Source organism: Notamacropus eugenii, chromosome 6 (assembly GCF_028372415.1).
Source record: "Notamacropus eugenii isolate mMacEug1 chromosome 6, mMacEug1.pri_v2, whole genome shotgun sequence".
Taxonomy (NCBI): Eukaryota; Metazoa; Chordata; class Mammalia; order Diprotodontia; family Macropodidae; genus Notamacropus; species Notamacropus eugenii.
Genome location: NC_092877.1, coordinates 386,270,088 through 386,411,446, shown reverse-complemented (window position 1 = coordinate 386,411,446; position 141,359 = coordinate 386,270,088). Strand labels below are relative to the sequence as shown.

Below are 141,359 nucleotides of genomic sequence, written 5' to 3'. Positions count from 1 at the left end.
TCCAGGGTATTTTACAAATGAGAAACTGAGGCAAACAGGGTGAAGTGACTTGTCCAGGGTCACACAGCTACTAAGCATCTGAGGCCAGATTTAAACTCAGGAAGATGAGCCTTCCTGCCTCCAGGTCCAACACTCTATCCACTTTGCCACTCAGCTGCCCTGAACTCATTATCTTTCCTTGTAAACCTTTCCCCTCCTACCTTCCCTATTACCCTCCTCCCAGAGCTTCTGACTTCCAACCTAGGAGTCACCTTGGACTCCTCACTCTCTCGCAATTCCACCCTCATCCAATATGGTGCCAAGACTTGTCAATTTCACCTCCTCACCATCTCCTCTGGATTTCACCTTTGCACCATCTCTTGTAGATCTCACCTCTGCAGCATCCCTCAACTTCACTTCTACAGAATTTCCCCCACTGCAGTCCATCCCGCACTCAGCCACTATAATGATTTTCCTAAAGCCCAGGTCTGCTTAGGTCACCCCCTACTCAATAAACTCCAGTGGCTCCCTATCACTTCCAGAATCAAATACAAAATCCTCTGGCATTCAAAGACCTTATAACCTGCCTCTTCCTACCTTGCCAGACTTCTTATACATTATTCCCATCTGAGTACTCCGTGTCCCAGGGACACCAGCCTCTTTGCTGCTTCTTACACAAGACCCTCCATCTCCTGACTAGGAGCATTTTCTCTGGCTGTGTCCCTTACCTGGAATGCCCTCCCCTCTCTCTGACTCCTGGTTTCCCTGGCTTCCTCCATGTCTGAGCTGAAGTCCCTCCAGCCTCCTTTATTCTTACTTAAAGCATTCCCTCTGAGACAATCAGATTACCTCCAGTTTACTCTGGGGTGTGTGTGTGTGTGTGTGTGTGTGTGTGTGTGTGTGTGTGTGTGTGTGTGTGTGTGTGTGTGTGTAGTATCTTTTCGTATGTAGCTGTTTGCCCATTGTCTCCTCATTAGAAGGTGGACTCCTTGAGGCAGGGACTGTCTTCCGTTTGGTTTGTTTTTGTCTTTGTGTGCTCTGTGTTTAGCATAGTACCTGGCACGCAAGTGGGTGCTTCATACATGGAGCTTGACTGAGTGACTGACTGAAACAACAACTCTGGTGTCAAACTCCAATAGAAATCCTACAGAAGGATCCCTGAAGGCTGCATGTTGACTTAGAAAACCACAAATGAACATTTTTCTATATTATATTAAGGCAGTTAGATGAGCCAGCGGATAGAGAGCAGGACCTAGAGTCAGGAAGATCTGAGTTCAAATCCAGCCTCAGACATGTAGTTGTTGCGTGGCCCTCCTCACCTCTGTTTGCCTTAATCCACCAGAGAAGGAAATGGAGAAGGGCTCCAGGCCCTTTGCCAAGGCAGCCCTAGGGACAGTGTGGTACACAAGGTCCCCAGGGGTCGGGAACCAAGGACACAACATATTATGTTTTTTATTTATTCTGCCAGATATTTCTCACCGATATTTTAATCTGGTTCTGGCTAGGGTGCTGTGAGGTTCACTCGCCCCCAGGGGTATGTCTGACACCTCTGGGTCCAGCTCTGCTCCCAAGGCCAAGACCAAGACCAAGGATCTGAGCTATTTTGGGTCACATCTTTGAGAGCCTGATGGAACCTGCGGCCAGACCCTTCTCAGAATCATGGTGTTACTGGCATAAAGTAAACATAAAAGATTTCAAAGGAAACCAAATATGTTGAAATACAGTTATTTAACAAGAAGATCCACTGACCCCTGGTTAATTCTTCCTGTATGTAAGACATGCCAAGAAGTAGCCTGCCTAGCCTCTGTAGGAGCAGTTCTAGGGACAGGGAGCTCACTACCTCATGAAGCAGTCTGTTCATTGCTGTCACTGTTTGAAAGTATTCCTTGTGTGGAGCTGAAGCCTGTGTTGTGGTGGCTTTTGAACCTGGGTCCCAGCTCTGCCAGAGAAAGGAATGCAAATAATGAAGGGGCTGCCCAAGCTGCCTTTCCAGTTCCCTTTGTCCCAGGTACACTGCCTGGCATCACCCACCTGGCACCTGAAGGCTCTCTTCCCTGATGGTTGGGCTATTTGATCAATCTCAGTTGGTCCAGCACTGGCCTCCTCCAAGCCTTCACTGTCTTTCTGGGTGGCCATACTGTCCTCCTACTCTCCTCATGCTCAACACCTCCTAAAGCCCACCAGCCCAGACCATGGGCATCTGAAGGGAGCCCCTAACCCAACTTGCTCACCAAAGGGCTCCCAGTAATGTGCCTGATAAGGCACAGTCAGAACTCTGCTCGAACCCACCACTCCTGGGGGCCTCATGGTTAATGCCTAGACCACCCCGTGGCCACATCCATTCTTTGTCCCCTGCTCTGCCCCTGGGACCAGATGGAACAAACTCAATCCTCCTCCTAGGAATAGCCTTCAAGTACAGGAGCACAATTCTTACCTCTCTCCTGAGCTTTCTTCTGGTTAAGTAGCTCCTTCAATGGGTCCTTGTGGGTCCTGGCCACCTCCTCCGGACACATTTCAGCCAATCAATGCCCTTCTTAAACCATGGAACCCAGGAATGCACACAGTACTTCTGAAGAGACCTTACTGGGGAGGGAAGGGGGAGGGCTGGTAGGGGAGATAGTGGGGATGGGAGGTGGGCTCCTGGAAGCTCAGCCCAAGATGGTATTAACTATATCAACAACTCATTTTGCAGATGAGGAAACTGAGGCAAACAGGGTGAAGTGACTTGCCCAGGGTCACAGAGCTAGTAAGTGTCTGAGGCTGGATTTGAACTCAGAAAGATGAGTCTTCCTGACCCCAGACCAGAGCTCTGTGCACTATGGAGTCCCATAGCAGCTCATTCTCCTCATTAGTAAAATTATATAACAAAACACTGTACTCAGTTGTTATTAATATACTTTAAGTTTCATCAGTAAAATATTTGTGGAAATTTGCTTTTTCTAATCATATAAGAACCTATCTAATATCCTCAGTTTCACCTGTAGACCCACAAAACCTAAAACGTTTGCTCTCTGGCCCTTTACCAAACACTTTGCTGATCTCTGTTCCAGTGCACTTTGACTTAGAGTTAGATAATGTCTTGCCTTCTAGTTTAACCCCTGGGGAATCCTGTAGTCCTACAACTCACTGGGGGAGAAGGAATCTGTCCCCACCCCCAAGCCGTTGAGGCTGGGCAGGGAAATACAACTCTAGTTTCAAGTTTTAGTTGGAATGCATGTGTAACTGAGTAACACCCAAAGCTAATGGAAGCAGGTGAGGCTTCAACCCTTCACCTTCCTGCCCCTCCTCCCCATCTTTATCACCGTACATCTGTCAACAAGGAAAACCCCTCCCATGAATTCTGGCTGGAGCAAAACCTCCCCACTTTCATCCTGGGAATCCCCCTCTGACTTCATAAAGCCTTGCCTTTGCTTCTCCAGGATGTAGAACCCTGCGTATTACCCTTCTCTATGAATGTGTCATATCCCACGTCCTCAGGGTCTAGCCACAAACCCTGAAGAGTGAGTCCACCTCAAGGACCACCCCTCCACAACATCACAGACTTCCTGTGGCTCCTTCCTTTAGTATCCCCTCCACTCCCATGTTCTCTAGCTGCTTCAGGCTCCAAAGTCCACCTCCCTGACTTCCTTCCCCTTCCCTTTAACACCCCAAACTCAAGAATTTCTGCTCCCTTCCAAACAGCTATTCCCTGAGGACTTGAATTACTGCTTGGTAACAATGGCAGGATGGGAACTGGTTAATTAAAATGAACTAACGTTGACTGATGTTTAGTAGCCTAATGTGTATGTGTCATTATCTCAGTCAGAATCTCTGACGTTGTCTAAGGGAGATCAAGATGATGTTTGCGGAGATATAGAAGATGTAGAAATAGATGTAGACACAGACACAGGCATAGGTGTGTGTGTATATATATGTGTATATATATATATATATATATGTGTGTGTGTGTATGTATAGACCTAGATATAGATATATTTGTAGGTGATATAAAGACTTAGATGTAGGTATAGATAGGGCCCAGCTAGGTACCACAATGGAGAGGGGGCCTGCCTTGGAATCAGGAGAACTTGAATTCAAACCCAGCCTCAGACACTTACTAGCTGTGTGATCCTGTACAACGAGCTGGACAAGGAAATGGCCAACCACTCCAGTATCTTTGCCAAAAAAACCTCAAACAGGACCATGAAGAGTCAGACGTGAATGAACAACCAACACAAACAGGTGTAAACATAGACATGGGTACAGGCAGAGACAAAGACAGAGGCACAGGTATGGACGTTGACACTGATAGATCTAGACACAGGTGCCATGGGGCACCATTAAGTCATGCCATGGTGAGGGGAGGCACCTCTACATCGAACCAGGCCCAGCTACACTTCCTCAGCTGAGGCAGAGTAAGGAATGGCAGGTCCTGCCTTCCTGGAGCCTTGTGTGCCACTCATGTGGCAGTGTGAGGCAACAGGCTCTCTGGACTTGAACGTGTAAAAGTCCAGGTTCAAATCCTGTCTCCAAGGCTTACTAGGTGTGTGACCCTGGACAAGTCCTTTTACCTCTCTCAACATCAGATTCCTCCTCTGTAAAGCTGGGATAATTACACCTGGGCTGTCTCCCTGGTAGGGCTAATCACAGGCTCAGAACTAAGCCTCAGACAGGAAGTGACTTGCCCAAGGTCACAAAGGTGTTGAGCAGCACAGGTGGGATATGAACCTAGGGCCTTTGACTCCAGAGGAGGCTCAGATGAGATGGTAGAGCTAGATGACAGAGATGGACAAATGGACAGATAGACAGCCAGCCAGACAGATAGATATAGATAGATAGACAGATAAATAGAGAGATAAATACATAGACAGACAAAGATGACAGATACAGAGTGGATCAAACCCTCACTATGTCCCATATGTTGTTTTAAATGCCTCAGATATAGACACAAGCCAGCGAGCCAGTCCCTGCTCCCAGGAGATACGTTCCAATGGAGAAACATGCTACACAGAGGGGAGTCAGCTGGAGGACAGGAAGAGGTGAAGATCCTCATCCCAGGCCCCAGAAAGATAAGGCCAAAGCTCCCCTACCCAGCCCAGGGATCAGGGACCAAGCCAAGGTTCCCGGTAGGTTGGTGGTTGGGGGATGGTCCTAGCAGATAAGACTTGGCCTGGAGCAGGGCAGGAAGTGGGTGCTTTGTAAACCTCAAAGCCCACTACAGCAGTGGGGGATCTATGTTGTTACCGTGATTAGTGAGAGATGGAAGGTCCTGGGTCAGAGCCTCCATGGAGTACCCCTGAATGGGTCTGTACAAGCAGGATTAGCATCACTGCAGGCCAGGCCGCTGACTTTCCTCATGGGCTCCACTTCCTTGTATGTGTCCAGGCAGAGATCTGTGTGAGGAAGGGTCCTGTCTCTGACCCCTGGGGGCAGGTGGTGAGGAGGTTCCTCTAGTGCGGATGTCCTGGCCAACTCAGTTTCAGCCAGTTCTGAACAGGTTGTTCTGCTGGGACCTTGCCTGGGTCGTGCAGGGCTTCTCTTGTCACAAGGCAGGAATGGAGCCCAGTTACTCTTAGCTGCTAGCAGTACTATGAGAAAGAAGGAAGTCTGACCTCAAGGGAAGCATCAAGGCCCATCTTCCCCATCCAGGGAATGGGAATAGACCCTGTGCCCAGTTCCAGCAATGCCAGGTGCCACATTAGCCCTAACAGGGCTTGGTATTAAAGAATTGGTTGCTTGTTTGGTTTAGGCTGAACTGACTTTTCTTTTGGGGAGATCACTGCCCAAAAAGCCCCACTCCCTGACTTAGGGACCAGACAGGAGCATGCCCAGAGGGCCCTGGATGACTGCTTTCCATGGGGAGGGGGCTGGGAGCCTGCTTGGGACAGAGGCACCTGGGAGAGAAGGTTCTGTACCTGACACTGGTGAGCTAAATGAGTGGGGGTCGTCTGTGGGTCTTTCTAGGCCTCTTCTTCTTGGGCTCAGCCTCTCTGGGCCTCACTGGGGTCTCCTTATTCATAGCATCTAATGAGACAGTGCCGTGAGGGGCAGGCCAGAGGAGGGGTCTTCTCCACTCTGAGACCATGTGGTCCTCGGGAAGTCCCTCGCTCCATGGCCACAACTTCTGTCCTTTCCCTTTTGAGCAAAGGAGATTGGAGTCTCTGACCTCGTGGGCTTGTAAGGTCAGAGGGATGTCCCAGTAACCTAGCCTTCCAAGCCAGGTTTGGTCAGCAAAGGCCTTAAGGAGCAAGGATTGACCTTCTGGCCTCAGGCCAGGAGAAATGAAGAGGAGAATTGATTTGGTAGTCATAGCCCCTCCGGATGTAAACTTGGGGGACCAATCCCACAGAGGAATCGAGCTAAGTCCTGAGCCAAAATTCCCTACCCCACCCCCACACAGTTCTGGGCAGCCTTGGGAGGAATTATAACCCCTAAGTGTGGGGAAATGTTCCTACACTTGTTTTCACCATCTCTCTGAAGTTAATATTCATTTGTAAAAGCGAATTGATATTAAGAGATTAATGCAGCTCAGGTGCTAGTTACTAGCCCCTCGCAATGATGGGGGATCCGATTAATGGGCCTCAGGCTGGTGGTATTGGAGAAGAGACCCCCTACCTCCTTGGGCTTACCCGGAGGGGCAGATGTAGCAGCAGCAGCCTGACTCTGGGAGACACATCTGGCTCACCCACACACACCACAGAACAATGAAATGGTGACAAATCCGCCTCATTCTGCATCGAGAGGCCCCATCTATGGGAGGGTTCTATTTTGTACCCTCTGCTTCCTTAGTGTTCTTTCTCTTAGAAGGAATCTAGAAAGTGGCAAAGGATCGAGCCCCCAGCCTTCAAAGGAGCCAGGCGTTCTTACCCTAGGGTCTGGGAACTGATCCTTTTCAGATTTCGATGGCTGTGTTGCAATATGATTCCCTCTCTTTGGGATCCTATGTGATCCTGTGGTCTTATGCACTTAGAAGCATGATACAGAGACTAGGTCTTCACCAGCTTGCCAAAAGAAAAGGTAACAATCTCCTGCTCTATATGAGCTGAAAAAGGAGTCCTGGCCCAGTCCTTGGCATAGGTGAGGTAGACAGCTACCCCTTTGGGATGACTGTGTAGATGCCGAAGGGCTCACACATCCTGACTAAACTCAGGGAAGTGTGGAAGCCTCCCATTTCCACCCTTCAATGTAATAAAGATTTAGTGGAAAGAGCCTTGGATCTATGAGTCAGTGTGTCCTTGAGCAAGTCATGTAACCTCTGAGTTTCATGTCTGTTTTGTCACTTGGAAGGCAGAAACCTCCTTCCCCTGTCAGTTACAGGAACACATTGTGGTCTCCTCTGGAGAACAATCAGCTGTTTGATAAGTTAGGTTCGTTACAGTTTCACCAGGACAGCCCTCTTCCATGGAGTGGTCTAATTAAATTGAGCACATGAGAATGCCATGTTGGAAATAAAAAATTGTTTTGACTAAAACTAACTTTCACAGATGCAAGAAGCAGAGCTCAGCAGGATCTAGCAGTCCTGCATGGGATGGGAGAACTGACGTCATGGGATTGGCGTGCCCCTAAAACGGACGGAGGATCATGATCAAAGCCAGTGTGGACCTCCAGGCTCATCCCAGCCAGGGTTTGTAGCAGCTGCGAGAACAGAAACCCACATCCAGTGGGAGAAAGGTGTTCCACTTGCACCCAGGATTATCTCCCTGCCTGCTCACAATAACACTGTGAGTAAATCCCACAGATTTTATAATCCCAACAGGGAGGTCTCTGATTCCCTGGAGAACATCCAGGGAATGGCATGAGGATGGCAAAGGGCATCGAGCTCTTTTCATACAGGGTAACCTCAACTGAGATAATCTCCCTCATAGACCATACCCCATGGCTATCTTAGAACCTGGGTAGACAGTAAAGAAGGAAATGACCCAGTAGTGGAGTTACAGCAGTCACCCAGTCAAACGCATTGCTAAGAATACCTGGTTAGCATTCCTATAAAGCTTTACAAATATTATCTTGTTTGATCCTCACAACAATCCTTGGAGGGAGGTATGGCTATTATCCCATTTTACAGATGAGGAAACTGAGGCTGGGAGAGGTTAAGTGCCTTACCCAGAGTCAGACGGATACTAAGTATCTACAACAGGATTTGAACTTGGGTCTTCCTGAATCCAAGTCAAGCATTCTTTCCCCTTCACTACCTAGTTGCACGCATTCAAGGACTTAAGATCTGCTAGTGCCTGCGTCCTGAGTATGAGAGATACAAAGAACAGCAAACATACAATTCCTGTCCTCCAGCACCCCCCGGGTCTAATGGTGGAGAAAACATACAAGCAACCTGTACGTCATGTAAGAGGCTCACAGTGGTAGGTGGGAGGTAAACTCAGGAGGACAGCACTGGTGGTGGTGGGGCTGAGGAAGGCTTCTCCCATCCTAGAATCTAGGCTCCATCTTGGAGGAAGCCAGGAAGCACAGGCAAGGAGGGAGAACATTCCAGGCATGGGGGACAGCCAGAGAGAATATTGGAATGGGAGGAGGGGAACAGTCAGAAGGCTGGAGCCACTAGACCCAAGAGAACATGGGGGAGTCAGGTGTGAGGAGACTGGAGAGGTGGAAGGGGGCAGAGCAGCTTAGGAAGGGCTGGGAATGCCACAAAGTTAGTGGATGTGACCTGGATAAAGATCCAGGAGGAGACAGAGGAGGAGTGGTCAGAGGGGCAGGAGAACCAGGAAAGAGTGGGGGTGGGGGTGTCCTGAAAGAGTAGAGAGCACAGAATAGCAAAGAGGAGAGAGTGGCCAACAGTGTCAACGTCTCCAGAGAGGTCCAAAAGGATGAGAACTGAGGACAAGGTAAAAGATCATTGGGAATTTTGGAGAAAGGAGTTGAAACTGAATGATGATATAGGAAGGCTGATTGCAGAGTTTAGAAGAGAGAGGAAAGGAAGTGAGGTGCCGATCATCACTTCTCTGGAAGCTTGGCCAGGGAAGCCAGTAGAGTCCACATTGGAGTGGCTCTTGTGTGGTCTGGTAACAGAATGGATGATAAGGGAGCCACAGAGAGTCTTGGAGTGGGGAGGGGTGCTACCATCATGGGTAATTTTGGCCCTGCTCCCACATAAGACACTTCTTACTGTTTTGGGCCCTCCAGCTCCATCACCAATGTTCTTGGGGACTGATCATGGCTTGTTTACAGGAGGGACCTTCCTTTCCTTGTAAAAGCAGTTCCTGCCCATGGTGCCCTGCCCTGAGAGTGTACTATGTGACATAGTGGGAAAACTCAGTTTTGATCCTGGCTACTGGCTAGCCTCCCTGGGCCCCAGCTTCCCCATTTGTAAGATTGGGGTAGGGGGATAATTAATGATGTCTAAGGTCCCTACCAGCTCTAAATCTAAGAGCTTATGTATGATAGAGAGTTGAATTTGAATCAGAAAGGTTGTATTTAAGCTCTTGTGATTGACTTTGTGACCTTGAGGGAGCTCCTCTCCCTCCCCAGGTCTCAGTTTCTTCCTCTGTCAAACAAAAGGTGAGGATGGAGTAGACAAGCCACCACAAAAGGCACAAAGTCAATGCTCAAGGCAGGGAGGAAGGGCTCATGACCAGCACCTGGTTCAGAGGCTGTCTGGCTGCCCCCCAACGCCCAGTGAAGCCTTTCCATATTCTAGTCACTTGAAGCGATAATTCCCCAAGAATCTCATCTGCATGGACTAGTCAGAGCAGGGAGTGATTCCTGGGAAACATGCCAATGGCAGAAACAGGTTTGAGCCACGCACCTACAGAAAATATATTCTCATCCTTAACTCAGTCAGCCAGCCAGCCATGAGTGAATGTTTGCTCGAGTTTATACGGCAGAGGAAGAAAAGAGATGTTTGAAGTGAGGAAGGAAAGGAAGAGAAAAGATTTATCACACATGGGGAGGGAGAAGAAATAATTAGTTTTCCAAGGGCAAGGACTGAGGCTCCATCAGGATGGTAGGCCTTCAGCACTAAGCAGAGGGGCTAGCACTGAGGCAAAGCTCAATCAAGGGGTTTTTCCATATTTTTTTAATTTTCTAATGGTATTTTATTTTTTCTCCAATTACATGTAAAGAAAGTTTTCCACATTCACTTTTATAAAGATTTTGAGTCCCAACCTTCTTTCTCCCTCCCCTTCCCAAGATGGCAAGCAATCTGAAATAGGTCAGAAATGTCCAATCATATTAAATATATTTCCCCATTAGTCATGTTGTGAAAGAAGAATTAAAACAAAAGGGAAAAAACAAGAGAAAGAAAAAACAAAACAAAAATGAAAATAGTCTGCTTCAATCTGCATTCAGATTCCATAGTTCTTTCTTTGGATATGGAAAGTGTTTTAGATCATGAGTGTTTTGAAATTGTCTTAGATCCCTGCATTGCTGAGAAGAGCCAAGTCTATCAAATTTCATCATCAAACAATGTTGCTCTTCGCGTATACAGTGGTCTCCTGGTTCTGCTCGCTTCACTCAGCATCAGCTCATAGAAGGTTTTCCAGGTTTTTCTGAAGTCCACCTGCCCTTCATTTCTTATGGAACAATAACATTCTATTACATTCATATACCACAATTTGTTCAGCCATTCTCCAATGGATGGGCATCCCCTCAACTTCTAATTCTTGGCCACCACAGAAAGAGCTGCTATAAACATTTTTGTACATGTGAGTCCTCTTCCCTTTGTAATGATCTCTTTGGGATACAGGTCCAGTAGTGGCATTGCTGGATCAAAGGGTATGCACAATTCTATGGCTCTTTGGGCATGGTTTCAAATTGCTCTCCAGAATGTTTGGATCAGTTCACAACGCCACCAACAATTCATTAGTGTTCTAATTTTCCCACATCTCTAACATTTATCATTTTACTTTTCTGTCATATAGCCAATCTGATAGGTATGAGGTGGTACCTCAGAGTTGTTTTAATTTGCATTTTTCTAATTACTAGTGATTTAGAGCATTTTTTCATGTGACTATAGATAGATTTAATTTCTTCATCTGAAAGCTTCCTATTCATATCCTTTTACCATTTATCAGTTGAAGAATGGCTTGTAAGCTAAGAAAATTGACTCTGTTCTCAATACATTTTAGAAATGAGGCCTTTATTAGAGACACTGGTTGTAAAAATAGTTTCCCAGATTTCTGCTTCTCTTCTAATCTTGGTTGCATTGACTTCCTTCATGCAAAAATTTCTCAATTTTAATGTAATCAAAATTATCCATTTCACTTCATTTGGTCATAAATTCTTCCATTCTCCATAAATCTGACAGGTAAACTATTCCTTGCTCTCTTAATTTACTTATAGTTTCAGTCTTTATATCTAAATTGTGTACCTATTTTGACTTTATCTTGATGTATGGTGTAAGATATTGGTCTATGCCCCAGTTTCTGCCACACTGTCTTCCAGTTTTCCCAGCAATTTTTGTTAAATAGTGAGTTCTCTCCCCAGAAACTAGGGTCCTTGGGTTTATCAAACAGTAGATTACTATAATTACTGACTACTCTGTTTTGTGTACCTAACCTATTCCACTGATCCACCACTCTAGTTCTTGGTCAGTACCAGATAGTTTTGTTGCTTGCTGCTTTGTAATATGGTTTAAGATTTGGTTAAATAATTTTTTAAACCCTTCTGAGCATAAAGTTCAGATGTCCAGCCCTGGAAGAGATTTCAGAGGCTCATTAAGCATGGCTTTCCCTCCACAATATTCCTCAGTAATGGTCAGCCAGCCAGGAGACCTCAAGGGAGGGGAGGTTGCCTAGGGCACTGAGATGGCTTGCTTTCTTAGAAGTGTTTCCCTCCTTACAGCTCCCCAGTGTGCCTGCTTCTGCCTTTAACCCTTTCTCCTCTTGGTAGCCCTTCAAATATTTGAAGATGGCTATCTTGTTCTCTTGTGCTGTTACTTCTTCAAGTTAAACCCTCAATCCCTTCAACCCACCCTCCTACATCACAGCCTCCAGGCTTCTACCTTACCCCCTGTTTTCCCTCTCCTGGACACCCCCAACTTCTCAGAGTCCCTCCTAAAATATGGCACCCAGAACCAAAAACCCCCTCCTGTCATGTTCTGAGTAGTACAGAGTCCAATGGGTCCATCCCCTCTTTTATCTAGGATCCTCTGCTGCTGCTGCTGAAGATACTGTATTTGGAATCAAGAGGCCCTAGGTTAAAGGGTGGCCCTGCTCCTATGGGTCTAAGAAGCCTTAGGAAGGCTACCTGACCTCTCTAGACCTGTCTCATTCTCTGCAAAGTGAAAAGGCTGGATTACATGAGCTCCCAGGTGTCTCCTCCTCTAGATCCTGGATGCTGTGAGTGAGTGGCTGGTGGAGGATAGAATGGAGAGAGGGGAGACCAGAGGTAAGGGAACCCATGCAAGGTCCAGATGAGAGGGGATGAGGGCCTTGAGGTAGTGACTATGGGAGGAGAGGGGAGGGAACATGTGGGAGTGTATGGATAATAGGAGACTCCCACTTTCCAGAGCTAAGGCCCAGCAAACAGCTGCGCCTGAGCTTAGCATAACAACGATCTTTTACTCTCATGCTCTGGATGATCTCAGCCACAGCAAAATCCCCAAATTGTTTCGCATAATTATTGCATTGCTTTGACCAGCACCAGGTGTTCTCTGAGCTTGGACAAGTTTCCACGTTCTGCCATGAAGCCCTGCTTTGAATCCAGCTTGTCTCATTGCCGCCATCACCCCTCAGTCAGGGCTACCAATCATTGTGCAGCCATAGCTACAAGTACTGAGATTTGGCCAAGTATTGAGAATGTTCCCTTCTAAGGGCAGGGCCCCAGCACATGTGTCCTCAATGGCAAGCCATTGCCCTCACTTTGAAATTAAATTTCTGTTTGATTCCTGACTCTCCTGTCTCTAGCGTGCTCTGTTCAGCTCCAGACAGCCACAGGCTGGGGACCAGTACAGTCCAGTTGACAGGAGAGATGTGGTAGAGATAGAAACAACAAGATTTGAATATGGGCTGAGAATGGCTCCAAGGGCATGAACCTGAACAACTGGAAGGATGGTAGTAAGAAGTCAAGAACAGAGATGTCTGGAGGAAGTCTTTGGGGAGAGATGGTGGGCTCCATTTTGGATATGCTGAGTCGGCAACACCCACCAGCTAGAGATGTGGGATGGCAGCTCTGAAGATGGAGAGGCTAGATCCAGGTGCCATCTTCATAGAGGTGATGATTGAATCCATGGGAAGCATCAGACAAGAACGTATGGGAGGTGTGATGGGGTAGATAGAGAAACAATGCTTACATCCCTGTCCTAAATATCAGTCACAGACCTCTTTGCTTTCACAAACTCAATTATCCTCCCAACAGCCCTGTGAGGGAGGCATCCATTTACCCATCATCCATCCATCCTCCATCTGCCTGTCCGTCCATCCATCCACCCAGCATCCATCCATTCATTCATCCAACAAACACTTATTAAACTCTTGCTTTTTTGAGTAATGTGTTAAGCACAGTTTCTAGTAATAGTAGGTGCTTACAAATGCTTGTGGACTTGTTCGGTGTCAATCACTATCAATTCAGAGATCAAAGTGAAACAGCCCCTGCCTTCAAGGGCTTTACGTTCTACTGGGGTGAAAACACACACTTCAGGAGGGAATTTAGTAAGTACACATGGTGATATTTTACAGAGGCCCAAAGGCTATTTCAAATAAAGAAATGGAGACTAAGAGAGGTTAGGTTCAGAACCACCACCAGACAGTCTTTCCTCTATCCCAGGCTCCAGTTTGTCAGAGAATGGACCGAGAGCCAGATGATGTTAAAGCACCTTTATTTTACAGGTTGGGAAACCAAGGCTCTTCCAAGTTGCCATTGCAGAAGCCTGAGGTATGCAAAGTTGGGACTGATGCCACCCAGGCCAGCCACAGCAGTGGTGAGCACAGCAGGCATGATACAGAACACTGCTGTAAATCCTAGGCTGTCAGTGCCCACCTCTGGAATGTGAGCAGCTCATCTCCAAGGAGTGGCCCCTGTGGGCTGCCACTCTGGAAATGAGAAACAGGAAGTGAAACCAGGTCCTGAAGTTGTCGCCACCTAAGGCACGGTGGATCCAGTTCTGTGGGCACAGCCCACACCCTCTTGTTGTTGCATCCATACTGGCTCCTGGAGACACTGGCCTCACTCACACATTCCTCCTTGGCATCCCAGGCAGCCTCTCCCAGGACTTCCCTGTTTCTAGGACACGTTGGCCCCGAGCCCTGCATGGGCATCTTGAGGAACCAGAGAACTCCAGGCTGGATGCCCAGCACTGAACTCCTCCTCTGAGCTTCCAAAGCTGCTGATAAGCACCTGCCACTGAGGCAGCAGGAAAATGAGGCTGCCAGCCTTCCAGGAGGTGCCAGCCTGTTGCCATCCACAAAAACTAAAAATGTATTTGGGAGGGAATGAAGGATGAATCATTTGGGCTAAGTGTCTCACAGAAATAAACGCCTGTTGATTGATTGATTGTTAACACATTTAGAAAGGCCCTCTGGTCTAGACAGGCCTCTTTTGATGCAGCAGACAGCCTCCTCAAAGGCTTTACGTAAAGTCCCAGGGAAGTGTGTGTTGGGCTGGGTTGGGCTCATCCTTTCTTCTGACTCCCCCTAACACCCTCTGGCTTTCACCCAGCCTGCTCTGCTTCCTGCTCCCCAAACTTGTCCTTCCATTGGTCCCACCTTTGTACTTCTGCACTGGATGGTCTTCATGCCTGGAATAATCTCCTGCTTCTTTTTCTTTCTTTACAAAAAACATATTTGTATATTGGTCATATTGCAAGGGGGGGATAAAGTAGAAAACAATGTACTTCAGTCCACACTCAGAGTCCATCAGTTCTGGACTGGAGTTCAGTCCCTGGAGATGGGGAGCACTTTTCATTATGGATCCTTTGGAGTTGTCTTGACTCATTGTATTGGCCAGAGTAGCTGAAGCTTTCACGTGGATCATGACAATGTTGCTGTTGCTGTGCAGGGTTCTCCTGGTTCTGCTCATTTCACTCAGCATCAGTTCGTGTAAGTCCTTCCAGGTTTTGTGAAACCATCCTGCTCATCATTTCTAATAGCACAACAGTATTCCATCATGATCATATACCACGGCTTGTTCAGTCATTCTCCAAATGATGGCCATACCCCAATTTCCAATTCTTGGCCACTACAAAAAGAGCTGCTCTAAGTATTTTTGTATATATGGATCCTTGGCCTTTTCCTTTGACCTCTTTGGGATACAGAGCTAGCAGTGGTATTACTGGCTCAAAGGGTATGCACAGCTTTATAGCCCTTTTGAGTCTCATTCCAAATTGTTCTCCAGAATTGTCAGATCTGTTTACAGCTCCATCAACAATACATTAATGTCTCTGTTTTTCCACACCCCCTCCCCCACTTGTCATTTCCCTCTGCTGTCATGTCAGCCATTCTGATTGGTGCGAGGTGGCGCCTCAGAGCTCTTATAGTTTACATTTCTCTCATCAATAGTGGGTTAAAATATTTTTACGTGACTGTGGATAGCTTGATTTCTTCATTTGAAAACTGCCTTTTCATATCCTTTGACCATTTGTCAACTGGGAAACGACTCTTGTTTTTATAAATTTCTGCCTCACTTTCACTTTTTAAAGTTCTTCACTTTCTGCCAGCAGAGCTCACCTGTACTTGCTGTAGGAAGTCATCCCTGATCCTTCCACGTGGGAGTGTTCTCTGTCTCCTCAGATCACCTGGTATTTATTTATCCCATGGAATGTAAAACTCCTTGAGATTAGGGACTGACTTGGATACTGCTTTTTGTAGTACCCTATGCCCCTATAACCCAGTAGCTGCCAGGCAGCATCCCAGGACCATAGGTGCAGATGGGGCAGGGACCTCAGAGGCTTGCTAAGTCCCCTATTTACAAATAGGGAAACTGGCCCCACCTGATATGGGTGGTGATCAAGTACTTAGTCAATGCTCCTAATGGATCTATTTGTCAATAGAAGGCAAGGGGACAAGCCAGGCCTAGGACAGAGTATTCAAGTTACCCCAGTGGTATGGGAACTTCTGATGTGAAAGCTGCTCATCTTGCTCCAGCCTCTCTGTTGATCTCCCATCTTGCATCTCCATCTGCCTCTCAGACATCTCCAAATGCACATCCAGTGAATTTCTGAAACTCATTCTCAACTCTCTTCTGAAACTCCTTCCCCCTATATCTCCCGCCACACTTTTCTCAAAGGAGACTTTAGTTCCTGCCAGGAGGGGAAGCAGGAGCTTGGAGCCACCAGCCAGCACTTTGCTCCCCTTGAGAGAGGGGCCCCGGGTAGATGTGGCTCTACCCAGTCCCTTAAATATCATTAACCCAGGGCATGTGATAGGTCCAAGCTGACTCTGATTGGTCTCTCATTGTTGGGGACAGGGAGAGGGTCCAAATTCTTACCCAAGTCTTGACCCTTTTCCCACCAAAAACCAGATCCACAAGAGCATTCATAGTGAAGAGCCAAGAAGCCCATTTGTCCAGATAGTAGTAAAAGAGAAATCAGAGGAGATACACAGGGAAGTAGAGGCCAGCAAATAAAAGGGAAGCTCTCCCACTGGGAGCAAGAGCTCAGCTCCACTGAGTGAGAGATGAGAGGGGGAGAGGACGGAGGGAGGGAGTGGGGGGGTAGAAAGAGAGAGAGGGAGGGAGGAAAGAGACAGTGAGAAAGACAGAGACAGAGACAGACAGAGACATAGACAAAGAGGAACAGAGAGACAGAGAGAGATATAGACAGAGAGAGTGCTCTGGATCTTAAACAAGGGGACCATCCCTCCCCCCATCACTAGGGAACCAGCTGGGGTTGTTGAGACATGATGCAGCCTCCCAGTTTTGCTTGTCTCCCCAGACATCCTGAAGGGGGTTTGCCCTTATCGACCTTCCCCTCTTTGTCCTGAGGAAGACTTGAAGCTTGACCAGTCCCAAAGGGGCCTGGCCCCCAAAAGTTCCAAGGGACCTGAAGAAATCCAGAAGTGTCTCTTGTACAGGGCCAGGTACTCACGTCCATCTCCAGGGAGAAAGTTCCCCACCAAGGTTTTGGCACAAGGGTAACCCAATATTGACTGAGTGTGTGTGTGTGTGTGTGTGTGTGTGTGTGTGTGTGTATGTGTGTGTGTGTGTATGTTCGTCCTTCATTGACAAAAAAGACCATGCCATCAGAGAAATAATGACATGACTTGCACTTGACTTTGAGTGAGGGAGGGCTGTGCAGGTCACCAGCCTCACTTCTCCCCCAGAGCCATCTGAATCCAGTGACCGGATATTCATCAAGATGACTGGAAAGGACCCAGGATGAGGCAACTGGGGTTAAGTGACTTGCCCAAGGTCACATGGCTAGTGAGTATCAAGTGTCTGAGGTGAGATTTGAACTCAGGTCCTCCTGACTCCTGCACTGGTGCTCTATCCACCACCTAGCTGCCCTATTGACTGAATGAGTGAGACTCCTTCCACCAAAGGAGATCAGCAGCTCTTTGGTGGCTGATCATCTTGAATGGTTTCCAGAGGTCCTGAGAGGTAAATAACCTGGTCCAGTGTCACCTATTGATGTCTGGCAGGGCTCTGACTGACCCCCAGGCCTCTTGGTCGCTGCCTTCAAAGCTCAGCCTGAGGTCTTTCCCAGACTTCCCCTCCCCCCCAGACCCTATCTCCAGCTAATGCCACCCCTTCTCAGGTATCTTGTCTGTGAATGGTGTCTGAGTGTTGTCTCCCCCATCAGAGTGTGAACTCACAGACAGCAGGGACTCCCTCTGCCTTTCTTGGATCCCCAGTACTTAGCATAATGCTCAGCACACAGTAGGTGCTTATTAAATGTTCCTTAACTGCCTGTCTCCCAGCTGGGCTATTGGAGGCTCTCGGTAACCGATGAATTGCATGACATGGTGGTAAAGGCATCCTACAATGAATCCTTTTGTAAAGGGAGCATATTTTTGGAAAGTGAATCCTTCAAGGATCCCCCTGTCATGAGTGCAGATAGTCTTTCTAACCCTGGGACTATTGCACCCCTCTCTGCCTTAGAAGTCACTGAGACCTCCTGAGGAGACCCTCACTGAGGAAATGAGACAAGAGGGCAGCTGTCCCCTCCCCCCAACTTCCTGCTGCAGCCACAGAGACTTTGAGGTCCCCCCAAACTCCCTCCATTTGGGATATCTGGGAAAGGCTTCACCCAGCCTGTGCATCCTGCCCACATTAGGGGGATGGTCAGAGGCCCTAGATGCCCAAAGAAATAGAATCCCAGGTTGTTTATTTTCCCTATAGTAGAAATATGAGAGCAGGCTTGGAAGCAGCTTTCACCATGCTGCCTAGCCCCCTTGGCCTCATGTGCACCCATATCTTTGATCAGTGAACTGAGGCCAGTTCTCAAACTTGGCTGGTTTCATAAAAGTGCAGAATAAGTGAGTGAGAGAGTCAGAACCCGGAGCCACAAACCTCCCCCAGACTCTGCTGAGCAGAAAAGGGTCCCCTGGATACCTGATCCTGCAGGTGTGCATGACTCTGTCCGGGGCTGAGTCACTGACTCCTTCTGAGACTCTGTCTTCAGCTTCAGCTTTCTTTCTTCTTCAGTTTGCCTGTCTGCAAAATGGGATAATAACACAGTCCCATTTTAAGGTGTCTGCTTTGAAAAGGCTAAGTGTACTAATAATTAACTCTTACCGCTAATGGGCACCTTGGATGCACAGCTTGAGTTCTGAATGGGCTAACAATGGAGATGAAAGGACAATCCCAGATTTTGATCCACCATTTTATAGCCAGCCATAAGGAGGTGCTTCTGACACAAAGCAGTAAGAGTTGGCCTATGTTTGCTTGACCCTAGGCCAGGTGAGCTCATGTGTGTGCCCAGGTGCGACTGGTATGGCCACCCTTCTCCTCTGCCCATTCCTGAGAGCCAATCCCTCCACAAAGACTTTCCCAGGAGCAGCCTCCGCATCTCCCTGCCTTTCCTTATGCCATCTCTCTGCCTGGGTCATACACCTGAGAGCCAGAAAGGATGGCAGAAGCCTCCTAGTACCGGCCCCTTGCTTTAAACCAGAGCAACAAACCCAGAGGGGACAGTGACCTGCTCAGTTCGTAGAGCTCAGAAGTAGAAGAACCTGGGATTTGAACCCAAATTCCAAGCATTTGATTATATACCACTGAGGTCTCTTTGCAGCCTGCCCCTTCCATGGACCCCTTGCTGGCATCATCATCTAATGTGGTGGTGTTTGAGGGCAGCAAATCTGCATCATTTTGTGGGTGCCACCACTGAGCTGAGGAGTGCTGGGCATATTCCAGGTGTTCAATGAATATGCTTTGAACAGAAGGAAGGAAGGAAGGAGCGTTTATTAAGGGCTCACTGTGTGTATTTCAAATTTCAACACATGGAGGGATTAGAATTCTAAGGTCCATATGGCCAAAGCTCTGATTTTCCAGGAGCAGTGTTTGGCTGTGAGAGCTGAACTGAAGGAAAAACAAGCTTTGCTGAGTCAGTGCTTTTGAGCTGTGGTGCTGGAGAAGACCTTTGATGGTGACTTGGACAGCAGGGAGATCAGATCTGTCAATGCCTAAAGAAATTAATTCAGGCTATTTATGTCAAATATTGAAGCTTAAATACTTTGGCCACATCATGAGAAGATGGGACTCATCAGGAAAGCCCTTGACATTGGGAAAGATAGAAGGGAAAAGGAAAAGGGGATGGCAGGGAGGAGATAGATGGATGATGTCATGGACAGACTTGAGGGGATTGTGGAGGATGAACAGGCCTGGTGTGCTGTGGTCCATGGTGTCACTAAGAGTCAGACATGACTGAAAGACTAAATAACAGCAATGAAGCAATAGGGGCAATGGGTGAATTTTGCTGATCTAGACTTGCTATAAGCTCATGGGAAGAGCTGTGCTCAGGTAGGAGTGGCTCCAGAGAGGAGTGGTCTTTGACCCATCAGAAGCTCCTCAAGATGGATTGTAGAGGGGTTATTGATCAGCCCCTCCATTTGCCTTGGGGGGGGGGTCCTCTCCGAGGGTCAACTACACCTCAGGGAGTGTTTTGGAGAATCTCCAGATTGAGCAAGGCATTCGAAATCCTGATCCATCGCTCCACACTGTCCTTCAGGTGCTCATAGGACAGGGGGAGAGAGGCAAGCCCAAAGAAACCTGGATTGGAGGAGCTTTTTTTGAATAACATGAAATGGATTCTGCTAACCTGTGACTCTCCCAAATTCCCTCCTGCCCTTCCAGGTCATGCTGTCTACACTAACTGCTTAGAACCACAAAGAGAAGTTCTTTATTGCCTGGTACCTTCATAGATACATTATCTGACATAGCTTAAGTCTCTGTCTCAATGCAGCCTTTTCTAAAATGGGTACAATGGTGTGCCTTTGTTTCCTGATGTGTTCTGAGGCTTAATTAGCTAATTAATGTTTACAAAGTGTCTTATGGAAATCCTCAGTGACTAGTATACAGACTATAACTAGGGTGAGGCTACCTAGCTCTGGGTCAGGCACTGACATCCTAAGGAGCAGATATACTCACTACTGTGGGTGGGGAAGACTCCAGCTTCCTGGCAAATTGGACCCAAAACCAAATGCCAAGTTCCCTTGTGTCTCCTCATCATGTATCTCCCTACAATGGCCCAATAACAAATCCAGGAGGACCCATGGGCAGCTCCCATTCTAGTGAAACTGAAAAAGACTTGCTTCAAGTTCTGCCAGAGGCTGAAGGTGGCTTAGAGTACTGCTGGTTTTCCCCAGGATATGGACACAGATAGGAATGTGACCATGAACATGAAGAGGAGGAGGAGGCCTTGGCAGATTTCAAAGCCTTTTCTCTTCCTTGTTTTTAGCCCTTCAAAACAAAGTCAGGATTCAGACATCAGCTGTGTTTCACTCTGATTTTCAGTATCTGCCCAGCAGCCTCTCAATGGGGATCTCAAAGCACCATAAAGCCTGATTAATAACTCAGCAGCATCCTTGGGAGTCAATCTGGAGACTTCCCTTTCAGGCAAAGTGACTGAGGTACCAAAAGCCCAGAGACCAATCCCAGAAATCCCTCCCCTGCTTTGATGGGGGACTTTTCAATCACATTAGCCAGAGTCCCTATGGAGAATGGAAGCCTCCCAGCCAATAGAACAAAGGATCTGAGAGGACTGGCTGGAGCAACAACTCTTGTGTGATTTCCTGCCCAGAGCCATCCATGCAGTGGTTGATGGACAGGGAGCTGTCTGGCACAGAGGTGAGGAGGCTGGGTGCTGAGCAAAGGGCCTTCTTCATCTGCCTACCTCAGCAATGCAAGCAGGGATATGGTTATGTGGATGCTGGGATGCTGGATAGACCAGGCATTTCCTGGGTATGGGGAGTGTGACACGGGTGAACCCTGGAATTTTTAAGGTTTTCATCCTGTCCAACCACCCTGTGGGCCTGTGGTGCCTAGAGACATCTCTAAGTCTTAGTGGTAAAACCCAGCGCAGCCTCCTATTTGTTATCATTTTTCCCTGGAAGATATGAATCTTATACAAACCATTTTCCTTCTTGGAGACTGAGTTTCTATAAGACAAATCAAGAAGTCAACACATATGTATTAAGCACTTATTATGTACCAGGCATTATGCTCAGTGCTTGGGACCAAAGAAAGACTAAAGGAGATGAAGAGAGGAGAGGCAGGGGAGCTCCAGGGTGTCTTTTAGAATTAGCCAGTCAATAAACATTCCTTAAATATCTGTTCTGTGCCAGGCACTGTGCTAAACTCCAGGGACACAAAAAGAAGCAGACAGGCCCTGCCCTCAGGGACTTCACAGCATCACCAGGGAAACAATATGCAAACAGTTACAAAGCAGGCTCCATATGGATAAAGAGGAACTAATCCAGAGGGAAGGCCCTGGAGTGAAGTGGGCTTGGGGAAAACTTCCTGTAGGAAATGATTGTTTAGTTGGGACTTAAAGGAAGCCAGGGAGGGCAGGAACTGGGGGTGAGGAGGGAGAACATGCCAGGTATGGAGAAATGCCCAGAGTTTGGAGATGGAGGGTCTTGTTCATGGAAGAGTCAGAGGCTTATGTCACTGAGTTGAAGAATACATCTGGGGGAGTAAGGTGGGAGATACCTGGAAAGGCAGGAGGGGCCAGAATATAAAGGGCTGATGAGGAATGAGAACAATGTCAGAGGAGAGAAGGGAGCATGTCTAAGAGATGCTACAGGGGTGAATCAATAGGCCTTGGCAGCAGATTGGATCTGGGGGTTGAGAGATATTGAGGAGTCCAGCATGACTCCTAGGTTGGGAGCCTGAAAGACTGGGAAGAGGGTGGAGCTCTCTACAGCAATAAGGAAGGTAGGAATGGGAGGGAGGATTAGAGGGAAAGAGAAGGAATTCTGTTTTGGATATGCTGAGTTTAAAATGTCTACTGGGCATCCAGTTTGAGATGTTTAAGAAGTAGATGGAGATGTAAGACTAGCAGTCAGCAGAGAGATTGGGACAGAAAAGATAGATTTGAGAATTGTCGGCAAAGAAATGGTCATTAAACCCATGGGAGCTGAGATCACCAAGTGAAGTAGTCTTAAGGGAGAAGAGAAGAGGACCCAGGACACACCCTGAGGGACACCTACGGAAAGAAGTTGTGATCTGGAGGAAGATCCAGCAGAGGATACAGATGAGGAGCAGTCAGAGAGGGAGGAGGAGAACCAGGAGGGAGGTGCCCCTAAAACAGACAGAGAAGAGAGTATCCAGGAGAGAAAAGGCTGATCTGCAGTATCCAAGACTGGAGAGAGGCCAAGGAGAATGAGGATGGAGAAGAGGGCATTAGGCAGAGCCAAGATGGTAAAGAAAAGTCAGGAAGTTGCCTGAGCTCTCCCCACTTTCTCTTAGGAAGCTCTCCCTTTCTTCAATGACAGAACCTACAGAAAGATGGACTGAACCAATTTTTCAGTGTAAGATAACTTAGAAGGACTTCGGGAAAGTTCTGTCTCATTTAGGTAAAAGGGGAGTGCAGCTTAATGCAGACAGTGTCCAGGCAAGCCAGTGGGAGACTCTTAGCCACAGCACAGATCAGCAGCTGAAGCCCCTTGGTCCTAGCTCAGCAGGCTAGTGATATAACAGGCCAGCTGTGAGTCCTCCAGCCCCAGTGTGGAAGGCACACTATCAGCCCTGGAACCCCTGGCATAGCAGGAACAATTAGACCCAGTCACTCTAGCGCAGTGGGTGAGCTGCCAGCACCAGAAGCACCTAGAAAACCAGAGACCAGGTTCCTGGCCCTCAGCACACGAAGCCTAGGACAGTGATCCCTGTGCCCCAGAAATGTGGCTTAACTTTAAAAATGACGAAATAGGCTAAAAATTGAGCAAAAAACAGAAAACAGCCCCAACCATGGGAAACTACTGTAGCAACAAGGAAGATCAAAACACAAACTCAGAAGAGGACAAGAAGGCCAAAATGCCTGGATGTGAAGCCTCAGAGAGAAGATGACTTGGTCTCAAGCCCAACAAGCCTTCTTGGAAGAGCTCAAAAAGGATTTTAAATACCAAATAAGAGAGATAAAAGAAAAAATGGGAAAAGAAATCAAATTTATGGGAGAGAGCCAATAGTTTGGAAAAGGAAGGACAAAAATTGACTAAAGAAAACAATTTCCTAAAAAATGCAATTGACCAAATAGGGGAAAAACTGAAGAAAATAACTCCTGAAAAAGTTATTTTGTTGTTGTTGTTGTTTCTCCTTCATTCTCGAAGAGGATTGTAAATAGATCAAATGGAAAAGGAAATACAAAAGCTAGCTGAAGAAAATAATTCCTTAAAAATTAGAAGTGGATAAGTGGAAGCTAATGACTCTATGACATCAAGAATTTGTCAAATAAAATCAAAAGAATGAAAATATAGAATAAAATGTAAAATACCTCATTGGAAAAACAACCAACCTGAGAAATAGATCCAGGAGAGATAACGTAAGAAATATTGGACTAGCTGAAAGTCACAATTTAAAAAAGAGCCTGGACAGCATCTTTCAAAAAATTATCAAGGAAAACTGCCCTGATATCCTAGAACCAGAGGGTAAAATATTAATTAAAAGAATTCATCGACCACCTCCTGAAAGAGATGCTAAAATGAAAACTCAAAGGAATATTGCAGCTAAATTCCAGAATTCTCAGGTCGGCGTGAAAATATGGCAAGCAGCCAGAAAGAAACAATTTGAATATCAAGGAGCCACAGTCAGGATTACACGGAACTTAGCAGCTTCTACATTAAAGGATCAGAAGATTTGGAATATGATATTCTGGAAGGCAAAGGAGGTCAGATTACAATCAAGAATATTAAGCATAATTTTTCAATGGAAAAGATGGACATTCAATAAAATAGGGGACTTTCAAACTTTCCTGATGAAAAGGCCAGAGCTGAACAGAAAATTCAGACTTGAAATACAAGACTCAAGAGAAGCATAAAAAGGTAAACAGGAAAGAAAAAACATGTTATTCAATAAGGTTAAACTGTTTATATCCCTACATGGGAAAATGATACTTATAACTCTTGAGAACTGTATTTCTATTAGGGTCATTAGAAGGGATATGCATAGACAGAGGGTGCAGGTATAAGCTGACTTTGATGTGATGATATAAAAAAATTAAGGGATGAAAAAAAGGATTGAACTGGGGAAGAGGAAAGGGGGAGGCAGAACAGGGTAAATTCCATCACATGAAGAGGCACAAAAGTCCTATTGTAGTAGAGGGAAAAAGAGAGGGGGTGAGCATTCTTTAAACCACACTCTCATTGGGGTTGTCTCAAGGAGGGAATAACATACACACTCAGTTGGATATAGCCCTTTCTCTTACGTTATAGGGAAGTAGGAAGAGAAAGGGGAAAGAAAAAGGAGGGGTGTTGATACAAGGGAGGGCAGACTGAAGGAGGAGAAGATCTGGGACTCAAGGTCAGGAGGGATTTGAGACCTGGAACTGGGAACTGCTGTAAACTCTGAACCTAATCCTCTTGCCCTCAGATGGTATAAGCAGGGAGAAGAATTGGGCTTTTTACATGCTTGTGGAGAAAATTTGTGATTATGTCTTCAGAAATAGATATTTCTGGGTCAAAAATAATCTGATTTGGAGGCAGAGCCAAGATGATGGAGTAGAAAGATGCACGTACTCTAGCTCTTCCCCATAGCCCATAAAATACCTGTAAAAAATGACTCTAAACAAATTCTACTGCAGCAGAAGCCACAAAATGACAGAATGAAAGAGATTTCCAGCCCAAGGCCTTTCACACCAATAGGAATGATCTATCGAATGCAGCCCACAGAGCCCAGCCCGGCCTTGGTCACATGGCACCAGCAGAAACAGGACTGGAACAGGCCTTGGGGGCAGAATCCCTGGCAGCAGCTGTGATTCTCAGATTTCTCAATCCACAAACGACAAAGACAACTTCAAAGGTCAGTGAGAAAGTTTTTTCACCTGGGTGAGAAGGGAGCAGGGTCCTCCCCTGGCCCCTGTTGGACACCCTCAGCCTAAAGCCCCTGGGGGAATTGAGCCACTGATCTGGGTCTCAGCCCTGAGTGGTGTCCCTGAGGTTAGGAAGAATGCTGGCTGGCAGAGTGGAGCTGGTGGAGGCTCTGGAAAGGGAACTCTATGTGCAGATACTGGGCAGAAAAGCTTTGGTAGCTCCCAGACCAGAGTGCAGGCCAGGAGAGGACTAAAATCCCTCTCCCTTGATTGTGCCACCTTGGAGAAACTGAGAACTTACAGGTCCTCAGAGTATAACCCCCTCTTGACAAAGGACTCAAAATTCAAGTAACTGGCTGGAAAAAATGCCCCAAAAAGGGGAAAAAGTAAGACTATAGAAGGTGACTTTCTTGGTGAACAGGTATTTTCTTCCATCCTTTTGGAAGAGGAAAAACAATGCTTACTATCACAGGAAGACATAAAAGTCAAGGTTTCTGCATCCAAAACCTCCAAAATGGTCTCAGGCCATGGAAAATTCAAAAAAGATTTTGAAAATCAAGTAAGAGAGGTGGAGGAAAAATTGGGAAGAGAAATGAGAGCAATGCAAGAAATTCATGAAAAATGAGTCAATGGCTTGCTAAGAGACCCCCAAAAATGCTGAAGAAAATAACACCTTTCAAAATAGACTAACTCAATTGGCAAAAAAGGTCCAAAAAGCCAATGAGGAGAAAGCAGATTTAGCCAAATGGAAAAGGAGATTCAAAAGCTCACTGAAGAAAATAGTTCTTTAAAAATTAGAATGGAGCAGATAGAAGCTAATGACTTTGTGGGAAATCAAGAAATTAAAAAACAAAACCAAAAGAATGAAAAAATAGAAGATAATATGAAATATCTCACTGGAAAAACAACTGACCTGGAAAACAGATCCAGGAGAAACAATTTAAAAATTATGGGACTACCTGAAAGTCATGATCAAAAAAAGAGCCTAGACATCATCTTTCATGAAATTATCAAGGAAAACTGCCCTGATATTCTAGAATCAGAGGGCAAAATAAATATTGAAAGAATCCACCAACCACCTCCTGAAAGAGATCCAAAAAGAGAAACTCCTAGGAATATTGTAGTCAAATTCCAGAGTTCCAGAGTTCCAGAGGTCAAGAAGAAAATATTGCAAGCAATAAGAAAGAAACAATTTGAGTATTGTGGAAATACAATCATGATAACACAAGATCTAGCAGCTTCTACATTAAGGGATTGAAGGCCTTGGAATATGATATTCCAGAAGTTAAAGGAACTAGGATTAAAACCAAGAATCACCTACCTAGCAAAACTGAGTATAATACTTCAGGGGAAAAATTGGTCTTTCAATGAAATAGAGGACCTTCAAGCACTCTTGATGAAAAGAGCAGAGTTGAATAGAAAATTTAACTTTCTAACACAAGAATCAAGAGTAACATGAAAAGGTAAACAGGAAAGAGAAATCATAGGGGACTTACTAAAGTTGAACTGTTTACATTCCTACATGGAAAGATAATATTTGTAACTCTTGAAACTTTTCTCAGTATTTGGGGAGTTGGAGGGATTACACACACACACACACACACACACACACACACACACACAGCACAGGGTGAGTTAAATAGGAAGGGATGATACCTAAAAAAAATAAATTAAGGAGTGAGAGAGGAATATATTGGGAGGAGAAAGGGAGAAATAGAATGGGGCAAATTATCTCTCATAAAAGAGGCAAGAGAAAGCTTTTTCAGTGGAGGGGAAAGGAGGATATGAGAGGGGAAAAGTGAAGCTTATTTCATCACATTTGGCTTAAGGAAGGAATAACATGCACACTCAATTTAGTAGGAAAATCTATCTTACACCACAGGGAAGTAAGAGAGAAGGGAATAAGTGGGCTGTGGGGGGATGATAAAAGGGAGGGCAAATGGGAAGAGGGAGCAATTAGAAGTAAATTCTTTTGGGGAGGGACAAGGTCAAAAGAGAGAATAGAATAAATGGGGGGCAAAATAGGATGGAAAGAAATGTGGTTAGTCTTACACAACATGACTATTGTGAAAGTCATTTGCAAAACTACACATATATAGTCTATATTGAATTACTTGCCTTCTCAGTGGGAATGGGTGGGGAGGGAGGAAGGAAGAGAAATTGGAACTCAAAGTTTTAGGAATGAATGTTGAGAATTGTTTTTGCATGCAACTGGAAAATAAGAAATACAGATAATGGGGTATAGAAGTTTATCTTGCCCTATAAGACAAGAGAGAAGATGGGGATAAGGGAAGGGAGAGGTGTGATAGAAAGGAGGGCATATTGAGGGAAGGGGTAATCAGAATGCACAGTGTCTTGGGGTGGGTGAGAGGAGAGATGGGGAGAAAATTTGGAACTCAAAATTTTGTGGAAATGAATGTTGAAAACTAAAAATAAGCAAATAAATATTAAAAAAAAGTAATCTGAATTTTAGTGATTAAATGGAAGTGGGGTACAAAAGGCCACCCCACCTACAAGTGAAACAACAGCATTGGGGACTGGGGTCTTTTGCAAAAGGTTTAGACAGACATCAATCCCTTTTAAAGGCACTGGAGAACCCTGGGAAAAGAATGAAAATCTTGCCTACCTGGCCTTCAAGTCAGCAGAGACCAAGGTGTCCTTTGTTACGAACAGAAAAGATACAGGACAATAGCAGAGATTAGAGAATCAAGTGAAGGTTTGTTTTTCTGGAAGGAGGAGAATTGAGTGTCTTTGTAGGCCACAGGGTGTACAAAAATAGCTAGGAAGCAGTTGAAGATAAGTTATAGATTGGGGTGACTGCAGAAATGATTTATTGGAGAAGATGGGATAGAACTGGATCATTTGAAGAGGTAGGGGGCTAACCTTGGCAAGAAGGAGCACCGCCTCTTCATGGGAGATGAATGAAAGAGGAGATAGTGGCAGAAGGCATGTCAGTTATGGGTGTGAGAAAAGGGAATGAAAAGCCATCTCATGGGGAGTGGCCTCAATTTTTCTGTGAAGTGTGAGGCAAAGTTCTCAGTTGGGAGAGCAGGAGGAAGAGAAGCCAGGGGAGGTTAAGGCACCAGAAACCTATGATTTCTAATGAAAGTATGGGAGCATTAATACTCTAGAGCCTATGATTTCTAGCAATAGCTAAACCTTCTTCCATTCTGTTGAAGAATTGACTGTATTGATGCGGCAGGTGTGTCTCACTGAAGATAGAATCTCAGATTACTTGGATTCCACGGAGAAGGGATGTCCAAAACTCAAGTACCCATATCATGCCTACTCTAGCAACAGATAAGGAAGAAATTGGAAATAAAGTCCCAAAGAATTGAATTGGGACAGAATACACACACACACACACACACATACACACACACACACACACACACACACACACACACACACACACACACACACTCTGAAAACCATGAAGGGATCTCAGGTGTTCTCCAACTGGATCCACAGATGACCAGTAATCTGATCTAAAATGTACCCGGCAGTGTGACAAAGCACATGCGCTGTTGGGTTGGAGGCAAGGAGACCTGAGTTCAAATCTTGTCTCGGATATGTGCTAGTTGTGTTTCTCAGCCTCATGTTCCTCATCTGTACTATAAGTAAAACCTCACTCATAAAAGTATTATGAAAATTAAATGAGATCTAATATGTGTAAGGGCTTCGCAGACCTTAAAGGACCATGTACATGCACACCATCTTTATTATACTTAATATGGGGATCTGACTTATGTTAGAGCCCTTCTGCGAGGGAAAACTAAGTAATATGTCCCAGGCTTGACCCCTTGAGTACCAAACATGAGTTCCACAAAGACCATGTAGCAAACAGAAAACAAGCCTATTTATCCAAATCAACAGCAAACAGAAATCAAGAAAGTACACACATGAGCAGATGGAGAGAATACACAGAGTGAATGAACTCTCCCACTGGCTCAAGATAACTCAGCTCAACCAAGAAAGTGTCCCAGATCCCACTAAGAGCTGAGGGCAGGGACACAACCAAGGGTCAGCTTCTTCCCTTCAGGGACCCGGCCAAGGTCTAGAACCACGTATCTTCTGTCTTGCAACCAGAAGCCAGGACACCAGACTTTTCATCTCTTAAACTTTCACCAACAAATAATGAATCTCCATCAATGAAAAAAAGTCCTATGCAAATGAACCCGTGTCACTCTCTTCTAATCTGCAGTGAGGAGTCCCCCATTACACTTATATTTATACTCTTAGCAAAGTACCTAACTCTTGGTAAATGCTTGTTGACTGACTGACTGATTTTTGGTCTGTTATCCCAACCTTCCCTAATGACTAGAGTCCGGTCTACCAGGGCCTCGAGTGGCAGATGCCAGTCACCTGACCTTTCTCTGCTTGGAAAGGCAGCTTTGATCCTGGACTAGGATTAGTCTTTTTTTCTAGAGGCAGCCAGGTGGCACCCTGGATAGAGCACTGGACCTGGAGGCAAGAAGACCTACGATCAAATTTGGCCTCAGACACATCCCACCTGTGTGACCCTAGATAAGTCACTGAAGTCTTTCAGCTTGAGTTTCTTAGTCTGCAAACTACCAATTGTCATAACACCTTCCATGAGGTAATATTGGTGAAGCACTTTGCTGACCTCGGAGTGCCACGTAAATACTAATGGTTATTAATGACCTTCACATTTTGCTCTCCTTCACATGGACCAGTTTCCCCACTTTAGATCTATTTTTGATATCACAGCCCTGCAATTCCATCCATCTCTACACCCATTAACCCCTAGGCTTGCTTCCCAGTTCATACAGGAGCCTGGCCTTCCCCAGACCCCAATCTTCTGCCTGTATCCTCAGCCCAACCTCCTCCCAACCTCTAGCACTCCTTACTGCCATTCTTGGAGGGGGGCCAACTTGAGGCATGATTCTCAAGCTGTCCTTCCCCTGCCTGCTCTCAGTGGTTCCTTTCCACGGCTCCTGGGTGACCCTCAGTCACCCCTGGGTGACTCCCCTGTGCTCCCGTCTGCTGCCCATTTCTCCCATGGCTACATTCCTCCAACACAAGACCCACTCCAGATTCCAAAATTAGGTTCTCCTCACCAGTCCTTCCAGGTTCAACGATCTCTACCAGGTGTGAGAAAGAAAACATTCTCCTTCATGCTATCTGAGGCACAGAATGAGGGAGTGGTGGTGGGCTGAGCCAATAGATGGAAGCCTTGCTTGGGATGGAGGAAATGTTCTAATACAGTTTGACTTGATTGGAATAAAACAACCTGATGAAGAAGCAGAAACAAGCAGAAAAAATATCTCATGTGTAGGATGGAGGAGGCATCAAAATTTCATCTGAAAAAGATCTTGGGATCTTAGCAAACCAAAAGCTTCATTCACATGAGTCAACAGTGTGACATGGCAGCCTTGAAAAGTCTCACCCACTCCTTAGTTTTATTCTGGGAGGCTGAGCATCCAGTCCTAGAGAGCTCCAAGTCCCTCCATCCATCCTCTGCCCTGGTCAGAAATCTGGGGTCCGATTCAGATCCAGGAGCCATGTTGGAGGAGGCACAGTGATAGGCTGGAATGCATCCAAAGGAAGACTGGAAACACTTTCACACAGGACTAGTTGAAGGAAATAGGGGTGTCCAGCCAGAGAAGAGAAGACATGAATGGGAGGTGTTATCTGTCTTCAAGGATTTAAAGGATTATCTCTTGGAAAAGAAATATGGTGCAGTGGATACAGAGCGCCAGACCTGGAGTCAAGAAAACCTGAGTTCAAATCCAGCCTCAGATACTTCCCAGCTGTGTGTCCCTGGGCAAGTCACTTCACCTCTGTTTGCCTCAGTTTCCTCACCTGTAAAATGGGGCTAATAATGGCCCCTGCATGCCAGGGTTGGTGCGTGGATCAAGTCAGATAATAATTGTAGTGTCCGGAACATAGCACGATACAAATGTTAGTCACTTCTCATGGCCGTTCTTATTCTGCTTCATGTCAGCTTGTTATCATTTTTGTTCAGTCTTTTCAGTGGTGTCTGGCTCTTCATGGCCCCATTTGAGGTTCTCTTGGCAGAGATACTGGACTGGTTTGACATTTCCTTCTCTAACTCATTTTTACAGATGAGGAAACTGAGGCAAACAAGGTTAAGTGACTTGGCCGAGGTCATACGCTACGTGTCTGAGGCTGGAGTTGAATTCAGGGAGATGAGTCTTCCTGACCTCAGGTCTGGTGCTGTATTCACTGGGCCACCTAGAAGCAGTATTAAGCACCTACTGTGTTCCAGGCTCTGACATAGTCCCTTCCCCTCAAGAAATTCCAAATGAGGAAAATGAGATGCTGAAAGCTCGGGGCACAGAAGATCCATAGGTAGTACATGGCAGGTTATGTTGGAGGGAAGGGAACGGGGGGACCCCAAAAAGGCCCTGGCAGGAGTCAGAAGCAGGAACTAGAAGGTGCTCAGGCAAACCTCTGGCCTAGGGCTGACACTGGGGACCTCATTCCGAGGTCTGGGAGGTAGATCCTCTGGGCAGGCACAGGGCTCCAGGGTCCCTCAGCTTCTGAGAGTTCAGTGGTGCCCAGAGAAGATGAGAATCAATGTGGCAGCTGTCTTTCCTAGAGGCCTTTGATATCTGACGATGAGTCCCAGGCAGCAACCCTTCCTATGGTGCTGCTGCTGCCCCATCTCACAGATGTCAAAACTGAGGCTCAGGAAGAGAAAAAGATGTGCCTAGAGTGACACAGGCGATGTGTCTGAATGAGATTTGAACCCAGGTCCAGCCCCGTGCAAGACAATGAAATCAGAGAGTGAGGGATGCTTGGCTGGGGGCATGGAAGGGCTGCCTCTGAGTCTTTTGAGGGCCCTTCCCTCACCGTCTGCTGCCTGTGAGCACCAGGGAGGGCAGACATGGCCAGGTCTGCTTCCTGGTAACAGAGAGCACAGAAACCAGTCAGGTTTCAGCCGTCATCAAGTGGCTTTTTAGTCAACCAGTTCACATTTCTTAGGTGCCTCCTGTGTGCCAGGCAGGAAAAAAATCAATGGAGAAAGGTGGAAGGCTCAACAATGATGACCAGGAGACTCCCATGATGCCCTACAGAGAGACAGGGAAGGGCAGTTGGCCTCCTGTGCCTTCTTCCCAAATCAATCCGTAGATGGCCTTCATCTCGTGTTCAACATGCCTGTTATTTGTCACCGGCAAAATGTAAGCTCCTTGCGGGGAGGGGAAGTTTCAGGTTTGTCAGTTCCCTTCACCCAGCACAATGCCAAGTACATTGGAGGGGCAGCCCAGAACTGAAGAGCAGCTAATTACCCACCAGGGCCTGAAGAAATGCCTTCCCTGGGGCTCCCCTGAGATCCAAGGCCTGTGATCATCCAGGGAACTGTCCTTCAATGCCAGGGCCAGGGACAGCAGGAGGCCTGGGAGGGGCTGATGATAAAGGTCTAGAGGCTGCATGCCAGCGTGCCAGGGCCAGCCCACCAGGACCTGGGCAGGCCACCCAAAAGGGTCGGCTCTTCTCAGAGCTGAACCATGCAAATGTCATTGCATTCTCTGGAAAGTCTGCACAAGCTCCTGGCTGATCGTGTTTGAAGTTTTTGTTGGCAGAAATCCGGGCTAGTCTGGATAACTTACTTATTAGCCCACCACTCACGAGGGGCAGGGACTGTTGCCCGCTACTGCCAAGGGCCACTTTAGCCCCGAGGTCACCTCCCTGGTGAAAGGAAGACAAAGGGGCAGGCACAGAGAGGGCCTGAATTAACATTCCCGTTAGTACACACACACATAGACACACACACATTCTCTTTCTGTGTCTCTCACATACACACACTCTCTCACACTTAAATACACACACTCATACACATTCTCACAACTACATGTGCACTCAAATACACACACACTCTCACAACTCTACACATACACTCACAAACATACTCACACACTTTCTCACAACCACACACACTCACATGTTCACTCCCATGCTCTCACCTATATGCCCTCACACTCACAAACACACACTCTCACAAATACACCCACACACACTCACATAGCCATTCACACAGATTCTTCACCCTTGGTCCAGACTAGCCCTGGATTCCAAAGACCAGACTTCTCTCAAGAACACAATCCTTCTTCTCCACCTCCAGCCCTTCAGGATGACCAGGCTCCCTCCCACCTTCCAAGAAATACTTTGTCCTCAGGGTTGACACAGAAGGACTCTGTTGGAAGGGGTAAGGGTAGGGAAACACCAGTCATCTTGGCCCCATGCTGCTAAGTTGTTGGCCCAGTTCTAGCCCAAGGAGCCCTGGAAGGAATCAGAAAAGACAAAATCAGGTTTGTGACTCACAGAAGAATCAAAGCAGTTGAGGTCCAGCCCTATCTCCCAACAGGAGGTAAGGGAAAAATGCTGGAGCTGGAGCAGAGGTGGCAGGCTGTGCGGCTGCTCTGGACAGCTGCAGCTGGAGATCTGAAATGCGCAGCACTCCGGACCTGTCCAGAATGCTCAGATTCACTCATTTTCATCAGGAGATTCTTAACTGGGCCCCAGTCTCTTCCCTCCCTTGTCTGTCCTCCATAGACTTAGCAAATTGAGATTCCTCTAGAGCTGATCGTGGCCCTCCCATTCTCAAACATCTTCAAAGACTCCTTGTCTCTAGGATTAAAAACAAAATTTTCAGCTTGGCATGGAAAGAGAACCCTCAGAAATCCAGCTCTCACCTGTTTCCCCAGTGTGGTTTTCTAGTCCTCCCCTTGTGGCATCATGAAGTAGAGGATGGTGTCTGCCTGGCCCTGAGACCCTGGGTAACTCACTTCCCCTTTTCCTGCCCCACGCCAGAGGGATCAGATGCATACTCTCTTGAGAGCCATTAGAACCAGACTAAAATGTCCCTGGGAAATACTAGACAAAATGAATAAAAATAAAACCGAACATAGATAATGCTGATATATGGTTGTCTAGTCAATATGCCCAGTAGCAGATCCTGGTGTTGGGTTTAGGGGTTTTTTTTCTATTTGCCCCAGGCTGCTCCCAAGACTGTAAGTGACAGAGAAGGTTGGCACCTTCACTGGTGAAGGGAGCTGCCTTGCCTGGAAAGTTTCTATACCAATCAGATCTCTGTACCAGGGATAGCTCCTGTCCCCTTTCCTGGCTCCTTGACAAGTGTTCTCCTCCAATCAAACAGGCCAGCTACCTATTCCCTATACAAGCCCTTCTGGACCATGTTCTGCCCCTGACTCCTTACCTTCTTCCAAAGCTAAGGAGAGGCAAAGCTTCCTAAGGCATTTACATCCACCACCGACTTTCTCCAGGCAGCTCCACAAATAGAGAGTGTCACCAGAGTCAGACCCCTGGATCCAAATATGGCCTTAGACACTTAGGGGCTGGGCAAGTGACCCTGGGCAGTCACTTCTGCTTGCCCCAGTTTGCTCAGTTGCTAAATAGGAATGATAACAGCGCCTGCCTCCCAGGGCTGTTGTCAGGATCAAATGAGATCATGTTTGTAAAAAAGCTCTTAGCACAGCACAGAGCACACACTAGTGTCTGCCATCTCTGTGAAGGGGCCAGAGGCAAGACTTTGCATTCATCTCTGTTGAATTCTATCTTGCTGGATCCATTCCAATGCTGTAAGTGGCCTGTCAAGGTCCCTTGGTCCTGGCTCTGCCTGCTGGCTGGGTGTCATTTGCCGATTTGGTGAGCTCGGCATCTATGCTGTGAGACAAGTGTCTGATAAAGTGTTAAACAGCCCCAGGCCCAGCTTGGATCCCTGAGCCTGTCCACTGGGGACCTCCTGGCCCACTGACCTTGAGCCCCAGATAAGTCTCTGAGTCTAGCTTCCAGCCACCTGAGAAGCAGCGGGCTGGATCAGGGTGCAGTTCAGACCTCTTCAGTTTATCCTCTACAACAGGATGAGATACTTGAGTGAAAACTCTGTTAAAATGCGGGTAGGTTCTCTCCACAGCACAACCTCTTCCTGCCAGAGAAAGAAATGAACTGTCTGTGAGACCCGTTCTCCGAAGAAGCCCTGCTGGCTCCAGCAAGTCACTGGCTCTTTTTCCAAATCTTTATCCACCTCAATGGTCTCTCAACCATCCATTTTAGGATTTTTCCTGGAATTTAAGTCTTTAACCTCCTATTTTGGAAAATCCAGATACTGGCCCTCCCCAGTCTTGAGCTGCCTCTCCCATTTTTTATGAGCTTTCCCCAACACTGGCTGAGAAGAGGATTTAAACATTATAGACATCTTCTCAACTGCACTTAGTGCACTGGCGGCATCTCCCTCTATGGAGCTGATCTCCTTGAATGGGGACAGCTGCACTTGTCTTTGTGGCCCTGGTGCCCTGTCAATATCTGGCACATAGTAGGTGCTTAACAAGTGTTTGTGGATTGACCCATTGAACCTCTGCTCCCAAATAGTTCCTTTTCCTTGGGATGAAGGAGAGTCTATCACCAGACATCCATTCCTTGGGATCACAAAGGCCTTCACTTTCTCAAGGTTCTCTGTTAAAAGACAAACACCCAGAAGAGGCTAACACCTAGAACAGTTCCTAGTGCCTGAAAAAAATGTACTGGTGATCCATATGGTGGGGTCAGGAGGACAGATAGTGGCTCAGAGAGAGAACGAGCTGTTGACCTGCCGCAGAGGTACCCAAAGAGACCTGGGGATGGTTGTGCTCAAGCTCAGGAAGAGTCAAAGATGTGGGACCAAGAAAGCCGACAGTATCCTGGGCTGTGTGAACAGTGGACCAGGGACTGCTGGAAGTCATTGGATAGGGGACTTTCAAGGGGACAGTGCCCCAACCAGAGCGCATTTGGACTAGCAGCCTTGTACAATTCAGGGTCCCCCATTTTAGGAAGGATGTTGGTAAATTGGAAAGCAGGGTGAGAAGCTGGGAAATCAGGATGATTCAGGGAATGAAGGGTGTGTGTTCATCCTTTGTTGTCGAAGAAGACCATGCCATCAGAGAAATAATGAATGATGTGACTTGCACTTGACTTTGTTTTGAGGGAGGGAGGGTTAGGGGCTAGAAGCCTGGGGGAAGGAGGGAGAGGGTGGAGCTTAGGGGAATGACACCACCTACCTTACAGGATCATTGACCCTCACATGAGACAATCAATCAAGTGACATCTATTTAGTACCTAATGAGCACCAGGACTTTCGGTAAACAATAGTGAAACAGGCCCTGCTCTTAAGGGGCTCCTATTCTATGAGAAAGCACCATACACACAAGTTGGTCAATACAAAGTCATTAGAAGAGAGGGAAGCCAGATGGGGCTGTGGCAGCTGAAGGAAATGGGGGATTCCAGGAGGTTGAGGTGAGAAGGCAGGGCACCCCAGGAAGGGGGCATGGCCTGGACAAAGGGGTGGGCCAGGGCAGCTGGGTCATCTCTGATTATTACAGAAGTGTGTGAGGTGCCTGGTTAGGAAGAGGGCTTGGTTGGTATTGCTCTGCTTGGCGTCAGAGTGATGAGGGGGCCCCACTCCCCACAAGGAAGGAAAACTTCCTAATGGTGACAGCTGCCCCACTGTGGGAGGGGCTGCCCCTCAGTAGGGATCTCTCAATATGAGTTGGAGAGGCCTTTGTCTGGGATGCTGCCTAAGACATCTTTGTCTGAGTTTTGACAGGACTAGATGCCACTGGGGTCTTTAAGAAAAGACCATGACTTACCATCACTGAGGATCGAAGTCTGGCTTCCTGGCCGCAAGCCTCCCTCCATATCTGTGGTGTTGTGAGGATCAAAGGACACTCTATCTGTAAAGTGCCTGGCACACAGTAGGTGTCTTGGTCAGGGCCAGGGGCGTTCAGCTTACAAGCAGGGTCCCAGGAGGGATCTTCTCGTTGCCTTTCTCTCAGTGGGATCACCTCTGGTCTCTACTCTCTCTGTTCACATCTGACAGTTCTCTACATCCCCACTGCCACCTGGTCCATGGCTGCTCTCCTCAGGCCACCCCAAAGCTGTAGCCTCAGCAGAGACTAAGAGAAAGCCTTAGAAAGCAAATCAGGACTTGATCCTCCACAAACCTCCAGTGACCTGGTGCCACAGGGATCCTCACCTGAACAGGTAGCAGCACTAGGGCACTGCCTCTTGGTCAGGAGTCACCCAATGGGGGCTTGGCAGATGTTTATAATAACTGTTATTACTGATGATGATAATGACTGCTACAAACAGTTGGCATTTGTGCAGCACTCGCTACATTCCAGGAACCGTGCTGATCACTTTCCAAATATTACAGCATTAGATATTCACAACCAAGCTGAGATGTAAGCGCTTTTATTATTCTCATTTCACAGTTGAGGAAACTGAGGCCAAGAGAGGTAAACGACTTGGCCAAGGTCACACAGCTAGTACACGTCTATTGCTGGACTTGCCTCAGGCCTTCCTGACTCTGGGCCTAGGGTTCTGTCCCCTTCACCACCTGCCTGCCTACAATTTCTGCCCCAGCTTTTACTTTGTGCCCTTGCAGAGGTCTCTGACCAAGTGACCTTGGGTGTGAAGTCACTGTTTGCCTCAGTTTCCTCATATGCAAAATGAGTTGGAGAAGGAAATAGCAAACCCCTGCATTATCTCTGCCAAGTAAATCCCCAAATGGCTCAGGACAAGTCAGACACAATGCAAACAGCTGTGCGGCTAACGGTGAGCCACCTCAGTCAGCTTTTTTCTTCATCTGAAAAATAGACACAATCCCAGTAGTAACCACCTCTTGGTGTGATTGTAAAGCTCCCCAACTAATCCATATAGAGTGCCGGCAAACTATAGAGCACCAGGACCAAGGCCAGCTCTCCTCTCTATCATTAGGCATCTCTTCCCGGATCAGAGGCAAAGCTTCCACCCAAACTCAGGTCCTCCCACTCAAGGTCTAGGGGAGATCTCTCTGGAAATCCAGGTGCTAGTGGAGAAGTCTTTTTCAACTTAGCCAGCTAAGAAGAAAGGTAACTATTAAGCACCTCCAGGTGAAGCAATGCAGTGGGAGGAGTGTTCAATTTGGAGCCAAAAAACCTGAATTCAAATCCTGTCTCTGTATGACCTTGGGCAAGTCACTTCACCTCTGTGGATCTCTCTCTGTTAGCCCATCTGTTTAATGAGGGAGTTCAAACTCAAAGGTTCTAGCTACACTCTCATTCTATGACCTCAGCTCCCTCCCACCAGACATTCCATTTCCTGACTCCAAGCATTTTCTCTGACTATGCCCCATGCCTAGAATGCCATCCTCCTCATCTCTGCCTCTTGACTTCCCTGGCTTCCTTCAAACCCCCCCTTCTGCAAGAAGTCCTTCCCAGTTTTCCTCAATTTTAGTGTTTTCCTTAACTCACCTTAACAAACTTAGCTTGTTTGTACAGATTGGTTTGCATGCTGTAGCAACGCCCCCACCCACCCCTGCCTGCCCGCCCCGCCTTAGACAGTGAGCTCTTTGAGAACAGGGCCTGTCTTTTGCATTTCTTCGTATCCCCAGAATTCAGCACAATCCCTGGCACAAAGTAGATGCTTACTACAGGCTTCCTGGATTTGACTGTATATCGGTCAAGACTTTGGCTGAGATGAGAACAAGGTGCAGACCCAGCTATCAGAATCAGTAATACTGCCCTCTCTTCAGAACTTAAATCATCCCTGCTTTGGATGGGGAGGCCCCTGGAGGGGGGCCCACTATGTGTCTCCCAAGACTGGTTCTCTTTAGAATCCTGGGGGTTTCATCCCTTAATGAGACTCTGCTTAAGATGAAGGGATTCAATCCATGGAACTTTCCCCCATGAACAAGAGCCCCCCGACCCCCCTCATCCTAGGCAAGAAGAGGATAATTCCCCAAGTTTTTCAGATTAGGAAACTGAGGCAAAGTGACCTACCCAGGAACACACAAGTAAGTGTTAGTATGAGGATGTTTCAAACTGTTGGGCTCCTCTCCCGGCTAGCTAGCCACCAACCTGATAAGATGTCATGGAGAGAAGGCCACCAGAGGCCCCAAGACCACACCACATTTGTTTCTTAAGGTCTGGGTGCTTTGAAGGTTTTCATTTTGGTGGTTACAGGTCTGCATAGGGTTTGTTGAAATAACAAGGGGAAAAAACAGGGCCTGAGGCCCCTGTGGTGGGCATAGTGATAGGTGAGGAGGGAAGACTTTAACAGGAAGACATAGGAGGGAGAGAAGTCTGCATATGGCCAGAAGGGAAAGAAACAGTCAAGTGACCTCTCTTTGCAGAAGACTTGGAGGAGAAAGATGAGTAAGAGAGAGGGGCCACCTCGGCCAGGGGTGCCGATGTACCTCTGTGGCCACAACCACGTGCTGGAGCTCAAGGTCTCCCAGTTCCAGCAGCTCCCTGATGTGTCGAGACTATGTTAGGCCTTCATCAAATGCAAAGTGGCAAAGTGGGGATTAAGTCACCATGAGAAATGGGGGGATGGGAACCTTGACTGGAAAGCTGGATGGAGTCACATCTCTTTAAGAGGCCATGGCAAGGTTACCAAGATCCATACAGTAGCTCTCCATGCATGAAAAACTCTTAACACAAGCTCTTCTAGACTGTATTGGCAGGCCTAGAACACAGTGCTTAACCTAGCCTCTAGGTATAGGGCAAGAGCCCCCTGCCAGGCCCTAGGCACTGCCAGTGCAAATGCCACAGCCTATTACAGGGAAAGCCATTCACTCCTGACACACCAGCAGTTGCCTGAGATTGTCTCTCCTAGTGCCAAGCATGAGGCCAGTGGCAGGGCTCTTGCCTTTGCCCAGACAGGGCACTAAAGAAACTCACCCATTGCTGGGAGGGGCAGAATTCCTGGCTTTATGACAATGTAGTCATTCTCTTTGGTTTCAAGTTGTGGTAGAAGTAGAGGGGGGAGCATCCTGCTCTATAAGGCGGTATGACAGCTCCGTAAATGTGATGCTGGGACTTACACTACCCAAATGATCTGGAAAGCTGGCTGATTCCATGGCCTGTGTGGGCCAGGAATCATCACAATGCCATCTAGCACTAAGCCAGTCTCCACTCCAGGTTGCTGAAACACGGCACTCTTCTCTAGCCCAAGGCTCTAACTCTAAGAGATAGGGAGAGACTCAGGAGAGGCCTGGAAAAGTAGCCCTCAGTCTTGGCCAACAATGGAACAAATGGACATTTGGCCAAGGAACCCTCGCCATGTCCACCCTTGGGCAGCACCCAAAGAAGCCCAGGTGCAAGATTCTGTCTTCCCTTTGACCCCTTCCTCTTAAATTTTTTTATCTAAAAACTCTCTTATGACTCTGGCAATGTTGTCCCTGAAGGCCATAGAAGGCAGGTGGACTGAGCATCCCACCTTCAGCATTCCTCTTGGGGGGGGGGGGGAATGCGGCGTTAAGGAGGGTGTGTCCATAGACTTGGTTAGAAACAATAGAAAGGTAGATATAGATATGATTATATTTCAATAGAATTAGTTTCCTCTGTAATATTAGATTTTTTTTCAGTTAAAATCATTATTTTGAGAAAGGTCCCAAGGCTTCCCCAAACTGCCAAGGGGGTCCATGAAGAGGCAGGGAAACAGAGCGAGGCTCTGGCTAAGGTTCTTTAACTCTTTGTCCCCCTCCCCACCATCACTCAAGTGTGTGCACTTTGCAGGGATGGATGTGCACATGCACACTCTGTTTCTACATGATATAAGAGCTAGGTGGCACAGTAGAAGGAGTACTGGACATGGAGGCAGGGAGACCTGAGTTCAAATCCAACTTCAGACACTGTGAGCTATGTGACCCTAGACAAGTCACTTGAACACTGTCTGCCTCGGTTCCATCATCTGTCAAATATGGATAATAATAGTGCCTGCCTCTCAGGGATCTTATGATAATCAAATAAGATACCCTAGGTAATGTACTTTGTAAACCTCAAAGGGCCATATAAATGCTAGCTATTATAACAAAAAGGCACTTAGCATGTACTGATTAAGCACCTCCTATGAGGCTGGCACTGTATAGTCAGAACTCCCCCCTACCACCTTCAGACAGTAAGAGGAGATAGGCAGGTGCCTGCCAGACCCCGCCCCCCATGTCTCATAGGCATCTCAAACTCAACATACCCAAAGAGAAAGGGGCCCATTCCTCTCAAGTTTCTCTGCTTCAGCTAAGGGCACCACCCCATTCGTGCAGGGGCCCCCATTGGAAAGTTCAAGGTCACCCTCAGTGCTGCCTTTTGATTCAGTTGCCAAGTTTTGTCTGAACCTCTTCCATGTCTCTCATAAGTAAATGTCCCTTTCATTCTCACATGGGGGCCATAGGACTTCTCTGGGGTCTCCATCATGCCTTTCTTCTCAGGAAACTCATCCTTGGGAAATCTCATTATCCTGATGATTGAATCTGCCTGGTGCTCACATCTCATCCATCCCCTCTGCTCCCCTGATGGACCCTTTGACTGGAAGGGTGGGGTATGGACTCTAGAGCCTTCTTCTAAGAAGGGGGCCCAGCACAATCTTCTCCGTATTTCCCACTGTCTCTACTGCTTTGGGATGTCTCTGGACTTCATCCTACCTTCTCTTCCCCCTCCCCTTTCCAGGTGTGTGTGTGTGTGTGTGTGTGTGTGTGTGTGTGTGTGTCTGTGTCTGTGTCTGTGTATCTGTATCTGTGAGTGTCTCTGTGTGTCTCTGTGAGTGTGTGAGTATATGTGTGTGTGAATGTGTGTCTGTGTATCTGTGTCTGTGTGTGTGTTTCTGTGTGTGTCTGTGAGTGTGTGTATAAGTGTGTGTCTGTGTATCTGTGTCTGTATGTGTGTATGAGTGTGTGTGTGAGTGTGTATATGAATGTGTCTGTGTGTGTCTGTATATGTGTCTGTCTCTGTGAGTGTGTCTGTGTCTGTGTATCTGTGTCTGTGTGTGTCTATCTGCATGTGTGCTGTCTTTTCTCATCAGACTGTGAGCACCTTGAGGGCAGGAATTTTTCTTTTTCACTTGTGTTTGTATTCCTCAGTACACAGGAGGTACTTAATAAATGCTTCCTCTGGCTGAGCCCAGCTCCATGCCATTACCCCTTGCCTGGATTGTTTGCAATGGCTTCCTGCCCTTCCTCCTCTCCATTCCATCCTCCACTCAGCTGCCAAAATAAACTTCCTAAAGCACAAGGCTGACTCTGTCACTTCCCTGCTCAGGAAACTGCAGTGGCTCCCTTCTGCGCCTTGGCTAAAGCACCAGCTCCTTGGCCTGGTAAGGTCTGCACGCCTGGTTCCAACCTAGTTTTACAAGTTTAGTTCACATTAGTGCACTTCATGTACTTGACATTCCTGTCAAACTAGCCTTCCTGTGGTTCCCAAAACTTAACATTTCATCTCTTGCCTCCCAACTTGTGCACAGGTTATGCCCTCTGCCTAGTATGCCCTCCTTCTCCACCTCTGCCTCATAGAATCCTCCCATCTTAACTGCCTGGGCTCTTCCTAAGCAAAGTCTTTTCCCAGTGGTCCTTTTCCCACCCTGGCAGTGGTCCTCTCTTCCTCCTCAGTGGATCTCAGCCTCACTTCTCTGCAGTCCTGTCTCTCGGTAGAATGGGAACTCTTTGAGGACAGAGCTGGAGTTTTTGTACCTGTCACAAGGTTAATACTTGAGAAGTATTTAGTAATGTCACCGATGTTCTCATTTGCCTAAACCCTTAGACTGAGCACTGTATTGTTCATTACTTACTAGCAAGAGGCCACCTGGCCATTCTTCTGAATGAAGAAGAAGGTACAATGTGATTGTCAGCCTCAGGCACCACCTCCTCCCCGCATCACACACAAAGCCTAGACTTGGCACCTTGGCCCTTTTAGCCCCAGAGCCTAGGAGCAGAGAGAGAGGGAAGGGGGAGAGAGGAGAGAAGGGAAGGGGAGGAGAGGGGAGGGGGAGAGAGGGGAAAGGAGGGAAGAAGGGAGGGAACAGGAGGAACAAGAAAAGGGGAAGGAAGGGAATGGAAACATTCAACCATAAGGCCCAAGAATAGAAAAGCCCTAGCTAAGATAATGCTCTTTGAGAGGAGTGGGAGACAAAGTGTGTCTACATCTTGCCTTAGCTGCCCTGCCCACTTGGCATCTCTCTCCTCAGGATTTGATCTCATCTCTTTTCCAGGGAAGCATGTGAAGCCCCCTGAGCTGAGCCCATGGTTCATGGACACACAGCCTGGAGTGTGTCCTGTTCTTTTGCCAACAGTAACCAGGTGTGAATCATGTTGTTTCGTCCTCCTATTGCAGAGGTCCCTTTGGACAACACTCCCCTTTGGTCTGCCACTCTGAGTTAGAAGGGAGGAAAGACCTCGTGAAGTGTGGAGGCCAACTCCCCCTCTGCTCTGGGACCCTGGGGATGGACATTCTCAGAACACACTGAAGCAGTCACTCCCTGGATCCTTCCTGAGCCCCAAGGCACATCAGGCTGGAGAATGTGACTTCAGAGCAGGAGGGGGGCAACCTGAGGCCCCAGCTAAAAAGGAGAAGAAAGAAAAAAAAGCCACAGAAGACCCAGCTTGGATCGTGTCTTATTACAACACCCCGCTGAGCTGCTGTGGTCAAAAGAGACATCTGTTGGGAGTTTACAGGAGAAACAAACATGCAGAAAGCATGACAAACTTAAAAAAAACAACAACCAGCAAACTTTCCAGTTACCCCTTCTCCACATCAGCAGCCGCATAAGAGGGCAAGCATTTTCTGCCTATTGAGTCCAAGAAAGGGCCACCTGCTCCTTCCATAATGCACTAGGAAACATGAAATTTGCCTCCGTTTCCCCCTCTGTCTCTGCCCACCTGAGCTGCCAAATGCCTGTCCTTAGGAGATTCCTCTGACTCTAAGGTGTCTGTCTCTCTACTTAGCAAGGGGGGAGGAGTCAGCCTCTCCATTTAAAAGCAGCAGTACTCTTCCAAATAACCTCGAAAGCTTCTGGGGGTGGGGGAGGGATGGAGGAGAAAGAGACAAGCCAAACTTGCTGCACAGCCTCCAAACAAAAACTATTTCTAGAAGATCGGAAGGAAGGTGCTTGGATAGAAAAGGCAGCTGGGCGAACAAGGATCAGCCAGAGAGAAACTCTCAAGCAGCCCCAGGCCTTGGGCTGGATTCCCTCCCTGGCAACCACCCCACCTCCATCCCTCCACAAAGAACCGTGAGGAAGGACAGGGAAGCCCAATGAATGGCTCAGTTAGACACTCCAAACATGCCTCTACATCATTTTTTCAGGACACAGTTACTACAAGTGAAATCCTTTCATCCTCCTCCTTTCCTCCTGGCCAACCTCCCCTCCCCCCAGCAGTGGAGGAGATGTGTTCTTCTGTTAAGTTATCCTCTTTATTATCTCCACTTATGTGCAAACAAAATCAGAACATTACTGTTCTTCAAAAATAATCGAGTGTTTTAGACAGTTTTCTGTATGTACAAGGGAACCACTTTTTAAAGTTTCCTTTTGCACAGCAAAAGATTCTAAACATCTAGAACTGAGAACAGCACTATGTACAAAAGAGATGCCTGCAAAAATACTTCACAACAGTGCAAAAATATTTTACACCAGATCATTGAATGAGATCTTTCTGGGGATGAGGATTTCTTTTCCTTTTTTTTTTTTTTAAGGAAAACTCCCTGTTAAATATTGAATTTCTGTACTGTAAACAAAATGCAACTTTTTTTCTTTCATCTCCCCCAAGACAGTTATTTAAGGAATTTGGCAGATTTTCAAGGGTCTGAGTCTGAGGTAAACAACCCAAGCTCATGCACCAAAGAGAAGGTGGGGGGGAGGAGGGACCCAAGATCTTGGCGTGTGTGCCCTGGCACACACACACACACACACACACACACACACACACACACACACACCCCGGTTTGCTTTAGGAGATGGAAACAGACATGAAAATGACCCAAGCTCCTGGCCCTTACATTACTGGCTGCGGAAAGGAAGTTAACCCCTCCTATGTCGGTTCCCCAGTTACCCTGAAAAACAGGAAATTCTCAGTCATCCGGAGATGACAGAAGCCTTCTCTAAAACAATTGTATGTTCTCTCTTCCCCCTCCCATGCCTGATTGCCTTCTCCCTTAGCTTCCAGATTCTGCCCATGCCTGTCTGTATGTCTGTCTGTGCCTCTGTGTATGTGTCTGTGTTGCTGCTGCTGGGACATGACAAGGACAAGAAGATGGAGGAGGCTAGCCAGCCAGGACCGGAGCAATGACAAGCAGACAGTGATAGGCAGGCAGGCAGATAGGCAGAGTTGTTTACCGAGTGATAGGCACAATCGTTTCTGTGTGTGTGTGTGTGTGTGTCTGTCGCTCTCCCACATACACACACACACACACACACACACACACACACACACACACACACACACACACACACACACACACACACACACACTCCTTCCCTCTCCCCCTCACAAACAAGCAGCCCCGAAGAAGCTGGTGGGTCCCTGACCCCGCTCACAGTCAGGCCTCCCAGTGTGTTCTCTCACTGCGAACAGCGCCCTGAGGGAGAACCAACTGATCAGGGCTTTCCGCCCAGCCGGGCCAGCACCGCCTTGTCCCCAGTAAGAGGAGGCCAACGCCTAGGCGCCCATTGGCGCCTGCTCTCTCTCCTAGCCACGGCTGCCGAGGCCTCAGAGGGGACTGGTGGGAGGGGGCTGGGAGGCGCCCAGACCGGTGCACAGTGCCCAAGCAATCCGACGGGGCGTGCACAGTTGCAAGCAGGAGCAGCGGCCAGCAGCGGCGGCCCGGAGAGATGTTGGTGGGGGGAAAGAGGGAAGCAGCAGCGGCGGCGGAGGGGGGAACGAGGCGACTGCAGTCCAAGGTGGCCCAAATAGCGCCTAGATCGAGCTCAGCCCGGCCCGGGCTCCGACCCGGCCTCTTCCAGTCCGTTGGCAAGCCCCGGAGAGCCCCCCGAGTCCTGGCAGCCGCTCTCTATGGAGCTCTCGCTGCCGGTGCTCTCCCCCGACAAGAGCCGGGTGACACGCAGGTCGGCCCGGAGGCTCTGCACGTCGTTGCCGATGCTGAGCTCACCGAGGTCGCAGATGAGCCGGGAGAGCTCGCGCTTCCCATCGGCCGAGCTGGCCAGCAGCAGTGCGCCCGGGCGCCGCGGGTCCAATGTGTCCAGGAGGTCCCCACATTCCAGGGGCGAGGCCCCGAGGTGAGGCTGCAGCTGCGCCTCCCCGTCCGGCCCCACGTCCTCACCCTCGCCGTCCAGGGTCAGGTCCAAGTCCAGGGCCATGTCGGCCTCGTCCTCTGCGTCGTGGGCACGGCCGGGGTCCTCGTCCACGTCTCCGAGGAGACCCTCGGGCTGCTGCTCCCGCTGCTGCTCCTGCTGCTCGCCCAGTAGGTCCTCGGTGATGGAGCCCAGCTTGGGTGCGCTGCGACTGCGCTCGACGGGCGGCTTATAGCAGCTGGGCCCATGCAGCAGGAGCTTCCGAAGGGGCACCAGCGGGATACTCTGCTCGCCCACCAGCTGCTGCTGCTGGTGGCGGGCGTCGTCGCGCCGCTTGAGTCTCTTGAACTCGGCCAGGGCCGTGGCCGACGTCTGATAGAGCAGCAGCGCCATGGCCTTGGCCTTCTCGGCTTTGGACACCAGCACTGCGTGGCAGCGCAGCATCACGGCTTTGTGCTTAAGCTCGTGCCGGTAGATCCAGGCAAAGACCTTGGGCAGGCGCGGGTCGGCCACGCAGTAGGTGACGCGGTGCAGCAGGTAGAGGTGGCCCGGTCGCTTGAGCGCCTGGTCGTCGGCGTGCACCATGCGGATGCCCTGCGCGCTGATGGTCAGTTTCATCTTGGTGCCGTGTTTGCCCGCCTCGCTCTTGCCCCAGATCTTGCCCACCGCCAGGTCGGTGCAGCCCTCGCCGCGGGACTGGATGGTGGTCGCGTTGCCCAGGTACAGCACAGTGTACGTGGGGTCCTCGCTAGTGATCTTGACCTTTTTCCGCTTCGATTTGAACATGCTGCCCACCCGAGTGAGGGCGCTCTCCGGGCACGCCTTGGCCAGCGATGTGAGCGCCGAGTAGTTGAGGCTCACTGCATAGCCCTTGGCCTTAGCTGCCTGTCTGGGATGCTCCTCGATCAGCTCGAATTTGTTTCTTTTCCACGGCAGCATCTCCCTGCCCTCCGCAGCTGGGGTCCGAAAGGCAGGCGGACTGGCAGAGGAGGCAGACAGGCGGGGTTGGGGGCGGGGGTGGCGTGCAGGAGGCGAGCGGAGCTTGCCCTCCGCCCCCGGGACAGAGGGAGGGAGGGATGGGATGGGAAGGACGCTCGCGGAGGGCTCTGCCGTCCGTCGGCCTGGCACCTCTTTACCGCATCTTGGCCCTCAGGAACCAGAGGGCCCCCGGCTGCGGGGTCGGGGCTCCGCGCGGCTCCCGTCGGCTCGCCGGGCAGAAGGGACGCATGGTGTTTCTGTTCACCCTGGTGCCCCGGCGGCGCGGCGCTGAGGGGCGCCGGACTGCGTGTGCTCCGCTCCTCTCGGCTCTGTTCGGAGCCTACCCCAGCTGGGCTGCGCTGTCGTCCAGAGTCCGGGGTTCGGCTGCGGCGCTCTCCTCTGGGGCTGGACTGGACTGGGCTGCTCTGCCCCCCGGGGCTGGACTGCTCTCCCCTCCGGGGCTGGACTGGACTGGGCTGCTCTGCCCCCCGGAGCTGGACTGCTCTCCCCTTGGGGCTGGACTGGACTGGACTGGGCTGCTCTGCCCCCGCGGGCTCCTCTGGTCCGGAGCTGCGGTGCCGGCTAACCTCTCCTCGCAGCCCTCCCGGCCAGCCCCCTCCCCAGCTCCGCCGCGGCTTCCGCTGCGCTCTCGCGGCTCCGGCTCCGGCTCAGCTCTGACCTCCTGCCTTCCCCCAGTTCACCTCACATCCTTGCGGCTGGGGAGGAAGATAGGCGGTAAATATAGGCTGGCGCGAACCATTGGGCGGCGAGGACAGGGGTGGCCGCGGGAGGAGCCCAGCCCGCAGCCTGCCACTGAATCAGTTTCAGTCCCGGGCGCCAGCCCTAGAGGTTTCTGGTCTCTTAAAGGGACCTCACCCGAGCATTTCAGCCGCCTAGCAGAGGACGAGAGAAGCCGGCACTGGCCGAAGCCCGTGCCCCATCCCAGGCCCCCCAGCAGGCTCAGAGCCCCGGCTCGGCTAACGCGGAAATGGCCCGGAAGGGGGGAACAGGAGAGCGGCCCGCAGGCCATCTGGATTCGAAACTGGCCAAATGTAAACAGTCCTGGGACTGGGGGATGGTCTTCTGGCCAAATCTTGGCGATGCGGCCGAGCTCCTAGGAGGGAGGAGGAGGGACGGGAGAGCTGCGGCCCAGCCTGCGACCCGAGGCTGGGTCATGATCTTGCCTCTAGCTTGGACCCGAAAATGAGGAAAACGCCGGAGGACGTGGATGCTGTTCTCTGGAGGCGAGAAGTCGGACTGATGAACAATTCTTTTGGAAACTCTTGTAGCCAGCTTTTATAAAGTCTATGGGCTTTCATTAAGCCTCTGTGTGGCCCACTGGAGAAGTCTGGAAGAGCAAAGGGATGCCTCCGACGACACCAGCCGTGCCACCCTTGGCACAAGGCTGCTTTAGCTTGAGGCGGTCAGCGGCCTTCAAGCCCTGCCTTCTCCGGGAAGCCTTCCTTGATTCCTCCCAAACGAACCCCTCTTTCTCCCCCCCCACATTCCCAGCTACTCCTGCCCTTCTTCCTGAACTGCCATATCTGTTCTGAATATACTTAGATTGGCTCACCTCCTGTCCCCCATAGAAAAGAAATTCCTGGAGCCCAGGGGCGGATTCCCTTTTGTCTTTATGTCTTTAGGGCCCCAACACACAGTAGGCCCTCAAGCACTGCTCGTTCATTCATTGATTGCTACTCTCACACTACTTGGGTCAGCCACTCATTACCTGCTTCTTTCCGTTTCATGAAGATGGTGTGGGGCCCATTTGCTTTGGGGGGTGGGGGCAGGGACTCTCATCTGTGTTGCCATCTGTTTGCTCCAGAGACAAACTTGGAGCCTTAAATGTGGACCCTTACCCAGACTCCAACTCGAATTTTCCACTTTTCTGGGCAGAGTCTGGCCACTACTCTTCTCTCTGACGACCTAATTCTGCCTCCCTGAAGTGAGAGTAAATAGCTAACTGGAGGAATGACCTAGCCTTTCAGTCTTCCTCACTTCCCTTCAAATCTCACTTGGTGCAACCTTGTCCTGCACCTTCAGATCGAGTTTTTCCTTAGCCAAGGAGACTCAAGTGCTGAGATAATAGCCACTGGACTTTGTTGATTCCCACCCCAGCCCTTTTGTTCTGGAGAAGGGTACCTCACTCATTACCCAATGTTTACCCCAGGGTCACTTCCTTGGAGGCAGTAGGGCCAGCCTTCTCTGCAGTCCTTGACTTTTGTGCATGGCCACCTCTCCAAACCTTGGACCCTGTCTACATTGCAGAATAATAGGAGAGGTGGGGAAGGGGTGGGTGCTCATCTTCATAGCCAGTAGATTTGGTTTCATCCAATGGTGCTATATCTGAAGCTTATAACTAGCTGTTCAAAGTATATGGTTCAATGGTCTATACAGTGGGCTGTGGATTTGTAATTCAGACAAAAGAAAAATCCCCTGACAGGCTCCCCCCCTCATCCCAGGACTTCCCTGATACTCTGCTGTGAACTGCCTTCTCCTTACTTGCGGACATTGATGTGTACAGAGCCGTAATTCCCCACGACAAGGCTGGCAAGGTTTGAGAAAGACAGTAAGACCACAAAACCAGCTGGTGCAGCATGGGAGAAGACTAGACCTGCAGTCAGGAAAGCCTTGGTTTGAATCCCCTTGCTGAGGTATGGGCAAGTGCCATAATCTCTCTCAACCTCAGTTTCCTCATTTGTACAATGAGTATAACTTAGCATCTATTTCACTGGATTGGTGTGAGGTTCCAATGAGAGCGCTCTCCTGTATAAACATCAGGTATTATCATTATCCCAATTCACCAACTGGAATATGGGCAGCTGCCTGCTGGCCCTGCAGCAAGGGCCTCAATGAGAGGGGCATTGGAGAGTGTGGGGGAGGGGGGGGACTGTGATGACAGTTGTTCTTATTACTTAAATGTGTGTTTGTAATTAGGACCCAGTGAGGGAGGTCGAACAGGTGTCATTTTCTTCACTTGACAAGTGACGAAACTGCAGCTCAGAGAGGAAAAGAGATCCAATTGGATCACATGCCCATTCCTTCTTGGGGCCAATCTCCTCAGTCCAATTTTCCCTCCTGGTTCAGACTAACAAGAAAGTAGCTTAAGCTCTCCCCGCAGTGTTTCATATCCTGGGAAAGCAGTTCTAGAGAAAGGTCTGGGGAGAGAATCCCAATTCCTTGGGTCACAGAGACCTAGAATTCCTTTCAGAAGCCTGGGGAGGACAGCTAGATGGCATTGTAGATAGAGTCAGGAGGACCTGAGTTCAAATTTGACCTCAGATCCTTGACACTTACTAGCTGCATGACCCTGGGCAAATCATTCAATCCCCAATGCCTTGACCAAAAAGAAGTAGCAGCCTGGAGAGGGGGACAAGCAGTTTATTTCCAATGAAAATGAAAGTGTGTTCCCCAAAAAAGGCCTTTGAGAAGCTATTTTTAAAATGAAAACAAGCCTGCAAAGACTTCATGGTAAGATGCTGGAAGCCAGGCAGCCCCCCTCTCTGGGCCTCAGTTTCCTCATCTATAAAATGGGTTTGAGTTGATAGCCTTGAAGGTCTGTTCCAACTCTTCTGTTCTGTGCCTTTGGAAAACTCCATATTAATCTGAATAAGGAGGGGGCCAATGAAAATCCTGAGAATGACTGGCTGAGAGACCTTGAACTAAGCTGTATCTTTTAAAATCAAGGCTGTATGCCCAATTAATTCATATTTCTAAGGTCCCTCAGGAGATTTAGGTCTCTAAGAGAAGAGGGGAGAGAGAAGGAGAAGAGAGGAGGGGGAACAAGCAGCAACACTGGCTAGGCCTCCCTGGAAAGAGCTGCCATCTTGGTTTCCCAAGGTGCCCATGAAGAATGCCCCTTAGGGAAATCCACTGCTTGGGCTGGATGGCTAGCCTGGTACTCCTGTACTCCCATGCTATTACCTCAGCATCCCCCTGCAGTCTATTGGTACTTGGCCTTCCACAGCCTTCAAGGCCAAGTTTACAGGGTCCATGTTGCCTCCTACCTTGCAAAGAAGGCTCCAAGATAGTTTTGCGTTCCTGGCTTCAGGTAAGGTGGCCAGGCTTGCCTTGGGCTGGGACTGGGCAGCCATCTTTGCCATTTAAGCCTGCTGGGGTGAGGTTGAGAGATGCCAAAGAGGCCTCTGTTCGACTGCGAAACCCAGGACTCTGATCTGCAGCAAGCCACCGAGATCCCAGGAAAGCAATAGGGCCAGGCTATCCCATGGGGGAGTGAGGGGGAGACTTCCTTTTGTTCCCACGCCATCTACTGGCCTTAATCAGAACTGCTGAGCCACCACCACCTGAGCTGAGCATAGTTGGGGGAGACCATTTCTGGATCTTTTCCCAGTCATGAAGGTGGACATCAGACCCTTCCTCCATTCTTTCCACCCCAAGTACAGGATGTCCCAGCCAGAATGGACCACAGGAGGGAGCTGAAGCCCAGAGATGGGAAGTAGTTTGTCCTGTGTCACACAGGTCCCAAGGCCCCGGGAGGGGGATGTATCCTCCCCACCCTAGTCCATTGCTCTCCTCAGCCCTAGAAAACCAGGCCTGATTTCTTGCAGGTTTATGTTTTCCAAGGATCTGAATGTTTCATGAATGGATTTTGAATGAATGAAGTATTTATTAGCCATCCGCACTATCCCAGGCACTGGGCCATTGTCCCCAGAATAGAAGGGATGCCTTTCATTAAATGTCAGTCATTAAAGTTGTATCTTTATGGAATCATCATGTTGTTTCACTTCTCCAAAAGCTGTTTTACTACTCCCTGATCTGCTCTCAAGCTGGGCATCAGAAGCTCTCCAAAGAGCTCCTCTTGAGGTAGGCAGACTCGAAAGAAGCTTGAACAACCTTCTTATGTTGGGACTATGGCCACCACTTCATTATTTTGACCTTAAAATCTGGGGGACAGAAATGGAGGGGGAATAGGAGAGAGCTGTCCTTGAGCTGGGCAGATCAGAGTGGGACAGAGACAAGGGCAGGGTGGTCACAGCCCTGGCTGTGGCCAACACTGGGGGCTGGGCAGCTGGGATGCCTCAAGCAGAATGTCTGCTAGGGACATGATGTTAGTGTTCTAGTAGGTTTGTGAAAAGGTGAGTGCCATTGCTTTCCAATGAACAAGCATTTCTGAAGCACCTACTATAGTGTCAGGCACCAGGCTAAGTGCTGGGAATAGAAGGAAAGACAAAAAAAGATAGCCATTGGGCTGGAGGAGCTTAAATGGGGAAGATGACATGCGAAGAACTAGGTCCAGATAAGACAAGAGGTACATGCATTGTATGGATTGTATCAACTATATTAATAGAAGGCTTATATTATGGGCAGCTAGGGGACACAGTTGATAGACTGATAGGCCTGGAGTCAGGAAGACTCCTCTTCCTGAGTTCAAATCTGGCCTCAGATACTTCCTAGCTGTGTGACCCTGAGCAAGTCACTCAACCCTGTTTGCAAAATGATATGGAAAAGGAAATGATGAACCACTTTAGAATCTTTGCCAAAAAAAAAAAGAGAGAGAACCCCAATGGGGTGACAAAGAACCTGACATGACTGAAGGAAAACTGAAGGACAGCCCAAAAGGCTTATATTAATATGAGGAGTATGTGTGTGTTTGTCTTTCATTGCCGAAGAAGACCATGCCATCAGAGAAATGATGACATGACTTGCACTTGACTTTGTTTTGAGTGAGGGAGGGCTGTGCAGGTCACCAGCCTCACTTCTCCTCCAGAGCCATCTGAATCCAGGGACCTGATATTCATCAGGATGATTGGAGATGACCCAGGATGAGGCAATTGGGGTTAAGTGACTTGCCCAAGGTTACAGAGCTAGTGAATGTCAAGTGTCTGACATGAGATTTGAACTCAGGTCCTCCTGACTCCTGCACTGGTGCTCTATCCATTGCACCACCTAGCTGCCCCAATATGAGGAGACGTCTCCAAGGGAAGACACTGGAATTAAGGGGCATCAGGTAAGGCTTCTTGGAGGTGAGACTTTAGCTGGACTTGTGCGCCAGACATGGCATGACAGGCATGGTGGTCCAGCCAGTGAAGTGCACCCAGATGGATCATCTCTTGTGAAGAATGGTGAGGATGCGTGCCCCACCTGAACTGCAGAGCACAGGGAAGGAAGGAAGGAAGGTGTAAGGATACTGCAAAGGAGGGGACCCTGGTGGTGAAGGCCTTTCAATGTCACTTTGGCTCCTTTCTGAGGGAAGATAATGGGGCAGTATCCTGAGATTCTTGGAGCTGGAGCTACTCAATTCCATGCCACATAGGTTGGACTAGTTTTTCCTAAGGTCCAATCTCAACTCAGCTAGATTTCCCCTCTTTCCTTAAAAGGTAGTGTCCTTCAGACCTAATTGGTCCAGAGCACTGGGATATTTCCTGGTGTCTCAGGAGCTCTTCCTTCAGGTTTACAGCTGGCAGACCAACATGGTCAATACACAGACAGGTATTTGATGCTGTATCTTTGCCAAATATGCTTTCCCTGCTGTAGCAAAGTTGGCATGATCTTGTTCATTGTTAGATGGACTACAAGTGTCTACACCATTCTAATCCCAGCCCTGAAGCACAAAATGGGGCTGAATCAGGTTCGGCCTACAATAACTAGTCTTTGAGTTAGGAAGTCCTGAGTTCAAATCATATTCTGACACTTGCCAGCTTGGTGACTCTGGGCAGATCATGGTACCTTGGGGAGCTAGCCTCAAGTTTCTCAATTGTAAAGTGAGGATAACAATGTACTACTTATGGAACCGCGTACAGACACTGGGCACTGACAAGGAGAACAGGCCCCTACAAATCAGAGACCTATCTCACTGTCCCAGAGACTGCTGATGACTCATTTGTCTGGAGAAAACTTGGTGAATTTGTCCTCCTGGGAGAGAGAGGAGAAAAATGAGGCAGCACTACCTTCCATCCAGATCCCAAAGGAACTTCAGCAAACCTGGAGCCACCTAGAGACCCCACACATTCATTATTCATACTTACTACCTTGGCTCCAGGATCCAGGGGGAGGGGTTTCAGTTTCCATTTCTGCAGTCTCCCTTATCCACTTCTTTTCCCAAAAGTTCAAAGGATGAAAAGGGCTAGTTTATGAGTCTGAGTCAACCCCTCCATCCCAAGGTCAAAACAAAATGCTCCAGAGGTCAAAGATGAGGAGAAGGAGGAAAGGGGGGAAGGGAAGGAGGAGGGGGAGGAGGAGGTTGCTGGGAGAATTCTCCCAGAAACTAACCAATATCCGTTCCAAACTTCCTGATCTCCTTGGTGACCACTGCCCAGAAAGTCCTGGCCAAGACAGCTCAGCACCCACTTCTCAAGGGTGCTGTGAAACTCCAGCGAGATAATAAATGTAATCTTGCTTAGCCATCCCAGCAGCCTTGTCAGTGATATTTCTTCACCATTTCTAAAACTATCAAGTCGGAACAAAATCCGACCATTGAAATCTGACCCTGAATGAATGAAGTCAAATGGAAAGAGTATGACAGTGGGTACTGGTGCCTTCCTCTGACCTTCCCAGAGGGGGCTCACTACCTTTAATAAATTCCACCCAGGTTGGAAGAGTGGTGGGATAGGATTGTGATGGAATACTGCTGTGCTGGAAGAAAAGATGAGTTATATAATCTCAGAAAAACATGGAAAGATTTGCACAAAATAATGAAGAGCAAACCAAGGGAACATTATATATGGTAATAACAACATTATTTTAAAAACAACTTTGAGCAAATAAGTCATTTTGACTATTATAAAAAAACCCAAATGAATAATAAAGAGCATATGAAGACACTCTCTGCATCCAGAGAAAGAACGAATAAATGGAAGTGTGTACAGAATGGCTTTACCTGCACACGCGCACACCTGTTTGTGTCTAATGGTGGCCACCTCTAGGGCAGGGTGTGGGTAGAGAATAAAAAAAGGAAAAAACAATTTCCACAATAACTTTGTCATAGATTTGAAAGGAATAGCCAATCCTAAACCCCAGGAACTTTGGGCATTTGCCCTTCTCTGGGTTTCCCTGGCTTCCCCAGGACTCTGAGCTTCTTGACATCAGGGACTGACAGGTTTCTGCCTTCATTTGTAGCCTTAGAGCTTGGCTCAGTCCCAGCATGAAGTAAGTGTTTCATAAATGCAGGCTGGCTTAATTTGGCGACGTCGGTTGTGAAGAACGGCTAACAGTCACTGCAGAGCAGGGGGAGAAGAAAAGCTGGCAGTCGTAGGGAACTGAGGAAGAATGCCACAGATCCTAAATGTAGAATGAGGATGAACATTGGAGACAGCTAGTCAGATGGAGAAACTGAGGCTCAGAGTGGCTTGTCCAGATTGCATAGGAAGATCCAAGGTTCTGCACTAACTCAAGAGCTACTCTTTTTCCTGATATATGACACTGCTACCTCAGTGCATAACGTCCAGTGCTTGAAAATCTTCTGGTGAACTGAGTTCACTGGGTATAACCATCAGTCTTTGGAAGGCCTTTAAACATGTGGGGGAGTTCATGTGGGCAATCCCCACTCTGTAGATGGACCAGCTGAAGGCAATGGAAAGTTAAGGCAAGGCCACTGAGGTCACAGGCAAACCCTAGCAGAGGCTGTTGTCCTGAGTCCTCACTCCAGCAACTCAGAATCTGGTACCATTGACGATGAAGGCAGATTGGAGGGAGGGATTCAAATCCAGTCCCCAACCTCAGGAAACATCCTGTCCCAAGGACCTCTGACCTTTGCGGAACCCTAACCAACTCTCTTATCTTGGAACAGGGTATTGAGGGCTGACAAATTCTGGCTGAGAGGGAGCGTAAAGGGTGGCACCTTTGTCTTTGCATGGATGAGACAGCTCAGCTTTGGCACTCTCCCTGTGGTTTATATCTGGGCATGGATCTTAAAAGGCTAATGAAGGAATTAGAGGTCAGAGTGCTAAGAAGCCCACAGAGGAAAGAATCCATGAAATGATGAATGTTGGGTGTTGGGCCCAGAAGCAGTGTTGGGTACACAAAAGACCTGGCCCATGAGCTCAAAGCATGGCAATGACTGACTCACTGTGGGGATGGCTGCTATATCCAGTGGTGATGTGAAAACAGCTGCACAGCCATCGCATACAACACCAAGGATGCCTTTCAGTGGAGGGGCAAAAGGATGAGGTGAGCTTAACCAGGACTCTGCTGTTCTCACTCTTCTGGCTGGGGAAATCCCAGCAGCCACTGCCACCAGCTCAGGTTGCAGACTGGTACTGATGGCTCCTCCATCCTGCTGGAGTCACTGCAGAGCCTGGAGACCACAGAGACACTACAGCCCAGACCAGATGAGGCTGTTCCTCCTGGTGAAAGATCTCAGGAGATAAGCAGTTGGGCATTCAAGCAGCAGGTTCCTTGGCTGTCTGTCAATTATAACAATTACCATCTGCCTCCTACCTGGTTTCCCCAGAGTTTCCACTCAACCAGCTTTTCTCCCACTCTTCTTACCTGCCTCCCTTCAGTGAAACTGTCAAGATATTTGGCCTCAGGGCCACCTAGCCAGCTTCCTTCCGTGCCCTTCCTTTTCACTAGGACCCAGGCTCCAGCTGGGCTGCTCGAGATTCTCCTATAAAGGAAGAAGCCATCAAGTATTAATTGAGTTTTTCTTATGTGCCACCCTGTGCTAACCCTGTGCTCCAAGGACAAAAAAAAAAATGAAGTCTTTGCTGGGGAGTCCTCTTGCTAATAATGTTGTTACATTCTAACAACTGATGCAAATTCTAATGTTGTTACCGTGGAACAACTGGTAGAACATCATGATGGTATTACATTCTAATGACTAGTACAACATTTGAATGTTGTTACATTCTAACAATCAGTACAACACTCTAATGTTGCATTTTAACAACTAGTTTTATGTTGTTATATTCTAACAATCAATACATATTCTACTGTTACATTTTAACAGCTAATTTTATATTGTTACATTCTATAATCAGTATAACATTTTAATGTTACATTTTAACAACTAGTTTTATGTTGTTATATTCTAACAATCAGTGCAACATTCTAATGTTACTTTGTAACAACTCTCCTTATATTGTTATATTCTAAGGTAACACTTGGATGTTGAATTCTAACAACAAATAGATACAAAGTAGTTGAAGTCCAGAGGATGGGGGAGCAGGGGCAGAGACCAAGGAAGTTTGGAATCACTACTATATACTGAAGCAGTTGGAACTCATTGCGTTAGCAGGAACTCAACACTTAGACCTAAAGATTGAGCCTCTCATAGTTGAATTTCAGACTGTAAGATACAGGGAGTATTTGCAGCCCCTTATCACCTCCAAGGCCCTTCCAAGTGCTAGTATTTAGGTCTAGTCCAATTAGTCAATTAGTTGTACCTGACACTTCAAGTGAACCCTTTGGGGGATTTCTTGGCAAAGATCCTGGGGTGGAGGCAGGATTTGAATTCAGGTCTTCTTGACTCCACGGTCAGCACTCTGCCCACCATGCCACCCAGCTGCCTGGGCCCCTAAGTGATGGACCTGGTCATAAAATCAAACAATGGAAAGTTGACCAGAGGTTATGTGGTCAACTAGATGGGGTAGTGGAAGGCAGGAAGACCTGTTCAAATTTTGCCTCACACACTAGCTAGCTTCACAACCCTGGGGAACTCGCATCTCTCAGGCTCCATTTGAGTCTTGCAAATAGTCTCCCTGTCTGTGTCCATTTAGAAATACCACAGTTATTCAACACTCCATAATTAGATGTTGCATTGTATTCAAAACTTGTGGTCTGCAGGGTGGTGCGAGCCCAGTTACACAAGCACAGGCCCAAAGCCATCTGTGCACGTAAGTACTCACTTACACACACACAGCAATATAGGCAGGGCTAGGAGCTTACCATCAACAGTATTGAGTCCATCTGCCCCTGGCTTGAAGGTTCTCTCCTTTGAAGTTCAAGGGGCAGCCTAGACTATATTGGGTGTCTGCCAGAGCACTGCCTGCCCCAGAAACATCCTCCTCCCCACTGACTGGCCATATCCTTGCTCCTCAGTTTGAATTCCTTCCATTAAAGTCCTGCTTTTTTGGCTAGCCATCAAAAGTGAGGTCTCTACTCCTGGGAAGGAAGGGGGATCCTTGCATAAAGACCTCCTTGGAGGTCTTCCACAGAGGCTGGATGGCTCCTCTTCAGGGTTGTTGTTGGAGAGAGTTCACCAGCCACTCAGAGTTGGTGAGTTTCTCTGCCAGGGGTCACTCCTTGACCAGGCTGTCAGTAAACAAATATTGATAAAATGCCTGGGGAGAACAAGAAGGGTGAGTCATCAGCTTCACTGGTGGGCAGCTTGTCTACCACACCCCTAGGATTACTTCAGAGGGAGCTCTAGGCTCCTCTTTTCACAAATAGGGAAACTGAGAGCTGAGGAGGTTGTGACTCAGACAAAGCCAAGGCAAAAACAGCCACTAGAACAGTAACAATAACTAGCATTCATGTGGCATGTTGAGATTTGCAAGCGCTTTACATGTGTTCATTCATCTGACAAGTATTTGTGCCAGGCCCTGGGGTGGGAAAACAAATACAGGCCAAGCAAGAAGAAAGACAGCCCCTGCCCTGCCTGGAGAAGCTCCCATTCTACCAGGGAAAGACAGAAAAAGAAGGGATGCTGAGGGGAGAGAGGCATGAAGGAATGAATTAGGTAGGTAGACTGGCACTTCTTGAAAACGGACTTTCCTGGAGGAAATGACCAATCAGAAAAGGAGCTTCTGAGGTGAGACAGTCACACAAGCAGTTAACAGCAGAGTGGGGAAAAAGCTGTTTGTCCCCACATGCTGTCCCTCCGATCCCAGATCGCTAATGGCACTCCCCACCCCCACCGCGGTGGGTTGGTCCCTTCCCAGCTCCATGGGGGGAGGGGCACTGCACACCTCCAATATCGAATCAGTATTTCTTGGCATTAATCCACCATAGAATCCTACAGTGCTAAATAAAGGAATACAAAAGGCTTCTGGCACTCATTCTAGGTGAATAGGTGAAGAAGGGGCGAGGGCGGGGCGCCGCACACACCGAACCTAGATTTCCAGGCCATTGGGGGCTATCAGCTAAGACTCGTTCTGGGTCAGTGGTACAATTTTAGTGAAAATGCAGAATCCGATCACTGTACGGAGAAAAGAGGCGACGGTCCTGATTTCCCTCGCATACAACACCCCATCTTCCATCTCCACGCCTTTGCACCGCACACACCCCCATCACTGGAATGCTCTCCTACCTCATCTCCACCCTTTAAGCCCTGTGACTTGTCAAGACAGACAAAAACGAGAAGTCAGAACTGATGCCAGCACTTCGAGGTCTGCACAGCGTTTTTCCAACATAAAGTCGTGGGATCCTCACGTCCCTGGGACGGAGGTGCCGTTATTATCCCCATTTTACAGAGGAGGAAACTGAGGCAAAGAGAAGTTAAGAATCACCCAGGGTCCCCAGCTAACTAGGGACTGTGGCTTTGCGTTTTCAGCCCAGCACAGCGAACACTGCATGACTGCCCGCTGACGGACTGACAGACCCTCTCTGGGCCCCAGGGACACAGCAAGCCGGCAGGCTTGACTCGCCATCACGTGACGGGGTAGGCGCGCTCCTGCCCCGCCTCCTTCGGGGGCCCTCCCCCTTAGGCCCCTTCCTGCCGCCGCTCACGTTTCTGGCCGGACACTTCCGGCCGCGCACCGAGTGGGCCGTACCACTGCGCTTCAGCCCCCAGGCAGACGGGACCTCCAGGGCCCGGAGTCCCGGTGACTCCTCGGCCAGCGGCTAGCCCCCCGTGTCCGGGGACACGTCCGTGAGGGTGGACGGCCGCAGGCGGCTCCGAGGCTCCGCCCCTTTCCCTCTCCTCCCCCTTTCCTTCCTGCTTGGACTCTTCCTCGCGTGACCGCTTCCGCCGGCGGCCGCGCAAGCGCAGAAGAGCCTTCGGAGCGGCTCCGCACGCGCCGGTGGAACCGAGTCCCGCGGGCGGCCATGGGTCGGAAGCGGGTGCCGGGCGGCGGGGGCGGGGGCGGCCTGGGCCGGGCCCTCATCAAGGAGCGGAACCTGCAGAGCAAGGGCCAGCGGCGGCGAGACACGTGGGTGAGCGCCTGGAGAGCCCCCTCCGCGTGGGGTGGGGGGAGGGACGCCCCACACACGTCGGGCCGTGGGCTCTGACGGGGGTGTGCCCCTCCCCCAGCTGCACACCAAGGAACTGGACGACGGGGGCGCCTGGGGCCGCCCGGACCCGCGCTCTGTGACCGAGCCCACAGCCCTCGAGGAGTTCCTGGCCACGGCGGAGCTGGCGGGCACCGAGTTCGCGGCGGGTGCGTGTGTGGGTGGGGGGGCGAAGAGGGGGCGGGGCAGGGAGGGCCTGGAGGCGGGGCCGTGGGGAGAGGGGAGGGGCCTGGTGGAGAGGGGGCGGGGCAGGGAGGGCCTGGAGGCGGGGCCGTGGGGAGAGGGGGCGGGGCAGGGAGGGCCTGGAGGCGGGGCCGTGGGGAGAGGGGGAGGGCCTTGGGGCAGGGCCCGCTCCCTCCCAACGCCCCGCTCCCCCTCCTCCCGGAGCAGAGAAGCTGAACGTCCGCTTCGTGCCCCCCGAGGCCAGGCCGGGCCTACTGACCCCCGAGGAGAAGCTGCGGCTGCGGCTGCGGCAGGAGGAGAACCGGGGCGCTCTGCGCATCCCCCGCAGGTGAGGCCCAGCCCCGTGGGGGAGGGGGGCTCCTGCCCCTGCCCCACCACACCCAGGCCTGGCATGTCCTCCGCAGACCCCCATGGGACAAGGGCACCAGCGCCGAGGGCCTCCAGCGGGCCGAGAGGGAAAGCTTTCTGCAGTGGAGGCGCCAGCTGGTGCGGTGAGTCTCTGGCTTTGGGGAATGTATGAGACCCCAGGGGGAGCAGCTCCCTCTCTGTTTGTTAAGTGGGGGGGCATGGCAGAGGTGACCCCCTCCAGAGCCCCCAAGGAGAAGAGGGGAGAGCCCCAGACACTAGCCTGGGGAGGAGTGCTGGATCCGGGGGCTCCCCTTACCCCCGTCTTTGGCCCTTTGGGGGCCTGCCTGGCTGTCAGCGTCTCCTTCCAAAGCCAGGCTGGAAGAGGAGCAAAACCTGATCCTGACGCCTTTCGAAAGGAACTTGGACTTTTGGCGGCAGCTCTGGAGAGTCATCGAGAGAAGGTGAGCCGGGCACTACAGCATGGTGGCCTTGGGGCTGGCAGGAGACAGTCAGGGAGCGGCTCCGTAGGGATGGTGGCTCAGTGGGCACAACCAGGGCCTTGGGGGAGGAGGGGAGAGATGAGGAAGTACAGGCTGCCCAGCTTTGGGGAATCAGCTCCAGAGGACCTTCCTGCGCTGCTGAAGACAGCTTTGGATGACTGGAGGTAGACTTTGTACTGACTACTACTTGCAGGTTGTTGGGGGGGCTTCATTTGTGTCTTTATACCCCTACCCCCAGGCCCAGCCACACATGGCAAGTGGGCATTTGTGTTGGATTAGTTGACTATCTCAGAGAAACATGGCATCCATTTATAATCCCCATTGGTGGACCCTGAAAACTAGAGAGATCTTTTGCAACATGACCTTTGCAGTCCTGTTAGGCCTTGCTTCCCTCTATGCCTCCTACAATCTAGCTTGGCAGTCTTTGCATGTGATGCTCATTTGCCATCTCCACACCTTTGTACTATCTGTGCCCTACATTTAGAAGGTTCTCCCTTCTCCCTCATCTTTGTCTCTTGGGATCCCATGTTCTGAAGGAGGCCCTCTCCCCTCCGACCTCTCTTTGCTTCCATCTGCTCGGAGTGTGTCCTGTGTGAGCCCAGTTCTTTCCATGTCCTTGTCTCTCTCATTTACACGTGAGCTCCCTGAGGGCAGGGACTGTTTTGGTTGGCTTTGTTTGAGCTTTCTGGCCTCAGCCTGGCACTTAATAAATGCTTGTTGACTGACTGACCATGGTTGAAAAATCCAGTGTGCAGTGGCAGGCCCTGTTCTTTCCACGTCTCTGGGTTGATTTTCAAGGAGAGAGAGGTGGGCAGGATATTTCAAGCCCAGGAGTGGGTTTCTGCAGTGAAGAAAGGCTGTGATCACAGCTCCATCTTTTGCCTGGAGTACGAACACCTCTGCAGCTATCATCTTCTGTTCGGTGACCAGAGCCCTGAACTCTCCAGCCCCTTAGCAGGGTTGTTGTGTTGCATCATTCATCCCCAGGCCCTGGACACTTGGACCCCTCCTCAAGGGTCATTGTGACAGGGTTCTGTCACATGCTCCATGCTGGACAGCAGGAAGACAGACTGGTAGGAGGAATCAACTCAAGTCTCAGAGCTTACAGCCCAGCCTTGGACAACCACCTGGAGGGAGAGGTGGTGGCCTCTTGAAGGGAGGCAGGGGAAGGAGTCCCAATGACCTGGGATTGAATGCTACATGACCTTGGGCAGGTCAATGTCTCTGGCTCTCCTCCAGGGTGAAAATCGGATCCCAACAAGGCGTAGAAGGAAGACTGGCCCTTTCCTGTCTGCTTCTCCCTGCCAGGTCCTAGCTTGAGCAGGAAAGGGATTTCCACCACTGCACTTCTGGGGAGGCTGTGAGAACAGTGCCTTTGGATCATCCCATTCCCTTCATCTCTCAGTGTTTAGAAACACTTGGGTTAGGGTGAGGGTTAGAGAAAGGCTGACTGGGACCTGAGGTGGACTCTCTAGTCCTTCCAACCATTTATGCAGCACCTACAGTGTGCCGGGCACTGTGTAAGTATTCCCAATTATGATCCCCTTGGATTCTCACAGCAACACTGGGGAGCAGGTGTTGAAGAAACCAAGATTAGGGGAAGAGTGGCTCAGCTACAGGCACCCAGCAGGGATTTGAACTCATGTCTCCCTGGCTTTAGACTTGGCACTCTCCATGCAGTGGCGCCCCCTTCTGGCCTTCCCTGGCCCTCTTACATAGAGGCTGGGCCTTGACTTGTCCCAGTGGTTGTACTAGCACAACCAGAAGCTTTGTGGAGGGAGGAGAACCTGATTATAGTGGAAGCCACCTACCGTGGCAGCTCTCCCAGATGGCAGGCTCAGGGCTCTGGTAGCGGCCTCCTGTGAGCGCAGGCCATGTGTATCCTTGGCTGCCTCATCTTGTGTCTCTTTACAGAAGGTTGGGTGACCCAGTCCCAGGCAGTCACTGATGTTCTGTTAATTTATTTTCCAGTGATGTTGTTGTCCAGATAGTGGACGCCCGCAATCCCCTCCTCTTTCGATGCGAGGACTTGGTGAGTGCTGGGCCAAGGGTGCACTGTGGCGGGGGTGGGGGGCTTTCTTGCTCATCCTGTCAGAATTCCCAGTGATAAATGGCATTCTGGGCCTCTCCTCAAGACCACTTCCTTTGCCTAGGCCCAGATTGGTCAAGGCAGGGGCCGGAGTTAGGGCAGGTGAGCGCTCTTTATCAGCGCAGACACTGCAGAGGGAGGAAAGGAGGGATGGGCTCACTTGGGGGCAGGGCCACCCAAGGGCAAGAGGCCTTTCATTTGGGCTGCCACAGCCCTGTTTGACCCAGAACAACCAGGGCTGTTCATCTCCCCTGGCCCAGAAGGGGCACAGGGATGGATCTGTGTGAAAAGCCCCAAAGGTCCAAGTGTCTTCAGGGTTCAGGTAGGTTGTCCTTTGGGCTGAAGCAGGCATACGTGGTCCTAGCTCCTTCCTGTTGGCTGGTTGGCAGCTGCCCATCACTCCTAGGCTCTCCGTTTAGAGCATAATTGGGCACAGAGTTCTTCTTAAAGCTTTGCAAAACAGATCTCTGATCGTATGTGGTCGGATCTGAAGGCAGGGTCTGCTCCCACCTCCCTGGGTCACTTGGACCTCTTATCTCCTTCCTAGCAAGATGGCCTGTCACCCTGTGCTCCCTGGAGGGTCCCTGCCCCAGAACCCCTAGCCTCTTCCCAGGGAGATGAGGAGGAGATGATGTGTTGGGGTGGAGGGTCTGCGTACATCTCGTGCCCTGGAAGTTCTCGGTGAAGGTACCTACCTCCTCATTTTTGTTTTCTCTAAGCAAGCTTTTTTCCTAGGAGCGTTACGTGAAAGAAGTCAGCAGGGATAAGGAAAACGTGATTTTGATCAACAAGGCAGACCTGTTGACTGAGGAGCAGAGAGGAGCCTGGGCCAGATTCTTTGAGCGAGAAAACGTGAAAGTGATTTTCTGGTCTGCTCTGGCTGAAGGCGACCGACTGAGCCCGAGATCGAAGGTAGCAGCACCTCTTCCCTACTGTTGGGGAAGAACACAAGTGGGTGGCACCTGCTTCTGGTGCCAGCTGCACCCTCTGCGACTGTGATCCCTTGTGGTGAAGAGGGAGGCAGCATGGGGAGTTGTGAAGCTACCTGTCAGTGGCCTTGAACAGCAGTCAGCACCATTACAGGGCTGGCCAGCCTTGGCCAGGAGCTCTTTTGACACTTTTAAAGCAAAGAATTATAGCAAAATGGGGCAGCTGGTGGGTAGAGCAGCAGACCTTGAATCAGGAGGACCCAAGTTCAGATCCGGCCTCCACACTTATAATGTACGTACACGCTACCCCTCTGCTTTTCACCTTGTTCTGACCACTCCTTCCCCACCTCCCCCTTGCTCATTTCCAGTTCCAAGCTTGGGCAGCCCCTGACTGGGTGCCCAGAATAACGATTTACTTGGACCTTCTCTGCCTCAGGCTGCTGTGGTGGTCTCATTAAGGGAGCCCGGCTCCCTTAATGTGGTCATCTGCTGGTGGCAGTAATTGGGGGACCTTTTGAGAAGAATGGCGAGCATCTCAGCCTAAGAACACATCATCTTCTTAATTCCTCTGCAGGACTGTTTGTCCTTGGGGGTTGGGAGGTTTGCTTTTCTCCATTCATGTGAAGGCTGTTGTGCCGCGTCCTTTCTCAGTTTCTCTGGGTCTTTTCACTTGGCCAGGAGCAAGAAGCTGAGAGTTCAGAGGAGGCTGAAGACTGGGAAGACGAAGCTGAAGATGAGCAGAGCGGCGGCAGCGGCTCGCAGGCCCAGGGAGGTGCTCAGCGGCCCCTGAGGGAGTCCAGAGACAGGACCGAGGACGACTGGATGAGTGAAGGAGGCGACAGTGAGTATGAGGATTGTCTGGAGGATGAGGACCACTGGCACACATGCTCTGAGGACGAGGGCAGCAACCACGACGAAGATTCCTCAAGCCAGGGCTTCTGGGAAAATGGGGCTGGAGGCAGCCTGGAGCAGGAGCCTCAAGGCCTGGCCAGGGATACCTGCGTGCAGAACAACAGCCACCTGGTAGAAAGGCAGGAGCTGCTGGACCTCTTAAGAGCAATGCATTCTGGGAAGAAGGTCAAGGAGGAGCAACTCACCATAGGGCTGGTGAGTGGTGGGATGGGTCTGTCACTAAAAGGGGATGCTAGAGAAAGGGCTTTAGGAAAGGGAAGCCCTTTTGGGAGGCCCCATTCTACGTGGCCACTGGGCACACGGCCACACCGAATGCCTGCAGCCCAGCGCCATGGTATGGGGTGAGCTAAGGACCTTCCTTAATGCAGCCCCTGTTTCTTGCTGAGGATTTGCCAGGCGCTTTCCTCCCAATCACTCGTCTGAACCTGCCTGGGAGCCAGGAAGACCAGGGCTTGGCTCCCTCCCCAGACACTGGCCATGTGACCCTGGGCAAGTCCCTGGACTTCTCTGTGCCTCAGTTTCCCTCATTTCTTCTATGGGCTCAGTGACTGCACTGTAAATCTGGGCCCTGGCATCCTGCAGTCTCTGACTTGCGCATCCATGTCAGACTGAGCATCTTGACTGTCTGGTTTGACCTCACGGTAACTGTCTTATTTTGAGAGTCGGTCAGTTAGAAAAGTCTTCTCAAACTATTGGCATGAGAGCCAAGGACACTCCAGGCAGGGCAGGCCAGAGGTGGTATGTACGAGCCCCAGTCATCTTGTGGAGGTAGGTGAAATGGCCCTGCCAGGTCCTCAGCCATCGTTCACCAGCACCCACTCTGCGCCAGGCCCTTGGGCAGCGTTTACCGGTACCCACTCTGTCAGGTCATCAGCCAGCATTCACCAGCACCCACTCTGTGCCAGGCCATCAGTCAGCATTCACCAGTGCTCGCTCTGTGCCAGACCCTGAGACTGTTCCTGCCCTCAGCGTGCATGCTCTTGGGGAGGCAGCCTGTGCACACACAGGCATAGAAAATATATGTGCACCCCCCAAAAAAAAACATGGTATGGGGGGAGGTGCAGATTCTAAGAGCCAGGAGCATCAGGAAGGACTTTGTGTACAAGGGGTGATATTTCAAAGGTTTATTAGTGTCAGAGATGAGGACAGGAGTGAGCTCATTCCAGGCACAAGATCACTTATACCAAGAGATGTGGGGTCAGGAGATGGCCTGGGAGTGGGGGGTGGGGGAAGGAGTAGGTAGCCAGGAGGCCAGGCTAACCCTGTCAACATATGTGAGAAGGAAATCCACGTAGAATAGGGCTGGAAGGTGAGTTTGCTGATGGACGAGTGTGTCTCTCCATCTCTCTCACAGGTCCCCCCTCCCCCCCGTAGGAGGTGAATCTTCCTATGAAGCCCTGGCAGGGGCTGGTATGTTTACCCACGTCATGCCTTTCATTTAGCCGGTGCACAGGTACCAGATGTAGGCCTGTGGATGTACAAGAGTGAGTGTGAAAGGACTGATATCAGGCACCTTTGAGACTCCAGTCTGTGCACATCAGCCAGCATCAAACATGGTGCCCCTGGGTGCCAGACCTAGCAGAGAGGCACAGAAAGGTTGAGGGTCCACGCTGGACCTTGGGGCATGGCGTGGTTTCCATCTTGGGTTGCTTCTCTCTCTAGGTCGGCTATCCCAATGTTGGGAAGAGCTCGACAATCAACACCATATTTGGGAACAAGAAAGTGTCTGTGTCAGCTACCCCTGGGCACACCAAACACTTCCAGGTACTTCCAAGAGGCTGTCACTGTGGGCCCTTAGCCCTGCTCTCTCCTGGTCAGGAACCAGGCAAACCTCGGGCTCCTCTTTCAGACTCTCTATGTGGAGCCTGGCCTGTGTCTGTGTGACTGTCCTGGCCTGGTGATGCCGTCCTTCGTGTCTACCAAGGCTGAGATGATCTGCTGTGGGATTCTGCCAATCGACCAGATGAGAGACCATGTCCCCCCCATTTCTTTCATATCCTTTTTTCATTGAAGTGATTCAGGTGTTAGATGGGGGCAAGTCCTGTCTGGCTGCCGACACCCAGGAGCAGGGAACTACGAGGGCTCCTTTGTCTGCCACAGCGGGAGAGACCTTGGGGCCCTTGGGGGATGAGAACTCATGGGGGTGAAGCCAACCCTTTAGGCTGTATTCTTCATATCTGCAGGGCAGCAAGTGGACAGCGGTTCTTGGGATGCTTCCCCATTCTTGATTGTGGGGTCAGATGCTGCCAGAGGCACTGGGGCCCAGCATGGGATCTCTGGGGAACAACAAATTAGGGGGCTAGCGACAAAGGCCAGGTTTGTTTCCTTTACAAACTTACATTTGCCAGAACATCCCAAGACACGTCCTAGAAGCTACCTATGGAATTCACATCATACGACCCCGAGAGGATGAGGACCCTGATCGACAGCCCACCTCAGAGGAACTGCTGACAGCTTATGGGAGTGAGTTCTGTGGGTATGCACACATGTGCGGGTGGGTGTGCATGTGTGCATGAGCCCTTTAGAGCCTCTGCTGGGCCTTGAATTGGCCTGGGAGCAGGGCAAAGAGGGGAACAAGTGTGGGCCTGGGTTCCAGTCCTGACCCGGGCCAGGTCATGCAGCTCCTGACAGGCGCCAGGCAGCAGGTGAAGGAGAGCGTGGAGAGGAGGCTCTGTGTTTCCCAAACCCTTTTTGACCTGCAGTATTGTCATCAGGTTTTTTTCTATGAAAATTAAAGTCAATTCTTGATAAGAAACAGAAATAGAAGTGTGGGAGTGATGCCTGTCCCACATCAGGCCCCACCTTTAGCTTCCAGGCTCTGTGAGCTTCAGGTCCTCCCTCTAAGGCTTGGCACACTGTGGGTAGCATGCTAGGGAGGGAGCAGGCTGCCTTCTGTGCCCACGCTGGCGTTGTCTTGGTGCTCTGGTGCTCAGAGTAGTGGGGACCTGAGCCCCAGGGAGGCCCATGCATGCCCAGGCTCAGCAGCCCTGTGGGAGGGGTTTCTGGCCTGGGCCTTCCCTCCTGATCTTCTTGGGTCTTTGTCTCAGGCATGAGAGGGTTTATGACTGCCCATGGGCAGCCTGACCAGCCCCGAGCTGCCCGCTACGTCCTGAAGGACTACGTCAGGGTAAGTGAGGTCTTCTGTTCGCTCCTCCTCTGGGGCCGCCTGCCTGTCTGAGCACTGTGCTGTCATGGGGGACTGAGGGTCTAGGGTGCCGAGGAGGCCATGCTGACGTCCCCTTCATCACCCACAAAGCTGGGCACAAGGGGCACTACTCTCAGCTGCTTCTGGGATGGTCAGGCCAGGAATGGGTGGTCTGAGAGGAGTGGTGTGCCCCAGACCCTGGGGGCTGCAAGACAGGGTGGTCTGGGAGGTTAGTCTGGCTGGGGCTTGGTGGCCAGGCAGGGCAGGGCAGATGATTTTGCTGGCGTTGGGCTGTACTTCTCTCAAATTCAGGGTTAGTCATTGTCACATGAAGTGCCAGGGTCCCTTTGGGCCCTGGGTTTGCCAGGGAGGGAGAGCCTGGGCTGGCTGGCCTTGAGTCCTTCCCTCCTCCCTCAGAGGGACATTTGGCTCTCAGCTTCCTCTGCTGACCCTCTCACAGTTACCAGAGACAGCTCTGCTCCCAGGACCTGGAGGGGCTCTTCTGTCTTTGGGGCCCCCGCCTCAGCCACGGAGCCAGCCTTCACTCTGTCATTCCAGGGTAAGCTGCTGTATTGTCATCCTCCTCCCGGCATCGAGCCTGGGGATTTTCAGCCCCAGCACAAAAGACTGAGGTGTGGCCTGGGGAAACCCAATGCCCAGCCAGAGCAGCAGAGTTGCCACAAGACCATACAGATCGAAAATGTGGTCGACCAAGCATTTTTTCATCAAGTAAGTTGGCGAGTGGACCTCCTGATGGCAGCACATGCACACTAAGCATGTGGCGCCTGGGGTGGGACACGGCTGCCTATGTGGGGTTTGAGTGGGGATCATGAAACTGAGGCCAGCTGTAGACTGGGGACAGGGGCTCAGGAGAAGAGGTTGAGTGGAGACATCTTGGGTGCATGTGGGCCCTGGCTAAACCTCGGGGAGACTGCAGCTGTATCCTTGAGAAACAAAGCGGTTTTTTAAGAAAATGTAAGAAATTTGTCCAGGATGGACCCTTCTGGCCATTTACTGCGGTTCACTTCCACTTCCCCGTCCCTGTCTCTGAGCACCCAGCAGGCACCTTTGCGGTGTCTACCCACTGCCCCACCTCAGTGGCTCAGGCATGGCTTCTCCTTCCCCAGGAGAACGTGAGGGCGCTGACCAGGGGTGTGCAGGCTGTGATGAGCCATAGACTGGGCGGCATCCTGGGACCTTCTACTCCCAGCCACCATGGGGGCCCTGGAAAGCCCTGGAAGAAACATGGCAACCGAAACAAAAAGGAGAAGATTCGCAGGGTCACCCGGCACTTGGATGCGTGACCGAGAACCTGAGCCAGGCACCTTCAGGTGTCTCCTCAGGCAGCCAGAAGGAGGGACAGATGTGGGGCAAGGCAGCGCTACCTCCTGGGCCAGATCATGTGATGAGGGGCAGGAGCTGCTGCGCCCTCAGCTCTCAGTGAATAAGCAGATGGATGGATGGAAGGATGATAGGGTGGGTGAGATGGAGGGATGTTCAGCTGTGTCCACACAGGCACATTCTCCATGCCAAGGTCCCAGGGCCACGTCTGCCCTCCCCACCAGCAGTGGCATCGAGGACCTCTGACCTTGGCAGGTCCCTCTGCTCCTGCTGAGCCCTGATGGACGACAGTCACTCGTGGGGAGGACTCTCCATTTGGGCCAGGGGTCAGTCCTTGAAGCGGCCGTAGAGATCCTTTGATAGTCTGATCATTCTGGGCAGAGTTCCCAGCAAAAACAGGATTGGATCTCGGATCTAATCAGTGATTCCAGGGCTCCACCTCCCCACAACACAACCTGCCATCCCCATCCCTCCCAGGCTCTGTGCTCCTCAAGGGGAGCTCATCTCACCTGCCTGGATTCTGGCACCTGATCCCCAGGACTTTCCTGGAGTCAGCCACACCCTGTCTTCTTCCTTGGAGGAAGGCACTGGGCCACACGCTGCCACAGAAAGGGGACTTCATCTAGCAAGGGACTGGAGTCTGAATGGGCTCGAGAAGGGACAGGTGATGGGACACTGATGACATACGACCTTCTGACCTTGCTTTCTTCATCTGTAAAGTGATTTTCGAACTCGATTGCCCCTTCCCAGTCTCCTTTGTGGGTGTAACGTCCATCTCTCCCCACACCCCAGCTCTTCTCTCAGTGACCTTGGCTCACTGGCAGAAGGTGGCAGAAGTGTATCCCCTACCCCTGGTGGGGCCTCTGGACATCTCAGACTGGCTGAGCCTGGGTACCAGCCTCCTGTTGCCCCACACTCCTGGTCCTTCCCCATGACTGACTGATCTTCCAAAATCACAGGAGGCTGCGTCTCCCAGTCCCCACCTTGGTTCAGGTTCCGAGGCTCAGGCAGGGAGCTGCCTTAAACATGAGTCTTTTCTGACCCACTCTAGGCCTGTGGCCTCAGGACCAGGACTACCTTGTCTGTCTGCTCCTGGTGCCTTTTCCTACAGTAGATCTGATCTTATCAGTTCTTAATAAAGTGCACGCTGTGCCTTCTAGTTTGACTGAGTAGGGAGGGCGTCCTGTCTCCAACCACCTCATGGGACTGGGGGCAGCTACACTTGTGCCAGGCAGATAGCCCTTTTCCTGCCTCTCCAGTGCCCTCCTCGCAGGAAAAGTCCCAGAGACCTTGTCGTTACCAACTATCAAGGGCAAAGGATGGTGGGAGTGGCCAGAAATGAGAGGGTACATGGGTACGCTGGTAAAATCAGCAACCCAGCAAAGATTTCTGGGTCTATACTTGACTGGAAAGAAGCCTTGGAAGACACCAAACCGATCCCTCCTTATAAGTAAGGGAAGTGACCAGCACATAGGAGTGCCCACTGGTGACAAGCACTTCACAGATGTCTCACTGGACATAAAGCACAAGACCCGGGCAAATCTCACTACAGATGACTTTTTAAATGTGTTCCCCTCATTCACCGGCCTCTGGGTCTCTAAAGTGAGGGAATGACTGACTTCTTGAGACATCAAGGGGAAACTGAGGTCCGGGGAGGGCAGCAATATCTCTTCAAGGCCCCTGGGAAGCAGGATTGCATCTTGAAACTGGGTTCTCTGAAGCCAGACCCTGTGAGCCTGCCACTAGGGTGTATTCCTAGGCTTGAGTGCTTTTAGGGTGATTGGAGCAGCTGTATCATCCAGCCCCTTATTTTACAGATGAGGAAACAATGCCACCAGGTTTTAAGTGGAGGCGGGATTGTGGTCCCAGGTCTGCTGGCCACCCCCCATACCGAGTATCTGACAGCCATTCATGCACCTAGGTGTGTCTCCAGTATCCAAGTGATGCCCTGGCACAGACAGAAATGGCTTCTGGAGCCATTCTAGGTGCTTGTCTGTGCCCTTTCTGAGATGGGTCCCCCAGAACTGAAAGGATCGTCCAGGAGTGATCTGGCCAGGCACTCCTTACCTCCTCTAATCGCATCACAGGCCATTTACATAAAGGGTCTCATTTGATTCCCATAACATCTCTGTGTGGATGTGGAGGAAGGACTTGACCACCTCTGGGCTCAGCTGGCGTGCTCCAGGTCTCTTCCCCATACCTTTCTGCCTCTCCTCATGCACCACCCACCCCTGCCTGGCTGGGCACTCCTCTCAGTGGCTGCTGGAATTGGAGCAGAGTTTGGCATACCTGTTGTGTTTATTAAAGAACACTTCCTATTTCTCATTCTCCACTAGAGATTAAATCTAGTTTCTTCCTGTCCCTTTCCATGTTACTGTTCTTGAAGGTATGGCCCCTTAGACGTTTGATGGCTAATTACCGAGCACCTGCTGGCTGCAGGGCGCTGCCCAGGGAGAGTGGGGAAGTCAGAGTTAGCTGCCCTAGCAAGGAGACCTCTCACCAAGGGAGAGTCACAGCTGGAGAGCTCATGAGCTGACCCGTTGATATGGGCAGTGGGAGATTCTGCTTGGCTAGACCACTGGCATCGAGGGGCAGTAGCCCAGGCTGTTCTCTTGCAGATAATCTGCCTCACGATGATTGGAATGGGGAAGGTTACTACTAAAAACGATGCAATTCGTCCTTTTGAGGTGACTGAAGCATTTGGGGATTGGGGAGGGAGTGGCTACAGAAAGATCTTGGAGAGTGCCCAGTGTGCGCCACACTTCAGCTGGAAGGGTCAGGAAAAGGGATCTCCCACCTTTGCAGTGAGTCAGTTTTTTTAAATTAAAAAAAAAAAGGTTATTTATTTTGAACTTAGACACAAAAAGACAGACAATTTCCATGTCCACCGCTCAATGTGAAAAGACATGAATTTCCACTTCTCACTATTTGGTGAAAAAGCTACGTAATAAATGCTGGGCAATGTTTTCAAACCTACCTTGCTTTTTTCTGTGTTCCCTTCTAAGTCCTTTTTGTTCTCTCGTGCACTTTTTTCTCCCTCCCTCTTCACCCTGCCCAACAGAAGGCGCCCGTTGGGGCAACCGTAGTAAGCGCTCTGGGATTTATCAGTTCCTTCTCTGGCCACAGAGCGCATCTTCTTTGTCGTTCTTCGGACATTTTTGCTGTTACTGTGTGTATGGTTTCCATGTTTCTGCTCAGTTCACTCATCATTATTCCGTGCAAGTTTTTCCGTGTTTTTCTAAAGCCAATTAGTTCGTCCTTTCTTATAGCACAGTAGTATTCCATCACGTCAGTCTTTTCAAGTGAGTTTCTGGAGGAGGATTACTGTGCCCTCCTGCCCGCTCATGGGAGATGGAAGGGAGACAGCTCCTGTCCCCAGGAAGTGGCCTGCTGCCTGTAGCTGAGAGGGTTCTGTGACTGGTTAGACAGGCCTGGGCAGCAAACTTGGCCCCTTCGGAGGCAAAATGAGAAAGTTCCAGTTGCTATCCTTTGACACCCTGAAGGAGGCCATGTGTTTTTCCCCCAGTATAAGCTCCCTCCGACCACTGGCCCTTCGGAGAGCTCTGGCCTCCAGGAAGGAAATTATTCTGGGAAAGGGGAGATGGAACATCAGCAGCATGGGAGGGGAGGGGGGAAAGACTGATACTTCAGCAGCATGGGGGGAGGGGGAGCCTCAGGAGTTTGGGGGTGTGGGAAGGGGGTAAGGCTTCCAGAGGAGGAGGGTTCCAGCTCAGGCTTTCCACATGGATATGAGAGGGTCCCACATCCGTTGTCTGACCCTCCTCCACGTTTGCTGTTGGTTTTATGATCCCACCAGTTTCGAGGAGGTGGTGAGCTCCCCTGTGCACCTTTGTAGGTGTGATGCTCTGTGTCCTGGCCCCAATTTGCCCCCGACCATGTGGGGAGCAGGCCCTTACAGGAAGTCACCGCAAGAGTGACTCGTGGGATTGAGGAAAGAGGCCAGAGCCTCCTGCAGGATGCATGAGGAGCACTTGGAAGGATGTTGATGGAGTGTCACTCCACCAGCAAGCACCAATTAAGCCCCTGCTGTGTGCCAGGCCCAGCCCTGCCCTTCAGGAGCCCACAGTGTAATTTGGGAGGGGGGGGCAGAAACAATGTACTTGCCACTAAGTTCAAACAAGGCACAGACAGAGGGAGCTAATTAAGAGAGGACAGGCATTGTGCTTTCTGGGAACCATGTTAGCACTCCCCCAATCACCTCAGAATCAAATGTCAAGTCCTGTGTCTGGTGTTCAAAGCCTTTCCTAACCAAGGTCACCCCCCTCCCTCCCAGGCTTCTTAAACCTCTCCCCTTGCCGCTCTGGGGACACCAACCTCCCTACTCTTCCTTCTTCCTCTAACCCACTATCTCCTGGCCTCGGTCATGCCCTCTGTGCCTGCTGTCTGGCATGCCCTCTGTGCCCCCTGCCTGGCACTCCCTCTTCAGCGCTGGCTCTTGGCTCCCTTGGCTTTATTTCAGTCCCAGCTAAAATCCCACTGTCTACAAGGAAGGAGGCTTTCCGAATCCCTCTTCATTCTTCTGTCTTGCCTCACTATCCTGCCAGTTTGTATGTCCTTTGCACATCATCTTGTCCCCTGGTCATCTTCACATGGTGAGCTCCCAGAAGGCAGAAGCTGGGCCTTTTCCTTTCTTGGTGTCTCAGCACTTAACACACTGCCCAGCACACAGTAGGCACTTTCTAAATGTTTATTGCCTGCCTGAGTTCCTGTGTTTGCCAATGAGCCTGCTGTTCTCCCTGACCTGGGACTTGATTCACCAGAAGACTTTTGCCAAACAATGACCCTGAGGAGAAATACTTGTGACAAGAGAATTTTTTATTTTGAATTTTGACTCCAGTTTCTTTTCCCCAGGTATTTCTGATTTGTTGCCAGGGTGGACCATCTCTTCCTGCTGGTGCTTCCCATGGGGGGAAGTGAGCAGGCCCCAAAGAGGTGTTGTAGAACTCAAAAAAGCCTCGGGCATCAGAGCCCCCTGCTGGCAGAAAGGATGCCCCTGTATCCAGGACCCTCTGGAGCGCAGCCGATGATCGAGTGCCTTGAGCCAGGCCATTTCAAGCAGGCAAGAAAGCAAGTCTGTTGAAGAAAAGGACTGTTGAGTTGCCTCTGGGGAGCTCAGAAATGTAATCTAGAGGTCAAGCCGAGTGATTGAACTGAAATTACCTTAGGGGTATGTAAGCATGAAATCTCCTCCAGTGGTTGCTGCTCAGTCTTTTCAGTTACGGCTGATTCCCTGTTACCCCCTTTGGGGTTTTCTTGGCAGAAATACTGGAGTGGTTTCCATTTCCTTCTCCAGCTCATTTACAGATAAGGAAACTGAGGCAAACAGGGTGAAGTGACTTGCCTGGGGTCACACAGTTAGGAAGTATCCAAGGCCAGATAGGAAGTCAGGAAGATGAGTCTGCACCATCTAGCTGCCCTCTTCCTAGGGATGCCTAGTAAACATCCCCCCACATTTCCTTGCCCATTCCCTGCCTCCGCTCACATGGCCACCGCCCTTGCTTTGGCCCTGGCTCACCTGGACTGTCACCGTAGTCTCCATGGGCCTCCCCGCCTCCAGTGCCTTCCCCCACTCCCGCTTCCACAGCCATACTCAAAAAGCTTCCTCACACGAGCTCCTCTGCTTGACCTTGACATCCCTTCCCAACCTGTCTCCAGTTCACACGCATTTATTAAGCACCTACTGAGTGCCAGGCGCTGTGCTAAGGCTGGCCAGGGAGCGCAGACTCTCAAAGCCCAGCTCTTTGTACTGGCCCCTTGGGGGTGCCTGCATCGTCGCCGTGAGTCGGGAGCTGCTGTGGACGTTTGGAAAGAGAAATAGCCCAGAGACTGCCTAGCGCCTCCCCTCCCCTCCCTTCCCTTCGCTCTGCGGCCTCAAGGGGCCGGCGCTCCCGGGACTCCCCACTAGAGGGCGCCGCGTCCGCGCCCGCCCAAATCCTAAACAATAGGAAGCCGCAGGCAGAGATTGTTACAAAGTAACTCTCGTTCCCCCACGGAGAATTCCTGAGCCTGGCAGGCAGCCCGGCCGTCTGTCCGCCTGGCCACCCGGCCGTCCGGCTGGGATCAGAGGAGCCCGCCTGGTCCCTCCGCAGGGAGCAGCCTTTGGGGCTGCCCAGGCAGAGCCAGCCGGCCGGCGCCCTGCGCCCCCCGGGTTGGCGGGGGCCGTCGTATGGCCGCGGCCGTGGCCGAGCCCGCGCTCGCGGCGAGCTGAGCCAGGCGTGCCAGGTTGAGCTGCGGGACCCGGAGCGGCCCGGGGCTGCGGCTGCCCCCCGCCTCCTCCGAGCCCTCGGCCCCCAGCCATGCGGAGGAGGCTCTGGGCTGCGGGAACGCCCCTGGCAGCGGCCGGGATGGCCCCCGAACCTCCCACAGCGCCCCCGCCGCCCGTCCTGGGGGACTGGGACTACCTAGCCAACTGCTTCGCCCATGACCGAGTGTGCCTGTCCTTCGGCCTGTGGCTGCTGGCCTCCCTGCTCTGGATCGCCGCCCACGTCTTGTAATGTGCTGGGGGACCCAGGGAGCGGGGCGGAGGCGCCAGGGGCGCCGGAGGGAGCGGCTCGGGTGTCCCATGGGTGGGCGTTGGTGGGGAGGGAGCAAAGGCTTTGTGGTCCGGGGCAAAGAGTCAGAGGACCTGGGTTCGAATCCTAAATCGGCCTCTTAGTGCCTGTGAGACCTCGGGGCAAGTCAGACCCAGTCTCGGGCAGCTTTCTCTCCTGAAAAAACGAGGGGGCAAGGGGTGGACTAAATGTTCTCCAAGGGACGTTCTGTAGCCGTGTCAAGGTTGTGGTCCTAAGGCGAGGTTCGGAAATCAGCTCTCCGAGGTGGAAAGCGGATGCTCGAGGGGTGGGAACGGGAAGCTGGGCTCCCCTGGTATGAAAACAGCCTTGAGGAGAGAGAGGAGAGAGGAGAGGGAGAGGGAGAGGGAGAGGGAGAGGGGGAGGGAGAGAGAGAGAGAGAGAGAGAGAGAGAGAGAGAGAGAGAGAGAGAGAGAGAGAGAGAGAGAGAGAGAGAGAGAGAGACAGACAGACAGACAGACAGACAGACAGACAGAGGAGACAGAGAAAGAGAGGTAAAGAGACAGAGACAGAGAGACACAGACACACCGAGACAGAGAGAAAGAGAGACAAAGAAAATACAGAGACAGACAGAGAGAGGAGAGACAGAGAGAGAGAGACAGACAGACAGACAGACAGACAGAGAGAGGAGACAGAGAAAGAGAGGTAAAGAGACAGAGACAGAGAGACACAGACACACCGAGACAGAGAGAAAGAGAGACAAAGAAAATACAGAGACAGACAGAGAGAGAAGAGACAGAGAGAGAGAGAGAGAGAGAGAGAGAGAGAGAAGGGAGGGAAAGAGATAGGAGAGGGAGAGAGAAGAGATAGAGAAAGAGAGGGAGAGACAGAGAGAAAGAGACACAGAGATAGAGAGACACAGATAGACAGAGACAGAGAGAGACAGAGAGAAGATACAGAGACAGACATAGGAGAGAGAGAGAGGGAGAGAGGGAGAGAGAGAAGGGAGAGGGAGAGGGAGAGGAGACAGAGAAAGGAGACAGAGGAAGAGAGGGACAGAGAGAGAGAAGAGAGGGAAAGAGATAGGAGAGGGAGAGAGAAGAGACAGAGACAGACATAGAAGAGAGAGAGAGAGAAGCAAAGAACAGGGAGGGGAGGGGAAGGGGGCCTAGGAGGCTGATCTAGGGTCAAAGGTCCTGGGTTCCAATCCCAGATCTGCTGCCTTAGGAATCCCTGTAACCTCCCTGGGCTGTTTCTTCCTCTGATGTTCATCCTTCAGAAGCACAAGGGAATGATCCTTTAACTCCTCTCTCTGGTCTGTCTTCGGGAGGGGAAGAAAAGAAAGGAAGCAAAAGGGGACCCTCAGCATCCCCCCTTCCATTCCCTAGAGATGACCTTGATTGTGAGAGGGAATGACCCTAAAGTACAACCCCCTCCCCTTCCCCATCACTTTACAGAGCAGGAAACAGAGCCAGAGATGGGAAGGGAGTTATCCAAGGCCTCCCTGCTGTGGAGTAGCAGTATAAGGAACCCTCTTCCCCAGCCTGGCCTTCTCCTCCTTGGGGTTTAGATAGAGGAGGTGAGAACCCAACCAGATCTGCCCCAGGCCTTGCTCTCCATGTGCAACCTGGTACATGGGAGGCCCTTGGGGGGAAAGCTGACTTAAAATAACCTCAAGGTGTCGAGTGGCCCCAAAATAGTACATGTGTTTGCCCACTTGGTCTAGAGACAAGAGGGATAAATGACCCTAGAAGGCAGGGACCTCAGCCACCTGCTGGGCCTTGGGGGTAGGGCAGCTCCTTAGGAAATCTGAGAGCTGGTTGCCCACCGATCTGCTTTGTCCCGATTTTCGACAAGTCTTTCTCTGTGGTTTTCGAGGCCACAGGAGAGGGGAGCAGATTGACCTGAGGTGTCAGCGGAGACAGTGTAGACTAGTGGGAGACCTGGGACCTGGTCCTGGTCTGGCTCTAATGAGCTCAGTGAACTTGGGAAACTCACTTCTCTGGGCCTCAGTTTCTCCATCTGTAACAGGAGAAGAGTGGGCTGGATTTGGAGCCAGGAGCTCCTTATGTGACCATGGGCATTACCTTGCCCTCTCTGGGCCTCGTTTTCTTCATCTGTAAAATGAAGAGTTTGAATTAATGGCCTCCGAGGTCCTTAAGTCTGGGCCAGGTCACTGTCTGGACTGACTGATTGAGAGGAGCTGATCAGATCAGGATTGGGAGGAGCTCTGTCCAGAATGGAAAATAAGGACATGTCTCTAGCCTTTTCCATTCTCTCTTGAGGGTCCAACCCACAAGGACCCACAGCTCTCAGAAATGGAGGTGATGTCAAAATAAGGTTACAAATAAAGTAGAAAGAGAAAACATCTTCAATTCTTTGGTCAGTCAGTAAATTATGTGCCAGGGCCACCTGGGCTAGGGTTACGAGGAAAGGCAAGGCAGGTCCCGCCCTGCTGGAGTTCAGGGTCTTGGGGGCCAGTAGCAGCAGGCACCAAAGAGCTTCATCGGAGATGGGTTCCCACAGGGGAAGGCATCAGGCCTTGGGGGAAGCCAGGGAACCGCCTCTGCCATGAGGAGGGAGGGCATTTCAGCCAGGGCAGCACTCTGGGTCATGGATTGGAATTGAACACAGGTTGGGATTGCCCTCTGGTGAATCCATTTACACTGCTTTCCCTCTGACACTTCCCATCTCACCTGTCCTTAGCTTAATGGTGCTTAGTAATTTGCATGGTGTCTCTGTTAGTAGTGTGCATTTATCGAACCCCCACCTGTGCCAGGCACATTACAAGTATCTTGTTTGATCCTGGCAACAAGCCTGGGAGGTCATGCCATCATTATCCCCATTTTACAGTCGAGGGAACAGTTAAGTTCAAACAGGGTTAAGTGACTTGCCCAGGGTCACCCAGCAAGGAAGTTATGTGCTAAGCGCTGTGCTGGGTACAGGAAGGAAAGGAGTACACATTTATATGGCTCCTACCATGGAGCAGGATCAACATTTTACAAGTACCCTCTGACCCTCACAATAACCCTGCCAAATAGGTGCTATCATTATTATCCCCATTTTACAGCTGAGGAGACTGAGGCAAGCAGAGGTTCAAGTGATTTGCCCAAGGTCATACAGGTAATGTATAATATATAATGTCAGAAGCTGTATTTGAACTCGGCTCCAGGCCCTGCTCCCTGTGGCATTGCCTGGCTGCCTTGATCCAAAGACAAAGCAGTTTTTGGCCAGGGCTGGGGAGGGGGGGTGGGGTGTTTAGAGAGACAGAGAGAAGGAGAATGGGAGATGAGGTCCTCTCATCAGTCTGTAAGTGAGGAAGGCCCCTGGTGGCCCAGAATTCCCCTGAACCATGATAAACACAGGCTCCTTCCGAGCCCCCAGACCTTCCACTCCAGATCTGACTGTGAGAACCCACAGCGTGCCAAAAGCAAAAGCCAGAGGTCTCAGGCCAGGCGCTTACCCAGTTTTGTTCCGTTTGCCTTTCTATCTTCAGGTGTTTTTATTTGGGGTGCTGCAAGAAGTCCAGCCGGGACAGGTCTGTGCTGTGCGTGATTTACCGCTTTGTGGGCAGCCTGAGCGACGCCTTTGGGGCACTGCTGTCCAAGCAGCTCCCCATCCAGGTAGGGGCCCTGGTACCTGGCCAGGCTCTCCTGGGCCCTGTGTGAGCACCACAATGGCCACCAGGGGTCAGACGTAGACTATGCCACAAGCATTGCCTGCCCAGTCTCTGATACCTGCTCAGGGTCCCTTGTCTTCAGTTGGGGTCACCTGGTGCTCCCCTCCAGGGGTGAGCCATGGAGTAAGACCTGGTGTTCTAGTGTGGGGAGCCCCCCTCCTCCCACCTGCACCTGCTTTGTATAGGGAGCCCTCCACCTGTGCCTGCTCCGTTGTGGGGAGCTCCCCTCCCCCCACCTACACCTGCTTTGTGTAAGGAGCCCCCCTTCACCAGCACAGGCTCCAAAGGATTGAGACCCTGGGGGCTGTGAGAGGACTTGACTGAGCTCCCTGGGCCATTGCATTCCCCAGTGGACCTTGAACCCAGGATCCTATCTATTGTAAGATGGCTAATTATCCCAGAGAATACTTCCATGATGTTTCTGAGTTCAAAGTGCTTTAAAGATGACTCCTGGTGTTATTCCCATGTTCCATATTAGGACACTGGCCACATGTGGGCCATTAAGGGCTGCAGCTGGGGTTTGACCTTTGGTCAGCTGACTCCACGGCTCTTCTCACACCTTGTCAGCCCAAGAGGCAGCAGCCAGGCAAGGTCCTAGCATCAGGGAGACCTGTGTTCAAATCCCACCTGACACTAGCCCTGGGGCATTTGGGAGAATCACTTAATCATTGTCTGCCTCAGTCCCCTCATTTTTAAAAAGGAAATGATCAGGGCCCCTCCCTCCTAAGAGTCTTCTGAGGAGTAGATGAGGCATTTATGAACAGTGAGGGCTAAAGCCCCATCCTAGCTCATGCCACAGCACAGGAGCAGCAGGAGGAAGGGCTGGACTTAGGTGACGTTGGGAGAGATGGGGCAGCCGCAGATCCCGGCTGCTCCCCAGCCCCCTTTTCAGCCTCCTCCCTGCCCCCACCACAGGCCACCATTCTCTATCCTCGGTGCCGCCCACTGAGGCAGCTGGGACAGTTCTCCTTTTTCCTTCTTCCTAGTTTAAAATGCTACAACGAAGGTTGTGGGACTTTCAGATTCTTCTGTCTGATTTTTAAAGCCCTTTGTAAATTGAACTCGACCCATCTTTCCCTACCTGTAGTTTGCTCCAAACCAGCTGACCTATTCTCTGTACTCCATACAGAGCTTCATTTCCCACTTCCGTGCCTTTGTACTCACTTCACACCCTGCCTGTCACCTAGAATGCATCCCTCACCTCAGCCTCTAGGAATCTCTGACTGTCTTTGCCGGGCAGGTTCAAGGGCCCCTCCACCATGAGGCCTTTCCTGCTCCTGCTCCTCACCAGCAACAGCCTTTTTGCTTGGACATGCCGTTGATAGGGACCTGTTTTCCCCAGTTCCCTTTCTCCCCAGTGCGTAGCCCAGGGCTTCCAGGTGTACTCACCAAGTTCTGTTAAGCAAAGGCTTTGATGAATGTAATAGAATTGAATTACTGTGGCCTAGCTACTGCCCCACCCTGGTACTCCCCCTCTGCTTCCTGGTCCCCAGGGCCTTTCCTGTGGCTCCCAAGCACATTCAAATCTCTTTCATCTTTAAACAAATATTTTGACTGGGCTAGGTCAAACTCCTCCAGCTCCCTGAAGGCAGACTCCTGGGGGAGCTTTGCTCCTTGGTCTCCCCTCACCCCTTTCTCAGCCACAGAGCTTGGCCTCTGACCTGAGCCTTCACCCAAAGCCACCCTTGGTCTTTCCATCATGGGAAACTCAGGTCCTGCTCCTCCTCTGCCTTCCTTCCCAGTGTTTGTGGCCAGCCTACTTAGCACGGGTGATTGTCAAAATAACCATCAAAATGAACATTCACACGCCCCACAACGGCCCTAGGACCCCGAACCAAGGCTCTGTCTTTGTTTGAGATCCGACCACTGAATTCTAAGGGCTTTATCTAAGAGTCTACCCTGAGTTGGCATCTTAAGTGACTGGGTTTTTATAATTTGTGGTGAATAATATTGGAATTTTGTGAAAAGACACACACATACACATGTAATGTATGTCTCTATATGGCCATGTGCTTTCCTTTCAGACATTCCTTTCAGTGCTTCATAGCCCCCCAGCTGCCCCTCTGCAACTATGGGGGGGGACGACAGTATAGACTTAGGTGCAGTTGGGGAGCATTGAAGAAAAATAAGGTTAAAGAAAATAGATTTTCTAGAAGAAAGGGTGCTGGGTAAATTTGTTAAAGGGGGCAGTAAATCAAATAAGTTTGGGAAGCTCTGCTTTACCCCCATTTAATTTGACCTTCTGGACCAGTGGTGTCAAATTCAGCTAGAAAAGGACCCAAGGCTCCATACTGGCTTGGAATTCCTGCTCTGGGAGGTGGGGTGGAGACTGAACCTCTGCTGAGACAATCCTGTGAAGGCATTATCTCCATTTTACCGACCAGTAAACTGAGGGCTCTGTAGATTGTGTTTTCCCCAACTTCACACAGCTAAGAGGTATCTCAGGTGGGATTCTAATCCAAGGTGCTACCCATCGCGCTATTCTGCCTCTTGGACACACAACCCTCTCTGGGTCTTGATTTCTGTATCTGTATAGATACAGATGGGTGGGGATACGATGACCCCAGAGGTCTTGCCAGCTCTGGATCTCTGGTTCTAAGAGCATATTGCCTGGCCATTGCCTTAATACAGTTTGAGGAGAGCTGCCCCCAGGATGGGCACAGGGGTACAGCAAGTACTGAACCCAGTTCCAGAGACAGGGAGAGCCCTTGAGGCCACAGGTCATTAAAGGGGAAACACAAACAGAGGAGTGAGCTTACAGTTCAGGTGTTGAAGTAAACCTTTGCTGCACAATCTCCCCTGGAGTGTGTATGTATGTAAATGTATGTAAGTGTCATATGTGCACATGGGTATATTGAATTGTGTATATGTTACATATGAGTGTGTGAGCATGTCTGGGTGTATATGTTATGTATGGGTGTGTATGTGTATGAGTGTAGGGCTGTGTGTATATTATGTATGTGTGCATATGTAATGAGTGTGTGTGTTGGGTGTGGGGGTGGCATCCTCCAAAGCCACAGGGGTGGCCATGGAGTGGCAGAAAGGTTCTGGTCTATTCATTGATAGTGTAGATGTATAGAAAAGACCCCCTTCTGTCTCCAGTCCTCCCTACCCCAGAAGCAAATGACTGCTTCCTTCTGCATGGTTCTGATTAGCATCCTGGAGTGGCTGGATTTGAGCTGGAGCCTGACCTTGGAGGTCATCACATCCAACACCTGCATAGCCACAGGACTGTGTTGGGGCCAGTTTATTAACATCGCAGTGTTAAAAGTTCTTGATGAAACACCTAGTTGTGCACCAGGCACACTGAGGAATCTCATTCTCCCATAGGTCTTCACTGGCATCTACCTGGCAGCTATCGAGGTGGTCAACCTCATGCTGCTTCTCTTTCCCTTCTGTGGCTCCAAGATCAAACCCAAGCTGGGTGAGTATGTGTGGGCTGTCACCTCTGCAGCTGGAGGGTGGTTCTCTGGTCATTCCTGGGTCCTCCGGGCCAAGGGTGTGTGGCTGGCTCAGGGAGAGTGAAAGCCTGACATTGGTAGGGAGGCCTGGAGAGGGCCAGGGCTCTGAGCTCCAAGGCCCAGAAGTGTCAGAGCCCTGATTCTTGGAGGAGCAGCCAAGCTTTCTTGGAGGATGATCTGTAAGGTGATTTGCCAGGCAGAGAAAGTGCTCCATGGCTCCAATGAGGACAGGGGACTGTGGTCCCTAAGTCTCTGGGACTCTAGAGGCCTCATACCCTCTAAAGTCCAGTTCCTGCTGGGGCCAAGTGGGGCTCACTTTACATAAGGGAGTGTTCAGAGTGCCTCCAAGCAGCAATCCCCTGCCCTTTCTAAGAAAGAAAATGTTGCTATTGAGATATAAAAAAGGCCTTAGAATGGGTTCACAGGAGGAATATAATTCTGTGCTGCTGCCTGAATTGATTAGTTTGAGACTAATTGGTCTTTTTGGCAATACTCCTTTAAACATACTATAAATCATACAGTTATATGCTAGAATAGAAACTTTTTTTTGTATTTTCAACCATCACAACTAGAAAAAAATTCTCCTAAGACAAATTTATGCCATGTCCATATTCAGGGAGTTCCAAATTCACTCCCTCCCTGCCCTCCCTACTCCCTGAGATGGTAAACGATCTGATGCACGTTATACATGTCCAGTGCAGTAAAACATTCCACACTGAGTCATTTTGTGCAAGAAAACTCAAGCGAAAAAAAGGAAAGAAAGAAAGGAAGCTTCAGTCTGCATGCAGACACCATTAGTTCTTTCTCAGGAGATGAAGAATATTTCTCATCCTGAGTCCTTTGGGATTGTACTGGATCCTTGTATTGCTGAGAAGAGCTAAGTCATTCACAGTCCTTCACTGTACAATGTTCTCCTGGTTCTGCTCCCTTCACTCTGCATCAATTTCATAGAAGTCTTTCAAGGTTTTTCTGAAGCCGTCCTTGTCCTCATTTCTTGTGGCACAATAATATTCCATTAAAATTATGTACCACGATTTGTTTAGCCATTCTCCTGTTGATGGCCATCTCCCCAGTTTCCAGTTCTTGGCCACCACAGAAGGAGCTGCCATGAATATTATTGTATGTGTGGGTGCTTTTCCCTTTTTCTTAGTCTCTTTGGGATACAGACCTAAAAATGGTATTTCTGGGTTAAAGAACATGAACAATTTCATAGCCCTTTGGACATAGTTCCAAATTACTCTCCAGAACGGTTGGATTAATTCACAAGGCAGGTGCTTCATGAAGGAAGAGGCAGGTGGATGGGAGTAGCTTTGTTCTGCCTGGCCCTAGGGGAGTGAGCAAGGGGGCGAAGTTACAGAGAGGCAGATTTCGGCTGGAGATCAAGAAAAACTTCCTAGAGAGGAGAGCAGTCCCAAAGGGACACCCTTGGCTTCAGAAGGTAGTGAGTTCCCCATCCTTGGAAATCTTCAAGCAGAGACTGAAGGGTCCCTGGGTAGGACAATGCAGAGGGGATGTTTTGCTCAGGGATGAATGAGATGGACAAGGTACCTTTGGAGGCCTCTTCAACTCAGAGAATGCAGTGCTTGCATTCTATAGGGACAGTCTCCAGAAGTAAAATGGGGTTTGGGTATTTGCTGCAGGCCGCTGCTTCCAGGAGAGAACGAGGAGGAAACTCCGGGCTGGCATGTTTGTCCTCCTTGTGCCCCTGGGGGTGGGCACTAGCTGGCTCACCCTGGCTCCCCCAGCTCCAGCTGCCCCAGAATTCCGTGGAGCGCAGAGGAGGCTTCTGGGAAGCGTGCTGCAGGTACTGAGAATGCCAAAGGCCTGGCAGGGGGTTGGTTCCCCCCCCACTCCCCTGCCCCTCCATTCAGCTGCTGCAGAGATCTCCCCAAAGCTCAGGTCTAACCATGTCAGCCCTGCTGTATGAACTCCAGTGGTTCTGTTACTTCAAGGTCCCAGCACATTTTACTGTGTGGCTCTGGAAGCCCCAGATGGCCCAACTTCCTGCCACCTGTCTGGTTTTTTTTTACTGTTTGCCACCCTCCACAGACCCAATAATACAGCTATACTGGCTTCCTTGGTGCTCCCCCTGCCTTTGTACTGGCTGTGCCCCCTTCCTGGAAGTCCCTTTCCTCTCCTTTGCCTCCTGGCTGCCTGAGCTTCCTTCAGGATTCAACTCAAATCCCGCTTCCTGCAGGAGGTCTTTCTCAGTGCCTTCCCCTATGTATACCTTCCCCTTCCTAATTGTCTTCATTGGGTCTGGTTATATCTTCTCAGCACATAGTTGTTTGCATGTTAGCTCACCCTCCCACCAGATGTGAGCTTCTTACACATTGTTCCCCCCAGAATGAGCCCCTGACACGTCTCCCCAGCATGTGTTTGCTGAGATGGTTTGTCCCTTTTGGTTTGTTCCCCAGGAGAATCCAGAAGCCCTTGGCTACCTGCTGGGGGGGGTTGGCCTGATTGTCTCTTGGACTTCCCGGATCCCTTCATTCTCTAAAATAGTAAGTGAGGGCACCTCTGGGGCAGTGTCTTGGAGGCAGGTCCCTCCAGGGAGGCAGAATCTCTTCGGTCAGGGATGTGGAGGGTAGTGGCCCCTTCCCAGGAGCATTCAGCAGAAGTTGCTTCTGTGAGCCACCTGTCTGCCCTGGCCCTGAGGAACTACAGACCAGCCAGGGCACAGTCGTAGAGCTGATGGTTGGGGGGGGGGGGGGGGAATGGGCAGGGGGTCCTGTCTCATTCACAGCCAAAGAGCTGAGATGACAGAGCCCCCACGAATGAGGCAATGTGGGCTAATACAGTGTTCCAAACTGGGCTGGAGCAGCCCTGCAAGTGGCCTTGAGTAAGTCATTTAACCTCAGGTGAAGTTTGCACACACCACCTCACATCCACTCTGTGAGGCACTTCTTGGAGGTGTGATTCTCTCCATTTCATAGGTGAGGAAACTGGCCCAGACAGTGGTAAAGCAACTTGCTTAGGGTTACACAGCTAGCAAGGATCCAACGCAGGATTTGAGCCCCTGTCCTGGCTCCAAATCTGGTATCCCATCTCTTGTCGAGAGAGGTACTGTGTGCAGGTTGTTGTGTTCACCCCTTGTTTTTGAAGAAGACTGTGACATCAGGGAGATGACATGACTTGCACTGGGCTGTGCAAGGTCACTAGCCTCACTTTCTCCTCCTGAGCCATCTAGGTCCAGTGACCACATATTCATTAGGAGGACTGGAGATGGCCCAGGATGCAGTGGGAGACCTTGTGCAAAGCTCCTCATGGGAGCTTCAGGAGGCAGTCCTGGCTGGAGGCAGAGCACAGCCCAGCAGGAAGAGCTGGGGCATGGGGCCTGAATGGCTTTCCCTGTGCCCAGGGCTAGATTTCTGCAGCTAAATCCATGCTTGTTTTGGGTAGAGATCTGGCCTCCAATGGCCTGGCCTCCTTCATCTAGGTTTGGTCTGTCCTTTCAGGACCCTGACCCAACCTACTTGGCCCCTAGATGGGGCACAGGGAGTATGGAGCCGTCAGGGACCCCACAGGTCCTGTGGGGCCCAGGAGACTGAGGAGAGCAGAGAGAAGCTTGTTTCATTGGCAAGGACCAAAGCAGAGGGGTCTGCCAAGGAGGCGGATGTCTTCCTCCCCATTAGCTATGTCCTGAGCAGAGCAACCTGGCCTGACCCAACTTGCTTGTCTGGGACCAGTTCGAGTTCTTGGAGTCCAGGACAGGCTGAAATTAGGTGTCCACAAGTGGCCAGGCTGTACTAGGAGGCTGAGCTGGGCCAGGGCCACCACTATAATGCCTGTGACTTCTTGCCCTGTACAAACTAGTGGCAGCATCAGGTTCAAAGGGCCGTGCTGTCTTTGGGAGACCCCTCCTTTGGAACACTTACTGTCTGATGACAGGCCCAGGGCAGGGAGGGCTTTGTGGATGCCCAGGCCTATGGCCCCAGCATGAGTGAGTAGACCTTTGGATGTGAACTGCCTCACTGATGGGATGATGAGGGATTGGTGAACTCTGCAGTCATCAGGATCTAGTGGTTCAACGATGCTGGTGTGGAGTCCTGGCCAAAGACACTGAAAAATGCCGACCACACCCATGCTGGGCCACCCTGGCCAAATCACTTTCCACTCCCCCCAACGCAGCTCAGTTTTCTCCTCAGTAAAATGGGATGATTGATTGCATAGGCATCCCTTACAGGGAGGGTGTACAAAGAGCTTATGGCCCGTGGGTCACCTGGAGGGGGAGTGGCTACCATCCTCCCCTCCTTCCTCCTAGACTTCCTGCATTGTCCGAGCTGAGCCAACCTTTAGCTGCCCTGCCAGAGAGAGGGAAAACAGGACCAGGCCACCACCAGGTCATAGAAGAGAGGGCTCAGTGTCAGGTTTGAGGACTACAGTCAGCACCTCAGGAGGTGCTCAGACAGACAGGGCATCCAAGGTCTCGAGATAGAAAGGACACCCAATTTTACAGAAGAAGGAATTGAAGCTCCAAAGTGATTGGTCCTCCTAGCAGAGAGCCTCAGAGGCAGGATTTGAACCCACACCTTCTGATTCTAGAATACCCTGCTGCCTTGGGAGGATAAGCAATGCTTTTTATACATTCAAACATTTCAGGACTCCCACATGAGAGCATTTGTACCCTGAGAATCCATGTGGCCTAGGGGAAAGAGTGGAAAGCTTAGCAGCCAGGAGACGGGTTCCAGGGCTCGGGAGCTATGTGACTGGGAGCCACTGAGCCACTCTGGGCATCAGTTTTCTCTTCTGTAAAATGGGAGTGATAGGAACCCAAAGAGACTGCCCTGAAATGAGATAGTGAGTATAAGATGCCCCTTGAAGCGTCAGTGGGGACAGGGCAGCAGTGGGGAGCAGTGGCATTTGTTGGCTAAGGGCACGCCCAAGGGAAGGGGCTTTGGACTCAAGAAGCCTTTTAGATCCCACTTGCATTTGAAAATTCATGGCCCACACACCTGAGTATGCCACACACTAGCTCCCTCTGCAGATGGGATTTTGACTCATTGGCATGTCTGTGGAGCCTTGGGGACCTCTGGTCCAGAAAATTTGCCTTCATTTCCAGAGGAAACTCCAGCTCCCACAGTAGCTGCAGCTGGGCTGCTCCAGGAGGCCAGGGGGTGGCCAGGGCCTTCCCTTCAGTCCCCAGGCTTCCCAGAAGCTGGCCCTGCCCAGGGTGAGGAGGTCAGGTCAGGGAATCTTTTCCTATCCTTTTGTCAGAAGAGGCAGAGAAGCTGACCCCACGCCTCTGGCTGGCCAGAGGCTGCCAGCACCACTGTGTTGCAGCAATGCCTCCCAACCTTCCCCCCTTCCCACCTGCAACCCCTGCATACACACACACACACACACACACACACACACACACGCACGCACGCACACACTCCCTCTCCCACCCTCTCTGTCTCTGTCTCTCTCCCCCTTCCTCTCCCCCTCCCTCTCTCCTCCCTCGGCCTAGAGGGGACAGAAACAGAGGCCCCAGCCCTGCCCCCGCCTCCTAGCTGGCCACCAGGCATTTCTGGGCCTCACTGGTGGTCATGCTGTGCTTTGCTGCATCTGTGCCCTCATGTCCTCCGTGGGAGACCTGAATTGTTAAGACTCCAGTTTTCTCATCGGGTGAAGGGCTGGACCAAGGCTTCGAGGGCCTCCCAGACCTGGAGTGATAAGAATAGTGAGAATTTACCTAGCACGTTAAGGTTTGTAAAGCATGTTCCAGATCAGATCTCATCTTCTCCTCACAACAACCCTGTTATTATCCTCATTTACAGATGAGGAAACTGAGGCAAACAGAGTGAAGTGATTTGCTCAGGGTCACTCAGCTGTTAAGTGTCTGACGCCACATTTGAACTCAGGTCTTCCTGACCTGAAGTGCAATCCTCTGCATACTATGGTACCCCTTGCTGATGAGCCTATGAGTGGGGATAAGTGAGTCCATGAGCCTGTAGACCCCAGGTCTGGATGTTCAGAGAAGAAAAAGGAGCCTGGGAAAAGCAGGTGGAAAGGACATTGAGGACCCAGACAGGTGTTTGGGGTTTCCATCTTTTCCCAGGATGCTTGCTGCTTTGCCCATGGTATGTGCCCCAATTTAGGCATACCATGGAGTGGGGGGGACTGGGGTGTGGAGACAGAGACAGAGAAAGGAGAGGGAGAAAGAGACAAAGGTGGAAACAGAAAGGAGAGAGACAGAGAGACAGAGAGAGAGAGGAAAGACATCCAGGATAACTGAGGAAATACTGGGCAGGCTGAGGATTCTGATGGGTTGGCTGTTTATTTTTCTTATTCCCCCCCACAAAAAAACCTGGGCAGCACAAGAAGGAGCAGTCTCAATGATTTTTATCCCCAACTTCGAACTCTCCCACTCATAAAGACACTCATCCTGTGCCACACTTTGTGAGCAGACCAGGTACTGAGCCCATCCTCCCCAAGGATCTGTAATGAATCACCTGCCAGCTCCCGGGCATGCTGCACCTCACCTTCTTCTGTTTCCCCAGTACCAAGGGAAAGCCTTTCCGTGTCTCCACTTGTGGGCCAGAGGTTTCTCCGCCCTGGCTGGTTTCCTGTACACCTCTGCCATCGTGACTCATGATCAGCAACCGGAATACTTGGTCCGTGCTGTTCCCTGGTTCCTCATCTCCCTAGGGGCCTCCACACTTGACCTTTCTGTATCCTTTCCCTAGCTGAGCCCTCCTGGCCCATTCTTTGGCCTTGCCTTTTGTGCAGGGTAGAGATGTATCCCCACAGAGGTACCAGGGCTGGCATAGGTGCATGCCCTCCTTGGGGATCTGTGGGATTTATTCAAACAAACAAAGGATCCACCACAGTGGTCTGGACAGCTCCCTCCCATCTCTGCCCTTGGGTGGGGCAGGCTGGAAGCAGCAGTTCGGAGACATCCCTAGGTCATCCCCTGATCCTTCCGGGATGCCAAGAGTCAGTGATGCTACATTGCCCTCCCCGGCCTCACTCTGGGATCCTGAGAGCTAACAGAAAGGTCATTGTCTGCCAGCAGCGTCTGTCTGTGGTGCTGCCCAGGGATGCACGGAACACCTGGGGTTTGTGAGGATCGCCCAGGTGAGGTGTGCGTCAGGACTGAGTGAATCATCCCTTTTTCCATGGTAGAGGCATGTGGATGTGTCTCCCTCCCCCTCATCAGAGTCCCCTCTTTCAGCCCCATTGCTGGCTCTCTTCCTCTCTTCCATCCCTCCTTCCTCTCTGCATTCCCTCACTTTCTCCTTCTCTCCCCTCGTTATCTCTGCCTCTTCGTTTCCTCTCTTTGTATCTGTTTCTCTCTTCTCCATCTGTCTCTCCTGTTTTTCTGTCTCTCTCATCTCCTTTCTCTCTCTCTTTTCCCTCTTTTCTCCCTCTCCCTCTCCTGTTTTTGTTTTTCCTCTATCACTTTCTCCTCTTTATTTGTCTCTCCCTCCTTCCCCCACCTCTCTCCCTCTCCTTCTGTCTCCCTCTGTCTCTTTCTCCTACTTGTTTTTCTCCCCTTTCTTCCTCCCTCCCTCCCTCTCTTTCCTCCTTCACCACCCTCCCTTCTCCTTTCACATTTGCCATAAAAGTCAGGGGACAAAGATTTCCTCCTCCCTGTTCCCGCTGGGCCCTTGAGCTCACCTCTGACCTTGGGCAAACCTCGCAAAAGAAACATCTGAAGTTGAATAACTGAACTTTGTGGCCAGGGTGGATTCTTTACTTCCGAGTTTTATGGGAGTCTCTCTCTTGGGGAGCCATATGTCCTTAACTTCTGAAATCTCAGCTCATTTTCCTCTCTTGCGTGATGCAAAGCAAAATGAGGCGAGTGCTGGGATTTTCCATTGAGGCCACGGAGACCCCGGACACACAAGCCCTCCTGACATTCGCCGAAAGGGAAGAACCTGACAGACAGGAGGAGGCTGAGGAGGAAAAGGTCTCTTTCCTCACCTGGGGCCAGGCAGTGGTGGGGTATGGGGACGTCCTGTGTTGGTACCAGGCCTCCGACCCTGGCTGGGTGACCAGCACCAATCACTGCCCTCTCTGAGCCCCAGGGTCCCTTCAGGAGTAGATCGTGGCACTGTGAGCAGCTCACGGGGAGAGGGAAGTGCCTGAGACATCCCTGTTTGGTCACCACCCTATGTCACACTTGTCTCAGGTGCTAAGGTTTGCAAAGCACTTTACAGACAAGGAAACTGGGCCATATGGGATAGTATGGATTGGGCAGGCTGCAGTGCCCCTCCCCAAAGCCCACTATGGTTCATGGGACACCCAGAGGCCTGCCAGCTCTCACAGGGATCTGGGAGGAGGGGCTCCTGGTTCTATGTGAGCTTGTATCTGGCCTTTCCGCTTGTGAACAAGCATTCATAAGGCACTTTCTCCATGCCAGGTGGTGAATACAAAGAAAGGCCAAAACATTATCCCTCCCCTCAAGGAGGGTATGTTCACACAAACAGCCCTGCACCTGCAGGATGGATAAGTGGGAGGCGATCTGAAAGGAGAAAGCATGGGGGGTGGGGGGGAGGGTATCAGTGGGGAGGGACCAGGCAAGGCCTCCTGTAGAAGGTGAGGTCCGGATGGGAGGGAATGGGACATTCTGGGCATGGGGTGAGATGGACCATTGTGTGGAAGCCATAGCAAGAAGGCCAGTGAGGCCGGATGGTAGAGTGTGCAGAGGGGAGTCAAGTGAGAGAAGACTGAAAATGTAGGAGGGGGTCTCAGGTTGGGAAGGGATGGGCATTCAGATAGCACCTTCTGTGGACCTGCCCCAGGGCTAAGAACTTTACAACATTACCTCATTGTCACAACAACCCTGGGAAGAAGGTGCTGATATTATCCCCATTTTACAGTTGAGGAAACTGAGGCAAACAGATGAAGTGAGTTGTCACACAGCTAGTAAGTATCTCAGCCTGAATTTGAACTCAGATCTTCCTGCCTCCAGGCTCAGAGCTCTGTCCACTTTGCCACCTGGGCTTTCCAAGTCAAAGTGAGGGTTTTCTGCTTAGTCCTGGAGGTGAAGCCACAGGATTTTCTTGAGTAGGGAGTAGGTGATGTGGCCAGGCTTTGGCTGCCAAGTGGAAGCCATATTGGAGCAGGCAGAAGCTGGAGGCAGGCAGACCCACTGGTCTGGGAGGGCATCGAAATCCTCCAAGAGTGAGTGACAAGACCCGGAACCAGGCTGGACACTGCATGGGGCTGGGGGGGCGGTGTGCTGTGAAGGCTGGAAGAAGGGTCACTTGGCAACACTGGATGGTGGGCAGAGTGAGAGAGAGAAATGAAGGCTGGTGCCTGGCTTATGAGCTTGGGTGACTGGAAGATGGAGGCACTGTTCAGAAGAGGGGAAGCTTTTGGGAACAGATCCTGAACTCCATTTGGACCACACTGGGTTTGCTGGGCCTCTGGGACACTGGGTTAAAACATCCAAAAGCCAGCTGGTGAGAGGGAATTTAGGTCATTTGAGGGATGACAGTATCTTTGCTGAAGTCCCTAGTGCGAGGGCAGGGGTGAGGGGCAGTGAGTGAGGCCAGAAAGAAAAGGTCCTGGGTGGTTGATAATGGCTCCCAGGGTTTGGACTGGGGGGACGTTGAGATCTAGGTGAGGGAGAACTCAAAAAGGGAGAGATAGCTGAGGGATGGGGAAAGGGGAGAATCCAGAAGGGAGCCCCCATACACACTTAGTGAGTTGTGGGAAGGGAGCACAGGCTGCCATGTTGGTAGGAGAAAGCAGGGGCTCAAGGAGAAGATGAGAAAGGGCAGCATAGAAGGTTCATTATGGAGAACAAAGCAGAAGTGGGGGCAGCTCTGGGGTGGAGGTGTGGTGGGAAGGGAGCAGGGCTGAGGGGGGTGGAATCGAGGGAGCTGGGCTGCCTGGTCTGAGGACAGAAGAGCCAGGGGATGGAGGAAGGCGTTAAACTTGTTCTTTTTAATGCCCCAACTTAGCATTCTGTAGGAAGAAACCAGGGCAGCCAGGGGCACCGTAGAGTACAGAGTGTCAGGTCTGAAGTCACAAGACTCATCTTCCTGAGTTCGAATTAAGCCACAGACACTTCCTAGCTGTGTGACCCTGGGCAAGTCACTTCACCCTGTTTGCCTCAGTTTCCTCGTCTGTCTAATGAGCCAGAGAACACCCCAGTACCTCTGCGAGAAAACCTCAAATGGGTCATGAAGAGTCAGACACCACTGTAAAAAAAACAAAGCAAGGAATTAGGACTAGTCAAGGGGAAAAGTGATTGATCTCAGAAAAAATGGAAACATTTGTTGAAATTCTAAATTGAGTGGGCTTTCCAGCCCACCTCACTTTGTCTTCTTCCTTTTCCAGAACTCCAACTGGGTCCCACTGCACATGCTTCCCCACACCAAGTATCTGCAGAAGATGGCGGCCATTGGCCGTTACATGGAGCTGACCATCGAGCATGTACAGGAGGTAAGGGAGCAAAGAGACAAGTGCTGCTGCCAGTGGGAGGACCTGGGGAAGGGATTGGGGAGGGGAGGGAAGCTGGTCCTAAGGATGGATGCAAGGAGTGACTTGTAGAAAGAGTTCCCACTTGGGGGAGGGGACAGTTGGGGTGGGCTGAAGACAGAGGTTGCAGGAGTCAAGGAGGTTGAGGAGCAGGGAGAGTGGTGGGTCAAAAGTTTTTTTTTTTTTTTTTATTTTTTTATTTTTTTTATTTTTTTATTTTTTTAATGTTTAACAATCACTGCCATACAATTGCGATTTTATCCCTCCCCACCCACCCCCCACTACCTCCCTCCCTCCCCACGACTGCATACAATTCTGTATAGATTCTACATATACTTTCCTATTGAGTATATTTTCACTATAGTCATGCTGTGTAGTCAGACTAAGATAAATGAAAGAATCCGTATAACAAATCAGAACATGATACACAAACAGATACACATACACAAACATGATCTGCTACATTATGTGAGTGACTTCCATATTTCTCTCTCTGAGTGTGGAAGGTATTTTGCCTTGAGGTCCACCATTGGGATTTTTTTTTTTTTCAGAAGTTCTTGTGTTATTACAAAAATCTAAGTCTACCAGAAAAAACTCTCACACACTGTGGTTGTTGCTGTGCATAAAGTTCTCCTGGTTCTGCTCCTTTCACTCAGCATCAGGTCATATAAGTCCTTCCAGGCCTCTCTGAAGTCTTCTTGTTCATCATTTCTTATGGCACAATAGTACTCCATTACATTCATATACCATAATTTATTCAGCCATTCCCCAATTGATGGACATCCCCCTGACTTCCAGTTTTTGGCAACTACATAGAGTGCTGCTATAAATATTTTTGTACATGTGGGACCCTTTCCCATTTTTATGATCTCTTGGGGATATAGTCCTAGTAGCGATATTGCTGGGTCAAAGGGTATGCACATTTTTGTAGCCCTTTGGGCATAGTTCCAAATTGCTCTCCAGAATGGTTGGATGCGCTCACAGCTCCACCAACAATGAATTAGTGTTCCAACTCTCCCACATCCTCTCCAGCATTTATCATTTTCTTGTTCTGTCATGTTTGCCAATCTTATAGGTGTGATGTGGTACCTCAGAGTTGTTTTGATTTGCATCTCTCTAACCAATAGTGATTTAGAGCATTTTTTCATATGATTATAGATAGCTTTAATTTCTTCCTCTGAAAATTGCCTGTTCATATCCTTTGACCATTTATCAATTGGGGAATGACTTGTATGATTATACATTTGGGTCAGTTCTCTATATATTCTAGAAATGAGGCCTTTATCCCCGAGCTTAGCTGTAAAAATTTTTTCCCAATTTACTACATCCCTCCGGATTTTGGTTGCATTGGGTTTGGTTGTGCAAAAACTTCTCAGTTTAATGTAATCAAAGTTATCCATTTTGCATTTCATAATGCATTCTATCTCTCCTTTAGTAAAGAATTCTTCCCTTCTCCATAGATCTGATAAATACACTATTCCTTGCTTCTCCAGTTTATTCATGGTATCAATCTTTATACCTAAATCATGTACCCATTTGGACTTTATTCTTGTGTACGGTGTCAGGTATGGGTCTATGCCTAATTTCCGCCACACTGTTATCCAGTTTTCCCAGCAATTTTTATCAAACAATGAGTTCTTATCCCAGAAGCTGGGGTCCTTGGGTTTATCAAACAGAAGGTTGCTATATTCCTTGCCTACTGCATCTTGAGTGCCAAGTCTATTCCACTTGTCTACCTCTCTGTTTCTTAGCCAATACCAAGTGGTTTTGATAATTGCTGCTTTATAGTACAGTTTAAGGTCTGGTAGCGCTAGGCCACCTTCCCAGGCATTTCTTTTCATTAGTCCCTTTGATATTCTGGACCTTTTGTTTTTCCAAATGAATTTTGATATTATTTTATCCAGCTCTAGAAAGTAATTGTCTGATAGTTTAATTGGTATGGCACTAAATAAGTATATTAATTTGGGTAGAATTGTCATTTTTATTATATTAGCACGGCCTACCCATGAGCAACTAATGTTTTTCCACTTACTTAAATCTGACTTTATTTGTGCAAAAAGTGTCTTGTAATTGTGTTCATATAATCCCTGGGTTTGTTTTGGCAGGTAGACTCCTAAGTATTTTATACTGTCTACCCTAACTTTAAATGGGATTTCTCTTTCTATCTCTTGCTGTTGAACTTTGTTGCTAATATATAGGAATGCAGAAGATTTGTGTGGGTTTATTTTGTACCCTGCAACTTTGCCAAAGTTGTTTATTAATTCAAGTAATTTTTTACTTGAATCTCTGGGATTCTCTAGGTAAATCATCATATCATCTGCAAAGAGTGATAACTTAGTTTCTTCTTTGGCTATTCTAATTCCTTGAATATCTTTATCTTGTCTAATTGCTACAGCTAACATTTCTAGTACCATATTGAATAATAGTGGTGATAATGGACAACCTTGTTTCACCCCTGATCTTATTGGGAATGCATCTAGCTTATCCCCATTGCATATAATGCTTGCTGAAGGTTTTAGATAGATACTGCTTATTATTTTATGGAAAGTTCCCTTTATTCCTACGTTCTCCAATGTTTTTAGTAGGAATGGATGTTGTATTTTGTCAAAAGCTTTTTCTGCATCTATTGAGATAATCATGTGGTTTTTGTTAGCTTTGTTGTTGATGTGATCGATAATGCTAATAGTTTTCCTAATATTGAACCAGCCCTGTAGTCCTGGTATGAATCCTACCTGATCATAATGTATTAATCTCGTGATAAGATGCTGTATTCGTTTTGCTAAATCTTATTTAAAATTTTTGCATCTATATTCATTAGGGAAATTGGTCTATAATTTTCTTTCTCTGTTTTGTCTCTTCCTGGTTTGGGTATCAAAACCATATTTGTATCATAGAAAGAATTTGGGAGGACTCCTTCTTCCCCAATTTTCAAGAATAGTGTATGTAGTATTGGAATTAACTGTTCTTTAAATGTTTGATAGAATTCACTTGTGAATCCATCTGGCCCTGGAGATTTTTTCCTAGGGAGTTCATTGATGGCTTGTTCAATTTCTTTTTCTGAGATGGGGTTGTTTAAGTATTCAACTTCCTCTTCTGTTAATCTGGGCAATTTGTATTTTTTAAAATATTCATCCATCTCATTTAGATTGTCGAATTTGTGGGCATAAAGTTGGGCAAAGTAGTTTCTAATTATTGTTTTAATTTCCTCCTCATTGGAGGTGAGTTCACCCCTTTCATTTTTAATGTTAGTAATTTGGTTTTCTTCTTTCTTTTTTTGATCAGATTAACCAAAGGTTTATCAATTTTATTAGTTTTTTCATAAAACCAACTATTGGTTTTATTTATTAATTCAATAGTTTTCTTTATTTCAATTTTATTAATCTCTCCTTTGGTTTTCAGTATTTCTAATTTGGTATTTACTTGGGGATTTTCAATTTGTTCTTTTTCTAGCTTTTTCAACTGCAAGCCTAAGTCATTGATCTCCTCTTTCTCTATTTTATTTATGTAAGCATTCAGAGATATAAAACTTCCCCTAATAACTGCTTTTGCAGTGTCCCATAAGTTTTGGTATGTTGTCTCACTATTGTCATTCTCTTGAATGAAGTTGTTGATTGTTTCTATGATTTCTTCTTTAACCCAATCCTTCTTTAGAATTAGATTATTTAGTTTCCAATTGATTTTTGGTTTCTCTTTCCATGGCCTTTTATTACATGTAATTTTTAATGCATTACGATCTGAAAAGGATGCATTGATTATCTCTACCTTTCTGCACTGGATTGTGAGATTTTTATGTCCTAGTACATGGTCAATTTTTGTAAATGTTCCATGTACCGCTGAGAAAAAGGTATATTCCTTTCTATTCCCATTTAATTTTCTCCAAAGATCTATCATATCTACCTTATCCAGAGTTTTATTTACCTCCTTAACCTCTTTCTTGTTTATTTTGAGGTTGGATTTATCTAGTTCAGAGAGGGGGAGGTTGAGGTCCCCCACTAGTATAGTTTTGCTATCAATTTCTTCCTTCAACTCCCCCAACCTCTCCTCTAAGAATCTGGATGCTATACCACTTGGAGCATACATGTTTAGTAATGATATTGCTTCATTGTCTATGGTGCCTTTTAGTAGGATATAGTTTCCATCCTTATCCCTTTTGATTAGATCTATTTCTGCTTTTGCTTTGTCTGAGATTAGGATTGCTACTCCTGCCTTTCTTACATGAGCTGAGGCACAATATATTCTGCTCCATCTTTTGACCTTTATCCTATGTGTATCCCCCCGTTTCAGATGTGTTTCTTGTAAGCAGCATGTTGTTGGATTATGGCTTTTAATCCATTCTGCTATCCATCTCCGTTTTATGGGAGAGTTCATCCCATTCACATTCACAGTTATGATTACAATCTGTGTATTTCCCTCCACCCTCTTTCCCACCATTTGTGCTTTTAACTCTCCCGTCTCCCTTCCCCTCCTCAATAGTATTCACTTTTCTCCCCCTCCTCCTGCAGCCTTCCCCTCCTTCTTTTAGCCCCCCTCCCTTTTAGTCCCCTTTACTCTTATTGCTTCTTTCCTCCCTTTTAGCCACCCTCCCCTTTCTTCCCCCTTCCCCTCCTACTACCTATAGAACTAGTTAGGATTATCTGCTTAAGATTATTGTTCCCTCCTTTGAACAAATCAGATGAGAGTACCTCTCAAACAATGCTCATCTCCCTCCCCTCCTTCCCTCTACTATAGTTTTGTACTTCTTCCTGTGATATAATTTGCCGTTTTCTGCTTCCCCCTTTCCACACCTCCTATTACATTCCCTTCTCATACTTAAATCATATTTTTGACATGACATCATTTACTTTATGCCCGTTCCCTCTACATATATCCCTTTCATCATAATAGCTGCACAGTTCTCAAGATTAACAGGTATCATCTTCCCTTACAGGGAGGTAAACAGATTGCCCTAATTGAGTTGCAAGTTTTTGTTTTTGTTTTTTCCCCTCTGTTTACCTTTTTATGATTCTCTGGAGACCTGCATTTGAAGATCAAATTGTCTATTGAGTTCTGGTGTTTTGGTCAGGAAGCTCTGGAAATCCCTTATTTCGTTGAATGACTTTCTCCTTGCCTGAAATGTTATGCTGAACTTTGCTGGGTAGTTGATCCTTGGTTGGAGTCCCAACTCCTTTGCCTTACGGAATATTGGGTTCCAATTCTTTCGATCTTTTAATGTAGAAGCTGCAAGGTCCTGTGTGATCCTGACTGTGTGACCTTGATATTTAAATTGTTTCTTTCTGGCTGCTTGTAGTATTTTCTCCTTCACTTGATAGCTCTGGAATTTGGCAACTATTATTTCTTGGGGTTTTGAGTTTGGGATCCCTGTCCAGTGGGGAACGGTGGATTCTTTCGATGACTATTTTGCCCTCTGAGTCTAGTACTTCTGGGCAGTTTTCCTTGATGATTTCCTGGAAGATATTGTCCAGACTCTTTTCTTCATCATGGGTTTCTGGCAGGCCAATAATTCTTAGATTTTCTCTCCTGGATCTATTTTCCAGGTCAGTTGTTTTTCCAATTAAATATTTTAGATTTTCTTCTATCTTTTCATTCTTTAGATTTTGTTTGACTGATTCTTGTTGCCTCATTGAGTCATTAGTTTCTACTTGCCCAATTCTAATCTTGATCGTATTGTTTTCTTCAGTTAGCTTTCGCATCTCCTTTTCCATCTGGCCAATTTTTCCCTTTAAGGAGCTATTTTCTCCATTTAATTTTTGTACTTCTTTTTCCATTCGACCAATTTTCCCAGTTAGGTTTTGGGTTTCCTTTTCCATCTGATCCATTTTCCCTATTAGGTTTTGGGTTTCCTTTTCCGTTTGATTAACTCTTCCTTTTAGGGAGTTATTCTCTCCAGTTAATTTTTGAACTTCCTTTTCCATTTCTTCAATTTTCTTTTTCAGATTGATGTTCTCATCAGTGAATTCTTTTTTTATAGTTTTAAAATCATTGGCCAGTTTTTCTTTTATATCCTTCTTCAGACGTTCCAGGTAATCTAGTTGTGCTTGCGAGAAATTCATAGTCCCATCTGAGGTTTCAGATGGAAGTAGAGTCTCAGCTCTGACCTCTTTGGTGTTTGTGTTTTGGTCCTTATCCCCACAGAAAGATTCTATGGTTTTTTCACTTTTCGTCTGCTTTTTCAGATTCATGATGTTGGCTGAGTGTTGTAGCTTTTGGTTCTTTCAGTCAGAAGGTACAGATCTTTAAGTTGAGCTGATGTGTGTCTGGGCTAAAAGCAGGCTTTTGTTTTTTGTTTCCCCGATCAACCCTGGGGTTAGCTTGTTAGGTATGTGGGAGGGGTGGTCTGTCCTCAGGATATCTCCTCAGCTGACTTGAGGCAAAGGCAAGGTCAGGGGATGGTGATCCCAGCTTCCCTATTGTCTTCCCTTTCCCCTGGAGGGCTGGGGCACGCCTAGAGGCTAATGCGTGTTCCCGCCCCTCCTGGGGCTTGTCTCCCGGGCTGAGGCTTGCTTGGGTCTCAGTGCGAATTTTTCTCTGCCCTGGGTCGTCTGTCCCTCCAGATCGCCTCCACCACGGTAGGAAGAATCCCCCTTTGCCACCTCTCCAGCCTCTGGTGTTATGAGACCACCCGCCCCCTTCTGCTGCTCCCACTGATCCGGGATCAATCTGGGGAAGAATTTTATGGTTCCCTCACGGTCATCAGGGGGGAGGGGAGAGCACTTACTGATCACTCCGGCATCCCAGCTTCTGGATGTTCAAGTAGTGACCCACTGAAGTCCCGTCTTTAGGCTGAAGATTTCAAAGGCTGTTGCGCTGATATCGTTGGCTCGGCCTGGCTTATCTCCTGCTCCGCTGGTCTCGCCCGCCACTCTCGGGCCCCTCGGTTCGCCTCCGCCCTGCCGCGCCGACCGCGCTGCCCTGTGCGCCGGGGTCTTACCCCCGCGGAACAGATCCCTCCCGTGGACCTTCCAGTCCATCCTGGGATCCGAATCTGTCAAAGTCCGTCTCCCACTGGATTCTACACCTCCAAAGTCTTGTGGTGGGTCAAAAGTAAAGAACAGAATAGGAGAGAATAGAATAAAAGAGAAGACAGAGATGGAAATAATCTCAGAGGAGCAAAAGTGACTAGGAGGCCTTTAAGATAGCAATGGATGATAAGGTCTACACATGGTGAAACAAACTGGAAAGGAGGCAGAGGGAAGGTCTGGAAGTGGCTGGGGTTGGGGCTCTTCCCCCTCATTCTTCTGAGTCTGTGTCTCAGGGTCGGGGAGAAGGGCAGCCAGCCTTGGGGAAGAGGCCAGAAGCAGGGAGAACTTCTCAAGAAGCCAATTTTCAATGAACTCTAGAGAATGAAGATGGGAGAGGGAGAGGCTTTGGATAAAGGGGAGTTTGTTAGCAATACAAAGTTCCAGAGATAGTCAGTCAATGAGCATTCAGCTCTAAAGTGTTTCAGGAACTATGCCAAGCACTGGGATACAAAGAAAATCTCCTGGTTTGACGAGATAACTTGCCAAAAGGATAAAGTTGGGATACAGTGGAGACCATCTCAGGGTTCAGCACCAGCATCAAGGGGGTTGGGAAAAGCTTCCTGTACAAGGTGGGATTTTAGCTGAGATTCTTGGGAAGCAAGGACAAAAAAAGAAGAGGAAGAAGAGAGCTCCAGGCCTAGGGCACAGCCAGTGGAAATACCTGGAGTCTGGAGATGTTCAGGAAGATCACTTTTACAGCAGAGTGGAGGATGGACTGGAGGAGGGGGAGACTGAGGTACCCCTACCCCCAGTAGCTACCTCCATAGTCCTGGCAGGAGGCAATGAACGCATGCACCAGGGGGGTGGCAGAATCAGGAGAGGAGGGGCCTTGACAACAGCTTGGATGTCGGGGTTCGATGAGAGAGTAAGGAGTCAAGAATGATTCTTGGGCTGAGAGCCAAGGTGATCAGGAGAATGGTGGCCCTGTAAACATAATGGGGAAGTGAGGAAGAAGAGATTTTAGGACAACGGTGCCAAGTTCAGATTTGGCTGTGTTGAATTTAAGATGTCTGTAGGACATCCATCTGAGGGGTCCACCAGGCACCTCAGAGAGTTGGAGATACAAGACTGACTATGAGAGAGTGGGATAAGTAGGGCTGAGAATTCTCATCACAGACTGAATCCATGGGAGCAAGTAACAGAGAAGAGGACCGGATCTCTGGTTGAGGGCTGAGTTGACTGTGGATGGGAGGGGAGCCCCCAGCTGCCCCCAGATACCCTGGGGAGCATTGGGCACATTAGGGCAGTTTGTCCTGGGAGAGGAGTTGACCCCAGGAGGTGATCTTGGCAGCCAGAGCCTCCCCAGGTCAGTCACGTGTTAATCATGTGCAAGAGGGTGGGCATGAAGAAGTGTCCCTGCCATGTGGCACCTGGGGCAGAGCCTGATCTGGCACCTGCTGGTTCTGGCTCTGATGCCTAAACCTACTGACCTTGTTTCCCCATCTGAGAATTTTCCTATGATGGATGTTGGTTTTGGAAGGGCTCAGCCCCAGGGACCCTGAAGCAAGATCCATCCCTGGCAATGGATGTGTCCTTGTTCATCCCTCAGGGACTGTCCAAGGTGCCAGGCCTAGGGCAGCCAGTCACCTAAAGGCTGGTCTCACCTGAGGCTTCTTCCCGATCTGAGGGCAAGACTGAGCAGACCACAACATACAGGGACATTAAATACTCTGAACACCCAAGATGTTATAGGAAAAGAATTGTCCTTTCTTTTTTGAGATGAGGGGGAGGGTAGTGTAGTGTCACAGTCCGTGAGAACATTGATCTCAGTTGGCATGGAGGCAGATGGTGGCCCAGTGGAGAGTGTGCTGGACCTGGAGTCACAAAGACCTGAGTTCAAATCTAGCTTCAGACGCTTAGTAGCTGCATGACCCTGGGCAAGTCACTTAACTCCTGTCTGCTTCAGTTTCCTCAGCTGTTAAAGGAGGATAATAATAGTGTGTGTTTCCATCCTTCATTGCTGAACAAGACCATGCCATCAGAGAAATAACAACATGACTGGCACTTGACTTTGTTTTGAGTGAGGGAGGGCTGTGCAGGTCACCAGCCTCACTTCTCCTCCAGAGCCGTCTGAATCCAGTGACCAGATACTCATCAGGATGACTGGAGATGATCCAGGATGAGGCAATTGGGGTTAAGTGACTGGCCCAAGGTCACACAGCTAGTGAGTGTCAAGCGTCTGAGGTGAGATTTGAACTCAGGTCCTCCTGACTCCCGCACTGGTGCTCTATCCACCGCACCACCTAGTTGCCCCTAATAATAAAAGCACCTATCTCCCAGAGAATCAAGTGAGATAACATCTGTAAAGCACTTAGTGCTTTGTAATAAATGCTGCTTTTCTTTCCACCTTCCTTCCTCATTAGAAGGTAAGCTTCTCGAGAGCAGGAACAGGGCTTTGACTTTTGTATCTTTGGCACCCAGCCCAGTGCCTGGCACACAGTAGGGGATTAATAAATGCTTATCCACCTTGAGCAGTCCCCTAACCTCTCCAGGCCTCACTTTCTTCGCCTGAAAAATGAGGGGGCTAACCCAAAGTTCAGGTTGTGTGGTTCAGTCTGTTGGTACCAGTCATTCATATGGGAGTCCCCACCTGGGGGCAGATCTGCTCACGATAGGGAATCCATGCAGAGAATGCTAATCAAGGCCCAGATGTGCATGGAGGTGGGGTGGGCTTGCCAAAACCCCCAGGGGGAGGCTCCCCACCTGTGGAGGTGCCCGAGACAGCGTTGAGTATCAGAAGCAGAGTCAGAAGGGCCCTCGAAGGTCATAGGCTCCAAGCCCTCAGCTTACAAATGGGGAAACTGAGGCCTCCAGTGCTTATGGTCACAGAGTGTCTCAGGTAAGATTTCTGGATCATCATGGCAGAGACAGGCCTCATTTTACAGGGATGGGAACTGAGGACACCCAGAGGGGGAGTGGTTTGCTCCTGGAGATGCAGCTTTTCAATGTCTGAGGCAGATTTTACGAATGAAAGGTGCCTTCAGAGTCCACTGAAGTCAACTCCTCTCCCTTTCCAGAGAAGGAAATAGGCCCATGGGGAAAATATCCTGACAAAAAGGGGCTGAGCCCAGAGATGTGCTGGTGGGGAGGAGGTCTCCTCATGCCTAGCCTGGGTTCTGGCCCAGTCTGGAAGACCCCTGTGGGGTGTGCAGCAGCCTGGGTGACCTTGAAGGTGGCTCCAAAGGATCAGGAGAGTGGCTGCAGGGAGGAGGGCTGGTAGCCAAGCCCGTAAAGCCTGGGAATCACTGGCGCCTGGCCTCCCTACCTCTCTCCCTCTCTCACTCGGCTTAGGTTTCCCAGTCAGCATTGTGCCCTGGGGCGGCTGGGCTCATCTTTCAGGTGCCTCGTGCTCCTGTGAGAGCTGGCTTGGCATGGGCTCCTTCCTGCTGCCCTCAGCTGCCTTGTCACATGAGCTACCTGGGGACAAAGTGGGGTGGGAGGGAAGGAGGAGGATGGGGGAGAGGAGGGGAGGGGGAGAGGAGGAGGAGGAGGAAGAGGGAGGAGAAAGGGGAGGGAGAGGGAATACAGCATAGTGAAGAGGGCTGGGGGATACACAGAACCTGAGTTCAAATCCTGGCCCTGCTAATTATCAGTTTTTGGATTCTAGGCCTCAGTTTCCCCCTTTGTAGAATGAGGAGGTTGAGGCCATTCCAGCTCATTCTTTGAGTCCCCACCATGACTGTTCTCCCTCAGATCCCTCATGAGACACTGGGGAGAGCTGGCCCACTCTGCCTTTCCAGTCCTCTCCACACTTCCCATGTCCATGCTTTGTCCAGGTAGGCTGCAGCACCACGAGGTTACCAGGGGACAGCCAGATAGGCACCAGGGACTCGTTTCTCCAAGCCCCTCCCTCGTTACTGGAGCCCCCTGCCTACCCCCCCATCCAGGTGATCCATGCCAAGGTGTCTTCCACCAGCTCCTCGGAGGCGTCTTCCATCAGCTCTGAGCTGGAGGTAGGCCAGTGCCCAACCTGGGGTTGGGGGGGATGTTCTTTGGCTCCTGCCCTTGGTCATTGGTGACTCCCAGCTCCCTCAGAGCTTCTTAGACCCTTAGGTCCTCCCAGGGGAGAAGACCAGCTCCATCTCAAGGTCAGGCCCTGCCAGTGAGAACAGGAGCCAAAAGGGTGCCATGCACATCTTGGTGCTGGAGGCATGGGGACCCCTGAGGACAGTGACTGCTTTGGGTAGCCTGTTTCATGGGATGTATGCACAAGTGAGTAGTGGGGAGGGAGAGTGTGGAGGACTGGTGCCACTCCTTGGCATTCCGGAAGGGGAGCACCACAGAAAAGAGCCCAAGAGGTCCTAGGGTGACCAGGTGGCCCCAGGCCTGACCTCAGGCCCTCTTTTGCTGGGTCGCCACTGCTCCCCGGGGCCCTTCCAGAAGGCTGAGATGGGTCAAGCATGCCCGCTGGCCTCGGTCCCCAGGGGAAGCCTCACCCTACTGTCCAGCCAGTGCTGGACTGGTCAGTCCTGTGAGCCTTGTGCTGGCAGGGCAGAGCCTGGCGCTTGGTTCCTGCTGGGGCCAGTGAGTTTAGCTAAATCAGCTAGCATCAAGCCTGAAGCTGCTCATCCCTGGGAGCAGGCCCCCTGGGATTGTGGCAGGCTCAGCAGAAATCCAGCCCCACCCCCCTTAGATGGGAGTCAGAAGTCTCCTGTCCTCATGATCCCCTGTGTTAGGGGTCAGGGCTGACTTTCTGCTGACCATGGTGAAAACAGCAGCTGGGCTGGGGGCCAAAATTGGCCACTGTCACTGTCAAGGGGTGGGGCTCCTCCTTTTCCTCTGGGGTCTGAGGCAGCACTTTTCCAGAAGTCTCTGGCGTGGTTGACCCCGTCTATGCAGCTGAGGCTGGGGGCAATTGCCCCCTCAGGGGAGGGGGTGGGGGCCAGTCCCCCACCACAGGCTTGGATGATGCGACAGATAGGGTCTATGGGTTTCCAAGTCACAATCGAGTTCTGTCAGGACCATGGACAAAGTCAGGTCCAAGAGTCATGCTTAGCCCGAGAGTTCAGCATCCTTGGCTGGGAGGGACTTTCAAGGCTACCTCGCAGACTTCATTTTGTGGATGAGGAAAGGGCTTCCAAAGATGGTCGAGGGAGGGGCCACTCTGAAACATGTCCACAGAAGGCTGGTGATACTCAGGAGATTGGGGGAGGGGTGATAAATTGAGGGAAAGTCAACCAATAAGCACTGATTAAGCACCTTCTGTGTACCAGACATTGAGATAGGAGCTGGAAATACAAGGACAAAAAAATGAAACGATCCCTCCTGGAAAGGGCTGATGTTCTAAAGCTGAATGTTCTCATTCAGTCCTCATCTTATCATGACTTTAGACAAATGACCCAACCTCTCTGGGCGCATGTCCTCATCTGCAAGATGCAGAGATCTCATGGTGCAGGGCTGCTGGGCCCAGCATGCTCTGGGGGCTCATTCATTAGTGGGAGGCCTTCCCACACCACTGGGGAAGAGTTCGGGGGCTCGGCTTCCCTGTCATTGGGCCCAGCCTTCCCCAATGGGTGATTCGAGGCCCTAGGACCTCAAGGCTGCAGGTGGCCCCCGTGCTTGCCTGGGCCAGATCCCCATGACTGGATCCCTTGCTTGCTGGGGGTAGTTCAATTGTTTTCGCCTTACCTTTGGTCCTGGTTTCCTAGCCTTTGGAGAGGGCTCAGAGGTGAGGGAGTCCACAATCCCATCCCCATGGTTTTTGGTGCAGCCCAGGGCCAGGGTTCCTGAACTCCAGCCCCAAGGACCTCAATTAGGTCCTGGTTTTACCATTTGCCTCTGTGTGTGAAACCCAGGGCAGGCTCTGGCACACAGTAGGTACTTAAATGTTCATCTGCTCCTCATCAGCTCCCGTGCCAAAGCTGGGAGTCTCCAGATGAGCCCTTTCTCAGATGCCTTCTGGGGGTGGAGAGGGAAGGTCTGGGCCCCAAGTTTGGGGCTCTTCTTTATCTTTGCTGGCGTTGGGCACTCCTCCAACTTGGCCTAGCAGCTCCTTTGTGGGGGGCCGGGAAGTCACTCCTTCTTTCATGGACTTTTTCAGTCTTTTTTTTATTTTTTGGCCATCTCTATTTTCTAATTTTGGAGACTCAAATCAGACTGACTCAATCCCATAGTCAGTAACCAGGGTGCTAATGACTTTATGGCTCCTCCTCTGATCACAGGCCAGTGGTCACAGCTCTCACTTGCACCCACTTCCACCAGCCTTGGGCCTTCCCTCTCCCCCTCCCTCTCTGCCCAGTGATGGTTAAACTGGTCCGACTTTTCTCGTCTCTCTCTTCCTTCCGCAGCAGAGGTATTGGGAGGCCTTGAACTCAGAGCAGGTATGGAGACTCTGCCCCTCCCTCTCCCCAGGGCGGGGGTGGGGGCTGCCTTCCAGCAGATCTGGGGCCTGCATTTTCTTAGACCCTGGTGGGCAGGAGCTGGGGGCTGGGAGGCATTCTCTTGGAGAGGTTTGCTCTCCCTGGGACCTTGCCAAGAGAAGGTGCTGACCCTTGGAGAGCTGGCCAAAGGGAGAGCCCACCAGCAGACAGCAGTCCATCAATACTACCACTGCCTGTGGGCTGCTCCCTGTAGTGGGGGCCCCTCAAGGAAAATCTGGGAAGCTTTGGCTCCCCTTGGGGCCCTCTGGGAGTAGTTTGGTCCTGACCTCGACTTCATTGGTGTGAGGACCATAAGGAAATTCCCTCCACTGATCTCTGTCCCCTGCTTCTCTAGCCTCATGGTCTTTGATTTGAGTCCCCTGAGAGCTAAGTGAAGTTGCTCACCCAGGGTCACACAGCTAGGAAGTGTCCGAGGTAAGATTGAAACCCAGGTCTTCCTGAAATCGGGTCCAGTGCCCTGCCCCGACACTCAGCTCCAACCCCCTCTCTCATGACATTCTTGAAGATAGCTTGTGGGTCCAGCCCAGTCTCTTCTCCAGGGCTGGTGCCTTTGGCCTTTTCCCTCCTGAGGATCCCAACATCCCAGCATCCCAGACGCGGATAGGAATCCAGGCACCATTTCACAATGAATAACTGTCTTGGGTAGAGTGCCTTAGAGTAGACGTGACTTTCATGCACTGCCTCCTGTAAGCCCCCCACACCATCACAAGGTGATCATGATAATATGATAACTAACATCTGCTAAGCATTGACACACATCTACCACATGGTTATCACAATAACCCTGAGAGGTTACAGATGAGGAAACTGAGGCAGGTAGTGGTTAAGTGGCTTGTCCAGGATCATACAGCTGATAAGTGTCTGAGATTCCTGACTCAGCCCCAGGCCTTACTCTTAATCTTGCTCTCTAGGTGAGGTGAGCTAGGGCTTAAGGTGCTCGAGTCACACAGGTGAGAGCTCTCAGAGGTGGGGTTCAAACCCAGGGCCTCTTATCTTCAGGCTCAGTGTCTCTCTGCTAAGGCACGGTAGCTCTTGATCTAACTACCATGGAAGGAAGATCCAGCCACTCTACAAACGGGCAACCAATGCCCATCGAGCCTTCTGCGGGTACACTCGACTGGCAGGTGCCCCCCCCTTCTGGGACGGCTCCCTCATCGGGCCCCTCAGCCCTGCCTCCTCCTGGGGTCCTCGTGCCTGCCTCCTTCTGTGAGGCCTGACCAGTGCCCAGATAGTGCCCAAGAAGGAGCTTCCGGGGTCACAGACCAGTAGCTGGCTTGCATCCATCCCCTCTCCAGTCAGGCTGACCAGAGGCTGCCCACTGGTCTTTTGTGTCCTGGGTTAGGGGCTGCAGAGGCAGCCTGGTATGGGGCAGACACTTACCTGTGAGATGCCTTATGCACTTCTGGGTCCATTTCTGGGGTCACAGGCACGTTGCACAGTTATGCCCATGCATGGTTGGATGGATAGATGGATGGATGGAGTAATTTGGACAGACATTTCCTAGACTTCCAATGTAGTCTTTCAGATTTCTCAGTTCTTGTCCTGGGGGAGCTCACAGCCTAAGGGAGAGACAGCTGGACCTCAGCTGGCCAGGGTACATGGAAGGAAGCATGGCGGGACAGGGCAGGTGCTGGAGAGAAAGGCAGGTACTCCAAGAGGGGGTGGCATCATCAGGCCAAGATGCAGAAGGGAAGGCTCTCCAGGCAGGGGCCACTGCCCTGTGTAAATGCATGGAGGTGGGAGAAAATTGTGTGGTCAGGGGAAGAGCCAGGGGTTGAATCTGACTGGAAGTGGAAGGTTTGAAGGAAGAGGAGTATGGAGGAAGATGGGCAGTATCCTACACCTTTCAGATTCATTGGACACTGAGTGGACAGAAAGCAGACCTTGGAGCCAAGAAGGCCTGAGTTTGAGTCCTGCTTCTGACACCAACTGTGTGGCCCTGGACAAGTCACTGAACCTTGTGGGAGGATTTCTAGTATTGTACTGCAGAAGAGGTGCTGACTTGCATTTGTGGAGGGAGTTCCCTGTATCAGTAACTGCAGGCGGGGCCCAACCCCTGCCAGTCAAACTCATCCTTTGTTTGGTGCATAAGTAGCAAGCAGAATGAAGGTCGTCTACACTGACTCTGGGGCCTGGGGCCCAGGGATCGCGCTGTACCTGTATTACTGTGGGCCAGGCATTCTGCCCCTGGGGCCTCAGTTTCCTTCTCTGTAAAGTGGGGGTGTTGGGTGATTTTTCAGATCCCTTCTAGCCCCAGATTCATGAGTTGGATGACTTGTTGGGGACTTTGGGCAGCTCAGCCAGAGACCTGATGGCAGCTTGCATGTGCTTTGTGTCTGAGCAGCCCTGGGTCTGCCCCCTCCACCCTGGCTTTGGGGTGGGCTTTATACAGGCGCCATGGTGGTGCCTGCAGGAAAGTATGAGAGGGGAAGGAGCAGATGCCTCAGGACTGTGTGTCTTCTGTCTGCAGTGGGACTCTGAAGGGGTGAATCTGCCATGGAACAAAGGTGGTGGGGACATGCCCAGGGCTCCAGACCAGGAGGGTCCAGGCCGACAAGCCCACTCAACAGTTGATGAGCAGTGAAGCCTTGGGGCTGGCCCAAGTGCTGAGAAGCCCCAGTAAGTACTGCGTCAGGCCCTCTGGGGGAGCTCAGCCCACTGGCTGGGGACAGCCTTCATCACACTTCACTATGCCCTGAGACTGTCAGGAGGATGGCTGAGGCAAAGACTCCCTGATGGAGCCTACCTTGGCTATGCGCCCCATTCAGAAGAGCTGAACATGCCGCATCTGGGGAGCAGGACACAGATCTGAATCAAACATGGGCCCTGGAGTGACTGAGAGGAACTGTCTTCTCTTTGCAGAGAAGGTGACCACAGAGACTGGTGTCCTCAAGAAGTCAGACCCCTACTCAGGTTTTGGTTTTTCATATTTGCTTCCTTCATTCAAAGCAACTATATTTAGTTATGTTACCTATGTTATAACCTGGGACAGTTTCAAGTGCGAGTACCTTCAGTCCTGGTACACAATGTCAGCAAAGCCTTGGGCCTCTCTGTCCTCTGCTGCCAGCATCGTCTCACTGGATCCTCAGCCTCTCTCCTCTTTCCCCTCCCATCCCTCCATCCATCTGTCCATCCATTCATTAAGCAGCATGTATTACATGCCGGCCATTAGGCGCAGACCAGGGGCTGGGGGGCTGGGGAAATGAAGTCGAAAAGAGGCTCCTTCCACCTTCGAGGAGGGGGACTATATTCTCATGGGGGGAAACAGAGAAGGCCCTGCATGTCTAGACAGGGTCATTTCATCATCACTGACCAGGTCTAGCGAGGGCCTGAGGCTGCCCTCTGAAACTTCGCTGGAGGGAGGCCATACACAGCTGGAGGTTTCGGAGGTGACCAGGTCAGCCCTCTCTGTGCCTGGACAGCAGGCCTTCCTCAGCCCGGGCAGCAGGGGGCACTGTCCTGGTTTTTACCTGATATAATTGTAAGCATGTTTGAAATGCAGGGTAGGGGTGTTAAGGGGCCACGATTGGTGCCCCAAGGGTTAATTAAGCACAACAGGCTGGGCCTTCCTGGCTTCCTCTTGGAGTCTAACTGAATATTGGCAAATCTCACAGTTGTTTGGGTTTCGATGCGGTCCATCCACACTGAGCTGAAACTGAGGGGCCGAATGAATGATAAACAGCCATAAAGGGGACTACCTCGTTACTGCTGCTTAAGTGCACAAGGGCAGCCTGTCCTTCATCTGAGAGATGGGTTCGAATCCTGCCAAGCTGAGGATGAGGGAAGGAAGGGGGTCAGGTCCTGGACCTGGCAGCCTGCAGGCCAGGGGTTTGCAAAAGGGACCATGTGACCATCCACCCCAAGGCCCTCCTACTGGGCTTGTCTCTAGTACAATATTCCCCAGGTTGGCACCTCAGGGTGGTTATGCCCTAATCCCACCCATGGCAGATGTGCTCTCCACTCTGGGACAGTAAGACCTCCCCTCACTTCCTGCTCCCCACATGCTTTGGTGGGAAAGAGTGAGTTGACAAGGATGGGAGATATCGTGACATCATTTTCCCCCAAACCCCCCCCTCTCCTGAATGTCCTACTTTTATTCAGCTGGCCTTAACGGCCAAATCTCCTGGTTTTCCTCAATCCTCACCTTCCCGGGTTCCCTTGGACACTGTCTATGGTGCTCCCTCTTCCCTGGGATACCCCAAATGATCTGTTGCCTGTAAAAATGTTCATCCGGACATAGAGGCAGCCAGCTTGGCAGGGGGAATTGGGCCTCCTGGCTGGGCCCTGGGCAAGGGTCACCTGTCAGGCCTCTTGAAGAGAAGCTATCAGTCACAGAGAAGGACTTGGCCCCATGGACAGAAGGGCTTGCTCCTTCAGGAGTGAGTTCCCCATACTAATTTTCTAACCTATTTTAAAATATTCCAGAGGGTTTCAAGGGACGTTGAATTCATTTAGAAAATTCCTTTTTTAAAATAACAATGCAATGCCTTCCAAGGAGTTTGAAAGAATAACACTGAGGGACGCTGAGAGGTGCTCACTGAACTTCCACAAAGACCTACCTATGCATGGTTGGTGAATAGGATTGAGCTGTGTTGCTCAGCCAGTGGGGAGGGGCTTCCATCTGGGGCTTTGGGCCTGCTCTTTATGGGCTCTGGCAGCCTTTGAAGCTGAGGACCCCCAAATCACTGAACTGCTGTGTCTCAGCAGGGTGAGACTGAGAGGTCATCAAAAACACTGACGTGCCTCATTCACATGACTCACCCAAAAGGCAGCAGCTGATCATTTTGGTTCGGGATGTTCAGTGAGAGCAAAAATGCTTTTGTATTGTGAATAAAGACACTTTTCACACAACATTACTTTGTCTTTATGGCCCATTCTAAATTTCCATAATCACACTGCATGTGATTATCAGTACAGTAGTAGGTGTGTATGGTTTAGGAATGAGTGAATATCCTCACTTGGTGTGGGCAAGCTGGGGGCAGGGCAATCCAAAACCTCTGGAGATGGCACTGACCTCTCAGAAGCCACATGGCTATGCAGCAGTCACCAAGCAAGGGTCCTGTGGATTCCTGCCTGTGGCCCTGGGTGACCCCACCAGCCCCCTCCTCCTTCCCTCCCAATTGCTTGCTACGAAGCCTCCAGCTCCCAAAACTTGCCTCTCCACAAGAAGGTCTTTTCAAGTTGCCTTTGGTAATCAGCACACAGTGACAAGTCTGTCCCTTTCCCTTTCAGATGACTTGGGTCTAGTCTGCAGCTATCCACATGTTCTCTCATTAGAACGCACACTCCTTAAGGCAGAGACAGTTTGAATTTCCAGTATTTAACAAGGCTTAGCACATAGTAGGCACTTAGTACACGTGTGTTGACTGACTGACTGACCTTAGGAAGTACTTACCCTCCCTGGGTCTCCATTCCTCCTCTGGTGACCTCTGAGGTCTTGTCCAGCTCCATGATAACCCAGTGCCTTGGGTAGAGATGGCCACAATGCATTTTGCTCACTTTAGAGTTCCAGGGGTAGATTTGGCATTGGAGAGAGGGAGGGGATGGGAAGGTGGGAGGCTGTGTTCTAATTCACATTTATCTAGCTTAAAAATGACCTCACCAGCCCCAATTTCCCTCCACTCTTTACACTAACCCTGAGGTTGGGGGAGACCCCAATCACTGGAGTTTGTGTGGGGGCAACTTCCTGGGGGGCCCAAGTGTGTGCATCTCTTAAGCACCTACTGTGTGCCCAGCCCAGCGCTAGGGGCAGTGGATAGTGCACTGGGCCTGGAGTCAAGAAGACCTGAATTCCTATCAACCTAGCTCTGGGCCTCCATTTCTTAATCTTTGGAGTGGGGATGATGACAGCAGCACCTCCCTCCCAGGGTTACCGTAAAGACCAAGTGATAAAACATTTGTAAAGTGCTTTGCAAATCTGTGTAAATGTTATTAGTCTGCCAGTGATGCTGACTTGTAAAGGAGCCCTTGTACTCCAGGCCTTACCACTTCCAGTTCAACCACCTCCGAGGGCTCAGCACCACGGACAAGGGCAAGGCCTGGGCCACTGGCTAGGCCTGCTCTTCTGAAGGATTTTTTGCTACTGAGATAAAAAGTAAGGAAGACCCCAGCCCCATCCCTGTCACACACAAGGTGTACAATCAGGGCACCCCAAGAGGCCAATGACCTTAAGTCAAGTCCCATGGACCCCTCTCTCCCACCTCTCAGGGCCCCAGGGATAGACAGTTGGAAACATGAAGACCTGAGTTTGAATCCCACTTCAAACAGTGACTAGCTAGCTAGGTGACCGTGAGCCAGTCACTCATCACTCTCAGCCTATTTCCTGATGGTTAAGTGGGGCTAATAATAACATCGAGTTCACTTTAAGGGGCAAAGGAGATAATGTCAGTCCCATGCCCTAGAAATGCTGGCTATGATGCTTGCTCCTTCCCTCCTGCCCACAAACATGCCAAGTGAATCTCCCCCATCCTGAGCCTTCTTTCCCTCTGTCATCTTATGTCTCCTCTGCCCTTTGTGGCCAGTTTCTGGGAAAGGCACATCTTAGCCGCTTCCAGGCTGGCTTCTGACCCCATCATGCCACAAAAGCTGCTCTCCAAGGTGACCTCTTAGTCACCAAATCCAATGGGTTTTTCCCCAGCCTCATCTTCCATGGTCTCTCTGTAGCCATGGATGCTGTGATCACCCTCCTCTGCGTAATTTCTTGGCTCTAGGTTTTGGGGCACCTCCCCCAGCTCCTTCCTGGTCCTCCTCCTCTGTCTCCTTTACTGCATCTTCATCTGTGGCTCCTCCCTGCCTGTGGGTGCCCCCAGGCTCTGTCCTGATGGGAGGGGCTGCAGGGAGGAGAGTGTGGGGGCTGCCCAGACTCAGTGGCTCTGCTTGAAATCAGAGGGAAAGCTTTGGGCAAAGTAGGAATTCTGATGGTTTGGATGGGATCCCTGCTGGGCCCCCCGTCCATCTAGAGCCCCGACTTCTGAGTAGTTCATTACACACCCAGCAGAATAAGGAATGCACTTCAGCCTCCAGGCATGGCTCCACAGCCAGCTCAGAGTGTCCCTACCCACTTCGGATTCTGGATCACCCCTCAGACCCAGGCCTCCAAAAAAACAAAAATGCAACATGGGGGAACAAGGAACGGGAACAGAGACTCATGCCAACCTCGCCAGAGAAGAACAGTGATGGTCGTGAGAGTGTCTCATCTTTGCTAATATGTTATCTAATGTGATGCCCACAACAACCCTGGGAGGGAGGTGCTGGTATCATTGCCATTTCACAGATAAGGAAACTGAGGCTGAGTCACTTCAGAGTTGGAGACACCTCAGCGGCCATCAAGGAAATCCCTGCTACAGCCCCTCCCTCCACCAAGGAGGAAGGCACTTGGCTGTGGGTACAACACCCCCAGGGAGCTGGCCTGTTGTGGCCTGGGTGGGAAGGCACTACTGTTCCTCCTTGTGTTCCAGGGCTGGAACTCGGTGGATGCTTAGGCTGAACAGACCAACACTTCCAGCTACATGGTTCCAGGAAGGCAGGAGGGTTGGGCAGTGCATCCTGCCAGTCCCAGCAGGCTGAGGAGGCCCTCTGAAGTTAGTACTGACTGTGAGATGAGTGCCCTGGTGCCTTGTGTAGCCAGAGACTTCAGATTGTCCTCAATGTGGGAGGATCATCCCGGTTTCCATTTGACCCAATATCCAACTTGGGACCTTCGGTGCTTTCAGTTTTCCGAGCTCCCTGTTTACTTTGTGTTTTCAGACTGTTAAATGTGACAAGGTGATGCAGCTAACCCAGGGAAAACCTCCCCTGGTCCCGACCCCACAGCAGTGCCCTGGAGTTGGCTTAAGGAAAAGAAAGGGAAGAGGGGAGCTGGATTCCCCATTCTAAAGACGATTGATACCTCCTGTTGGGAGCCAGGGGACTAAAGCCCTGAGTCTGTGAAAGGGCAGAGACTTGGCACCATTTTGTTTACTTGCTGTACTAGTTCACCTGCCTGAAGGAGCAGGTTTCTAGGGAAGCCCCCCCTGCCTGGGAGAAAGGACAGTGAGTTGTGTGAGGATAGCCAATTGGCCAGCTGCCAAAAGCCTTGTGATTGGTTGGCAGCTCAGCCTGCCTGTGTCCACCACCTTTGCCCACACATTCACACCATAGAGAGATGGGTGGGTGGGACCTCTGTGACCACCTGATCTGATTTGTCAACTGGCTAGATCAGCTGGCACTACTTCCCAATTCTCCCCTCAGAGACCTGTGGGCTGGCACTCCCTCCTCCCCTCCTAGAGACCATGGAAAAGATTTCCCAGAGGAAGCATTAGGAGGCCCAAGGCTGAGTCACCCATGACAGATGGAGCCAAAGCACCTGGAAATGTACACTCCAGGACAATGGGGCCGCGGGGGCCGGAGGGTGACCTCATTGATCTTTTCTTTCTGTTCTGACCGGACACTCCCTCCCCTGGCTCACCCCTACCAGCATACCAGACAGATGACCGTATGAGTTGAAGATGGTGGTAAGGGCTTGCCTTCCCCGTTCTCTGGGGCCGAGAGGCAGAGCACAGGGAGCACAGGACCCCTGCCCCTCCCTCCCTTGGCAGCTCCAGGTACAACAGGGTTTGGGGCCACTTGTCCCCCCTTGAACCCCTTCCTGCGTCAGCCCTTCCTGCTGACGTCACGCTAGAGTCCTACTTCTCCAGACTTTCTCCTGGGGAAGGTAACACGACACTCATGCCTTATCAGAGGATGGGGGACAGCCAGCTGCCTGTGCCTGGAAGGCCTGGGCTGGGCTCCAGATGGCATCCCAGAGGACCTCAGCTCCCAGGGGGCCTCAGCTCCTGGTGATATCAGTCACTGGCTAGGTTGACAGACTAATGACAGAGAGTTTAGGGTCCTTCACCCTTCATCCCCAGCTAGGGATCAGCGTGGGCTGCCAGCCGAGAGCCAGGCCTTTCCCACATTCTCATGTCCTCTGACCTCTGACAGGACCCAAGGCTTGGCTGAATACTTGAAAACTCAGACAATAGGCTGGTCAGTCCGCAGGAGCCCGGTGGAGTGAGGCTTGAGATCCTGTGTTTGCCTCCACCCAGGTCAAACCAATCTGTCAAAGACCATTTTCCTTTGTGTGGCCTGAGCCCCTCAGCCTCCTCAGCTGATAAGATAGGGTCCCCGAGTACAATGACCCTTTCCGGAGATACAATTCAGATGCTTCTGAGAAAAGAAATAGCCTCCCAAGGAACCTGCTGTTGGCTTTTCTGAGTCCACAGAAATGTCCAGGGTCTTGTCCTGCTCAGGAAAGAGCCGTGAAGGCAGAGCTGCCGACATGCCTGTCAACACAGTTACTTCGTTATCCACAATGGGCCTGGCACAGTCTGGGACCACCACAGTGGAGCCTGTCTCACAGAGCCACCATTGTCCCTGAGGAGACACCAGATCAGAAGCATCTAGTAAGAGCCACCCAGTGCCAGCACAAAGATGCTGAGGCAAACCCAGACAGTCCCATCAGAGGGGACAGGGGCAGAGGAGAAGAGCTTTTCTTGGGACGGGATGATCATTTGGACCTGGGATTCAACCCATCTGAGTCCTAGATGTGGCACCTATCAGTCATATCACCTTGGATAGCCTTCCACTCTCTAGACCTTGGGCCTTTCCTCTGTGAAATGGTTGGGGGGCGGGGAGGTTAGGATGGGAGAAACCAGGGACAAATAAAGGTGCCTTCTACTATCTCTGACCCTGTAAGGATGGGGACCTTGAGTCCTGGTGTGGGCCCTCAGGCCTGCAAGTGAATGGAACCCCCAAAGCAATGTCTAAATAGACTGCCCTTCTATGGAAATCCCATCACCCTCCCTGGATGGCCTAGCACCTTAGGGGGACCAATGTTTGGGGAGCTGCATTTAAGATATTGGATGGCATGTGGGAGAAGGAGGGAATTTAACTCAATTTAATCTTAATTTAATGTGGTAAGCAGCCATGCCTGTTGGACTTGCCTGGAATCTCTGCTCTCTGGGAGACTGATGCTGGTGGATTGCTGGAGCTCACAATTTCTGAGCTGCAGGAGGGTATAGTTGGGTGCCAGTATTAAGCCTGGCACCAATAAGACAAGCCCTAAGGAGTGGAGGGCCACCCAGATGCCCAAAGGGAAGCAAGCTGGCCTAGAGTGGCAGGAGGATCAGACCCCAAAGTGGCTGTGCACTTGCAACCTGACCAGGTAGGGAGACCAGGTCTCTAAAATAAAGTTGTATTAAGGACTCATTGTGTGCCAAGTTCTGTGCTTGGCAGGTACAATGTTTAGATAACACTGTCCCTCCATGTATGGGAACTCCAATGTGGACATAGATAACACCAGCAAAACATCCCCCATGACCCGTAAGCCCCTTGGAGCCCTGAGGCTCTATGGCATTGACCTGTCTTCCTGCTCCCAGTATGGCCAGAGCACCCCAGGGCAGGAGAGGCTGTCAGAGGCCTGAGTGGGAAGGAAGAATGAACAGAGCAGAGGGTTGGGAGACCCATGGGCACAGTCCAAGGAGCACTGGAGGCCTCTCAAAACAAGGCTGATTCATTTGTCATTGTGGGTGACTCTGTGACCCCCAAGGTCCCCACCTTGGATATCCCAGGCTGGAATTCTGCAAGAAAAAGCTGCAACTGCTCATACCCTTTGACCCAGGGATCACAGCACTGGCCCTGTGCTCTGGGAGGTCAGTGATAGACGGAACAGCCTCCCAGAGTCCAGAAGAGTAGCAGGGACACTTGTAATGGCCAAGAACTGGAAATTAAACAGGTTCTCATTGGCTAAAGATGTTCCAGCAAGTCATGGTGTGTAAAGGGAAGGGCACCTACTATGTGCCAGGTATTAGGCTTCACAAAATGGTCTCATTTGAGCCCCAGCAGCTCTAGGCATGAGTACAACTATGATCCTCATTGTACAGTTAAAAAAACTGAAGCAAGACTTTAGAGAGGCCTGGAAGGACTTATATGATCTGATGCTGAGTGAAAGGAGCAGAACCAGGAGAACTTTGTGCACAGCAACGACCGCAGTGTGTGAGAGTTTTTTCTGGTAAACTTGGAATTTTGTAATAATGCAAGAATTTATTAAAAAAAAAATCCCAATGGTGGTTTTCTAAGGCAAAATGCCTTCCACACTCAGAGAGAGAAATATGGAAGTCATTCGCAGAATGTAGCAGATCATGTTTGTGTGTGTGTGTGTTTGTGTATCATGTTTTGATTTGTTATACAATTTCTTCTGTTTATTTTAGTTCAACTACGTAGCATGACTATAGTGAAAATGTACTCAATAGGAAAGTATATGTAGAACCTATACAGAATTGTACGCGGTCGTGGGGAGGGAGGGGCAAGTGGGGAGTAGGTGTGGGGGGGATAAAATCTCAATTGTATGGCAGTGATTGTTAAACATTAAAAAATAATAATAATAAAATTAATTTTAAAAAAAACTGAAGCAAAAGTGAAGTGACTGGCCCAAAGTCACGCTGCTGGGAAGTGTCTGAGGCTGGATTTGAACTCAGAGTCCCAGCTCAAGGCCCAGGGTTCCAATTTATGCTTCGCTTCGCTACATTTGAGTGCTTTGGAGGGTAAATGAATGAAATGACCTGACTGTGAGGGATTCTGGGAAATGGGGCAGGATTTGTACGAGCAGACGCAGAGATAAAAAAGCAGAACTGGAAAATCCCTAACAACCAAAGAAGGAAGCTAACATCTGAATGACTGGAAACCCTACGATGGTCCTGGGGAGGAAATAAGGGAAATGGGGCTCTCTTCTCATGACAGAGAGGGAAGGGAATACCAGGGCAGAGCGCTTGACGTGGACTCTGCGTCTGTGGTCTTCCTTCATTACAAAGGACGGTTCAGTTCCCGGGTGACAGCAATGGGAATGTTAATATCTAGAAAGGATTTCAATATAAAAAACATGGTATTGAAAAGAAAATCAACAAGGAAAGAAAAAACAGCAAAAGAAGGGCCTACATTTCACCCTCCTAAGAAGTCTGCTCGGCAGCGGAAAGGTCTGATCGGTGGGGAATGTCCCATTGTACAGTGTGCCAAGGTCTCAGGGGAGCCAGGAATGCCTGAGATGCCCCATGGATGTAGGGAAAGAAGTACCCCTGTCCTTCCTGGAGGCTCTCCCCTCCCCTCCTCTCCCCTCCCCTCTCCTCTCCTCTCTTCTTTTTTGTCCTCTCTCCTCCTCTCTTCTCCTCTCTCTGCCCCTCTTTGATCTCATCAGTCACTGTGGGCTCAGTTAGCTCTGCCTCAGTTTTCCTCACCTGGAGCTCTATCCCCAGCCCCTCTCTCAGAGTACCAAGTATTTGCTGAGCATCTCCTTTCCGTCACATCTAATCAGTGACTCAGACATTCAGTGACTTGCCCAGCCTCTGGGGCAGGATTCGAGCTCAGATCTTCCTAGGCCTGAGTCCAGCCCTCTATCCACTGAGCTACCACACATACTGTTATGACCCAAAACCTTCAGCACCCCTCCATTGCATGCGAAATAAAGAATCACCTCCTGCTCCTGGCATTCAAGGTCCTTCCCTTCCAGCATCATCTCCCACAGCTCTCACAACACACACTCCAGTTTATTTAACACTTTAGTGCCCTTTAAAAAACAATTCTGTTCCTTCTTCATGGCCCCAACACTCACACCCACACCCTCCCTTGAAGCAAAGAAGTCTAAACAACAAAGCAGACCCATTCACTGGCTCCATCTGGCAAAAGGCCCTGGGTTCCAACTCCCAGAGACCATCATCACTTCTCTGCTGAAAGGAGGGACAGAGAGAGGCTCCCTTCACCTTCTCCACCCACTCTCCTAAGTCACCAGTGGTCACTGGTCATCTCATCAGAGTGCTTCAGTCTTTTAGCCCTTCAAGACCACTTTCCCCCACCTTATGGCAGTCACTCTGCATACAGTTTCTGTCCCTGACTCTGCCCTCTTCACTCTTCATCACTCATTAGGAGGTTTCCCAAGTTTCTCTGAAAGCTCCAGAATCCATTGTTTCTTTTGGGACAATCAGATTCCATGAAAAGTGCAGATTGAAATCTTTTTGAACAAAAGTCTCTTCCACTATCTTGGACCTGGGAGATGTATGTATGTGTATATGGACATGTGTATGCGTATACACAGACATGCACACATACACGAAGAGAGAGAGAGAGAAAGGGAGAGAGACAGAAATCCAGAAAGTTTATCAGTGAGTTCAAGAACACAGCTACAAATTCTTTTACAAAATGGTTGAACCAATTCACATTTCCACCAACAGTGCATTAATGAGCCTGTCTTCCCAAAGTCCCACCAACAATCATGATCTTTTGATAAGTATGGAGTCTTTAATTTGCAGTTCTCTCTATCAGTGATTTGGAACCTTCTTTTATTTTCATTTCTCCTTTTGAAAATGGTCTGTTCACATGCTTTGGCCCCTTTTCTGCTGGGGGCCGGCTCTTCTGTGTGTTTCAGTTCCCTATACTACTTGGCTATCAGTCTCCTATCTAAGAAGTTGGCTGCAAAGTTGTTTTCATCTCTATAACTTGTCCTATTTTTCTAGGGGCACTGATTTTGTTCATGCAAAAGCCTGCTGATTTTATGTCATCGAAAGCCTCTATTTTATCATTTCTGATCATCTCTCTCTGTGTAAGAAATCTCCCTGCAGCCATAAATCCCTTTTTCTGTTCTCCAGTTCTCCATCCAGGTTATGTGTCAGTCTGCTTGGAGCTTACCGGGATGGATAGTCTCTCAGTGTGACAGGAGCCCAAATTCTGCCACAAGGCTTTCTGCTGTTCCCAGCAGTTCTCACTGAATGAGAAGTTCCCAACCCCGGTGGTTCCTTTTCTTAGGTTCATTGAAAACTAGGCCTTGGGTGACTTCCTCCAGATCCTGTTACCTAATATGTTTCAAGCCCAACTGGACTCTGTCAGCTGCTCTTATCACATCCTTTCATATGGCAGTGCCTTTAACCATGCCATCCCTCATGCCTGGAGTAGATCTCTCCATTTGGTGGTCAGGTCCTTCCCTTTTTTAAAGTCCCCACTGAGACGTCACCTTTTTTGACTCCCTCCAACCCCCAAGTGACAGAGATCTCTTGTCTACACATGTCTCATTGCACTTTGTCCAGATCTCTTTTGTATGGATTTCATCCTCCTTGGAGTCAGAGAGGTCAGTATATATGCCCTTTTCCTCAGTTAGAGTCTAATCTCCCTGAGAGCAGGACCAAAAACCATAGTGTCACAGAATCTTGGAGTTGGAAAGGACCTCATTGGCCACCTCACACCTCACCAAGTTACCAAGAGACCACTGTGGGCTTAGTGCAAAGGACACTTTCCTAACAATTAGAGCTGCCCAAGAGTGGACTGAGCTGCCTTCAAGGCTACTGAATTCTTTCTCTCTGTAAGTTGTCAAGCAAAGGTTCAATGACCATTTAAAATGCATGTTATAGAGAAATTCCTGTTCAACTGTGGGTTAGACTTGTGGGAAAAAAATATTTTACCTAGTCCAAATTTTATCTTACAGCCCTGGGACCTGTTGCCTGGTGGGTGAGTGTATCTGGCCAGGATTGCCGTTTCTAGAGAGCCCCTTCATGCCCAGCTGAACTCTGGTCTGCTCTATCTCTTTAGCACCTTTCCTCTCCCCTTTCCAGCCCTCCTTGGTATTTGGACTTTCCCGTTAAGCTGTAAGCTCCTCAAGACAAGGTACTGTCTCCTTGGGTTTGGATCCTTGGGGGTTAGCATGTTGCCTGGCTTAGAGTAACTGCTTAATAAAAATTTTATCTCTCTGCCTATCTATCTATCTATCTATCTATCTATCTATCTATCTATCTATCTATCATCTATCTATCTATCATCTATCTATCTATCTATCTATCTATCTATCTATCTATCTATCTATCTATCTATCTATCCACTTCTCTATCTAGTCTGTCTATCTGACCTGCCTTCCCATTTCCTTTTTACTGTTTTATATCTTATAACCTGACCATTGTCTAACTCAATATACAAAGATGTTTTCTGATTAGAAATGAGAAGATTCATTCAACCTGTTTATTCTGAAGAAAAAGGAATGGTTCCTTGTTTTTCTGGTCCCTAAGGTCCCTGTGTCTTCCTTGGATTTCTATAAATGGTGCCTTTCAAGAGGTGGGACCCCATCTCCCAAAGGTGAGTGACTGTCCCCTTTATTGCTCGGGCTCACCAATGTTCTTATCTTGAGTGAAAAACTGCATCGTATGATTTCATCCCAAATTCCCTCCTCTTCCTTAATTTCCCAGAATTGTAGACTCTAATCAGATCACTAAATGTATCTTTGAGACCCCTCTTTTCTCCTCATTCTGATCTCATTAAGTCCCATCTGCTACCCTTCCCCCATTCGTGACACAGTCCCCTGGATTTCTGGATTGTATAAATATAGCTCGAGTGGGCATTGCTACCTTTGGATTCTTCCTGAATTCCTGAGCTGCTCAGCTGTGAGAAATGCCCTTTGAACAACTTGCCGGTTAGTCAGACGCTGATCTTGTTTGTATCAAGACAGTTGGGATCATCTCTGAGGTCCCTTCCAACTCAGATTCCGCATGTGAAGAAGCTGAAAAATTAACTTATCTGGGGCAACCGCCTGCATCTGGGTTTGAGACAAGCAAGCGTTGAGTGATGGAAGGCAGTAGTTGCTAATATACATCACTGGGCACTTGCTTTGATTTATGTATGAGCTGCTGAGGAGAGAGAGTACGGAGGATAATCTTTGCTCTTTATTCCCACTCAGAAAGAATGAAAACAAGAAACACCATGAAAAGAACAGGAGGAACTTGGTTCTCCATAGCCAACTGCTGCTAAGAAAAGGAAGGGATGTGGGAAGACAGTTCTCTGAGCTGTATGTTACTGAGAGATGGAGAAGATGAAGAATTTCGACAAAGGAGCCAAGTTGGAGAGGCTTTTGCCAATTTAAGGATAAAGGCCATTGCCTTTCCCTGAAAGAGTATGATATGACTTTAGCTGAAGGCGTTGTCAAAGCCGGAAACTGAAAGCGATGGATACTCTAGTTGCTGTTAAGAAGCAAGCTCTGCTGAGCAGAGGAACAGCTTAGAAGATTCATTAGATGCGCCTTGGATAAGAAGGGAAACAGCTGAAAAAAATCTGTCTCAAATAAGGATTTAATATTCAAGGTATTTAAACTATTAACAGTTACATACAAAAGCCATTCCCCAATAGATAAATGGTCAGAAGACACAAACGAACAGTTCTCAAAAGAACTGTGAATTATTAACAATCACCTGGAAAGGTGCCCCAAATGGCTAATAATGAGAGAAAGGCAAGTCAGAACTCTGAGATTTTTACCTCATAGCCTTTAAAGTGGCAGAGAAAAGAAAGAATGGTCAAGAGTGGTAATAGTCAATGTTGGAAGGGTTTTAGAAAGATAGACATCCCAGTGACCTGTGGGCACGGAGTTATTCATTTCATAAGATGAGTTTAACCTCGAACTCTCATTGCAGAAAGACTCTCTGCCCCTATGTCCCTTCCCTCTGATTGGAGGGTGAAGCTCTTCCCAGAACCTCCATTTAAGGAGGAGATCTCCCTCATCTCTTCATTTCCCTCCAGGCTACACTTCTCTGTACACTACACTTCCATCACATTCCCAAGTTCCCAACCTTCTCTGCTCACTTCCCTTTTGTTTCCCTTTTATGTATTTTCTTCCCCTTTAGAACTTAAGTTCCTTGAGGGTAGGGACTGTCTCTCTTTTCCCTTATATTAGTATTCTAACACTTAGCACAGTGCTTGGCACGTAGTGCATGCTTTATAAGTACTTGTTGACTCTCTGTTGAGTAAGTTAACACAACTACTTTGAAAGCAGTTTTGAATTATGCAAATAAAACAACTAAGATGTCCATACCCTCTGATGGAGAGATTCCACTAATACACTTATACCCCACGGAGATCAAATGCCCAGATTCTCCAGAATATTTATAGCAGCACTTTTTGTGATAGGAAAGAATTGGAAACAAAGTAGATGACCATCAAATGGAGAATGACTGAACAAATTATGGTACATGAACGTAATAAAATATTACTGAGCTATAAGAAAAAATGAATGTGAAGAATACAGAGTAGTGCGCAAAGCTTTACATGATCTGTTGCAAAGTGAAGTAAGCAGAGCCAAAAAAACCCCAATCTACACAATGACCAGTCAATCCAAAGGCAAAGAATGACCACAAAACAATACAAATGCTATAAAATTACAAAGAACAAACATGATCCCCCAAAAGGAAACCAGGACATAATTCTACCCTATCCTTTTGTAAAGGTGGGAGATCCGCAGGCATGAAACACTGCAGCTATTTTCAGATCTTTTCATGTACTGAGCAATTTTGCTGAATTTTTTTCTCTTCTCTTTTCCTTTAAAACTGTGTTATCTGGAATGGCTGACTGGGAGGAAGAAAGATCCTGGGCAAAATTGGGTGACACAAAAACAGTTATCAAGTAGATTTATGTTAAAAAAAAAAAAAAAGAAGTGGAGTCAGAGAGAAGTCTTCCAGCAGAACAATTTTTCCAGCTCCAGTGCCATGGCCAAGAAGGTGCTAGTCCACATAGTGCAGATCAGCTCAGTTTAAACAGATTCTGTGCTATCCAAGAGCTTTCAGGGATAATGCCTGAACCAGAAAGAGAATGTCAAAGCCTCCAGTTCCACAACTGCAAGTTATCCTGGGTATATATATTCCTAAATGTACACTTTAGTACCCTGGCACTTGAAGAATGTACCCATTCCTCATATGGACACTATGTGCATGGGTGAGAGAATATCATTCAGGTTTATAAGTGGAATGTCATATAAGTATTTGCTTTGCATTTGAATGCGTATTTTGGTTAATGTTATTTGAATATTAGTGACTGATTTATTAGTGGGAAGCTTGCTAGAGGAGCTCATGAGCTATAGGGTCTGTAGGCAAGGGCATCCACAAAGGTTAACCTTAAGACCCCAAGAATGCAGAGTAGAACCTCCTTCTGGGAAAACCCTAACTTGAAAGTGTGGAGGCAGATTGAGGGGAAATGAGCCAGGGATGTGGAGGGCAGAGAACAAGTAAGAGAGATGCCATATTGTGGGCCGGCTAGCAACAGGAAGGCCTTTGCATTTGTAATCATCAGACTGGCTTGTAACAGAATACCTCTGAGGCTTGTCTCCAACTTAGAGATCTGAGTGTGCATGGCCACACCCATTTCTCTTACCACAACTATTTCTGTCACCACCTCTCTCCCTTTTCTCTTTTGTACTCACATCCTTTACAGTCAGAATGAAAAACTTTTTCAAGCCAGAAGAGACCTTTGGGATACATCTAATTAAGAGGCTATGGCTAGTAAGTGGGTGCTCACAGCAGATCTTCCAGCTGGCCTCTCTCCATGGCCAGAAGAGAGCAGAGCAGGGAGTAGCCCCCTCTCCTCTGCTCATACTACTCATGGACTTAGCTCTAAGCTCTCTCTCATCCCTCACCCTTGTTTAGAGACTTCATCTCTAATTCATGACCATAAGCATTCAGGGAAAGTAAGGCCAGCACCTTCTCACAAAAAGTGTGGGGACCCCTGATCACTTTCCATACTCTCTCAACTTATAGATGAAAACCTTGGGTCTGTAATGGTCAAGGGACACAGCCAGGGTCCATGACAGACCCAAGATGACAACTCACATTTCGTGACCAGTAAGCAGTGCTGTGCTCCTTAAAACTGATTTAATTGGTCATGCTTCCTTAAACCACGTGGTGGACTTAGAGGCAAGTAAGGAGAGGCCTTCCAGCCTTGTGGATGACCTTTCATCAAGAGGTTGGAAAAACGTTGACGAAATCCTGAGCGCAGGAGGCAGGATACAGGTATCATTCTCTTAGTGAAGAAACAGGGTCAGAGAGGTGAAGCCACTTGTCTCAGGCCACACAAGATCTTTTCACTGGCTCATTACTCAGCTCCCTCTTCTTTGAAGTTCATACCTTCTACCCAGATCAGATTTACTACATCTGTGTCTGCCTTTCCTCTTCACTTCCACCTCCCAGCACCTCTGTTCTCTCCAAGACTCAGCTCAGATCCCACGGATCTGATCCCATCCTTTCAGTCTTGCTTTCCCTGCCCTTCCCCCCCCTTCACTTTTCTTACTTCACTCACAATCTTGACCCTGTCAGGTTAAGGCAGAATTTAACTCATTCAGAGTAAAATGCAGGATTTTTGGCTCAGTAAGAAGGTAGATGAAATTCAGTTTCATACTGATAGTAACAAGCCAAAGGCTTTTATGAGGCCCTGAAGGCCTTTTATGGGCCAAGACCTGGGGCATGTCTCAGCTACTCAGTGCTCATGGAGTCACACTGATAACCAACTATGAAGACATGGTCCTGGAGAGATAGGCTGAACCCTTCCATAGTGTTCTCAACAGACCAAGGCACAGAGGTTCTTTGTGGAGCTGAACTGCCAAGCATTGAAACTCGCTGTGGAGAGCACAACTCCTATGGGCTGGTCACATTGTTTAAATGTCAAAGGTACACTTGCCAAGAAGACTTTTAGGAGAACTCACATAAGTCAAGCGTTCCCAGGGTGGTCAGAAGAAGTGATGCAAGGACACTCTGAAAGTGACTCTTAAGAACTTTGGAATTGATTGCCTGATATGGGAGACATTGGCACAGGACCATTCAGCATGGTGTGGCCACTTCAGAGAAAGTGCCATGCTCTGTGAGCAAAGCAGAATTGTAGTAGCTCAAAAGAAACATGAGATGAGTAAGTTTAGAGCCATCTCCCATCCGAATGTTCACACAGACTGTTTGTGCCCAGCCTGTGGTAGCGCCTTCACAGCTATCATTGGTCTGATCAGCCACAGTGGGACACATTGTGCCTTGACCCCAACATTATGATGTCAGTTTGGTTTTCTTCAGGAAAGAAAGACAACAACCCAGTCAAGTTAATTAGGCCTTGCCTTCTTCCCTTGAAGCCGTCCCCAGCTCATGCTTTCCCAAATGTCGGCTGTGGTCTCCCACCATTGACCTTCTCCAGCCCTACTTCCAAATTGCTGGACACTGATGGAGGAAGTCATTGGGCCTGAGGTTTGCTCTGGGCTCCATGACTCCCTCCCTGGCTTCCTCTCTTTGGGCCTCAAGTTTCCAGGAAGCCTTGGATCACCTGATCTCTCCCGTGCCCAGGCCCAGGCTAGAGGGCTACAAGCATTTCACAAGGTTTGCTTATTGTTGTTAGAAAAGGTGTCCTGGGGCTACACCACATACTCTAAATTCTTAAACTGGCAACTACAACATGTTCATGGAATCACAACTGCAACCTGGAGGCTAGCACAGGCTGACTCCACCCAGAGAAACTGTGCCCTGAGGCCAGAGCCAGACCCAGGGTCGCTTGGCCCATATCTTTGTTTTGTGGACCACTGGGCTTTAGGGTTTGCAGAACCTGGAGCATCCTGGAGTGAGGGGGAGAAACCAAATCATATTTTATACAGGTAAAGTAATCAAGAATCAACACTGCAAGTGGACAGGTGGCACAGTGGCTAGAGTACCTGAGCTGCAATCAGGAACACTCATTTTCCTGTGTACAAATCCAGCCTCAGATTCTTCCTAACTGTGTGACCCTGGGCAAGTCACTTCACCCTGTCTACCTCAGTTTCCTCATCTGTGAATTGATCTGGTGAAGGAAATGGCAAAGCACTCCAAGATCTCTGACAAGAAAACTCTAAATGGGAACAGAAAGAGCTAGAGACAACTGAAATGAGTGAACAAAAAAACCCAAAGTATACAAGAACTGAAAGAAAGTTGTAGGCTTTCAGTCTCTTGCCTTGGGCTGACTGCACCCCCGAGTCTCTCCCCAGACACCACACAGGAGCAGCCTCCCCTCTCCCACTCATTCTGGCTACTAGGAGAAGAATCAATCTCAGCCTTCACTGCCTCCTCCAAGAAACCCTATAACAGGGTTTGGCTTTATCATAAGCAAAGGAGGCAACTGAAAAGGGGACAAGGAAAACTGATTCCAGGGATGGGCCATTGTAGTCTCAAGGTTGAATTAAGGAAAGAAAGTAGGGCAGGGCAGTGTGGCCTTTTGCCCCAGGGTGCCAAGGTTAGAGGTTCTGATCCCATTGTGGTTTGGGGTTTAGGGTGCTATTGTGTGGTTTGATAGGGGCAAGACTGGTTTGTTTTTTTTTTTTTTAGAAGGGAAAAAGATTGTGGGAAGATTTGGATGGGATTAAGGAATGGGAAGTAAATGAATTAAGTCATCAGGGTGGGCTGGGGTGTGCTAGATACCTTGGGCGGAGGCACCAGGGATCTGGACGACTGAAATGTATGGGTTAAGTCTCTTTCAAAGACATGGTGTTTTCCTCTTAGGGGTTCACATGGAATCCCATCCCCCATCAGGTCCACTTGTAATCCTTCAGCATCTAGGAACTACGAAGATGAGATACAGAATAATTGGCCGGAAAGATGGTGACTTCCATTCGTTCTTTCTCTTGCATCCTCTGATTCCAGAGCCCAGAGAAATTTCTGTTTTGTATTTGAGTTCTCAGACCCTCTCAGAAGGTTTACTGCAATTAATTCCTGGTTAAGGCTCAGCTCTCACCAATGGAGATCCATGATTAATGTTGAAAATGTCCCATAAAAGCCCCGACTGCTAGAGCTGGTGGGACCGAGGCAACCAGCTCCTCCTGCCCATGGAAGCTGCATCCCCCTGGGAATCAGTAGGTCAGTCAGGACTGCACAGTCCTGTTTCCCTCTCACGCAAGGGTAGTACTGGGTTTTTTTTTTTCATCTTCTCTCCTGGGCTCCTTATCCCATTCAGTCATTGTTTGGGGCCAGACTGGCTCAGATTGGGAGTAAATAGCAATTCTCTTTATTTGAGCCAGAACCCTGAGGATCTTCCCCTCCCAAATCGTTGTAATTTTGGGGGGATTTTTTTTTTTTACTGTAATTTCTTAGCTAGTGATTTCTTAATCACTGAATGGACTTTGCCTCAGTCAAACTGAGACCTAAGCTTAAAAAAACCAAGGTTTCCCACTACATTCTGGGCCATCCCCAGTCATCCTGATCTATGTCTGGCCACTGGACCCAGAATGGCTTCGGAGGAGAAAGTGAGGCTGGTGACTCGGCACAGCCCTGCCTCACTATAACCCAATTCACTTGCATGTTGTGGAAGCACCTCCCTGATGTCAGGGTCCTCTTTGTGAATGAAGGACAAACAGCATCTCTGGGAATACCTGGTCTTTCCCCTCCAGGCCTCCAGAAGGTCCACAGGAGGGGCAGAGCTGATTGGGGCCCTGGGGGCTCTTCCTCACTGCTCCCCACCTAGGGCTGGGCAGGCCCCAGCCGGTCTGTGGCATCCTCCAGAATTCCCGGCCCTGAGTTGCGGCTTCCTGGGAACTCCCAGGATGTTTAGGTGTGGTGCTCTCAGCCTTTCTTCCTCTGGGTGGGGAGACACATACCCTGCACACATTGTCTCTGCGGCCTGACGGTATCTTTCTTAGGCCCTTGGTGGGGTACTCCACCAGGACGATGAAGATTAGATAGAAACACCCGGCCAGGCCTGGGAATAATTGTGAGAAGTTGATACTACCATTCTGGGTTGAGGGAAGGCAAGGTTATCATTTGTTATCATGGTTCTTTGCCATCTCAATAGCTCTCCCTTGGGAGGAAAAAAAGGAGATAGTGTGGCCTCCCTAGACCAGACTTGGAAGCCAGGAGGAAGGAAAACTCTTCCACCCACAACCTCTGGCATCCTCCTGGCTGAGCTGGGAAGCTGAGGCTGGGGCAAGGGCATGGAAGGGGCTGGGGAGTCTTTGGGGATCCATCCCAGCAGGCGGCCTTTGGCTTCTCTTCGGATGGAACCCAAGGTGGAGGAGTCCAGCTCTTTGTAGCCCAAGGCTCCAGGAGGTCATAGGAAGGTCATTCAGCATGGTTCTGAGTCCTGATGCTGCTACTTACTGTCTTTGTAAGAGAAAGAAGAAAGACCCTGCAGGTCTTCCCCTCCCAGCTTTTTTTTTTTCTTCTAATTAAAGGGACCATCCCTTGACTCACTTCTTGGGGCGTATTCACTGAATGAGGTTTACCTCACTCTGAGTGTGAGCCTAAAAAGACCTCAGCCTGAAAGGGCCTCCTGCTGAATATCTGGCCACTGGACCCAGATGGTTCTGGAGGAGAAAGTGAGGTTGGTGACCTTGCACCACCCTCCCTTCTCTCCGATCTCTCCAACTGCAAGTCATGTCATCATTTCCCTGATGTCGTGGTCCTCTTCAAGAAAGAAGGACAAACACAAACTGCGTGACTCAGAGCAAGTCACTCCCCCATCTGGGCCTCAGTTTACTCATCTGTAGAATGGGGGACCATTTGGATTTCCCTCCCTCGGAATCAGGAGGCCTGACTCTGGTCCCTCTTCCTGCACCCTGGGGCTTTGCTCCTTCATCATTTCATGACTTTTCTGTGTCTTGGCACAGGAATGAAACAGCACAGCTTGGAGGGAAATCAGGCCTTGTGCCTCCAAATCTCCGGCTTGGTCACATCTGAAAATGGGAACTTTAAAAAAATATTTTGACAACTTCACTTCAACATAACGAACTTCCTTCATCATCTTAGGTATTTTGTTTTATTTTCTTTAGGATACATTGTCCTAAAGAAGGGGCCATAGGTTTTACCAGGTTAAAAAAACCTGTTCTAGTGATGAACTCTTAATGCAGATTGAGCAGTATGTGTTTCACTTTATTCTTCCTGCCTTTTTTGGTTTATTTTGTGCAACATGGCTTCTCACAGATAACTGGTATCATCTTGCCTTCTCAATGGGTGGGGGAGAGGTGGGAAAGAGGGGAAGAATTTGAAACTCAAAATTTTTTTAAATGAATGCTAAAAATAAATAGATTTTTTAAAATTTCAAATAAAAACCCCACAAATCTCTTCTACATTAGAAGCACATTTCTACAAGTGTGGTGGGTGGGGCTGAAGGAAAAGTTTCTAATAGCAGATACCCTGGGCTTGGGAATTCAGCTCAATTTTCACAATTATAATTCTAAAAATCTCCTCCAAGTTTGGAGCTAAAGGGATATTCTAGAACTGAGGAGGGCCCCCCTAGGGAACTAGAGAATGTCCAACATGGAAGGTTCTTCTGGATAAGCCCTTGACCATCTTGAGCATAGGTGCTGCTGCTGCTGCTGGAGTATTCCCCTCTCCCACTACAAGATTTATCTCCAAATCGGTCATAATTCTAGTACTGCTCTTCCCAACTTTCCCTGAACTTGTGGGCTGAGTCCCTCCCAGTGGCTGCTGTCCCCTGGGTCTTTGCTCCTCATCCAATAGCTCACAATCCTTCATCCATAGGCTTCCATTAGCAATCAACCAGTAGGAACAGTGAGCTCTTAGCCAAAGTATTTACTAGGGTAACAGGAGAAATGGTAGCTACCACACAGACCTGGGGCATCCTCTCCCACAAAAGAGTGAGCATAGTGGCAGGGAGGAAGGAGGCAGAAGCCAATGTGACCCAGGCTGCTCCCCAGGCTTGGACTACAGACCTGCAAATCCCTTCTCTTCTATGGATTCTACACACTCTCTTGTTCTGGGGGCCTCTCCAAAACTCGATTTCTGGTTGCTACTGCTACTGTCTCTTGAATCCATAGTCTTTTTCTGGGGTCAGAGGTCCCTCTCCTTGGAACTACTTCTGGCCTCTCCACAATACTGCCTAATGATGTATATGTCAGGGATTTATCTCCTCCTGACCCATGAATTTTCCCCAGACCAAAGCCCCAAATCCAAGAGCTCAGGATGTCCAGCCTAGGGAAAGGATCACCCTCTGCTCAGTTGTGGTGACTCAAGACCTTGAGATGCTCCAGCTGGGGTTCAAAGCAGGGTTAGGTCTGTCTGCGTTTCTCTCTCTTCCTCTGTGTGTCTCCCTCTCTCTCGTCCGCCAGGTTCGGTCTCTGCATAGCTTAAGCTGGGCAGCACCAGGCAGACAGGAAGCCTTCCTCAGCTTCCCTTCGTTCATTCACTTATTCTCATCCTCTTTTACTATTTATCCTGTGTAGAGTTTGCTTTGTGTAATGTATGTTCACATGTTGTCTCTCCATTAGACTGCAAGGTCCTTGAGGGAAGGTGCTCTCTCTCCAGTGCTCAGCACAGCACTTGAAGCAGAGTAGGCATTTAAGAGTCACTTACTGAGTGATTGGTTGACCACTTGATTGCCTGGATGGGGTAAGAGCCCTTCTGGGGGTGGCTGCCATCCTGTAGTGCTTGTTGGAGTAAGAAGGGGGGTCACAGAGGGGCCAGCCCTCCCATTTGGTCACTCCTTAGCCAGACGCTGTTTCCCTAGTTCACCTTCAGTCTTTCTTGAAATCTCTGCCTTTGGACTTTTTTCCACCAAGGACCCTGACCCATGAGCTTTAGGAGGGAGGGTACTTTTCTCATGGTCAGCCTGGCAGGCAGGTGGTTGAGAATGACTGGCCTCTCTGTGGCTGGCTCTGCTCTTTCCATGCAGGCCCTGCTCATGCAGGGAGCTCCCGTTGTCCTAGTAGGAGCTGAGTAGTCGCTCCAAATGTGCCAGTTGGGCCCCGTGACTCATTTTTCCATTAGGGTGACTGACCGCAGTGTTTACTTTGCCACGCCTGGCATAGAGGAGCCGTTTAAGTCCAAGAGCTCTTGCCCTAGAGCCAATATTTTAAATACTTGACTTAGAACAGGCTGGGCTCTCCCACGCCTGGTGGCCCCCCCATGCTTAGGCTCAGGCATCCCAGCTTCTCCCTCCCTCTCCTTCTCCCACAGGCCACCCCCACTGGCTAGGAAGACAACTGAGCTCTTACAGAATGCTCCGATTGTCCAGCCATGTCAGCTATGTCTAAAGTTGTGCGATCCCTCATCGCTGCACTTGGAATGCGCTACTCTGAGGCCCAAACAAAGTGGGGATTGATGAGGGTTGGCTCGGGTGGAGAAGCAGGCTGGGCCCCCTAGAAGAAGAAGCAAGAGATACAGCATTATAGGGACTTTGGGGCTTAGGCGTGACCCAAGAGAGCAGCCCTCCTTCATCTCCAACCAAGGACCACTTTTTTTAACTTGTTGCCTCTGTCAAAGCCTTCTTTAACTCTGATACTTTTCAAGTTCCTTGAAGTCCTGTCATGACAGGCACACGGGCAACCTGGGCTCTTTGAGGCTGGTTCTGTGAGGGGTATACTCTGGTGGGTCTTACCAGGGGGAGAGGACAAGAGAGGAAAGCAGGGAAGTGGAGGTGGTGGTGGAGGGAGGTGGAGGAAGGTGGAGGTGGAGGGAGGTGGAGATGTGCTCCCCCAGCATACCCTGGGCCTTTTATATCAGCTGGGGCAGCAGCATCCATGATGCCCTTCCAAACCAGAGTCTCCAAGTGAGAGGTGGGAGGCACCACTAGCTTGTTTTTGTAGATTAAATTTCAAGGGCTCACGCCAGTGGCCCCAGTCACAGGAACACACTGAGGACTAGGACGGAAGGTATGAGGAGGCAGCCTTTGGTGGCCAATTCCCTGCCTTCCTTCAACCTGACACCTTCAGCAGATGTTTAGTCCTGTGAAGACCAGCACCTGAGATGACACCTTCCTCCTCACAAATGTCTGTCACTGTCTCATCCTTGGGGTCCTGCGGTCCTTCTCCAGGACTCTGGAGAGTGTGGGACAGCTCCAGGAGCCACAGTGGGACAATGACTGCCTAGCTCAAGCCCGGGATCCCAACCCCTCCTCACTGTAGAGAGTTTTATCTCCCTAATTGGAGATATCATCCCATTCCCAGGTTTCATAGCTAAGGCAGAAAAACAATGAACTTGGAACCTTTAACATCGCCCTCCTTGCCTAAGAGTCAGAAATGGTGAGTGACCCCTGGCGTCCCACATCCCACATGTCCTGCTCATGGTCACAATTTGTCAGCCCTGTAGAAATGGCCTGACCTTGTCCTCAGCACTGCTGAGATTCTGGTTCCTCAATGAGAGCAGCTGTCTGCCCACCAATGAGATCTTTCACCTGGAGGCACCGGAAGATGGACTTGGCAGAGGGGTGCTCTGCCATATGTTTAACAACTGGCTCTCTGAGAAAAAAATGTACTTATTTTTATGTTGAATCTCCATTATGAACATCTTCTCCAACACTTTCTTAAGTCCAGACAATCAACAAAAGAAGAAATCAATCCCTGATTTGTGGCATATGGAGATTTCCAAGGTATAAATGCTCAAAATGAAAATTTAACAACTGGCTCTCCAGCCTAAACTGGCTGTGAGGGCTGCCAAACTTCTAAGAACAGGCATGGCCAGGAGAAGAGACACAGGAAGGCCCTTCCCTGACTGCTGGGCCGGGGGTGCTCTGCAGACAGATTGGGGAGGGGGGAGTTCTAGGCATTGCTTTTGCTTATTGTTCTTCCTTTTAAAAGTTATGAGGGGAGAGAAGAAGGAGGTGCAGAGGATGAGGATGATGATGATGATGATGATGATGACAATGTGTGTGTGTGTGTGTGTGTGTGTGTGTGTGTGTGTGTGTGTGTAGGTGTGTGTGCAGAACACAAGGAACCTGGAAGCTTCTCCAGGCTTCCAGAAATCACCATCTCTTACAGGACTCTCTCTTTTCTGTGGGTGTCTTATCCCAAAACCTGTCTTCCCAGGACTGTGCTCCTACATGTTTTTCAGCCAATGGACCTCATCAGTGCTGGAGGATGGGCTGGACCCTTTGGAAGTGGGCTCCCTTCTTTCTCCCAAGACTCTGAGAAATTACTGCCCACAGCTCACCCTTCCCAGGACAATGCCTTTCAAGACCAGGGGCAGCCTAGTTATCTTTGGGAGACTTTCTGGGTTTGAGAACTTTGAATGTGGGGCTTAACTCTGAAAGGATGTTCATCCACAAGCGATTTGGGGTAACTGGTCAGGAAAAGGAAAAGATTCAGAAATGCCACAAATGGGTTAGAGTCGTCCTTCCGACCATCTGTCTGTGGGGCCATTGAAGGGGATGGCTCCTGGCTTTTTTCAGGCATTTCATGGATCAGACTGTCTTCCGTAACAAGTCTTTGGATCACGGCTTACTTCTCCTTGGATGGTAGTAAGACTGGAGCTAGAAAGCAGCATCAGTTACATTGGGCGTAACCGAAAGGAACAAGACATTGTTGAGCCGGGGACCAGCCTGGCTGACCTGCCTCCCACAGCTGCGCATTCACCCCCTTGGCAGGTCGAGGACCCAGCCTCCCTGCACTGCAGGCCACAGAGCCCTGCACATTTCTAGCACTTTCCTGGCTACGTTTGCCGCAGTTCACATCTGTCGAGTTTTCCCTGAATGCCTTACGACCGTGTTTTCTCTCTTTCTTTTTTTTGGATGAGGGAGCTCAGGCTCTATGTTTTTACTGGTCTTGTGTATCTGAAATTGCCTTAAAATTGACTCTCCTCACCGCGAATTCTTCAAGTTCAAGTACATTCTTCAGTGATTCTCTTTTGTACGTTGTCCTTAAACTCTTTTTTTAAATTTAACTTTTAACATTCATTTTCACAAAATTTTGGGTTCCAAATTTTCTCCCCTTTTCTCCCCTCCCCCCCCAAACACCGAGCATTCTAATTGCCCCTATGACCAATCTGCCCTCTCTTCTATCATCCCTCTCTGCCTTTGTCCCCATCTTCTCTTTTGTGCTGTAGGGCCAGATAACTTTCTGTACCCCTTTACCTGTATTTCTTATTTCCTAGTGGCAAGAACATTACTCGACAGTTGTTACTAACACTTTGAGTTCCACCTTCTTTACTTCCCTCCCTCCCCACCCCTTCCCTTTGGAAGGCAAGCAATTCAATATAGGCCAAATCTGTGTAGTTTTGCAAATGACTTCCATAATAGTCTTGTTGTATAAGACTAACTATATTTCCCTCCAACCTATCCTGCTCCCCATTGCTTCTATTCTCTCTTTTGATGCTGTCCCTCCCCAAGAGTGTTGACCTCAAATTGCTCCCTTCTCCCCATGCCCTCCCTTCTATCATCCCCCCCACCCTGCTTATCCCCTTCTCCCCTACTTTCCAGTATTGTAAGATAGGTTTTCATACCAAAATGAGTGTGCATTTTATTCCTTCCTTTAGTGGAATGTGATGAGAGTAGACTTCATGTTTTTCTCTCACCTCCCCTCTTTTTCCCTCCACTAATAAGTCTTTTTCTTGCCTCTTTTATGAGAGATAATTTCTTCCTTTCTCCTCACAATATATTTCTCTCTCACTGCTTGATTTCATATTTTTAAGATAAGATCCCATCCTCTTCAATTCACTCTGTGCACTCTGTCTCTATGTGTGTGTGCGTGTGCATGTGCATGTGTGTGTGTGTAATCCCACCCAGTACCCAGATACTGAAAAGTTTCAAGAGTTACAAATATTGTCTTTCCATGTAGGAATGTAAACAGTTCAACTTTAGTAAGTCCCTTATGACTTCTCTTTGCTGTTCACCTTTTCATGCTTCTCTTCATTCTTGTGTTTGAAAGTCAAATTTTCTTTTCAGCTCTGGTCTTTTCATCAAGAATGCTTGAAAGTCCTCTATTTCATTGAAAGACCAATTTTTCCCTGAAGTATTAGACTCAGTTTTGCTGGGTAGGTGATTCTTGGTTTTAGTCCTAGTTCCTTTGACTTCTGGAATATCCTATTCCACTCCCTTCGATCCCTTAATGTAGAAGCTGCTAGATCTTGTGTTATCCTGATTGTATTTCCACAATACTTGAATTGTTTCTTTCTAGCTGCTTGCAATATTTTCTCCTTGACCTGGGAACTCTGGAATTTGGCCACAATGTTCCTAGGAGTTTCTCTTTTTGGATCTCTTTCAGGCGGTGTTCTGTGGATTCCTTGAATACTTATTTTGCCCTCTGGTTCTAAAATCTCAGGGCAGTTTTTCTTGATAATTTCATGAAAGATGATGTCTAGGCTCTTTTTTTGATCATGGCTTTTAGGTAGGCCCATAATTTTTAAATTGTCTCTCCTGGATCTATTTTCCAGGTCAGTTGTTTTTCCAATGAGATATTTCACATTATCTTCCATTTTTTCATTCTTTTGGTTTTGTTTTGTGATTTCTTGGTTTCTCATAAAGTCATTAGCCTCCATCTGTTCCATTCTAATTTTGAAAGAACTATTTTCTTCAGTGAGCTTTTGAACCTCCTTTTCCATTTGGCTAATTCTGCTTTTGAAAGCATTCTTCTCCTCATTGGCTTTTTGAATCTCTTTTGCCAGTTGAGTTAGCCTATTTTTCAAGGTGTTATTTTCTTCAGCATTTTTTGGGGTCTCCTTTAGCAGGGTGTGGACCTGCTTTTCTTGCTTTTCTTTCATCTCTCTCATTTCTCTTCCCAGCTTTTCCTCCACCTCTCTAACTTGATTTTCAAAATCCTTTTTGAGCTCTTCCATGGCCTGAGCCCATTGAGTGGGCTGGGATATAGAAGCCTTGATTTCTGTGTCTTTCCCTGATGGTAAGCATTGTTCTTCCTCATCAGAAAGGAAGGGAGGAAATACCTGTTCACCAAGAAAGTAACCTTTTATAGTCTTATTTTTTTTCCCTTTTCTGGGCATTTTCCCAGCCAGTGACTTGACTTCTGAGCTTCCTCTCCACACCCACCTTGCCTCCAGTTTGGCCCAGCCAGAGCTTGGGGTCTGAGATTCAAATGCTGCTTCCCAGCCTCAGGGTTTTTGGCAGGGGCAGGGCTGCTATTCAGTGTGAGATTAAGTTCAGGTGCTCAGGTGGGGGCAGGGCCACCTCACGAACTCAGTTCCCTCAGGGGGTTTATGCAGAGACCTTCAACAATGCATCTGAGCTCCTGCCTGCTTTGGGAGCCCTAGTCTGCTGCCTCCCCTGCTGCTGCCTCCTGAGGGGTCCTGAGTTATGGGGGCATCCCACTCCCCTCTCGACCCGCCAAAGAGACTCTCTCACTGACCCTTGTCACCTGTGGGTGGAGGGACCCACGCGGCTGCTGGAGATTCCATCCCTGAAGCCTGCTCGGATCCGCTTCTCTCAGTGCCACGTGGCCAAGGCAGGGCTGTGCTCCACTCTGGTCCATGACGGACCTTTAGCATCAGGTTTTCAGGTCTCTCTGGAACAGAAATCTCCTCCACTCCGTTGTTCTGTGGCTTCTGCTGCTCCAGAATTTGTTGGGAGTTCTTCTTTGCAGATATTTTATGGGCTGTGGGTTCAGAGCTAGCATATGTGTGTTTTTCTACTCCGCCATCTTGGCTCCGCCACCTACAACCGTGTTTTCTTGCAGCAGAGGAATGTTCCATTACACACTGAGTGACACCAACCACAGAAGAATCTCAATGATTGGAATATTGGGACAGGTTGAAAAGCATGAACTTGGAGAGCAGAGGGGCGGTATCTGGGCCTGGGCCTCCAGGGAGTTCCTGAAGTCTTGGGAGGTAAAGTGCCCTCTCTGGGGTCATGTGGCTGGTCTTTCAGCTAGTTCTGATCGTGAAGCCAAGGTTGGCTTTATCTACCACTCCACACTGCCTCTCTAAGGTGAAAATGAAGGCTAGAGATGGTCACTGAGCAAAGTGGAGGCTCCCTCTACCAAGGAGAGTTGGCACGTTCTCAGTACCTTACAGTTAGCAATTGAACGGGGATCAATGATGAAATTGAATAGGGATAAAGATGAACATCTTATACTTAGGTTAACAACGTTGCCTTTATCAAAGACAAAGTGAGGGTAGGGCAGAGAATGACAGCAGTGGTTTTTCTGAAAAAGGGCCTGGAGTTTTCTGTGGATTCAAGCCCAGAGGAGCCAACTCTAAAATTGTGCAAAAAAGGGGAGGGGGTGTAAGGAAAAGCATGCAATTTGGTCCAGGACTGGCAGGGACCAAGTTCAGAGTTGCGGGCTCCATCCTAGGGTCTATGGAGAGCATCCATGGGAGAGTGGCAAGGGGAGGGGAAGGCCTCAAGTTCATGACCAACTCACAGGGATCATTTGCCAGGACTGAGGACATTTAACCTGGAACAGACTTAGGAGGGGCCACATTAACTAGCTTTGGGTGTCTGAAGTTGTAGTCAGAAGAGACATCAGGTAGAACTTTTGTGTGCAGGGGACAAAGAGGCATTGGGGAGAAGTTACAAACAATCCAATGGAGGCTTGAAGTCAGAAGAAATTTCCTGAGGATCCTGGTCATCCCAAAGGGAAATGCACCATCTGGGAGGTGGGCATCCCCTCACTGCTAGGGATACACTTCAGGTGAGAGCCGGCTGACTCCTTACATTGCAGATGGGATTTTTTTTAAACTAAGGGCCAGACTGGATGGATGCTATGACTCCTATGAGGATTCAGGGATTCAGAAGCATGTTGAGAATTGAACTGAATTGCTTGGAAGATAGCCAGGGCCAGCCTGTCCCCTGAGTTGATGGTACGCTGGGTTGGTGGCCAAGACTTCTGCATGGATATTTGGAAGTTTGAAGATGGGAAATTCCTTTTCTGGGCTCCTTGGCTGACTCTGGTGAGGTCTGTCCACCCTCTGTCCTCATGATTTACTCTAGAAATGCCCACCTTCCCCTAATGCTGTAATTCTCTTATATGTATGTTTGCATGTGGGCTCTCCTGTCAGACTATAAGCTTCTTGAGTGCAAGGACTGTTTCTGCTCCTTTTCAATCCCCAGGGCCTCAATGTTGGCTCATAACAAGCACTTAAGAATTGTGTGTTGAAGTCCTGAATTGTGCCCAACAGTTTGCCTGGAGCATACTATGAGAGCTCATAAATGCCCACCTGCACTCCTTGCCTGGCTGACATCCTTATTTTCCGCTGGTCAAGAGGGAAGGATTTGCCCTTGGCCTGGAAACCCAAGTCATTAATCTCTGATGCTTAAACTCATCTTGGAAGCTGTAGCCTCTGTTGGGCTTTTCTGAATTTGCTTTTCTTTTAAAATAATCTTACCATAGAGAGAAGTTAATTCGGAACTCCATTTGGATTGCCCTGATGAATCAGTAGGAATTCTTTGGGGCATTTTTGGCTGCCCTATGTTGAGGGGACTGAGGAAATTTACATCTGGCCCTCTAGTGAAATCCTGGATCAGCTCTTCCAGTAGAGCATGTCTTTGGGGACTCCTCTTCCAATTCCCACTTACACTGGGGGACCAGGTCCGCAGAGAGCAGGGAACTGATCCTCCTCAGGGCCTGAAGTTCCTGAGCCCTCACCAGCAGCTCACCATTGCCATGAACACAGTTTGTTTTTTGAAAAGGCATTTATGAAGATGGTATAATGAGAAGTCAGTACGAAATGTCCCCTCCTAAAGGCTGGGCACCCTCTCTCACAAATACACCCAAAGGCCTTATGGTAAAAGTGAGATCCACCTCAGATTGTCATGGTACCCAGGCACATGTGAAGGACACACAGGAGAAAAGCGGTGAGTCCAGATGACTCCTGGCACTCCATGGCCCAGAAGTTCCTCCTGAGTGTAGCAGATCTGTTCTTCTGGGCCTGTCCTCTTTGAGACTCTTCTTACTGGTTCATTCACTGATTCAATCTTTCCAATGACAGAGTCAACATGCGGGAAGTAAGAGTCAATGTCTCCCCTCTCCTCTTCCCCCTCTCCACACGTGGCCAAAGATGATTCCCTCCAAGGGACTTTGTTCCATCTCAGATTGACTGCTTGACTAGTGAACTGGGAAACCAGGTTTCAAAATTCCTCAGCCCCACCCCTGGCCCAGGCATGGCTGGACTGTTTGATTAGCCAATGGTTATTCCCTTCTAATCCCAAAGAGGTTCATGCATCATAAAGAAACCACAGGTCATGAGTCACCTTGTTTACATTTAAAACTCTTCATTCCCTCCACTGATTTCTTCATGATTGAGATGAGGGGGAGGGGTGTGTGGGGAAGACCTCATTTAACACGGGGGTTAGGAGGGGAGGGTTCCTCTGTTCTGACTTCATCAGAACACAACTTTAGGGGTTTTGACAGTGAATGGGAAAGAGGCTCTAGGAGATTGGAGGACTGTCCAAATAGAAGCAGCTCAAGGAAAAAGAGAGGAAGTCCTAAGCTGCACTGGCTGAGGTAGGGGCTAATGTCAAAGGCATTTGTGGGGCCACAATCCTGACGATGGAT

General features: G+C 49.5%; 3 protein-coding genes and 1 long non-coding RNA gene across 8 annotated transcripts; 2 read left to right on the top strand and 2 right to left on the bottom strand.

Moving 5' to 3' along the window:
• Positions 1-44,492: 44,492 nt before the first annotated feature.
• Positions 44,493-48,052, bottom strand: FAM43A (family with sequence similarity 43 member A). The gene has a single exon (XM_072618910.1). It carries the CDS (start codon positions 47,285-47,287, stop codon positions 46,025-46,027), a length of 1,263 nt encoding a protein of 420 aa, XP_072475011.1. The 5' UTR covers positions 47,288-48,052; the 3' UTR covers positions 44,493-46,024.
• Positions 48,053-55,001: 6,949 nt separating this feature from the next.
• On the bottom strand, positions 55,002-60,126 carry LOC140510360 (uncharacterized). Its single transcript, XR_011969213.1, has 2 exons — positions 59,535-60,126; positions 55,002-56,891 (listed from the first exon to the last, which is right to left on the bottom strand). It is a non-coding gene; the product is annotated as an uncharacterized lncRNA (long non-coding RNA).
• Positions 60,127-60,210: 84 nt separating this feature from the next.
• Positions 60,211-72,238, top strand: LSG1 (large 60S subunit nuclear export GTPase 1). Its single transcript, XM_072618909.1, has 14 exons — positions 60,211-60,379; positions 60,477-60,603; positions 60,845-60,965; positions 61,042-61,128; positions 61,360-61,446; positions 63,457-63,517; positions 64,310-64,486; positions 65,182-65,610; positions 67,078-67,179; positions 67,265-67,410; positions 67,757-67,878; positions 68,463-68,542; positions 69,119-69,289; positions 69,688-72,238. The coding sequence occupies exons 1-14, from the start codon at positions 60,272-60,274 to the stop codon at positions 69,862-69,864; spliced, it is 1,995 nt and encodes a 664-aa protein (XP_072475010.1). The 5' UTR covers positions 60,211-60,271; the 3' UTR covers positions 69,865-72,238.
• Positions 72,239-75,924: 3,686 nt separating this feature from the next.
• Positions 75,925-112,240, top strand: TMEM44 (transmembrane protein 44). Of its 5 annotated transcripts, XM_072618903.1 has the most exons (11): positions 75,925-76,412; positions 79,928-80,054; positions 83,441-83,534; positions 85,212-85,375; positions 85,989-86,075; positions 90,057-90,227; positions 91,319-91,468; positions 93,850-93,954; positions 104,786-104,962; positions 107,297-107,329; positions 109,860-112,240. In XM_072618903.1, the coding sequence occupies exons 1-11, from the start codon at positions 76,219-76,221 to the stop codon at positions 109,971-109,973; spliced, it is 1,416 nt and encodes a 471-aa protein (XP_072475004.1). In that variant the 5' UTR covers positions 75,925-76,218; the 3' UTR covers positions 109,974-112,240. The 5 variants fall into 5 exon arrangements, with proteins under 5 accessions (XP_072475004.1, XP_072475007.1, XP_072475005.1 ...); XM_072618906.1 differs by lacking the exon at positions 104,786-104,962; XM_072618904.1 differs by lacking the exon at positions 107,297-107,329.
• The last annotated feature ends 29,119 nt before the right edge of the window (positions 112,241-141,359 follow it).

Coding starts and splice junctions, on each gene's coding strand:
- FAM43A (XM_072618910.1), bottom strand. CDS start 47,287: ATGCTGCCGTGGAAAAGAAACAAATTCGAGCTGATCGAGGAGCATCCC.
- LSG1 (XM_072618909.1), top strand. CDS start 60,272: ATGGGTCGGAAGCGGGTGCCGGGCGGCGGGGGCGGGGGCGGCCTGGGC. Junction 65,611..67,077: donor AGCAACTCACCATAGGGCTG/GTGAGTGGTGGG, acceptor TTCTCTCTCTAG/GTCGGCTATCCCAATGTTGG. Junction 68,543..69,118: donor TCCTGAAGGACTACGTCAGG/GTAAGTGAGGTC, acceptor CTGTCATTCCAG/GGTAAGCTGCTGTATTGTCA.
- TMEM44 (XM_072618903.1), top strand. CDS start 76,219: ATGCGGAGGAGGCTCTGGGCTGCGGGAACGCCCCTGGCAGCGGCCGGG. Junction 104,963..107,296: donor CCATCAGCTCTGAGCTGGAG/GTAGGCCAGTGC, acceptor TTCCTTCCGCAG/CAGAGGTATTGGGAGGCCTT. Junction 107,330..109,859: donor AGGCCTTGAACTCAGAGCAG/GTATGGAGACTC, acceptor TTCTGTCTGCAG/TGGGACTCTGAAGGGGTGAA.